This window comes from Manis javanica, chromosome 10, assembly GCF_040802235.1.
Source record: "Manis javanica isolate MJ-LG chromosome 10, MJ_LKY, whole genome shotgun sequence".
NCBI lineage: Eukaryota > Metazoa > Chordata > Mammalia > Pholidota > Manidae > Manis > Manis javanica.
In genome coordinates, this window is record NC_133165.1 from 101,206,854 (window position 1) to 101,325,007 (window position 118,154).

Here is a 118,154-nt window from a genome sequence, read left to right on the forward strand (position 1 = left end):
GGCAGCCTGTTTTTACTTGGTCAACAATGAATCCTGCTATCGCCAATTGTCTTGCTAATGGGTTTCAGCCCCAGGCAAGTTCACTATGGTTTTTTGAGATGGAAAAAATGACAGTGGAATGTTCTTGGGGTGAAAGGGTTTATACCCAACTTTATTTCAATCACTAGAATCCCATCCGCTGAGGGCAAGTCTACATGCACCAAGCTGGTCTCTGCCTCTGGGCTTCTTTAACCCCACAGCTGTCTCAGTCTCTGTCCTTGGCGCTGCCACCACTCCAGTCTTGTTGCCCAGAGCACTGGGTGGAGCTGTTTATATAGAGTCAATAACGACGTATTGCCCACATGTGTGTAGTGAGCTAGCCGGCCAGGGCCAGGTGAGAATCCTGGCTTTAGGAACCTTCACTTTATCCACACAGGGATACTCTCACAGACATTCTCCTCGGTGTAGGCAATTTGGAGAGAAATGCATCACTAGGTGTTCACAATGTTGTTTGAGGTACTAGTGTCCAACACCTAGTAGAGTCAGCCCTGCAGAACATTTGGCCAAGTATTTAAAATTGCACAGTCTACTTCATGAAAACAAAAGATTGTATTTTGGAGGCTGGAAACCAAAGAGAGCTATTGTATAATAACTACAATAAATATATCTGAGTTATTTTATCTGCAATAAGTAAATACCTAGTTTTCATTAGTACTAGAGGAAGAACTAGGAATTAAACCAAGAAACATTAAATTAGGGAAATATGGTAGAAGGAAATTCTTTAAAAAATAACTTATATTGATCAGGTTTAAACTTAATGTCAACTAAAAAGTCATTTCTTACAGTTATAAATAAAAATGAACCAAAATGAATTTACTTATTTAGATAATCTCCAACTTTTTTATCACTGTGGTGTAATTTATCACTAGTTCCCTCTGGCTCACTTTAGAGGTTAGTTGTCTGGGGATTATTTCCTTTATACACTGTCTGAAAAATGGAGATTTCCTAAAACAGTATTAGAAAGCTCTTACTTGAGATGGCTGCAGAGATTAACCTTAATTTTGGCCAGTACCTAATCTTGCCTGGATTTGGCTTAGAGTACAACAGCTGTGTTTACAAGATCAGAGTTTTGTGTTTAACCACCATTAGAAGCAAAATACCAGCAGCATTATTTTTTTAATATAAAGGAAGGAAGCAGGCACTCACTTCAACACAACACTAAAACTGCAGTTGGCAGAAATACTTATTTCATACATCTTTAAATCTATTGGGTTACTCAAATTGTTTGCAAAGGTTGAGAAACCTGGTGGTCTCTCTCTTCACTTACCATTGTTTATATGGATTTTATAAGCTTTTTGTAACTATAAGTGTTTCAAGTTCCAAGGTAGAGTATTCTGTTAAAAACTAGCTGAGAAGGCAAATAACTAGATACAACAAAGATATAATTAGATAGAAATAAGATGATCCAAGAAATTTCCAGGCAGATGTAACCTGATCCTACATAAGGGTAACAATAGTTTTTACTGAGATAGTTCAAAGAACAGCTGGAAAGGTCAGAAAGTAGATTCAATGCTTTTGATTTCCCATGAAGTCTGTGTCCATGCATGCAAAAGAAATTGGTTAAGTATGGGTAATATCATCAAATGTGTATTTGTTTTTCCTTTTGGGAAACAATATCCTCAAAGCTGATACCCTAATTATTTTGTTGTGTTACTGTGCTTAGTTAACAAATAGTTGATATAAATAAAAGTCATGTTAATAACATAATTTATACCTATGTTTTAAAGGGCATATTTCTTTAAATAGATAATTAGAAACGAATGTTAAGCTGTTCTGAAATTCTTTTCCAATGCCTGTTAAAATAAATGTTTTTGAATCATCAGGTGTTAAAGAAACAGACTGTTCTCTCCTGTCCATTACTGAGCACACCAACTGTGTTGATAAAGATATACTGGAACAGAGTGCTGCTTCTGAGGACTTGACCAAGCTCTCATGAGGAATGTGTGGAAATGGACCATCATAATGGTCATTTTACTTGGATATTTGACTTGGGCTCAAAACTAAGGCTATTACTGCTATGGTATAAAGTTGGGTTGAGTTAAACTTTTTAAGCTACAGAAAATCATGGAGAATAATCTGGAACACTTTTTCTCTCCTCAGAAATTAGTCTTGGGCACAATACTGTCTCATAACTTCCTAATCAGCATTTCTGGGATAATGTCAGATTTTTGACAATTACAAAAAAACAGGCACAAATGTGCAAACCAGATTTCAATTTCTTCTCCACTGACATGAGATTTAAAACAGCAACAGGAACATTTCTAGGTCACTGTCAATATGTAGTCACAAATTACTAAAGAAACAAATTGGAGTGCATGGGTGTGTGATTTTGTGTTTTGGCATGGGAGAGACATTGAAATATTCACAATGTACAAGCCAAATCATAAAAATAAAGTGGGACTTATGATTCCATCATTTTGAAAGAGTAGGATTTAGTTCTGACATCTTGCAGATTTGTGATATCCTAACTTTTGTTTCAACAGTACTAAATAAAACAAGTTTTAGAACATAAATACAACTGGTTTTTTCTTTCCACAACGTTTGTTAAGTGAAGCAATCCTGAGGAAAACTTATTTTCAACATAAAACCCTCTTAGACATATTTATAAACATTAGCAGAAAAACTAAAGGTAACTGGGACACACACAGAATTAGAAATGATGTTAATAATTAATTCCCTATTAAACATTTCCTCCTTTGTTAGTCTAATTTAAACACCATTTACTAAGAACAAAATTTACTGAGGAAAAAGAGAGTCATTACACCATTTAAAGTAATTGAAAACACTAAAGTTTAACAAAAAAGTGTAAGTTAGAAAAGGGTCACATAGCCCTATGTAAGATCCAAAGAAAGAAAAGGTTACAGTTCTCAGTGCTTACTCAGGATAAATGTTTACCACTCCTAAGACTAAGGTAAAGACATTTCTTGAGAATGTTTTATCTTATGGTCACCATTTAATTTACAAATGGAACCATCATTTTCTCTTTGAGGGTAACACTTCCTGCCTCTCGTTGGCATAACTGTATTTACATGACAACCATGAGTTATCTTTTCCCAGGACAGTTTTCCCTATCAGACAATAGTCCTACTGGGTAATTTCATCAAATTTTATATTTGGTTAAGTTCTTATTCCAGAGAACCCATTTCCTAGATCCCAAATACATAAGCTCAACACACTCACCTTGCCAATCTTCATCCATTAACACAACCCACTCAATGCCTAAGTCAACTTTTCTAAGTGTAAGACAATTTTCAATCTGCCATTTTGGCATTTATTCCTTATTTTGGGAATAAAATTCTTACAAATTCTTGGCCTATCCTGATGCTTTTAGGGTTCTCTGTCCCATCACAGAGACCATGAAAGTGAGCCATCTCAAAATTCCCCGTCCTTTGCCTTTTAAGGTTTGAAATCTGCTTATGAAGGGATAAAGGAAATTATTTCTATTATAGGTAATAATATATTATTGTATTAAATCATTGGCTTGGAAATTGCTATGTAATTTTTTATGTACTTTAAAGCATGAAACAGTTTATGCCAAACAAACATCTACAATGATTACCTGATATTTTAAAAAATTACTTGGAATATTTCTTTCTTAAAGCTAATTTTGATTCCATAAGAAACCTATTGTAAGACATCTTATGAGTAGAAAAGTTGAGTGAAAAATATATATTGACATTATTTGTTAAAAATAAATGTCCAATTCCTTAAAATAAGAACTATACATCTCGGAAATAAGAAATCCCTGAATTGTGTGGCAGACACATGACAGGTATTTTCATTCACCTTAACTTAATCCTCATAGTAGGTCCATGAGACAGTGATTTCTATCTCCATTTGATAAAAGGAAGTGCAGCTTCAGAGAGGGCATTGATGTGCAGGAATGCAGAGTGTCTGTAGGAATTTATTTAACTCAGTACCTCATACAGCACAGCCAATAATCTTATACTCTTCTGATTATATTATGATGCACCACAAAAACAGGATATCGCTGGCTTACATAATGTTGATTTCAATGATCTTTGAGAGGGTAGAGTTCTATTGCCACTTACTAGGAGCCATACAATAATACTTAAGTTTCTTGATAAGAGTGGTGAAGATTCATAAACGGCAGAGGCTGCTAAAGGTATTACATTGTAAATCATATTTCAAGGTAAACTATTTCATACACCAGATGTTCTAAGAATATTAAGATGTCCAGTCAAAAGGAATTCGCATATAGTAAACAAGGTTGAGTAACATAGCCACATTTTTAAGAAACTGAAAATCATTTTTATATTTAATTGAATAATAATCTTTTATATTTACTGAGGAAATTGTAAGACCCCTACACATATACATTGCTTAAAAAAAAAAAAGGGATATACCTACATATGTACATTCAACCACTTCCAAAGCTAACAATGAAAGGAGAGATTTTTCTTCCTTTTGTAAATGTTTGTGTCCTTGAGAATTAGAACAGCATATATTTAAAGCCACATAAGATAGGATACACTTTGGATAATTTTGTGATAAAATCAAAAGCATTATGTTTCCTAGTCATCTCTTTTCTAAAGCTGCCAAATCAATTACAATCTTCCTTAAAGAAAAAAAAAAAATATGTATATATACATTCACAGAACAGAGTAGGAAATTAAGTTTTCAAACCATCAACATTTTATTTAACAAAGGCAACAATCGGGACATTTCTAGAGCTTACAGTATATTTGATATAAAAATAAGGAATTCTCTAAAATATGTACTAAAAATACAAACTGTATGGATCTAAAGTACATAGAAAATTAATTTTACATTTCAGTCACCCAAAACAACAGCTTGTGGTCTCCTCCAACTACACAAAGTGGGAGAGTTCTATGCCAGGACAGGCCAGATCCAACGGTTACAGAGCCAGTGATGATGGGCTACAAAACATGTTAAGAATTACAGCAGTCCATTAAATCATCCAAGTTAACCAAGACTACCTTCAAAAATAAGAAATACATGGGGAGGGCTGTACAACACAGAGAAGACAAGTAGTGATTCTACAGCATCTTACTACACTGATGGACAGTGACTGTAATGGGGTATGTGGGTGGGACTTGGTGATGGGGGGAGTCTAGTAAACTTAATGTTCCTCATGTAATTGTAGATTAATGATACCAAAAAAAATAATAAAATAAGAAATGCATGATAAATTGCCTTTGTTTAATAATGAAAATAGAATTAAAAACCATGTCCCCTCATCGGTGAAATATACATTATTTGTTTACAGCTGGCTGGAATGAAAGATACTAATAATCTATGAATAACTGGCATAGCACAGACTAAGAAATTCTGCATTCTAAACCAACCCAGCAAACAAAATTATTATATACAAATGAAGGAGGAGATATAACAAAACAAACAAAATGCTTCTTACATGAATATTGGCAAAGTTTGTTACCACTCGTGATTTAAACATCAAAAGATGCTGTCTCTTTTCTATTTAAGCAGATAATAGTCATTCATAAATATCTTTTAGTTACACATTACAAATATTGGGACTATGAGCAGAAAAGTAGAAACCACATTTAAAAACACATATGCCACAAAACATCTCCACATTACCTGAGGGTGTCCTAAATGATGAATTTGAAACTGGCTTGCTTTTTTGCCAGGATAACCAATGGTTGCAAACAAGTCTTCATTAATTGTGGACCACCTAAGAAAAAACAAAGGATAAAAATAAGTACAGTACTCTACAGATAAGAAAACTATAAGGTTTTCTGAATAGGTTATTTCTTTTACACAAAAAACAGTATTTTATAACTTAAATTTGTTAATATTGCTTTACATTTAGATTGGGAATTCCAGGGAAGTTGGCTATAAATATTTCCTCATCCTGTGAATATTTATTAAGTGCTTATCATGTGCCACATTGTTAAGTCCCAAAGTTATACAAGATTAACAGTTCCCTTCTTATAACCAAAGGCTGACAGTGTGCTAGCAGATATAAATAAACTTGACATCAGACAGATACAGAATATTTCACAGTCCATTAAAAAACACATTTAATATTGTTACATGTTACAAAATTAGTGATAAACTCATGTGTTTAAACTTCTGGGATGATACAGACACCTAGAATATTTACATATTTAAGTATTTAAGTTTCAGGGCATTCTAGACATTGGCATATGCAAATCAATGCATCAACATGTGTTAATGGAGCTCCAGCAACATGCCCAGCACTATAATAAATACAATGGAGGAGATACAAGAAAAATGAAAGGATTCCTTGACAAAAGAGGTGGCTAGAGTGTAGTTCATATTTTTTTTGTGTGTGGCACACATTATTAATTGCTTTTCTAACAGCCATTCTGCCCTTGTGTCATGCTAACTGAACCCTAACTACATTCTGGCACAGTGTGTCCAACTCCAAGGGATGAGGCACAACTGGTTTCAGTCAATAACAATCCCCAATAAAAGGTGAGGGCTCCTTCTTCTCCTCTTACTTCGGACAATGTAGTATGAAGCTATGATGTCTGGTATTCTGACAGTCATCTTGTTACTGTGAAGTAAGGCCAAAGCCTTGCCATTAATATTAGCAGAACGAAAGGTATGAACTCCTGGTAACATTGATGACCTACTCAGGCTGCCTCCCGGAACTTTTTTTAGGTACCATTGTTCATTGATTTCAAAATGTGTATTTACTCCCACCTCTGAAATCAGGATGCATCTTAATCTGTGGCATTCTTACATTTAGTTGAACAATTTTTTTCTTTGTCATATGTAAAATAATGATGCCCAAGTTGTACAATTTTACTGGGGGCATTTTAGACTTGATGAAATACAGCATATAATAAATATTCTACTAGTTTTAGTTTGTTAGTAAATTTTCCTGTTATTTGAAGCTAAAAGTAACTTAATGACTATACTGTGTAATGGAATATTATGCATAAATTACTGAAAAAGAACAAGGTAGGTATGTTAATTTAAGTGGGGGAAAAAAAGATACAGCATGTTTTCATTTAAAGCACAATGAAGCCTGTATGCATAAACATTTTATATATTATCATCATAAAAATAAGGAAGCATATGCTCCCAATTGTTGAGAGGGTACTAGTGGAGTGCCAACATGTTTTGTGTTTTATAAAATTTTTCAAAGGAAATACTGGAAAATAAGTCACTTCTTCGGCCAGGTCAAAAGACAAAAGCAAAAATTTAATTAGAAGAGCAAAATAAGTGCTTATAAAACAGTTATAAAACAATCAGAAAAACAAAACAAAACAATAAAAAACAACAGTGCAAAGGAGAGGTTGGGAAAGTATTTTATGTGGAGGCACAGCATGAACTAAGTAACCAAATACAAAAAATCAAATTATAACTTCAACTAAAATGGTACATCACCTAAATAAGCAGGCTCGATCCATGTGGACAGGTCTCTTTTCTTGAGGGTAACTAAAAGATAATATTTTGCACTTTGTTGAGTTATGTGCTGGTCTCAAGTAGAGGAACTTAAATTAAGGTTTAAAAGATATTTTCTGTTTAAAGGACACAATGTTCAATGTACTTAAACTTGACAAAATTCCAAACAAGCACTGGATTAAAATAGATGAAGTAAAGATACAGACATGATTTAGAACTCTTATAGAACACCATCATTCAAAAGGGTCAGTGCTTTTCTTCTTTCTTTTAAACATAAATGAACAGTACTTAGATCAAAGATTTCCTCCTCTGCATTGTTCCTGCTGGGTTACTCTCAAAGTAATGCAAAGCATGGGTACCTATCTCTGTTACGTAAAAACCCAACTCTGGTCCTTCTATAAGAAAGACTTGTTTCTGCCTACAGGGAGGCCCATGTATACAAGAATGGCTCAATGGACCATTTAGCAATAGTGACTGATTTTTTGGTAAGCAACAGATAAATATACCAAGTAAGTACCTGGATCGAGTAATATCCCAAATTAACCAATTATTGCCCGCAACAGCTCCAATTCTGAAGGTGTTTTTTAAGCACCAGTGTGCTGACATTAATGGCATCTGTTCTGATTCTAGAGATAAAATAGCCTGTTGGGCCAAAAGATCATAAAACCGGATTGTTCCATTCTTCTCTGCAACCATCAGCTGTTAGGACAGAAAAATTAAGAAAATTCAGTCACCTAATTCACCAGCCAAATCTGAGAAGTAGGCAGAGATTTCAAGAAAAGTGTAAACATTTGCATATACTACAAATGGGAGATCTAATTCAAAGGAGATAGGAGAAGCCTATGTAAAATTCTATGAAACATGAAAAAAAAATCTTTACAGAAAATTGGTGAAGAAAAGACTCAAAGTTTGGTACAATTTTAAATGATGATGTACAGTCACCAGGAAGAAGAAATCACCCTAAAGATTAAGTCTGGGAAAAGTTACTTAAGTTATGTTGTCTAGAAAGTTATTTTGCCTAAGTGTGTATCTATCAACAGACATATATTTATGTATTACACATCCTGAAGCAATGTAAGTTGGTTTTCAGAATGGAAGGCAGCATTACATAGTTAAAGAGCCTGAGGAGCAAGGCTGCCATCTCCACTTAAAAGCTGGATGACTTCTTCCAGAAGATGATCATCAAAAAACTTCAACAAAGATCCTGGCGCTGTTGCAGTTGTAGCTGCATTCATCCCACAGGTTCCTGGACTTGCCATTGGAATGAAGAAGGAGATATCTAAGCTGGCCTGTGCATACAGTAAAACAACAAATTTGACTGGATCTATACTGTTGGAACTCAGCCAAGAATTAGGAGAAGTGCAAGTTGCATTGCTCCAAAATCGTGCGATTATAGACTATCTACTGTTAAAAGAAGATATGGGATGTGAACAGTTCCCAGGAATGTGTTGTTTTAATTTGTCTGATTTTTCTCAAACTATTCAAATTCAGTTAGACAATATCCATCATATCATTGATAAGTTTTCACAAATGCCTAGGGTATCTACCTGGTTTTCTTGGTTTCACTGGATATGGATGGTAATTGTAGGTCTGCTTTTGTTATGTAGCTGTATTCCTATTATGTTAATGTGTGTATGCAATTTAATTAGTAGTTTGTTAAAACCTATACATGCTTATGTTACTCTACAAGAAGATATGTCAAAGAAATAATCAATCTTCCCATGTTTTCTTCCGTCTGTTACTTCTATAGCTTTTCTTCTTCCTTCCTAATTACAACCCTTTAGTAGAATTCGTGCCTCATATTGAAAATTACCGAGTATCATAATTCTTCCAAGTGGTAAAGATAACTCAAGACAAATGCTGGGCATAGAAGCCACAGGGCATAAATCTGCAAAGAAGTAAAAAGCTAACCTTTTCAAAGAATATTGCTTCTCTCTCACTTACCAACTTTACATTTCCCTGTATGGCCCCGGAAGATGACTGGTTAGCCAGAGACGGGTAAGATTCCTCAAGGGAGGAACAACCTAAGACAGGCACAGTCGCAGGGGGACCATCAGGTGAGAAATTGGGATCAACAGAGGTGAGGCTTAGAACCTCACCCCCCTGTTTTGAGAGAAATCTTCTGCATCCGTGGATGTTTTGTTGCCCTTATGTAGCTTGGATTAATACTTAGTCTATAGGCACATACCTGATCATCTATATTTGCCCTCTTACAGCACTAAACTATGTTTTCTACCTTTATCGTGCATCTACCTACCACTTCAGCATTTTAGTAAAAAAATAGAAAATAATAATAATAATAATAATGGAGAAATGTGGGATTCACATATAAATCAAGTATAAAAATCAAATGAATATTCATATTTGACTTGATTGTTTATAGTTTATAATGTGTGATCAAAACTGAAAGTTTCTGTGATGACTGCCCTTGTACTGTTCACCATGTAAGAACTTGTTCGTTATGCTTCAGAAGATTGGAGACTGTTGAGAATTAGGCTTGGGGTTGATTAATGACTGTGCATTGAGACCCCTATACAGAATTTTATTGTTGTTAACAACCATTTGATCAATAAATATGAGAGATGCCCTCTCAAAAAAAAAAAAAAAAAGCTGGATGACTTGGCCAGGTTGTAAGGCTTTGATTAGCAGTTTCCTAATTTCTAAAATGGATATGTGAGGATAAGAATAGCTATGGAGTTGTTGTGAGTAAATGAGTAATGTATGTAAAGCACCCAGTACAAATCCTTGACACAGAGTAGCCACTCAGTCAACAGAGAGTAATTACTATATTACTTCAATATTCCCTTTATTCTAAAATACTACTGATTTAAGATAGTCAACAAATTAATGTTTCCTGCTTCCTTTTTCCCTGCCTCCCTTGTCTAAGAAATACTTTATGAAATGTACAAAAGAATTATAGGGTAAATTCCAACTTTACAAAATATTAAAATGTGAAAAAATTTGTTTCTTAGACTCAATTATGGCATTAGGATACCCATTTGTGGGAGTTAAGATACAAGATTGCTGTGAATATATAAGTGCATGAGTAGCTGATGCGTGAACAAAATGGTTTGAAAAACTCTATTTTATGTAAAGTTCTTACTTTTAAAGGATGTTCTTTTGCTTCTTATTACATTAAGGAATAAACATTCCTGAAGGCGTGAAGTAGCACTGACGTGGAAAGAACATGAGAGTGTCAAAAATCCTGGGTTCTACTCTTAAACTGTTCAGTGATGTACAATTTGCTTTTTTCTTATCTGTAAAATGAGAGATAACTACATCACACTCAAAAAGTTACTGTATAGCTAAAATGGGACATTGTATACAAAAGTACTTTCCTAAACCCACAAAACCCCACAAAACTACTGCTGTTATTTCCGATAAGAGATGATCATGTCTGGCTCAGGACTCTTGGCAGTCATTCTATCATTCATATAAGAGAACTTGACAGAGCACTGACCATATATACACACACATACATACATACATATACACACAGAGTTGAGTCTTTTGTTATTCATGGTAGTTAAAATCTGTACTATTGTTGCATACACAGAATTAGTGAATATTGAACTGCTGATCCTAGAGGAAAATAAAGGGTTGGGTTTCTGACCTGTGAGTTTCTGATCATATTTTTGTCAACTGATGAATACATAATTTTGTTTTATGTGTGTTTCCGTTTAAAGATGCCTTATTTAATGTACACTGATTCATTAACATAAGATTCAGTCAACATTAGACAACACTTTAGCACTATCTATGCTTGAGGGCCATTTTACGTGGTGAAATCACTAACAAAAAGCACAAAAACAAAGCCCTGAACAGACCAAAAATAGGAGCTACAATGAGAAGGCAGAGGACTGCCTTACTTGGCCTTAACTGGTATTATGCACATTAGCCAATTCAAAATTTTGTTGCTCTCTGTTACATGAGTATTGATTTGGGGGTTACAAGTAAATTTTAGTAAGTAGGCAAATTTGCAATTCATGAATAATTGTAGACACATGCATATATGCAAAATACTCTGCTAAATTTAACAAAAGTTAAAGGTGAAAGACATGTTTTTGATCACAAGAAACTTCCTGTTTGGAAAAGAGATTTATGGAAAAAACTGACCACAATTCAAGAAAAAATATCCTGTGATGCAAAAAGAGGAATTATTTAGAATATGGGGAGTCTCTGGAATTATGGGATTCTTGATAGAAAAGATGGAATTTAAAACTACTCTGTAAGAATAAGTAGAGTATTCAAATACTACTACTATTAACAATAACATGAGGTCAGTGACAAATATAAAACAAAAACAAGTGCAACTCTGAGCTTTACATGTCCTGCCTTATTTAATACTCATGAACTACTGTACGAGGAAATTACTACCATTAATCCCACTTTTCAGAAGTGGAGACAAGATCAGAATGATTAAAGTAACTTATTGAAGGCCTCAGCACTAGCCTGTGGCACAGCCTGGATCTGAATTCAGGTCTGGAACCTATGTCTGTCTCTCACCACAGAATATGCGTGTTCCTTACTATAAGGCTAGATTCTGAAAACTGGTTGAGTGGTCTGCTATGCTGTTCACAGAGTTGAGGGTGAGGAAGGACTGGAAATGGGAGGATACCAAGAAAGACTTACCAAGACCTAGTAGAAATATTTGAGATTTTGAGTCTGACTGTAAAAATTTTGAGGATTTCAGATATAACTTACAAAATACAGAAGGGCTAAGTAAATCTGGCCCAAATCCTAAACTAGGAGGCGGAATAAAGCATAGTGGGTTAAGGGTGTAATCTCTTTAGCCAGACTGCCTAGCCGGGGACCAGCTCTGCTCTCAGGAGTGAAATCTTGAACAAATGACCTCTGTATACTTCAGGTCTTCATCAGTAAAAACAAGGTTAATAATAGCACCTATTTCATCGGACCACTGGGAGGATAATATGAGTTAATACATGTAAAGCACTTGGAACTGTTTCAGGTACAGAGTAGGCACTCAAAAAGCATTTGCTATTATTACAGGTTGAAGTTAGATTGAAAATTCAATTCTAGCAAAAACAAACAACAAGAAAGCTTTTTGTTTTGGTCACACTGTTTCTAAAACTCTGCTCAATTGTGACATTATATATTTTTTTGGTTGAAAGAACAGATAAAGTAAAAAAGTTAAATAAGTCTGGGAATAACTAAAAATGTTATAGGGGAATTTTTCCTCTAAGACTTCTCAGAACCATAAACATTAATATGCAGTGAATTTTCATGGGTGAAAAAAAGCAGCACAGAGCACTATAATACTTCAAACCATATTGAGATAAAGTCTGTGACTGACCTTCCAGTGCTTCAGTTTTCTTATCTACAAAAAGGGACAGAATAAAGCCACCAATCTCAGGGTGTTTTGTGAGAACTGCATGAGAGAACACAAGTAAAGTACAAGCACAGTGCTTGGCATTGAGAAGCACTCAACAAATGTTGATTTTACATCTTCTCTCATTTAGTGGCTCTCTAACCTCCTTTCTTTTAGGATCAGTAACTGAGATACACTCAGTCTCAATCTGCTGATCCCACGATATCCTGAACTCTTGGTTCCGTTCTCACTACCTGCTGAAATTCTAGCTCCAACTGTGGTCTACTGGATTTAAGGGCTTAGTTTCTGGAGACCTTTGACTTTTGTATCTTTTACTAATTATTAAGTACTAGTATTTGCTTTGTGCTTTCCAGATTACATGGCTCTTTTGTGTAGTTTATAAGTTTCATAAGAATTCTGTGAAATAGGTAATGACGGACTCATCTCTTTCTTCTCTGGCTGCCTTATTTTCATCAAGACCAAGCATGACAGAACAAAAATTCTGCGCTCAATCTGATGTGGCAGATCACTGAGAATCACTAGATTTTAGTAGCAGTAAGAGCATCAACAATGACAAGCAGCTAAAATTAACATATGTGCCAGGTTCTCTTTTAAGGATATTATAAGTGCACACTTATTTAATTTTCATGATTTTGTATTTTACAAGCATATATTTTACATTTTACATGAGGAAACGAAGGCAGTGATTGAGAGAACTTTTTTAACTTGCTGGAAATCACACAGATATTAAGAGGTGGAGCTGAGATTTGACTCCAGGCAGTTAACTCGGGAGTCCGCACTGTTAACAACTTACTTCCCTGTGTCACCTTTTAAGTTCTTGAGTTTCGTAGTGACATGATGAAACTTTTATTTCATGATTACTCTAACTAAACTAGGAAAGAAGAGGTAGAGTGGAGAGCCAAAGACTTCACAGACAGGCAAAAGCTTTCCAAGAGTTCATGTGAGAACAGAAAGGTGAAAAATGCCCCTAAATGACAGAGAGGAATGTATTCTAGTGAGTGAAGGAAAAATGAAAAGACCTGGAAAAGTTTGGGTATAGGGAAGGAAGACACTAAAAATGATTTGAGGATTTTTAAGCTATGTGATTTAGAGCAGGGATTTCTAAACATTCTGAAGCCATGAAACAAACAAAAGAAAAGGATATGGGGTGGGGTGGAATTTTAATATTTAGAAAACAGAAATTAACTTAAAGTATATAGAAGAAAGGGATCTGAAATAACCACAAATTAAGCATTAAGATGTAAGTTTTGGGATAGAGGTTGTAATAAACATTCTTGTTTCTTATCTAGCCTATTGTATTTATACATGGTGACAGCGACATTTTGTTAGAATCCCGGATTATGCTTCATTCAGTCCTACAGGGGAAAAATCTGGGCATAAAATAAAATTTAGGACCTGGATTCAAAAATTATACTTATGCAAGGAAACAATCCTTTATATGTAATATGAATTAATTATAAAAGTTCACTCATGTACATACAGAGAGTATAATTCTAATGAGATACAAAAGGTGTGAAACGAGTCTTCATGGAATCCCTAGGCTCAGAGAACACACTTATATATATATATATAGTCTGGGGCATCTCAGCTCAGGATTACCTCTTTTGAGAAAACTGTGAGATCTGATTAATCCTTCTTGATGCATCTTTCTACTTACTCAACTTTTTATTCTAACACTTAAAATCTGTGTTGCTGCATTTACATGTTCCTCTTCCTGATAAATTGGTGTGGAACTTAAGAGCAAGGACTTTATTCATTCTTTCACCCTTTCTTATGATAAAGGGTACTGTGCAGGTAAGAACAGCCCCCTGCAATAATTGACAAATACGTGGAGAAAGAAGAGATGGCAGAAAACAGAGAAAAAGAGAAGATGCACATGCATAGATGTCCCAAAGGACTAGACTAATGCTCAGGTAAGTGGGGTTTCTAGACAGAAGTGATCAATAGTGTAAAGAGCTGCCTTGAGATTAAGAATGCAAGAAAAGCCTATTAGATTTGTTAAAAATATCACCGATGACCTCTGAGAGTAGTGGAGACTGAATGAGATATAGTTAGACTGGTGGATAAGGAACGAAGAATAGAAGTTAAAAAGTACAGTTGATGGGGTCAAGCATTTATAAAAAAAAGGCATGAAATAAGAGGGGAAACAGAAGAATGTAATGGTTAAGAGCACGAACCATGGAGCAGGCTGCTTGGGTTCAAATGCCAATTCTTCCAGTTAGTAGCTGTGTGACCTTGAGCAAGACCTGACTGTAAAATGAGGATTATCACAGCACCTATCTCATAAGGTTGTCATAAGGATTAAATGAGCTAACATACATGAACTGCTGATAATGGGACAAGCAGATGTAAGTAGTGTGTTTGCTATGATTAATCAAGTTTACCTTTTCATGAAAGTATGAGGATAGAAAAGAGTCAATGAGATGAAGTATGGAGACAACAGAGGGTTATAAAAGCAGGGTGCCTAAGGAACTGGCATGAGCTTCAGACAGCTGAAAGATTAAGAAGATAAATGTGGTAATTTCTTAGATTCTAGAGAAAGATAAAATAGAATGATGCCTAAGACAAGATACCAGCAAATGAGAGAACTCTTATCAAATGGCTTCTATCTTCTCAAAGATATAAGAGTTAAGGCCAATTGATAATAACTTGTAGTGTATATTTAGAATTGTAGAAAGCTCTCTTCTGAATAAAAATTGAATACCACTGCCACTAGGTCAGATTTGTCTCCTGCCACTGGTGTTTTCTTTTGACATTACTATGGCTCACAAACATGGATTCAGCTTTTTTTAAATGAATACTGCTACTAGATAATCTGGGCATCAGTTTTCAGATTGTAATCTACCAATGGGCAGGAAAATGGTACTCTGAATAAATGCCATTTATGGATTGGATTGATGGTTGTCAAATAAAAACTTAGAGAACTTTTAAGATATAGATTTTTAGATTAACTCAAATATATTTGTGCTAATTAGAGTCTCTGAGGTAGAAAAATTCACTGTCTTTTTGTCCTCTATATGTGCATTTATTACACATGTATATATGTCTTTTCAGCTTGATAAAAGAAAGGAAAATTTTAAATAACAACCTTACAAGTTTCATCAGGATGCCAGCACACACTCATTCCAGGGGAATGAAGAATAAAATGAGCTGTCTGCATTCCTTCCAAGTTCCAAATCCTAATAAAAGAATAGGGGTATAATGTTAAATATTTTTGATACATCGTTACTAAAGGAATGAAATTTCCACAAATTTATTCAAACCTATTAACTAGAGATTATAGGTAGGCAGTTGTACTTAAAGTAGAGCTTTTAAAGAAAATTATATCATTACATTTATTTTTTAAAATGTGAAAGAAGCATGAAGACTTTAAGTTTTGTAATAGTCATGGAAAAGCAGTCACATTTTTCTAATTAATTTAGCATAGCAACACTGTAACACAGTAGCCAAATTAAATTATTCATATACTTTTAATTTTGTGGGCATAATCTTGAAGTTTCTAGATTACTAATCTAGTTGCTTTCCAACTTCAGTAGTCATTTCAGTTAACAATATTTTCTAGCAGGAGTGCGTAAGAGTCTCCCACCTGCCCATGCTCCCATTTTCAAAATAGCACATAAAAAAGTAAGAAGTGATGTAAATTTAGGGAGATAAAAATTGCTTTAGTTGCTTATTTTTTCTGCCTCTGGGCTTCCATGCCAAGAGTGATTTCCTATCTCCTACCTTTTCTGATTTGGCTCACTCCTTCTCGAAGTTGACCTTGATTGATAGCTACCAGATTAAAGGTAGGTTGAAGGAACAAGTACCTGGTTCCCTTCCCTCTCCTCAATACTCACAAATCCATTATAACAAGGACCATGCTACCCACTGACATGGCTTTCCATCTCAATTTCTTTCCCATCTCTAGAGTGATCAAGACTAAGAAATCTCAGCAATGGCACTCTGTAGTGAGAGGTGCTATCCCCCAGCCAGACAGCTAGTTTTCCAGCTCATTCTTCATACTCAGCCACTGTTATTTCTCACTGGTAGAGTGTGGTATAGAGATAGCATGGCAGGAGACAGAAGCTGGTGGGCAGCTGGCAAAGTGCCCACAGAATTCTGGTACTTAAGGGAATTGAACTAATTCATTAGAATGTCTTACACCTTTTCTTCTAGGTTTTAGAGTTCATAAAACAATTTCAACAAACTTAAGGAATATATCTTTAAAGTCTAGGTAAAATTTATTTCTATGGGGCTTGCATATATTTTACCACTCTTGAACAGCAGCTATTTGTTTTCCAAATTCAGAGAGTCCCATGGGAGAATGGTTTAAAGGCTCCATTCTTTTGATCTTATTCTATATGTACTTCATTTTTGTTTGCTGTTTTATAAATTGAATACACACCAAAATATTTTCATGATTTTCTCCTTTCAAATGAAGGAAACCAAAGAAGTAGAAAATACAGATAAAGACATTCTATAAAAACTGGCCAATTAATGAAGTCTATTCCTGTCCAGTGAACTAAATTTTAGTAATTTTTAAACAGTATTTATCCTGAACAGAAACAGATACTTAAAAAAAAAAAAACTGACTTAAAAATAAAGAAGGTGATCCAAATTACTTTACAGGACTAGGATAAATGATTTATGGTTTATAATTATATGCTTATTAAATAATTCTCAGTGGTTGCATAACCTAAGTACTAAGTATGCAAAATATAACAAATTGGGCTGAAATGAGTTATCAGAACTAAATTAGCTACAGATGGTACACTTGAAGTTGTTAAGTATTATTTCCCTTTTTGATAGATTCCATAATTAAGCTCTTCTCAAATACTTTTGTGTAGCTTGACTCATTTTTCTGTGTCTTTACTACATGGCTCATCTAGTTAATATTAGTTTCAGCAGATAGTCACATTTATTTTTCTGATAATTTTTTGCAGTATACCACACATAATTAAGGCACACAAATCTTATTTAAACATACAGCTCAAAGAAAGCAGGCTCAAAGATAACAGCACCAAAATTAAGAAACACAGTATTTCCAGAACTCTGTTAAGTCCCCTTGTGCTTCTGTTCAAGTCATATTCCTTGCCCTCTCAGAAAAGGTACCATCTTAATTTTTAACATCAAACCTTACTTTTGCCTGTTTTGAACATCACAATCATATGGCGTGTATTTTCTTGGTCTGGCATCTCTCACTCGTCAGATTTTGTGAGACTTACCAACACTGTTGCATGTTGTACTTGGCATTTGCACTGCTGTATACAGTATTCTATTAAGTACACTGCAATGTTATTTATCCATTCTACTGTTGACATACACTGAGTTTGTTTCTGATTTTGGTCATTACCAACAATGCTGCTATAAACCTTCCCGTACGTGTCTTTTAGTGAATATGGACACCCACACACTGACTCCCCCCTTACACACACACACACACCTGCTGGGTATATATGTGTAAGCATGAAATTGCTGGATCATAGCTTACAAACATGTTCAACTTTAGCAGGTATTGTCAAATAGTTTTCCAGATTGGTTGTACTTCCTTTTTCTTTTTTCCTCTCTTATTACTATTTTTTTAAATTACCAACTGAAAAGCCCTACTTCTCTGACAATTTTCCTGACAAAAGCAATCTTAAACAATCATTTGAATGCCAAAAGGTACAACTTTTCAGTTGGTCTTATTTTGTAACGCAGATTTCTTAAATCACCCCTTTTTTCTTTAATTTTCTGTTATTTTTGTATATCTATGTATGGACAAATTCACATCAGTTTTAAAATGTGAACACAATGTACAGTAAAAGCCTTCTTAACAGGCCTCCTTCTGACAGACTTTTCCTTTTTCCCTCTGTAGAACTGACAAGAACAATAAGGCTATTTTCTAACAGGCTCACTCGTGCATTTTTATTGTAGGATTACCAAGAGAAAATACGTTTTTTTTGCTCAGCAAACCATGTTTGTAAGTGGTGTAAACCCATGCTTATTAGTGTTAATTATTACCTAATGAATATATAAGCTGACAATGTGTTAAAGAGCTTTTTCAATGAAACTAAGCTGATGGCAACTAACTAAATTTCTAAATGAAAAAAAAAAGTTCTTAAATTAGGCACATGTGACAGCTACAAAAGATTAGAAAAAAAATTTAGATGTATCTGAGGAGTGCTTGGCAAGTGTTGCTTTCATTGTAGACATTGTAACTATGGGTGTGGTTCATGCAAAAAAGAGGTCCAATGCTAATCAATGGATTCATAATTTAAGAGGAAAGAAAAAAAGCCTCGACCTATTATCAGAAGTAAATTACAATCGCAAATTGGCATATTTTCACATATACATGTTGTATATTAAATAAGGTCAACATTCCTTTAAGATGATTTCCTGAGTTTACTGACTTGTTGGTTATCTAAGGAACTATGGGTTTAGACTATGATAAGAGCTTCCACTGTAATAAAAAATTTACAAATTTGGAAATTCATATTTTGATACTTCCAAATTAATTAGTAATAAATTTGTTTATAGATAAATAAAATTATCTAGAAGTTAATTATAAGCACAGAAGCATATTTTCAGGAAGGTGGTACATCACAAAGAGAAAAGTTGTAAGGGTTCATAGCCTTTTTAATATACATAATATATAATCAAATACATGGAAAGATAAGAGACCATTTATAAAAGTATAAAAATGTAACAATATCAAGTTAAAAGGACCTGACCAAAAATCAGGAGCTATATAATATATATGTCTATTTAAATGTTTGCAAGGGAAATTTCAAAGAAAAAGCTTTTATGGGAAAGTTAAACTGGTGACATGTTGAGAAGCCAGAAATACGGACTGAACCAAAGGGCATTGGAGTATAGATAGCATCATTCTTCAAGTAAAATAAAGTGACAGTTTCACTATAATTATAACAAATACCCTCATCTCTACCTACTCTAAGATTTAGCTGTAAAATGTACAGATGAAGAATTACCCAGATCTGAAATTATGAATTATACTTCCTTTACTTCTGTAGTTTATTGTTAAAATTATTGCCTTAATGCAGACTGAGTGCTTTTCAGCAGAACATTAAGTATCTCTACCCTATGGTATTTAAATGTAATTGCCCCACTTAATAAAAAAGACCATAAATTGGGTGTTGGCATATTGGGGATATCCTAGATAGTCTCAAGGGTCTTTTAAATTGACAATTAGAAGAGGGATATGTTCCCACTGAGAATTCAGAAGGAAATTTCCTGGGTAATATTCTGTTCTTTTTATTTGTTTGTTCTCCATTCTTAATTGGCAGCTCATTGTCTGTTAGGGAGTACACTGTAGAAGGAAACTTCTGCTACCAAATGTTTTGGACAACACAGACAAAAGAAAGAATGGATGACATTAAATGACACATCTGTATCCATTTGGCCCTCTCTAACTAGTAAAGCAAAAAACACAAACCATAATCTTTCTAAAAAACATGACTGGACCATATGAATCACGGTATTGGTTAAATAAGAAAGGAAGAACAAAAGTAATACCAAGATGCAGTCAGAAGGATGAGAAGGCACTTTATAATGTCTACAGCAAACAGTAGACAAGAAACATGTTTTTCACTGAGTTTGTGATAGCAAAATGAAGATTTCCCCTCCCATTTCCAAATAATCAATCACCAATTAACTCATCATGCTATGGAGGATTCAAAAAAGGTATAGGCATGGTATACTTTCTTAGTAACTGAACACACAGTTAGGAAGAAAAGTGAAACACATTACAATATGTTAGTGCTAAGATACCTGGTTTTAAGTGTAAAAGTTCAGAGGTAAGGAACCACAAAACTGAAAGCATAAATCTAGGGATTAGTTGGACAAATCTTGACAGTGGCTATGGTAGGTTAGAGTGGTGAATAATAGACTGTCAGCTTGTGGCTTCCACTATGTAGAACTTTGATATAGTTAGGCAACAGCTTTAATAGATAGACAACAAAATGGCATGATAATATAAAAATAAGAATTTTATAAAGGGGCTTTCAGTATAAGTCAGTGTTTGAAATATATTCACAAATAAGATTAGATAAATTTTCCTTAAAAAATAGTCTACTAAGCAAGTAGTATTAATGTACTAGTACTTTAATAATAAAAAAAAAATGGATAACTAGAAATGTTACTGACCCAAGAATAAGAATTAGAGGGGTGAAAATGAGAGATAAATGCATATGTTTATTATCTGACCCTTCAATGATTAAAAATAATAAGTCAATGATGAAAAATAGAGTCAATGATCACTATGTGTTTTGGAGGGGAGAGAAAGTGGCCTGTTTCAAATGTTAACACTAATAAGCCAATTATACCATACAAAAAGTGATCTACTATTTTTATTTTCATCAAGCCTTGGAAGGGTTAAAAAAATCTGATAAACTTACATACTTCATTTTGCTTTTTAAAATTATAAACAAACCCAGCAGAAATTATAAGTTTATAATCACGGAAATGAGAAACTATTTGAGGCCACCCCAGAGGAAAATTAACATCTTATTTAACTTACATAGAAAAACATAGATTCCTGAAGGATAGGAATTGTGAGAAATTCTGTCACATTTAAAAACAAGCCTTAAAATTAAACTCTCAACTGCAAAGAAATACCATATGGGAGTTTTCAAACAGATTATATGTAATGATTTCATCTTCAAGGAATTCAGAGTAAAAAGACTTTTCCTTTAGCTAACATAAATACCAGCAATACTACTTAGGAAATATTAGCATTTCATTACTTTCAAGAAAAATTTTGATAAACTTTACAACTTAACATTTGACTGTATGCTATAAATGAGGGGAGGTACTTATCAGTCACATAAACGCACTTTCAAAATAAGCCTGAAAAACGTTTATGGATATGATTCTCATTTACACAATTCACTTATGGCAACCACATGAGGGCCACATAAAGCAAGCTTAAATTACAGCAATCACTGATTTGGTAGTAAGCTTTGTGAAGTACTGGTTGTATTTCATCTACAAGGGCATGTGAGAGAGAACAAAGAATTGAATATACTAGAGAGTCATATTACCAGTATATGATCATATAAAATTTCAGGAAATTCTTTCATCACTTTATAACTTTTACTCTATTATAATCTTTCATTAACATACTATTTCCTTGCAATAAATTTTAAAAGGGCTGCAAATGTGATGCACAGGTTTTAGTATAATTTTTGAATAGTTTCTATAAAGACTCAAGATCCTTATGTTCCATTAGCTGGAGGTAAACGTTATTACAAAGCTCAACACAAACTATTTATTTTATCCCATTCTGAAAGCTCTTGTTAGAACTATGCAATAAGTGATCTTGATTCAAAATGTTAAAATTAGAGGGAACTTTAAAGACAAATAGAAAACTTTATTTTTGGAATTACTTAACCATAACATTATAATAAGTAATATAAACTCTCCTGATTTCATTTTTTACCTTGAATTATTTGCCCGGTTTATTAGCTCCAAAAGGGGGGATTAACCTCCTAAGAAGTGCTTCATTGGCCTACCTTCAAAAGGTTCTCAGATCCCTTATTTTTCTGCTTCCTACAAGGACTATTTTTAAGGGGTTCACCTATCTTGTGATCCCAATTGGGTTGGAAATCCGGGAGGAACATTTTATCTTAACTATGATTTTGAAGACTCTCAAATACACAAATAAAGGTAATACAGAAAGAATTGAGCTAGCATGAGGTACACAGAAGACCTTTGATAAATACTATTTTTCCTCTTGTAAAATATAGCTTAGTTAATTTAGTATCCTTTAACCAGTGATTTGGTTATATTCCTAAAAAGTTTTTTTATTCTCTTATTTTTATATCCCACTCCTTCTCCCACTTCTTATAAAAAATGATGACAGCTAGAACATGACAACTACTAATATCCCACGTTTTATAGGCAAAATGAATGGCACATTACATGTCTCTTGTTTTGGTCTTAAACTAAGAATTTCTTGTTTTCTGGGAGCCAATTTTCCTTCACCATAAATTTTATCTAATATTTTAAAAGACTTGGTGGGGGTGGGGGAAGGAAAGGGATTCACTTCTGACATCTTTTGTAGTTATGTGGAGTCCTGGGTCTTCTACTTCTTTTGTATCCCCTAAAGTACTAAATGTTGGCTATACTAAACGTTTAATAAATACTTGTTGATCTGACTTGTTCTTACGGGACGGTACTGTTTTTAATATACAAGAACATCTGTTATTTGGCACTGACTGGGAATGAGATGTTCTGCATTAGTGAGCTTTTAAAATAATAGGTTAACCCATTAAATACTTAAACACAATGTTTACCTTTTTTGGATATAGGGAATACATCTTTCTAATGAATATGCGCTTATTTACCTCTCAAGTATTATAATAACTTTAACCTTCTTTTGATAATTCTGGGCCAGAACTATGAACATTGGTATTTACAATTTCCTGTGCATATGCATATACATACTTGTACACACCTTTATTTGTGTATCTATGTGTGTATACATGTATGTATATATGTATATTGTGTAAAGTGGACTTGATGAGGGACCATAAAGAAAATGGTGTGGAACACGAGGCTGAATGAGTAAGCAATCCCATGACTTACTTGGGAATTTCTTTATCACATCCCCGATCAAACGCTTTGGAAATTGCATTGTCTTTATAAACATGTAGTGACAGATTCCAAATTGTATTCATTCCTTTGCCCACTCAGTCACTGAGTATCTTCCACAAGGAGACTTACAGGTGCTGTGATGACTCTAAGGTAGTAAAGCATGGCTAACCTTGCAAATTACCTTATTAGTGAAAGGCCAGAGCAGCCTACTCTAGAATCATTTTCTGCATCCTCTAAAAAAATCTTTATTTTTCTTCTTGCTCTGAAAACCGGGCTAATGAAGTATAAACAAGGAACATGACATCTTCATTTCAAGAAAAGGTACTTGAGTTAAGCAAAGGTATTTTTCAAAAATGATTAATTCTTCAAAAGCAGAAGATAAGACCTTCTATACACACAGTATAAGAATAATTCTATCAATTTTATTAAGCCCTATATAATGCCTGATTTAGATCAGAACACAAAGGTTATATGAACATCTTCTTTTCAAGAATATAAAACTTCTTAAAGAATCTTAAAGTAGAGACAGTTTCATGTAGTGTTTCAGAGCCAGATTGCCTGGAATCCTCATTTGTAAAAAGGCAATAATAAGAGAACCTACCATATAAGGTTTTTGAGGATTAAATGAATTCATATAAAGCACTTACAATAGTGCCTGTTCACATATTATTATCTAAATCAGTGATACTCAATTGGGGGTGGTTCTATCACCTAGGAGGCATTTTTAATGGTCTTAATGATTGCGGTGCTACAAACAATTAGTGGATGAGGACCATGGATGCTAGACATTCTACATGACCTGAATGTCAGAGTGGAAATCAGAAATACCTCAAAAGGTAGAGGACATTTCAAGATAGGAGGTAAGTGTTGCAGTCTTTGTTAGTACTCCATCTCATGGCATAACAGTGAATTATTTTTTGATACCATCCATATAAAAACTGGCTAATTTGCAAGAATATCATCTTTCCTTATTTTTTTCAACTTGACATCCTATAATTTTTCTTGTCACGTTATTTCTATTTTTATTAACATTATTTCCCTCTTTCACGTGTCATATTTAATGTTTTTCTATTACTGCTGACATGAGTTTTTATTTCATAACTATAGTTTTACTCAGGGCTATGACACTGCAGAACTCCAGATGGCACTATTTACATGGTACTCCATGCAACCGTATCCCTGAAATTTTGCAAGTATGCAGCCTTGCCTCTGCCTTACATTTTCCTGTTATCTTATTTTTCTGATATTCAAATGTATTCATTATAAAGAAGGACAAAGACTACCTCATTATGTCTTCTTACGTAGTCATATTTGAGTATATGCACTGCTATTCTCTAACAATTTTTTTTAATAGAAATGCATGGTACAATGAAGGCATAATTTTTATAATTATAGATCTTGATAGGTTATATTTTATGTGAGTTTCACAAGATTTTATAGTAGGCATTATAAAATATTTGTTTAAAAAAAGGGAGTATTGGGACTGATAAAGAATTGCTGACTTAAATGAACACTCAGTTTTCTAGTAAACTTGCACAGATTACAGAATATTAAAGCTAGATGGACTCTTAGATAAAATTTAACCCATCATCTTCTATAACAACATTTCATACTATGAGTATGAGTATGGTTCCTAGTTTGAATTAATGAAGTTACAGTATGTAGAGAAAACCTAAAATATTCTTAGACACGAATACCATCTTCTTAGAGTTTGAAAACTGTCACTCAGGCAGAAGAATGAGTGAGTTAAAAGTACAGCTACTAGAGCCAGACTAGACTGCCTGATATTCTTGCTCCTCTACTTAACAGCTATGTCTCTTTCTACAGATTATTTAGCCTCTCTATGCCTTTATCCTCATGTCCCTGTCTTGGAAAACGAGGATAAAAAGAGTATCTGTCTCAGAGTTATTGTAAAGGTTAAATGTATTTTACATAGGTAAGGTGGTGTTATTATATACTAAAGCACTCAAAATATTTAGTAATATTTACTTATTAAAACGGTAACTCATTTATAGAAAATAAGATACCTTTGTGAGTCTTAAAAATGCCCGAAATGGTTCTGAAATGATTATTCATAGGTATAAAAATAAACTAGTGATTACTGAGTACCTAACACAGTATCTGGCACATAGGAGACATTTCAGATTTGCTGACTGAATGAGCCAGTCTATAAACCAATTTATTCTCTGTACACATATTTGTTCTCTACAAAGACAAACAAATGACAAGTTTTTAATGGATAGCTTGATATGCTAGTATAAGTGAGAACTTCATTCTCTCTGATTCAGAATAAGGCAATTTTTAATAAAATACATAAATTTTATCGACTTGTTGAGGGGATAGATTGTTTTGAAATGGTGTTCCTAAGGCCATTAATCTCCTAGCTGATTATAATATTATGCTTCTATTGGAAATGAAAGTTAAACATCAGAAAGTACACATAAAACAAAATAATGAATTTATTTTACAAATTATTTTTTTAAGTTGGTACTAAGTCAGAGAACTATTCCTTCTGCTCTTTATAGTACAAAATGTTAAGAATCTGTACTGAAGACTGCCCCATGATTTGTCTCTTTTGTTATATATATGTGATACTATTCTTTTTCACAGGCTATATTTTTTCCATAATAAAGCTTAGTATTTAAAATATTTATTCACTTATTTTTCTTTTTTCTTTTATTTTAAAGTGTACAATGCAGGAGCACTTAATACATTCAAAATGTTGTGGAAACATCATCACTACTTAGTTTCAGAAAATTACCATTTTCCCAGAAGGCAACACCATACCCACTCAGCAGTCACTCCTATTCTTTCTTTTCCCCAGTTCCTGGCAACCACGATCTGTTTTTTTTTTTTTTATTTTGATGGATTTGCTTATTTTGGAGATTTTATATAAATGGAATCACAGAATATCTTACATAGTTTCTTTGCCTTGGCATAATATTTTGTTTCATCTATCTATCTGTACTTCATTCCTTTTTATAGCTGAATATTTCAATGCATGGACTTAACATATTTTGTTTATCCATTCATTCATTGATGGACATCTGGGTTGTTTCTACACCTTACAAAATTTTGTTGAACAGCTGTTTTTAATTTTTTTGGGTATATACCTAGGAGTGGAATTGCTGGGTTTCATGGTTAACTTTCAGAGGAACCGCCAAACTGTTTCCACAGTGGCGGCACCATTTTACATTTCTACTAATAAAGTAGGAAGGTTACAATTTCTTACATTCTTGTCAATGCTTCTTATTTTGTTTTTGTTTTTTTGTTTGTTTGTTAATAGCTGTCCCAGTCAGTGTGAAGTAGTATTTCATTGCACTTTTGATTTGCATTTCCTTAATAACTGATGATATTCGGCATCTTTTCATGTGCTTGTTGGCTATTTGTGTATCTTTGGAGAACTGTCTATTCAAGTCCTTTGCCCATTTTTAAACTGGGTTGTTTGTCTCTTTTACTGTTGAATTATAAGAGTTCTTTATATATTTTGGATATGAGACCTTTATCAGATATACGATTTCAAATATTTTCTCCCTATCTATGAGTTATCTTTTCATTCTCTTGAGGGTGTCCTCTGGTGCCCCAAAGTTTAAATTGAATGAAGCCCAATTTTATGTGTTTTTGTTGCTGCTGTTGTATGTGCTTTTGGTGTCATATCTGAGAAACTGTTGCCAAATCCAAGGTCATTAAGATTTGCCACTGTATCTTCTTCTAAGTGTTTCCTAATTTTAGCTAGATGCTGAGGATTTTTGCATCTATATTTATAAGGGATACTTGTCTGCAGTTTTCTTTTCTTGTGATGTCTCTGTCTGGCTTTGTTAACAGGGTAATCCTGGCTTTATATAATGATTTAGATAGTGTTCCCTCCTCTTCTATTTTCTGGAAGCATTTGAGAGACTGCTATCAATTCTTTAAATTCTGGTAGAATTCACCATTGGAGCATTTTGTCCTGGGATTTCTTTGTGGGGAAGTTTTTGGTTACTGATTCAAACTTTTTGTGATAGGTCTTTTCAGATTTTTTATCTGTCTCTCATTATATATTTTGAGTTGTGGCAGTTTTGTATTTCTGGGAATTTCTCCATTTCATCTAGGATACCTAATTTGTTGGTGTTTAATGGTTCATAGTATTCCCTTATAATCGTTTTTCTTTCTGTAAGGTTGGTAATAATGTTCCTGTTTTTACTGATTTTACTATTGGAGTGTGTTCCTTTTATTTTGTCTAGCCAAAGGCTTGCCAATTTGATATCTTTTCAAATAACCAATTTTTGGTGTCACTGATTCTACTGTTTTCTATTTTCTATTTCATTTATCTCTGGTCTCTAATCTTTATTATGGTTGACCCCTGAACAATGCAGTGGTTAGGGGCACTGTCTCCTGTGCAGAAAATCTGAGTACAGCTTTTGACTCCCCCAAAACGTAACTTCAGATTCACAAAGAATTGAAAAGTAGAAAAGAAATAGGATGACTACAGAGTCCAACAGAGAAGAGAGCACAGAGGGCAAATTAGCTCTGCAAGTAGTCCCTAACAAGGTTGACACCTGCCTGCAAGTGTACTAGGCCTGGACTGGGAGGTGCTCACTTTCAAGGGGCAAAGGTTTCTTGCCTCCTTTCTCTGACTTGCCCAACCCTGCTTTAGTTCTTTTGCTCCTTTCAGATCCAAGCATTTCTCTCCAGTCCATATGGCTAAAGTAGTGCAAATAACACCAGGGTCATGGGTTTGATCCCCCTATGGGCCACTACATATGTACAATACTTTTCTTTTTCATTTCTATCAACCACATCACCTATGGAATCTGCTGCCTTATATCCAATTACATATACTGTATATTATGGAAAAAACCCTGCATATAAGTGGACCCACGCAGTTCAAACCTGTGCTGTTTAAGGGCCAACAGGATTTCCTTTCTTCTGCTAGCTTTGGATTTCTTCTGTTCTTTGACTAGCTCTTTAGGTTTAAATTTAGATTATTGATTTGAATTCTTTCTTCTTTTTTTATGTAGGAGTTTGCTGCTATAATTTCCCTCTGAGCACTGCTTTTGCTGTATCCCATAAATTTTGTATGCTGTTTTCATTTCTACTCACCTTGAAGTTTTTTCTAATTTCCCTGTGATTTCTTTTTTGATCCACTGCCTGTTTAAGATTGTGGAATTTAATTTCCACATATTTGTAATTTTCCAGTTTTCCTTTTGTTACTGATTTCTAGTTCATTCCAAAGTAGTCAAGTAAGGTATTTTGTATGATTTCAATCTTTTAAAATTTAGATTTGTTTTGATACTTAACATTGGTTTATTCTGGAGAATGTTCCATGTGCACTTGAGAAGAATGTGTATTCTGATTCCGGAAGGGTTTGGTATATGTCTGTTAGGTATAGCTGGTTTGTAATGGCGTTTAAATCCTCTACTTCCTTACTGACCATCAGTCTAATTATTCTATTTAACATGTCTTTCTTAAGTGTGGTATATAAAACGACTCCCAAAATGACACAAACTTTGACTATGATTGGACAAGGATTCTACGAATGTACCTTTACCACCCATGTGCAAACCCAGACTATTATGACAGGCATTATTTTAGTGATAGGAATGATTCCTGGGATGCAAATGGCTATTTTTTCCTGCTCAAATTGCATGGGTGCCACTAGGCTGGTGTCTTTATTTGTAACTTGGCAATTCTATACTTTGAGTTAATGATGGCAGTTGTACTAAAATGTTTTTCTGTTGTAGTCTATCCCTCAGTATTCCTTCTTTCCTTTGTTACTGTGACAGCGTAAGACACTTCCTACTCTTCCTTACTTTAAACTCCTTGACTTGGCTTATGCCACAGTCCACAGAGAAACTAAGGCAACAATAAACATTTAATGTCTATTAAAACTGGCACATTAATTGTGAGAGTCAAAGTTCTATGTGCCACTTGTACACTTGGCTATTCACTGATGAGCCTTAAATTAGTTGGTACTCACATCTTCTGTTTCTTTTAAAAATGCTACCTGTATTGCTTAGTTTCGGTCCAAGAGGCTTGACTTTAATAGCCACTCACAACTGTCCTTTACTTCTGGTTGGAGAAGGAAGCTGATGAATTCTAAATTTAGCTCCCCAGCTATTGCTACAATGATGTTATCACCCCCCATTATCAGTGGCTTACAAAAATAAGTATAAATTTCTTGTTCATGGGTCTGTGGGAAGCTCTCTTTCATAATGCCAGATCGGTCCCTATCTGCTCCAGGTGTTTCATTCTGGGACCAGTAGTTACCTAGGATATACTCATCTTATCAGAAGACAGAGGACAGTCAGTCAAGATGAACCAGGTAAAGCATTTAAAATGTCTGTTTGCATCATACTTGCTAACATTACATTGGTATAAACAACTCACACAGCTCGGCCCAACGGACTGGGAAAATCTCTTCTTTTGATGGAATGGGGGAAAGGAGAGTAAGTATTTGCTGAACAAAACGCCATCAATGACAGTCTAACAAAATAAGACAGTTAAGGGCAATGCAGTGAGTTTTTTAAAAAGTTAAATTTATTTAAATTAAAGGACTTACTCTGAACTGAAGGCCTTTCTCCTTTTTAGAGTAATAATTTTAAAAAAATGATGGCAACAATAGAAGGCAGCAGACCTTGTAAAATTCTTATTACTTGACAAAATAAAAAGTTGGCAACCCTCTGTCATTTCTCCAAATTTTAGGACAATTTACTAGTCTACAAAAATCTCAACATCTACTACAAGCAAAAAAAATAATCACAGACCACTGAATGTAATCCCAGGTCTCTCTGGCTGTTGTTCACTATTAGGAGGCTATTCCTTGGCTTGCAAGACACTCATTTTTCCCTTCTCAAGTTTCATTATTCCAAATGCTCATGATTAGGAAAGTCCACGTGTTAGAGAACTAAAATGTCATTATTTATATCTAGTGCTCTAATCTAACTTTTACTCTAATAATGGTTCCATTAACTCTTCAGGTTTCTATACAAATTTGGTTTTGTAACACTTGGGGCCCTAGAATCTTAATGCCATATAAATATTTGATGTCTCTGATATGAAAATTTTAACAGGCAGTACATAAAGAATAATGGCCTATGACTGTAACTTTAAAAAGATGAGCTATAAGGAAGATTAAAATTTAAAAAGTAGTTAGTGGCTTTACTTCCAATGTGAAAAGACATGTATTTAATAGTTTTATACATATACAAGTATTTATGAATATTAATGATTTTGGCTTAGCCTTACCAAAAGTTAGAAATATGCAGAACAGCAGAGCAGTTTTTTTCCCACTCACAGCACTGTTACAGCAAACGAAGCAATGGCACTCTGCTAATGACTGATTTACTCACCTCACTCCTGACTCCTCAGCTTATTTCCACCCCCTACTCTTACTCTTCATCTTGTTCTTTACTTGTAATATTTTCCCGCTTTAGACCCTTTTAAAATGATAGCTATCTCATCCATTCCAAACTAGGCGGTGGGGTGGAAGAACATGATATTGAAATGTATTACATCTACAGAAAACCTTATATAGAGACTCTCAAATTTGTCAAAACACTAAATTTCCCATGAGTCGTCCTTAGGCAAATGAGATTTCACAATTCATTATTAAAACACTAACTTAGCAGACAGGATCTGTGAAGTAACTTCACAATATGGAAACTGCCTTTTATTATCCTACTGATATTGTCCAATATTGGAGAATTTGATCCAATATATATTTAGATACCACGAATGTGCAAAGCTAAACTAAGAGGCAGAGAGGTACCCAGGAAATCAGCAGGGAAGCAGGGAAGTTTCCATTAACTGGGATTAGAACTCAGCTCACCAGTTTTGAAACTCACATTTGTGTCACACTTACAAGTTAAATGAAGTATGCTTTTTTTTTACAATTTCTTGTAGAGTATATAGAAGTTGCATTTTTTTTCTAATTTTTAAAATGTGATTTTCATTAAAATACGATGAAAATTTAAAAAAATGTGTTTGTAAAATAAGCAACATACCGGCAGGTATGATCATCACTCACACTTGCAATTTCTTGGCCTTCTTTGGGATCAAACACCAGACCATTAATGAAATCGGAATGGCCCTCTAAAACCTGACATAAAGAGAAAAGTTAGTAAGAACACAGAAAAATAATCTACAATATTCTTACCTAATATTTTTATTTCACTGCCTTAAAAGCTTTCACTGCATGCTTCTCTTTTCTATAAATATTTCTTAAGCAAACTGCTATTTTTAAAGCATGACTTATACACCTACTTTTCTGGAAGGTTTATCTTGGAAAGAAGCTGATCATTCAACACACTGCTAATAGCTTGATCTTTCTTTTCTGGTATGCATTTGTTACAAAAACACACACGCTTTTTTACTGTACCTGTCCTCATATTACCTCCTTTCTCACTTATTACATAAAGCTCGAACAAAAATTAAACCTAGAACTTTCTAGGGGCACTGAGATAGAGTCCCTCTTGACTTTTTACCTCACACCTGTTGCTCTGCACACTCACTGCTACCTAATAAACACACAGTATGGACTTCACCTTCTAGGGGCTTTCCTCACTTGGCAATGTTCCAGCCCTGTAGCCGGCTGGTATTATAAGCCTATAATCACAACAACCCAGAAATCCTGGCCGTAGAAGGAACAAACAGGAAGTTACAAGGCGGAGATTATGTGAGCAGGCAAGGTTTAATTAGTATGAATCTTTATAATTGAAATCCTAAACAGACTTACTGGTTATTTGAATATTTTAATGCATATTGTTCTCAGATCTTCCTTTCCTTCCAAAAAGTCAAATTTGATCTCAGTTCTAAGATTAATAAAGCAGTTCTATTTGGTACTGTGTACTACTAGAAATGTATCATAAGAATATAAAGGACTTGATTCAAACACTCCTCTGTAACTAACAAACCCAGGTGCTCCGAATCATTCTCCAAAGCTTGTGTCACAGTCCACAAACTAAAGTAACAATAAATATTTAATGTCTATTATAACTAGAACATTAATTCTGAGGGTCAAAATTTTATGTGCCATTTGTACACTTGGCTATTCACTGATCCAGCCTTAATATATACAGTATAGTGTATTATTGCACAACTGTATAGAGCCCCATCATATATGACATAGAGCATAATTTTTATTATTTTCTAAATGATTGGAGAGGTTTACAGTTTATCTTTGTTTATAACATTATTCATGTTTTTTATTTACTAGAAAGTCAAGAAGGCAATACTCTTCTTATAAAAAATGTGATGGATTTTCAACCCAACTAAGAGCTATTCATTTATACTTCCCAGCTTTATATAGAGTACATATAATCATGTATAAGTTAAAGGTGTATGACATAGTAATTTGATACACGTATACTGTGACATGATTACCACAGTAGGGTTAGTTAATATCTCTAGCACCTCACATGATACCCATTTTTATTTTGAACTATTAGAAAATTAGAATAATTAAGATTTATTCTCTTAGCAACTTTAATGCATATGACACTTGGTTAATTATATGAGTATGATTAACTATACTTACCATGCTGTACATTAGATCCCCAGAACTTACTCATAACTGGAAGTTTGTATCCTTTGATCAATATCTTCCCATTCACCTCACCCTGTAGCCCCTAGAAACCAACATTCTACTCTGTCTGAGTTCAGTTTAAAAAATTTTTTAAAATACGCATGAGATCATACAGTATTCCTTTCTTTGCCTTATTTTACAAGGCTGTTTATTGATAGAAACACATATATAGGGCTTACTAGGTACAAAGCATTGCTCAAAGTATTTTAAAAGAATTATATGAATTAGCTCAGTCAATGCTCATAATCCTATTAGGCAGATGCTATTGATTATCCCCATTTTACAGATAAGGAACTGAGCACAAAGAGACTGGAAACCTGACCAATGACACACACTGTTGCTAAAGTGGTAGAGCAGGCCTTTGAACCCAGGTGGTCTGGCTCCTGCATCGGTGTTCTTAACCTCTTTGCAATTCTGCCTTGCCCTATGCTGTGCAGGCATTCCCTTGAAGCTTGACTCTTATCCTATGTATGCTCATGTCTATTATACTCCTCCTATACTCAACTCTGAATTCCTAATTCTCTCTCATTTGCTGTGCCTATCTAATATTTTAGTAAGTGATATCAGTGTTATAATCTACAGTCCTTACTAAGAACCTAGTTACTATAGAGTAATAATATAGTAACAGTATAATATAAAGTAAATGAGACCCTAAATTACATATATTAAAGATGACCAAAAAGTCATCTAAAGTTGGGTTAAATACAATTAAAAAAGCCAAAAATAATACATGTTTTAAAATTAAACTAAAGATTTTAGAATTATACTTGTCAACATACCTTGTATTCATTTTTATCTTGTAGATCTGAAGTAAATAATCTAATTTTCATATCAGCAGCTGATGTACAAAATCTGGAAGTAAAAAAACAAAAACAACCCATTGTCAGCCTTTGTAAGTGAAAGTCCTCCCCTGCCCTTTTTTTTTGTGGGGCAGAAGTGAGATGTTGTGGCTGTGTTGTGGAAAAACAACTATATAGCCATTCCTGAAAGTAGGAGGCACTTAAAATTTTTGTTGAAGCACACACAAATTAGTATATTCTGGATTTGTCTCTTCATTAATAAGTGGATTTTACTATATTTCACTACATGAATTTAATTTTCTACTTTTTCATTAAAGTATAAAAAGATAGAATTAAAAAGTACCTCCATTTTTAGCTAGGTTAACATTATATATTAAAGATACTGTTACACATCTTTGTCTTTGCCTTCAGTTATTTATAAGCCTTATTTTTTTCTATTCCTCTAAATAAATTAGATGAAAGAAGATAATTGTTTTAGACCTATAAAAGCCAGTATATTTACATCTAATGAAAGTGGGAGAGTTATTTGTAAAACCTTTATTTTAAGATGATTTTTTAGTAGCTCACCAATGTTATTACATTAAGAAACAGAATCTAAGCAATAAAGAACTATTTTTAACTAGTTCACCTTTAATCCTAAAGTTTTGATTCTCAGCATGTCAGGTATGGCTGAGGAGGAAATAGAAATTATTTTATTGAAAAACATTTATTTCTAATTGTTTTTACATAAATGAGTATCATATGGATCTAATTTCTCTAGCTCTGATTAAAGTTAACTATTTTTCCCCCCAAGAAGATTTATTTAAGTAAAATTTAAATAATAAAAGCAAGGTTCCTAAGCTATAGACCTGGATGTATGGGCAGATTTCTGTTACTAGACCTCTTTCAGTGATTTATCAAAAGCCACAGGAAGAAACAGATCAAAGCCAGCTTTGGGAAACTCCATCTCTTGTCCAAGGCTTTCTCAGAGGTGAAACTAGAAGCTGCAGTGAAATAAATAAAGTAGTTATTCTTCCCCAGTTGGGTCTATGCAGTTTTGAAGTATTCACAACCAGGGCTCAAATTTTCCAGTCTTTTGCTTTTTCCTTGAGTTCAGAAGGGAAGACATACAAGCAAAGTGGGTGAAAGATGTGTGTGTGTGTGTGCGTGTGCGTGTGCATGTGTGTGTGACTGGGGATGGAGGGGTCTTAGGAAGTATCCACATTTCCTAGAAACAACACTGAGTAATTAAGAGGCAGCTTCATAGTTTTTCATTTTAGTAGTTTCATTTATATACTTTACAAACATGAAACAAATTTTAATGTGAGTTGTTTTCTAGTAAGGTTCTTTTATATTCACCACGTATTTAATTTCTTTTTCTTTACAGTTTTGAAATTTTTTTGTGGTTACTAAGTTTAACCTTAAAAAACAACTGCGAGGGCTCTCTTGTCCCCTCCTGGCATAAGCCAGGAGCTCTGTCTTCTCACTGTATCTCTTAATAAAAGTCTCTCTGGCTCTCCTAAAAAAAAAAAAAACTGTAGTCAAAAACATAAGATTTGCCATATTCATCATTTTTAAGTGCACACTACAGTAGTGTTAATGCGCATCGTTGTGCAACAGATCTCTAGAACATTTTCATCTTATAAAACTGAAACTCTGTAAGCATTGAACAACTCCCCTCCTTCCCTTTCCCAGCCAGTAGCAACCACTATTTCCTGTTCCCAAGTGACTACATAGGGCTCATGAGTGGTATCATGCAGTATTTGTCTTTTGTGACTGACTCATTTCACTTGGTTAAATGGGTGTGTAAATAGCTCTTTGAGACCCTGCTTCCAATTCTTTTGAGCATATGCCCAGAAGTAGAATTGCTGGGTCATATAGTAATTCTATTTTTAATTTTTTGAAGAACTGCCATAGTGTCTACACCATTTACATTCCCATCAACATCAAACAAGGGTTTTAATTTCTTCACATTTTTGTCGATACTTACTTTGTTTGTTTGACAGTAGCCAACCTATTGTGTGTGGGTGATAATCTCACTGTGGCTTTGATTTGTATTTCCCTAATTAGTGATGCTGAACATCTTTTCATATGCTTGTTGGCTATTTGTGTACTTTTTTGGAGAAATGTCAATTCAAGTTCTTTGCCCATTTTTTAATCAGCTTGTTTGGGTTTTTTTGCTACTTAGTTTTAGGAGTGCCTTATACATTTTGGAGATAACTGTCAGTTTATAGTGCAAATATTTTCTTCCATTTAGCGGGTTCCATTTCACTCTGTTGACTGTTTCCTTTGTTGATTTCCATAGCTTTGTAAAATGTTTTGAAATCAGGACAGGTGAGGCCTCCAGCAGAAATTTTAATTTTTTATTTTTTTTGGCTGTTTGGGATCCTTTGAAATTCCACATAAATATTAGAATTTTTTTTCTATTTCTGCAAATAAGCTTTTTAGCTGACTGTAGTCCTACTCATCTACTTTTGCTTTTGTTGCTTGTGCTTCTGGTGTCATATCAGTGAAATCACCAAGACCAGTGTCAGAGAGCTGTTCCCCTATATTTGTACTTAGGAGTTTTATAGCTCCAGGTCTTTTGATTAGGTCTTTAATTCATCTTTAAAAAATGTAAATACAATTGATACACATATACTGGTTTCAGGTGTACAACATAGTGCTTTAATAATTCTAGATTTCAAAATGCTCACCATGATTAAGTGTAATTATTAATGGTCACCATACAAAGATATTATACTGACTGTATTTCCTATGCTGTACTTTTCATCCCCATGATTTATTTTTTAATTTGAAGCCATACCTCTTTATCCCTACATCTACTTTACACACTCACCAACCCCTCTCCCCTACAGCAACCACAAGTTTGTTCTCTTGTTTATGAGTCTATTTCTGTTTTGTGTGTTCATTTGTTTTACTTAGATTCCATTTAAGTAAAACCATATGGTATGTCTTATTTCACTTAGCATAGTACCCTCTAGGTCCATGCATGTGCAAATATCGGTATTTCATTCCTTTTAAGACTGTGCAATATTCTATTACATAAATGTGCCACATCATCTTTGTCCATTCATCTACTGATGGACACTTAGGTTGCTTCCATATTTTGGCCATTGTAAATAATGTTGCAATAAACATATGGCTAGGTTTTTAATCCATTTGAGTTAATTTTTGTATACAGTATAAGGTAAAGGTCCAACTTATTCTTTTGAATATGGATACCCAATTTTCCCAACACTACTGGTTGAAAAGCCTATTCCTTCCCCATTGTGTATCCTTGACAGCTTTGTCAAAGATCATCTAACCACCTAGGTTAGGATTTGTTTCTGGGTTCCCTACTGTGCTCCAATAGTCTATATGCCTCTCTCTCTTTATGCCAGTATTATAGGGCTTGATTTCCACAGCTTTGTAAAATGCTTTGAAATCAGGACAGGTGAGGTCTCCAGCTTTGTTATTTCCCAAGATTCTTTTTTTGGCTATTTGGGATCCCCTGAAGTTCCACATGAATTTTAGTTTTTTCTTCTTCTTCCATTTCTGCAAAAAATATCGTTGGGGTTTTGATAGGGATTGTACTGAATCTGTAGATTGCTTTGGGTAATATGGACATTTTTACATATTGTCTTCCAATCCATGAACATGGGCTGCATTTCCATTTATTTGTGTCCTCTCCTCTTTAATTTCCTTTGTCATGTTTTGTTGTTCTCAGTGTGCAAGTCCTCTGCCTCCTTGGTTATGTCATGGTTTTCTACAGTGCATAGGAATGTCATATCTGTAGTAGGTTACATAGTGGCCCCCAGAAGATATGCCCAATCCTAAACTCTGGTATTTTTTAATGTGACCTCATTTGGAAACAGGGTTTGCATATGTAATTAAGTTAAGGCTCTCTAGAAGCTCATTGTGAATTTAGGGTAGGCCTTAAATCCACTGATAAATGTCCTTATAAGACACAGAAAAGGTGAAACATGGGAAGGAGATGGGAAGACAGAGGCTGAGAGTAAAGTGGTGCATCAACATGGCAAAGAACATCAAGGACTCGCAGCTGATAGGTAGGGGGAAAAAAAGAGAAAGCTGAAACCCAACCAGGTTCACTTAATAATTTAACTATGGTTCTAATGGTACCTAACATGTTTCTTAAAAATAAAAACAAAAAAACTCTCCTGTTCTACCTTTGGCACAGACACATTATAATAGGTTAGTACTGCCCAAGTTTTGGTATCAAGGACTGGTCTAATTTAGTCTAACATTCCCAGTCTAGGCCAGGCAACTTTCCTTTGGTTCAGTCTTGTCAGTCCAAACACCCTATCCATTCTCAACATCTTTATTGCAGTAAGGAGAGACGAGGAAATAAAGGGGGAGGACAAAGAGAGGGTCTAAGAATCACTGAAGAGATGGATGCTAGCAGCTATGGGGAAGAAAGTATGTTTCAGGTATGTAAAGGGTATAACCATTTTGGAAAACAGTCTGGCATTATCTACTAAATATATATTTAAATAAATGTGAGCACATGCACACTGTGATATATGTAAAGGGATGTTCAAAGAAGCATTATGCATAACTCCAAACTGGAAGCATGGTAGAATAGATAAGCTGTAGTATGCTCACAATGGAATCCTATATGGTAATGGAAATTGGTAACTAGAGCGCTAAGCAGACACATAGATGAAACTCATGTACATAATGTCAAGTGAATAAAGCAGGACAAAAAAAGGATATTATCCCATTTGTAAGAAAGTTCTTAAGTAGGTGAAAATAAACTATATTGTTTAGGGTGCACAAATAGCTGATAATACGAGACAGAAAAGCAAGAAAATGATTATCTTAATAACCACAAGAATGATTATCTTTAAGGGGAAGGGAGAAGGTTGATTAGGGAAGGGCACATGGGGGAGGGACCATGGGTGCTAGCAATGTTCTATTTCTTGACCTGGGTGATTAGTACATGGGTGTTTATTTTACAATTATCATGTTAAACTGCACATGTGTGTCTATAAGCTAAGGAAAAACAGAAAACAAAGCTTATTCTACCTAATTATCCTCTTTTGAATTAGGGCCATTATTGTTTTGGGTATTCATTTGTTTTCCCCACTCAGGGGAAACTTTAGATTTGCTCTAACATTATTAATGTGAGGGTCTCCTGAAGTAGATTTCTTCATACTTACATCATAAGGAAATCTCTGTTCAAAATATCATCTCTGAAACAAAGGTTATTTTAAAGGGTTTTTTAAAAGAAATATCCCAAGCAAAAGGGTTTTTAAAGGTACTACTAGCAGGGGGAGGCCAAGTTCAGTAAAAACATTAGAGAGCAAAGGAGTTACAGAGGTCAAACAATAGTTAGTTACTTAACAAGAAAATTAATGAAAGAATCTTATTAAGATTAAAAGGGAAAACCTCCCACAAAACTTTGTACTGTTCCACTTTTCTCCAAATTTTTGTTGCTTTAGTTTATACATTAAGGGTATTTAAGTCATCCTTTCATTAATCCAGAAAACCTCAGAGAACTGAAAAGTAAGGTGAAGAGTTTACTTTCCAGAAAATGTGAAAAAGCAAGTGGGGATGCAAAGGGTGCAAAGGCAGAGAGGGAGACTAAGAGCAAGAGGGAGAGCAGGGGGCGGAGGGAGGGAGGGAGGGAGGGAGGGAAAGGACGGAACTCAAGGTGACTAAATGCTAAAGAGAAAACATTAGGAAGGGATTCTTCTTAACTATAAAAGTTAATGATGGTAATAGAGATACAAAGTTATCTCTCAGTCATCTTAACAGAACACTATTCAGTTATGAAAAAAAATACTATTTATTTTGGAATACTACGTAAAAAATGTAAAGAAGTAAAAAAACTTACATATATAGTTTAATCACAATTGTGCAAAATTATTTATGAAAAGATAGAAAGGTTACTGGATGTATAGACGGCTTTTAAAGAATATTCCTGTATTATCCTAAATTTGATATAGTAAGTGTATTAGTTTTATAATATGATATAACTTATTTAAAAACAACAAATTGTGCTGTCAGCTTGCACTAAAAATACTGCTCTTTAAAATTAAAGGATGGTTAATGTTTTGAATTTATTATTTATATTTATATAGTTCCAAAAAGAATTTGAGGCAGCTTATGAAAGAGCAACAATAAAAAAAGATGAAACAATACAGCAAATCTATTAAAAGGAGGACAGGAAAACAGGAGCCAAGCAAAGTCACAGTGAGGAGACTGTAGCTTTCAGACTCTACTAGAAGATGCAACGAGACTCACTGACTCTTGTTTAGCTCCAGATTCTGTGAACACTTCTTTTAATATAAAAGGAAATGCACAGCACACTGGCTGTTGACAATGATATATGTAGGTTGACAAGGGCTGTTGTGTATTCAAAATTTAGTAAGCTAAAACCTGTAAAGTCTCAAGAAAAAAATTTAGCACATCTTCACATATCATAGATAAAGATGCTTAAAAAAGAAATAGAAGGCACATGATAAAGTGTTCAACATCAATTATCAGGGAAATGTCACTATGGTACTAACCAAAATGGCTAAAATTAACAAGATTGGCAATAACAAATGTTGGAGAGTAGGCAGAGCAAGTTGAACATTCTTAGATTATTGGTGGAAAATAGTAGAGGCGTTATGGAAATTGGCACTTTCTTAAAACGTTAAACAAACATCTACCTTCTGACTCAGCAATTTTACTCCTAAGAGGAATGAAACCAGATACCCACTAAAAGCTGCACACAGGGATATTCAAAGCAGCTTTAGTCCTAATAGCTGAAAGCTGGAAACTGTTCTGGTGTCCATTTATAGGAGAATAGGATAAGCAAATTGTGTTTATATTTACAAAGTATAATGGAATACTCGTCAAAAATAAAAAGAAATAAACCACTGGTACACAACATGGCTAAATCTCACAAACATGAAGCCAGACACAAAAAATACAATCTGTATGATTCCATTTATATGAGGTTCTAAAATAGGCAAAACTAATTTCCGGTAATAAATACTAGATCAATGGTTGCTTCTGCATGGGATGGGGTGCAAGGATTGACTGGGAAGGGGTACAAAGAATCTTCTGGAGTAAAAGAAATGTTATGTATTACTGGCGTGTGGGTTATATAAGTGTGTGCAGTTGTCAGTACTGAAGTAACAGTACCCCTAAGAGTTGAGAACTTCCCTGTATGCAAGTTATCCCTTAATTTAAAAAAGTATTAGGTTAGTTCAGTAAGAGATAACTTATGATTGTTAATTACTGTTAAATAAAAGAAGGTATCTTTTAGATTTGACATTTGTGGAAGCAAGGCTAGTGTTTTGTAACAAACCTTAAACAACCTGACATACTGTCCTTGTGAAGAAGGCCTCAGTAGGTCATCTTAAGATGTTTCTCAAAAAGCAATTTTCTTTTTAAATGCTTCCATGAAAACCAAAGCCCAAGGTTTATAACTACAGCTTCACGTACTGTTAAACAAGAAAATGTGACGTTGGCCTATGCATGGGGCAGTGAGATTGATTAACAACTCAACCAAACTCACTTACGTCAACAGAGTTGTATTTCCAATAAGCAATTCTACTCAGGGAAGAATCTGTGAAGACTTCAAATGATTCAGATCAACCTCAGGTAAAGAGCTTTGTAGTTAGACCTGAATGAACACATGCTCAAGGCATCACTGCCATGGTTGCATATTTAAATCACAAATTCAGACAATAAGCCTAAATTACAAAATAACAACAAACCTTAAAATATCTAATATCTGAAGTCAGGGAAAATGGAAATGGAGGAAAAACAGTCCCTATGATCAAAGGCTTCAGATCAATTAATACAAAGGACATTAATAAATACTGTATTAAACAATTTTAAACTTACTTGATCACTGGAGGCAATGAATCAAGTCTGGTCTCTGGGCTCCAAGCTATGCCATCGACCCTGACTCCATGGTGAAATGTTCGTAGGGTTTTATACTGAATTCCTTCAAGGTCTGCTTCTTCCTCCTAAGCATACACAGTAAATGTTTTAATAAGTTATGAGAATAAACCATATAATACTCTATTATTACAGCAAATTTATGAGGGGGCCATGTTTATTCTTTTACGAAGTTCAAAAGAAGATTAGACATTGAGATTTAACTGGTTCGTTGAACAACAGCAATATCCAAAGCTACCTAAGTCTCACAAAATTTCTCTCTAAAGCAACTGAAAACAAACAGGAAACATGTTACACTTTACCTTACTTGGGAGACACTTTATTCCCAACAGTACCACATTTCACAGCAAACACAATGAAAATGTAATGCTCTAAGAATCATATTATTCTTGATAATTAACACACATGGATGATCAACTGACAATATAAAAAATACATACTGAACATAAAGTTTCAATTATGTACAAGACACTTTAGGACCTTAGGGCGCCTCAAAGTAATGAGTATCAATATTTTTCACAGTGTGTATTATATATGGTGCCACATGTGTAAGATGTTATAAACTGTAATAGCTTATGAATAGTAAATATGCAACTAACAATCTGGTTAATTTAGTCTTCGGGATGTTTGATTCTGGGTAAGCTGTTGTAATTAGGTAGTTTATTTACCTGGTTCAGTTCTACTAAAATGATGTCAGTTTATCATGGAAAGATGAGGAAAAAAAATAATTTTGCGAAGTCAAGTCATCCATGTCTGGCAATACAGATAACCTGAAAAGGTTTCCCAATACAAAAATAATACAAAATCCAAATCCAGAGAAACAAATGAGCACAGACGCATGCAGCTACCTTAAGGTCCTTTGCCCACACCCAGTAACTCACAGCTTCAGTGTGCTGGGGACAGAAGATAAAGTATAATGCCTGTATAAGGAAAGCTGCAGATTGGAAACCTCTGCATACATCTAGGACCTTTAAAGTAGAAGTAGGAAAAAAACTAAAAAAATAAAACCCATGCAAAATACTTAACATGGGTGAAGGCCAAGAAAGCGAAAGTCATTTGTAAGAAATTTCAACCATTAGCTGGCCCTATGGTGAGTTTGGGGCTTGAATTCACATTAACTATAGGCTGAAGAAAATGACAATTTATTTCCAAATGGTCACAAGCTGGTATTGGCCCCAAGCACCTGACAAAGGCAAATTCTGTTCAGGTGAACTATCTCCACCCAGGTTTCAAAAAGTACCCACATGATTTAATTAAATATGATCTTTATGCATGAACTCCTACATATGAAAACTCCTACATATGAAAAGTGCCACAAACACAAATAGAAGAACCAAACTGGTGAAGACATTATATAAAAAATCAGATATGAAAAAGATTTATTTTTAAGGAAATGAAAAAATAATATGAGTAAGAAAAAGAGATTATCAAAAAATGACCAGGATGATTTTAAAAACTAAACAAAACTTCAGATGAACATGCCAACTAGGAAAAAAAAAAATCAATGCTTAGAGCACCTGGAAGACATATTTGAAAAATATCTCAGAATCTAGTAAAGAGAAAACAACAAGATGTTAAATGGGATTCAGTGGTAAGTTCCATAATACATCTAATTTGGGTTGTAGAAGGAGTAAATATAGGGAAGGGGGGAAAAGGCATTATTTGAAGAGATAATGGCAAAGACTTCTCTGTACTTGTGACAGACCAATACGAATATTTAGAAAGAACAAAAAATCCCAGGCAGCTTCAATAAAAAGAGATCTTAAGCTAGATACAACATAGTGAAACTTCAGAACACATACACGAGCTCTCAGGACAGTGGCAGGGGGGAAGGCCGGCAGGGACAGAAGGCTGAGAAAGAAAATGAGAGAGATCTTAGTAACAGCAGTCAGAAAGAAAAGAATGATTTCCTATAAAAGAGTAATAGAAAAACCACTGACTTCTCAGCAGGAATAAAAAATACAGAAAGACAGTGGAATAATACCTTCACAATGAAAGGAAAAAAAATAGATGGCAGACCCAACAAAAGTGTTTTTCAAGGATAAAACTGTACTATAAAGATATTTTCAGAAAAAACAAAAATCGAGAGTTAAGATCAATAAACTCTCACTGAAGGATCTCCTAAAGCAGGGCCTGGCAAACTACGGCTCATGGCTGATGGCCTGGTTTTGTATGGCCCATGAGCTGAGAACCATTTTTATTTATTTAAGTGGTAGGAATAACGAAGAATAATTTGCAACAGAAATTTGAAGTGGCTGGCAAAACTTAAGATATTTACTATCTGGCCCTTTAGGTTAGTAGTAAGCTTTCTCCTGTAGTAAAGAATGTTTTCGCGTGAAGAAAAATGACCCCAGAAGGAAGGCTTGAGATATAAGAACAGAGAGTAAAAAATCAAAGGCAAACAGGTGGGTATTTCTAAACAAACGCCAGTCACATAGAGCAACACTGAATTTGTGGGTTCAAATGTATGATAATGTAAGTCTGGAGGTAGAGTGTCTAAGGTCCTTGTTTTCTTCATGAAGAATTTAAAAATACTAATTCTGACCTTGTCTGATCAACTATGCATGTTAAAGTGTCTCTCGTAACTATTTAAAGAAGAGAAATAGCATGTAAAACTTCCAAACTACCAGGGAGGAAAAAAATGAGAGGAGGGGGTAACAAACCACAACAGAAGGCATAAGATAAATTCACAGTTTTCAACAGAACTAAATGTAATTCAAACATCCAATACAGGAATAAATAGATTGGTTGTAATATATTCATATTACAAAACAGTACACAACAGTGAACATAAATGAACTCTGACATGGAGGAATTTAACAAATATGTTAAGAGCAGTAAACTGTGGAAAAACCTAATACAGAATAGTTCTACTGATGTAAAGCTTAACACATGAAAAACAATATATTGATTTGAACACCTACACATATGGTAATTCTTCAAGAAAAAAAGTCATCACCAACGTGAAATTTCAGACATGGTCACCTCTTGGGAGAAGGAAAAGCAGTAAGGGAAGAATACCTAGGGGGCTTCAAAGGAATTGCTAATTTCTTAAGCTAGGTTGTAGCAATACAGGGACCAATTATTATTTTTTATACCTTTTATTGATATTACATATTTTAAAATATACTTTGTAAGCTTAAAATATCACAATTTTAAAATAAATAATTGTTTTATTATTTAAATCAATACCGTAATTGGGTGTAGACTCTAAAGCAAAATTTTTCATGATAAATTTGCCCATGGAATCTTCTGTAAAGACTATAGTTATCTTTTATAGAAGTTTATAGAATTATAAAATCTCATCAGGGAAAAAATCCAGAGCAGATGAAATGTTAATGGAATACATGTCTACATAGATAGGACTTATTTGAAGACTTGTTCTAAGAACTCCACTCATTCTGAATCTAAATGTAAAGTTTTATAATATGTATTTAATGGAGTCCTACTGGATGTTTTGATTTTTTCAAGACAGCCTTTGGAATCCTAGCAAAGTCATTTCACAAATATATTACACATTTTTATGTAAGTCAGACATGCCTTGAACATATATTTCAGGTGAACAACTAAGTTTTTTCATAAATGAAAAAAAGAAACAGAAATGGAGGAAAGAAAACTACTGTTACATTTTATTACTTCATAATTTGTGTGTGAGTAGTAACTGTATAGCTACCAGTCAGATATGCCAAGGCAGCAACCACTAAGCAATTTTAAAATAAGGTTAGGAGGTGCCTAATTATAGCTGACTTCATACTTTGGGTTACATCTATTTTTCTAGAGTTGACAAATCAATCTTTTAAAATGAAGTTCTTACCATCAAAACAAATACTATGTTCCTACTGTAACAATAATGTTGTCAATAGATCGTATAATTTGTTACCAAAAATATATATGGACTTATTGGGTGGTCATGGAGGTAAAGAAATCCCAGGGATTGTACAGCCTGAGCTTTACGTATTCCTAGTGAAACTTTTTTCCTGGCAGCAGTGCCTGCCACTGAGCCAACTAAAAGGCCAGAGTGTGTGTGTGGTATAGGCAGAGATGAATTGTATTTTGGGTTTAGTTTGGGATATAGGCAGTATTGTTTAGGCAGGAAATTAAGAAACTTTGGAAAACTTGCTATAATACAGGTCATTACATAAGGCTCCAGCATATTTGAGGTTGGGTCAAAGCCACGTTGATGAAGTTCTATTCTAAGGGTTTGAAATTGGCAGGCCCTCCTACCCATTTAAGGCCAAATGCAGAATTTTAGTTAGACGAAACTGTAAATTTTACCTAGTCCTCGTCCTTCATCTAATGCTGGAATCTCTAGTAAAACATCTGAGTTTGTACAACCCTTCACTGAATACTTTCACTGCAAGGGAACTAGCTACTTCTTGGGGGAGCTTTTCAATGTGGGGGTTTCTCTATTTACTAAAAGAGTTCTCTTTAATATAAAAATTCTGCTCTCAGGAACCACACAGAGTAAATCTAATTCAGTGATGGCCAAGACTTGGCCACTGCTGATCTCCCGCATGGGAGATCACTCCAAGAAGCAGATTGAGCATCAGTTTTACAGCACTGTCATCAAGACCACTCAGAGAGAATCGACAACACAAAATACATTAACCATTCTGAGTCCAATCCCTCTCACATGACAGTTTTAAACGTTTTAATATTCTTCTGAAGCTTGTGTTCAAATACATTATCTCCTTTGAATATGCTGATGAGAACTTAAGGAAACATGCAACAGCACTGTGAATTCAGAGGACACCAAGCTATGCTGTCCAATATGGTATCCACAGCCACATGGGGCTATTAAGCACTTGAAATGTGGCTCATTCAAGCTGAGATGTGTACACTTTCTAAAGTGCAAAATCTACACCAGATTTCAAAGACTTTTTATAAAAAGAGTACAAAGTATCTCACTAACAATATTTCATACTGATTACACATAAAGTATATTTTGATAATGCTGCGTGAAAGAATACATTATTAAAATTAATTTCACCCACTTTGTGTTTCATCATGTGGTTATTACATTTAAATTTACATTTGTGGCTCATATTATATTTCTGTTGGAAAACACTGAATTAGTTCCCTTCGGCAGTTTAATCATTGCACTGATTCATGGTGAACATCCAGGTGACTAAAAGACCCTAATCACGATTCTCCCTTCTAGCTTTAGTAGTCTATTATTTTAAGATTTTACATTTTTCTTTATTAAATTTTAGCTAGCTTGTTCAACTTGGCCCACTAATTCAATCTATTAAACAATATTTGCATTCTGAGTAGAATCTGGCTTACGACAGGTGATCAATAAATATTTGTCAAATGAAGTTTGTCATCCAAAGCATTTGGTATCTTTCTTGGCTTCATGTTCTATATATAATGAAAGTGCTTGCCTAAATCAAGAGTTCTCATTCAAGCCCCAGTAGAGACCTCAATTCATTATCGGTGACCCTTTGAAAAGACTTAGAAACTTACATGCTTCCTTTGCCTTTTACAATATAGGACTTAACAGCAGTTATCTTATTGCATTGCTCTACATTTAAACATCTTGAGGGAAGATCCTTGCTTTTTTAACATAATTTTTATGAGTTCCCAGCACCCGATCTGCACTTAATGCAAATTTGACAAATATAGAACACCAATAAATAGTACTATCATTCAGCTCCAATTTCTACCATATTCAAAAGAACACCTTGAGAAATTCAAATTTGCCATATGACAGTGTTTTCTTAGCAGTATTAGAATGAGGATTGCCTTTCTGGCAGGAATGTGGAAATCTTTCTATATTTTTAGTTAGTTTTCTCTCAAGAAAAAAGGGAGGCATGATATAAGGTGCAATAGAACTTGAAGGTTCTAGCATAAGACAATAGGAGCAATATTTAATAGTATTTAATTAGATAAGAAATAACTTAAACAGGGAGTTATATATAGTTCCCCAAGGGTAAATAATTGGAACTGAATTCTCCTTCAGAACTACTGGAACTATAGCTTCATCCTCTCTGAATAGCAGCATAGAAGGAAAAGAGGAAGGGTTTACAAATGGGGTCTAGATCTTGCATTTTCATTTACTAGTTATACAAATCCCTGAACTTCTTTTAAGTACAATGGAAACTCCATGAGGACAGGGACAGTTGTTTACCTGTACCTCCAGTGCTTGGTACATAGTATGTGTTCATTACTTTCCAAATTAATGAAAACCCAATCTGGGGAGAAGACCTACCAATCTCACAGCTCTGAGGATCAAAAGGGACAATGCATATAACCACAAACCATAATGGAGCAATACAAGTATTTTTGTTCTTTTTCTCATTTTGTCATATTTCCCTCTTTTTGCTCCCATTTTTTCTCTGCCACTCATTACCTCTGCCTTTTTAACCTTTTTCTTTCTTCTTGACTTACTCCCTCAACATTTCTTAGTTGAATATACACTAGTGATAATGTATACTTCTGAATACAATTCTATGTTCCCAGCTATTAATTTTAAAAGCAATGAAATAAAAAGTTAGTTTTACTGTAGGAGGCTGCTTTATCTTTTGTAGGTTAGTAACCGGCACTAGAAAAATGATTTCCACTCAGTCTTTTTCACGGGTTGTCTTAAGCATTTGACTTTAAGATCCTAACCTGGTAGCCTAGCTGAAGTCAAGCTGAGGATCATATTTAGCCTAAATGCTAGAAATTCCTATCTAAACCTATGAGACAATGTGAGATAATGCAAGAGATTTTGTATTGTACTCAGACACCAACAATTAAACTCAAGTTTAATTCATACTTTCCCCTTAGGACAAAAATACATGCAGTCTAATTTTCTATATCTTTATATACTCATTGCACTGTAAAATGATAAACTGCATTTGTCAAAACACTGTTAAGATACTGAACTGTCTCCTGAGTAAAAGAGGAAATAGTGTTTCTAACTATTACTTTACTGATAAAGTTATTTTAAGTGTTTGAAGATTGGTCACTGCTAAATTACCTCATTGACTAACTTAATTTGAGAAATATTGTTCTATGAGCAACATTCTGGTAAACAGAGGATTAGTCAAAGATTCCTCAGGGTTGAACACCACATTCTTACATGATGAACTAGCTTTCCTGTGAGAAAACATGGTTGTGCTCACTACAAAGTAATCCTACTTTGGTGATTAAATATGGGGCTGTGCCTTGCCTGAGTGTCACCACTGACCAAATCAATGACAGCTAAAACAGATACATGTAGTAAACGTCAGATGCCTTCTAGGAACTTTCCACATACTAACTTGTTACATTCTCACAAAACCCTGTTAAGTATTACTTCCCTCATTTTTATAGAAGAGAGGTTAATTACTTGCTTAAGGTCATATAACTATTAAGAAGTTAGGCAGGACTAAAAACTTAGGCACTTGGGCTCCAGAATTCACTCTCTCAATGACTATATTAAACTGCTTCTTCATTGTATACTCCAGATGTATGCTTTAAATGTATAAAAAGTATGAGAGCATATTAATAGGAAAGCTGAATATCAGCTATACTCCTGGAAGATTATTTTTTAGGTTCTCAATGTTGGTTGTTTTCTATGTCAAACTGGGATGCAGAAAAACTGGATTAAGTAATTTGATCTCATTTCATTGGTGTTCTCCCTGTACACACATGATTAATTCAGTTAATCATAACTTCAATCACCAGAATATTCCACTTCTTATCATGAGGCAAAAAAGAAGCCTTTATATCCTTCTTTTCCATTACCTATTTAATGTTTGCACAAATCTTAAGTATACATTAGTGGGAATGTCTCTGCAGTTCTTCATATCACTGAGAATGTCTCACATTCATATCATTTATTTATTTATTTACTTTCAAACTCAATATACTTTCAAAGTTTATGTAAGTTTTCTTGTCAGTGAAATATCTTTACTGCCACTCAGTGCAGTTCTGTACACCAACCTGAAATGTACACATGCCAACGACCACGTAATTACTGCCACCATATGCAATTAGGTTTCCTGCATCCCCGCTCTCAAAGGGATTGAATTCTACCACATGCACATAATCTTCACAATCCACAGTGTAGGCAGCATTTCCTGTGGCATCTTGCTTCATCTTGTATGTCAAAACTTGAGTTGTAAAAATAAAATGGTTTTCCTCTGGAAAAGATCATGAAACTGTGGATTACAACACAGACACAGTTAGAAACTACCAGGTATTAGTTACTTTTAGCGAGTTAATCAAAATGAGAACATGGCATTGCAAATGCCACACAGTTCAATAAAATTTCAAAGTACTTATTTACATACTTTGTGAATGATACCTGCAGAATAAATCGCCATAAATTTCAGTCTGGATTTAAAACATATAGTGAGTACTTGAAGATGAAATCACTTTCACAGTAAATATATTCACAAAAAATTAAAGATAACATTTTCGGAGCACCATTTACAGATGCCATGCTAAGCATTTTACTGACATTATCACACCTAATATTTGCACAAACCTAAGAGGGAGAGGCTACTTATGGTCCCTATTTAACAGATGAGAAAATCAAAAGACTTGAGGTTAGCTAGCATGTCAAACTCATAAGCCAGAATTTGAAAGACTTTACAGTGTGTTAGACACAGAAGAAAACTAGAGAAGAAAACCACAGCTCCCTGCCTTGAAGATCACAATCCAGGGATAGTCATGATTGTGTGAAAGGTGCCATAAGCAGATACAAAATAGAGGATCTGGAGGAAGGTCTGCCAACATGTGATAGATAGTCTGATGTGCACTCTGGGCATCATGCCCAGGTAAGACTTAAGAATCCTAAACATTTTTTAATTGAACGCAGTTGGGCTCGGTAAGAACACATCAAATATTTATTTGATAAGTATTTACTGCGAATTAGAAGAGTCCCACCCCAGGTTGTCTATAAACTAGTAACTGTACGAGTGGGCATCGGGGACTCGACATTTCTTAAAGGGTAATCAGCAAATGAGAGGCCCTCAGAAGCATAGAGGTGGCAAGTGCGAAAAGATTTTAGGTCAGGAACCTCGGTTCCCAATTGCTCATTGTAGTGCCCAGTCTCATTACATTTTCAGGATCTCACTATACACGGAGGCTGGACTTGCCTCTCTAAAACTGGAAAGGCAGAATAAGGAGGAAAAGAGAAAAGAGCACCGACGTCTCTCTCCCAAAGCCCAGCAAGTCCCGCGAGACCCCAAGCCACCTCCCTAAGTCCGAGATAGGAGGTAAGATCGGTGGAAAACGGCCCGGGGACGGAAGGAACTCCAGGGAACAAGGTGGGAGCCCGGGACCGCAGGTAGCAAAGCTGCGTTCTTTAGGGTTCCCACGCGATACGCACCGGAGGGCTGAGGGAAGTGGCCCGCTGGAAAGCAGATCTTCGCAGGAGGTTGCGGAGGCGCTCTCAGCCTCTGCTTCCGGGTCAGGGGGCGTGAGCGGCGATTGGCTCCCGGGCCCTCCCGCGAGATTTAAAATGTAGCCCGCGACGACTCGAAAGCCTGCAGGACTGCTACCGGTAGGACCTTTTGTTCGGTTGGGTCTGCACTTTCCGGGTCCTTCCCGAACCAGGTGAGTCTAGCTTTTCCCTCGCCCTCCTGTCACACCCTAAGTGGTGTTTCACGCTGCGGCCTACGAAGTCTTTTCGGTGACAGCAAAGCACCATTGTTTGTGCAGTGGCTTCATACTGGAGCCTGGTTGGGTCTGGGGCTGTTGAATAGAGTTCACAGTATCTAGTAATGGATGAGCTGGGAGTGCCTGAGGATCATCTGCCGACTGGAAGACAGGCCCGTGGAGGCCTAATTAAACTCATTAGTTAGGCAGGATACTAGGGTTTGAGCCCCAAGATGTGCGCGGACTCCAGTAACGCTACTCTTGCCGTCTCCCTGTTGTATCCTCCCAAGCAACATTTAGGACCTGCATTCTGACAATGACAGAAGCAAAGACTGCCCTTATTTATTGAGCTCCTACCAAGTGCCTACCACTAGGTGGATTATTTACTTGTCCCACTAACGTCTCATAAGTTTATGAGGTAGGAGATATCTCACGTGTTTTACACATGAAAACATTTTTGTTCCGAGACTTGTAATACCGGAGGGAATATAGTTAATAAATGGGGGAGCTTGGATGTGTGGGTCCTGGTTTATCTGACTTAAAAATGTAGTTGTTTTAACCATCTCACACTACCTCCCCAGTGACAATTTCCTGTCCCACAATATTTGCTCCAGTGCAGCTTTGAATTCATTTTTTAAAAAACAAGTATTATTATTGCTGCCGCCTTCTACTGTTCTTGTATAATGCAGCCTGACATTCAGAGTGCTTGCATGTTCATTGTCTCATTGACTTCTCATAACTCTCTGGAAGGTTTTATTTCTGTTTTCTTTGTGATGACACCTCTACCCAGGCAGTCATGTGTAGAGAGTATTGCATAGTCACAGCCAGCCAGCTACTGGAAGAGCTGAGCCTAGCCAAACGTTGGCAAACCAGCGGCACTGCCTTTTTGGTGCAGCCAGTTCCTGAGCTAAGAATGGATTTTACATGTTTGAATGTTGACAAAACATTTTAAAAAGAATAATATTTTGTGACATGTGGAAATTATATGAAATCCAAATTTCAGTTTCCATGAAGTTTTGTGGAAGCACAGTTCCACTCATTTGTTCATGCACTGTCAATGGTAATTTTCATACTGTAAGGTCAAGCTGTGTAGTTGTGACAGAGACTGTATGGCCTGCACTCCTCAAGTATTTACTATTTGGTTCTTTCCAAAAACTGCTTTTGATGAGACTGTTGACTTTTATATGCTCCAGGCACTATCCCAAAAGCTTAGCCTATATTTATGTCATTTACTTTTCACAAAACCCTGTGAGATAGGAACTATTATTTTCATTTTCAGTACAAGGAAGTTGAGGCAGGGAGGGGTAACATAACTTGACTAAGATTTCACAACTAACAAGTGGTGGAGCCAGGATTCAGTACAGTCTAATTCCAGATTAGTCTTCATTCTTAGCAATCTGAACCCATAGTACCTTTAATAATGCCCGTAAATAGTTTACTAAGGTTTATTTCAGGCAATTGTATCACTGAAGCTTTACTTCATTTTTTTTTCTTTCAAGAGATGAGGGTGATATTTTGAAGAGAAATATAACTCTTAGCTATTTACTAGGACTTACATTCGTAGAGATGTTTTAATTTGTAGACTTGTACCCGTATCTTTAAAATGCCTCACTGATTATGCCTATAAATTATTTTGTAAATGGCATATGCCCACTTTCTTGATCATACAAACCCAAGATACTTACGCCACATAAAAAAAAGATGATTCTGAGTTTATGTTTATGTTACATAAAAAAAGAAAAAGATAACAGAAAGAGGGAATAGAGAGATGTCTATAGTAAAATACCGAAAATAAGATATTGGCATATGAATATGCTGTAGATTGGGATTCTTAAAAAAATATAGGGGGAAAAATATTTTTGCAGCCATGTCTATAAACTCCGAGAAAGGAATTGGTTGCCTTATATAGGCTTGGGTATGTAAAACATCGGAACTACATCTAATTATTTTAAAAGGCTTTTGTCTATCAGAAGTTATGTGATATAGGGATTTAAGAGCACAGCTTATGGAGTTAGGCATCTTGGGTTTAGGTCTGACTGACATATGAACATCACTTCAGATGTAAAATGAAGATAATAGTAGACTTTCCTCATAAGTCTCTCATGAAGATTGAATGAGGTAATAAATATTAAGCTTTTGAAAAGTATCTGGCACCAAGAAACCTCCTAAATATTTCCTCTTTATTGGTTATCTATTACTGTGTAACAAACCATCTGGAAATTTAGTGACTTTAAAACAACCATTCACTTTATTTGCTTATCATTCTGTGGATCAGCAGTTTGGGCTGGACTCAGCTAGGGGGTTCTGCTGGATTTTCCTGGGATCACTCATGTGGCGGCAGTTCATCTGGTGTGTTGATTGGGGCTAGAGAGTCTAAGCTGGCCTCTCTCACATGTCTGTGAGTTGGTATTGGCAGCTGGTACACCTTAGTTCTTCTCCATATGGCTTCTCCAGCAGGCTAGCTTGGACTCCTTCATGTGGCAGTCTGAGAGTAGCCAAGAGAGAAAGAGCTGAAGCTGTAAGGCATTGTGTCAGGAGGCCCCCAAGATCACCTCTAGGTTCCAGGATTGGCTAAGAGGACTCAGAGGGCTCATTATATAGTAGTACTTGTGGATATAATTTCTTTTAGCAAAAAGATAGTAGGCAAATCAGTACAGGGAGAAAGTGCATGGGGTGAAGTCCAGGGGAGATCAGGCACATGCTTCCAAAGTCCTCTCCTTGTGGAGTAACCCAGGATGTCCTTAATTCTCCCAGCAACAGGTTGTGACAACACATGCAAACTGTTTATCAGGGAAGCCCTTTAGAGACTCAGTGCCCAGGGTTTTTACTGGAGGCTGAACATGTAGGCATCCTCTATGTTCCACTATTCCAGACTCAGAAGGAAAACATTTTTCAGCATAAAGTATATTGTTTCTACAAACAGTTTAGGTGCAGTGAGCTGCTCTTGCTGGAAATCCTCTTGAAATAGAAGTTCTCAGATGCCAGCCAAGGACTAACCTTGTAAGCAGGTCTTTAAAAGGATAGCAGTCAGGCCTGCTGTATTAACGTTTTTGAAGTCTAGACTCAGAACTGCCATGATGTCATTCTTGCCACATTCTGTGGGTCAACTCAAGTTACAAGGCTGACCCAGAGTCATAAAGGGGGTGGAAAAACAGACCACCTTTTTGGGGGCAATATAGGAGTGGAAGGAAATTGGCTTTTTTTCCCCTTGCAATCTACCACAGATGCTACACCTATCTCAAAAACAAACATTTTCAAAATATAGGATTCATTAGCTATGTCTTTACTTATACGTTTGCAGAATTTGTGTATCAGTTTTGTGTGAATTTTCATATTGAGAGTGAATTTTGTTGTTTCAAAAAAATTGGCTTAAGAAAACTAGAGGAAACTCTGATAGGGCAGAAGTTGTATTATTTTGTTTTCCTAAATTTAATTAAAAACAATCTTACTAAATAGGAAATGACCTCTTGTTTACTTATTTTTCTCTAGCTCTGTATCCTTACATATGTTAAATATTAATTTCCAATTAAACTAAGGCTTTTTAACATTGCATTCTGTCCTACTTTAAGAGGATGGCTGGGCTTAATCAGAAGTCTGTCTTGGATATGATTAAAGAGTTCAGAAGGAATTGGCACACTTTTTGTGACTCTGAGAGAACTACTGTGTGTGGTGCAGACTCCATGCTCTTGGCATTGCAGCTTTCCATGGCAGAAAACAACAAGCAGGTTAGTAGACAGTATTCGGGTTAACTTTTTTTTTAAGTGGATTTTGATTGTTGTGCATTTTAATAACCTTAATTATATTAATTTTTTGGCAAAATATTCCCCCTTATAATATCAGCATACTGTTTTTACAAATGCTCCTGGATGTCTGTTGTCAAAATATTATGATTGGATTTGAAATAATTTGTTTCAAAATTAAGGCTTTTGTATGTATAGTTTAACATAGGACATGCACATTTGGTATTTAAAGTCTTAAGATAAATGTGACTATTATGGTTAAAATTTTTTATTTTAAAGATTTTCTTTCTTTAAAAAGTTGTAGAAAGCACACATAAATAACGTTTACTTAAATGTAATTGTAGTATTTTACGACTAATTTCAGACTCTGTGGTATAGATTAGTTATTCTGAAGCCAGACTACGAATCAGGGCTATTTGGGAGGGCTTTTAAAAACGTCTTGGCTTCTGTACCCCAATCTTGGAAATTGTTTCTCCTAATCTACACCAGGTCCCTGTAAATTGTCTTTTTTTAATCTTTTAATCTTTTTTAATTCTAAAGTGATTCTTGCATAGTTGGCTTGGACCAAACTGATATTTGAAATGAGCTGTATGTAAAGGGTTAAAGGTATTCAGGTGAGAAAAGAATGAATGTAAGCTGCAGTGGCAAGGAAAGGCCTCTTGGATTTCATATAATATACTTAAAGGAAGGGAAGTCTTTTGATGGGAAGGATTTAAAGAAAGGATGAAGGGTAAGGAAAGTCAGTTCAGAAGAAGCATCCATGAGGATCAAAATCTTGATCATTTGAAGATGGTAAGGGACCTTATGACTCGGGAAGAAGAGTTCTGAAGAGCAGAATGGCTTCATTGGGTCTATTGGGCTGGACAGGGAAAACATTCTGATGAATTATTTTAATCTTATATGTTAATAGTTCCCAGAGTTTAAGATTTTATATACTAGTATAATTTCCAAAAATAGTAGAAACTGACAGATTTGACTATTTCTCATGTCAGCAAGTAAGGCCACTGAGGAAAAATAGTTACTAGAGCCATCATTTTGAAAAAAGGAAGTATATTTTAACACCTAAAAATTAAGAATTATGTAATATTAAAACATGAGATAATCTTTGCATGGGTAGTTGGCAGTTTGACATATTTAAAACAATATATATCAAGATAAATTTTGAACATAGAAAAATGTTGGCAAATTCTCTTATGTAGTGTCATTCTTTCAACACATATTTATCAAGTTTTTACTATGTTAGACATTATTCTAAGCATTAGGAATTTAGCACTGAAGGAAATCTCTGCTCTTATGGAATTAATCTGGTGGGGAGAGACAGATAAAACTCTGATAAATAAGATATTTAGTATTTTAGGTCATAATGAATGCTACAGAGAAAAATAAAACGGAGATGCAACAACGGAGTGTGTAGAGTCTGGGGTGGAGGAGTTACTGCAGGAGGCTGGTCAAGAAGACCTCATTTAGAAGTTACCATTTGAGCAAAGATTTGAAAGAGAGGAAGAAGGAACGAGTCCTGGGAATTTTTGTGGGAAGGGACTACCAGGCAACGGGAACAGCAGATGGAAGGGCCTTGGGATGGAAATATTCTGGCATATTTAAGGAACAGCAAGGGGACCAATACAGCTGTTTATATAAATGTTAATTTCTTCCATCTCTGGCTCCCTTCCACAGATGTCTTCAGTCCCTCCTGCCTCCTTTTTTCCCCCTCCCTTCCCTTCCCCTCCCTCTCCTTCCCTTCCTCCATCTCCTTCCCTCCTTCCTTCCTCCTTCCTTCCTTCCTTCCTTCCTTACTTCCTTCCATGTGCCAAGTATTGTGATAAGTGTGGGGGTTAAAATGGTGAGCAAAACCAGATATTACTCCTGCCTAGCTTATTCCCTAGTAAGTGAGGCAGACATTAAGTACAGAATAATTACACGTAAATGCAAAATTATAGCTGTGAGAAAAGGTATATGATGTTTTGAGACCAGGGAGTTGATTAGGTTGGAAAGGTCAAAGCTGAGCTCTCAAAGCAGGAGAAGGGTTAGTGAGGCACAGGAGTCGGGGCAAGATGAAGATGATGGAACAGCATATGCACAGGCCCTGTGGTAGGAGACTGCAGATAGAGCTTGAGAAAATGCTGAGTGTGTGGCGATGGTGGTTTCATGTCCAGTTTGTGTGTTCCTATTTTTTAATCAGTCATTGTTAAAAATCAATTTAAGCTTCCAGAAAAGTTAGAATAGACACCTAACTCCTGTATGACCTTCACTTAGATTCACCAATTAGCATTTTGCCACATATGCATCATTATTGTTTTTCTATTATTGTATGTGTATGTAAATATAAATATATAAGTATTCATATGTATATATTGTATGTATACATAAAGGCATACATATTACTACTCTTTATGAACCATTTGAAAGTAAGTGGCAGATATCCTGAACCTTTATCCCTAAACACTCTTGGTGCTGTACATTCTTTGGGTTTTGACAAATGTATAATGACAGATATCCACCATTGTAGTAGTGTACAGAATAGTTTCACTGCCCTCAAAATCCTCTGTGATCCACCTGTTTATCCTCCCCTTTCCTCAACCCCTGGCAACCACTGTTCTTTTTACTGTCAACAGTTTTGCCTTTTTCAGAGTATCATATAGTTGGCACCATATAGAATGCAATCTTTTCATATTGGCTTATTTCACTTAATGATATGTATTTACGTTTCCTCTGTTTTCATGGTTTGATAGCTCATTTTTTTTTAGCAGTGAATAATATTGTATGGATTATCAGTTTATTTAGCTATTCATCTTGTTTTAGCTTTCTTTCAACCTGTTAATGTGTCCATTTAAAAATTCTAACAGATGACATACATTCTTTCTGCATATTGCTCTTATCATCTGACAGTTGTTTTCAAGACCTTCAGGTACCAATAGAAAAGTTGGTTTTATTTTTTCATTTTAACAGTCATCCTGTTAGGCTGACTGTTAGACATTTTATTCATTGATAGTTTTCATCCATCAAATGATGGGCTGTTTGAAGTTTTTTGGTATTACACACAGCTCTGCATTGGAAGGAGATGTCTGTGCACTGATCAAGAGGTTCTCCCCAGACCCAGCATGTCATGTGATAGGTCATCTTTAATTTGACTTGATACTACCATATTGCTCTTCAACTCTGCTGTTACAATTTACATTTATGTTAACAGGGTAGGAGAGTACCATTCTTATCTCTTTTTCTACATTAGATATTGTCAAACTTCATTAGAAAAGAGAAAAAGTGGTATTTCATTTTCATTTTTCTGATAACCAGAACATTTAAACATCTTTTAAAATGCTTATTTGATCATTAACGTCCTCTTCTTAAGTTGTCTGTTCATATCCTTTGCTTATTTTACTGCTGATTTGATTTTGTCTCTTTCTGACTCTTTGAAGGAGTTCTGTTTGTATTTTAGATAGTGTCTTAGTTATACATTTTGTTGACATCTTCCGGTGTGCTCAATTTTACTCACTTTCACTAAATGTACTTCTCTTACATTGCTTTACCAGTATTCCTATGCCAGGCATATTATATGAACAAGTACTCACTGGACATTTTGCCTTGATGTCCCAGTACTGTCTACACATCAGTTTTTTAAAGTAGATCACATTGTTTGCTCCTTTATACTTCTTATTCATACTTTCTTATTCATAATCTTAGTTTCAGTGGTATTTACCATTATTCACTCATTTACTGAAGCCAGACACCCTAGGGTCATCATAGAATCTCTTTCCTTTGCTCTCCATTGTAATCCATATCCAAGACTCCAGTTTAAATCCTGAGCATTTAAAAAAATCTGTCCTTCTTTAGTAATTTGAAGAAATGGTACTAAGTCAAGTAATAGATTCTGAGGATACTGTGTAAACAGAATAGGCTAGCCAAAGGTTAAACCTTGGTGATCACACACTGGAAAACAAGGAGAGAGAAAAAGTGAGGCTGTTATTAAGAATCATTATTGTATTGTGATTGAGGGCTGTTCTGGAATCCAACAGACCATGTTCGGATCACCTCCTATTGTTTGTTTATTTGTGGTGAATTTTTGAAAAATAAGTATATCAACAAGCTAGGTAGAATATATCCTGAGGAAAATTTAATTCTCTTTGTAAAAATATTGATTTATTGAAATATTCAATCCAAGTCACTTTTTCTTCAGGGAATGCCTATGTAGCATTCACTCAGGGTTTCTTTTTACTTGTTAATTTCCTACTAGCTAATTTACTGAATTCACTGTGAAAGTTCTGGCTCTGGGTGGGAAAGAAGAGGAGAGGTGACTTGCAGCTGAGCTTTTCACAGTTTGTGTATGTGCGTGCACGTGTGCAGTGGAGGTGGTGAGTTCATCACCACCGTTAGTTTTTCCTTCAACTCTCCCTGTGAGTCAGCTCAGTCACCCCCGAGTGCTTAGACTTTCACGTCACTCAGCAACATAAAACAGCATACAACATGTCTGCAGGTATGTTTATTTATTTATTTTCTTAAAGGAATTCTTGTTTTATTTATACATATATGAACTATTTACCTAATTAGAGCATGCAGGTATGTTTATAATCAGCATGTACTAATAAAAGAGTGGAGTCATTTGCCTCTATCCTTCACCTGTATTTTTCATCTGTGTTTGAGCTGTATTAGGTTCTTAATTCTCTGAAGTTTGATAACATGAGTCCCTAATGAATAGTCCCTACAACTGAATTTGATAGTAGAGTTGTTAGTCTGTCTATTGGCATGTTTGTTTTTTTAACTGCTTTAGTGGGGAAAAAGTAAAGATATATTAAATAATCTTTGAATTTTAGGTTTTTGGCATGTTTTCTGATGGGGAAGTTATTTTAGCTTAAATCATATGGTACCTCTAGCAGTTTTATATTGCTGGAAATTTAACATATTATAGATTCATTAAGGACTATTGACTTCATTCAATGTCAAATACCTATGACTTCATTAGGTTGCATAATATTTTAGCCTTTCCATTCTTTGGAATTGACTTCATAGTTTGAATCTGGCAATTACGTTATAAGGCTATTTTTCACTGTTAACATTTGTTAAGAATGTTAACAAATGTTCTGTTGGATGAAACAGATGAAAATATTAATTTTATAACTTCATGGAATGCAGTCACAGCACCTGTGGTTGTCTGTCAGATTTGAAAATGATCTAATAGTGACATAACCAGTAAGAAAAAAACATTTTTGAAGTATTTCATTTATCTACCACCCCATCCCCAACAAACAAATAATTTTACTTTGAATAGAAAAAAGAAAGGCAATCGATATTTTCAATTACCTAATATTTATCAGGTGTTATTTAATCAATGCAATCTCATTTTATAACAAAGGAAACTAACTCAGATTTCAGTATCTTACCCAAGGTTACACAGCCAATTAATGCTCTTAAGTAGATCTGTTATCTTTTCTCTGTTGGTGACAACAAAAATTCTATTTAATTAAAAATATAGAGTTTTCTTAAAATTTTAAATAATTAGAAAAATAACTTTGGTAAAATATACAAAGTATAAGTGCTCTGAAAAAGTGTAACTCTGACTTTTTCTCATTTTATTCTTGTGAAATACAATCCTTATGTCCATCAGAGAATTAAAGCATTGAACATCTTGAACTTCCTTCTTGACATTAGCCAGCTGGCATGTTTTCCTAGAAAAACATTTTCTGATTTGACCACAGACTCTCTGAATCAGTTGTTATTGGTTTGAATAATAGAATATGCTGTCATGGTGGGCACCTGATCATGAAAACTGATATTTGGAGTGCATTTTTATTTGGATTTAAAATGTTTTTACAATCCCAGTATAAACACTGTTAATCTAGTCAAAACCCTTTCTCACAAGATCAAGAGCTTGCATAGTTTTCCTTTTAACTAGTTATAGTCAAGAGAATGAGAATAAATTGTGCATTTACACTAAGATAAATCTTTATTTTTAACATGAAGGATGTTATGCCAAGATAGTTTAGGAATTTTTGAGATAAAACAATTTAGTTTTGAAACTAAATAACTGGATTTACTTAACACATACTATTTGGAAATTTTATGGTGTATAACCTTTGTGGGATGGGAAATAAAGTATACAGTTTTTGGTGTAATGCTGAGAAATGACAAATCTGTCTTAGATTTTGGTTATGGATCCAAAGTTTGAGACTTACTGATTCTTTTTTTTTTTTTTTGTTTATTGAACTAGTTTCATGAAATATAATTACTTTTTATGGTTATGATCTAACGGTCCCTCCTGTATGGACAATAAGAATGGTTTTCTCAGTTGCCTCCATGTGGATAAGTATAGAGTTAATTATTTTAAGGCAGTTTGGACACCTTGTCCTAAATTTGGAGAGTAATTAGAAAATGTGGCTGATTTTTATAAAAGATGCAAATATATAAATTTGAAAGAGTCAGATATATAGAAAATAGTATATTATTTGGTTCTGCTTTATTTCTCTCTCTTATTCTTCCTGGCTAATGATGATATTACAGTTTAGTTCCAGTTAATTACAGTTCTATTTAAATACCCACCCACCTTTAAATGCAATTAATGGAAAGATCTTGGTATCAGCAGAAACTACTAACATATTAAGGGGACTTAACTGTAAGAACAACATAGTACATTTTGTAAAACCACATATGGATACTTCAAAATATTTGTTACTCATGCTTCATTGGAAAGATAGTAAGAACTTTCTGAATTAGGGCTGGTATTTTGGGGAAGGCACCATTATTAATATTTGGGATATTAAGTGGGAGTAGAATGTAATTAGTTTAAAAAACCCCAAACTTCAACATGCGCACTGAGATAATTCATCATGTGGATACTGAAGAAGAGAAAAAAGAACAATTTGCTTGATTAGTAACATCCAAGAACTTAAAGAAAGAAACGTGATTATGACTTTTTTAACACTTGTTTACAGTTTAGTGTGTCCATGAGCAGGAAAGAATCAATTCTTATCTGACCCAAAGTTTTAGCAATGTTATTTTGCTTTCCCTAGAACAGTAGTGATATTCAACATAATTTTTAAAAATTTAAGTTTTATGATTAAAACATACCAGACAAACACTTGGCATGTTATGGCATGAGGGAATTTACTATGGCATTGACAGTTTTGAATAAGAGATTAAAAATATTAACTGAAAGAACTAAGAGAAACTGAATATTAACAAAATCAAATGTTTCCCTATTTGTACACTATTGGTGGGAATGTAAATTAGTGCAGTTACTATGGAAAGCAGTATGGAGATTCTCAAGAAACTAAAAATAGAAATACCATATGACCCAGTAATTCCACTTATGGGAATTTACCCAAAGAAAACAAAATCACTAATGTGAAAAGATATATGCACTCTTATTTATTGTGGCATTATTTACAATAGCCAAAATATAGTAGCAGTCTAAATGTCTATCAATAGAAGAATGGATGATGAAAATGTGGTACACATATATAGTGGAATATTACTCAGCCACAAAAAAGAGTGAAATCTTGCCATTTGTGACAACATGGATGGATCTAGGGAGTATTATACTAAGTGAAGTCAGATAAATACCTTATGATTTTACTTATATGTGAAACCAAAAAAATAAAACAAATCAACAAAAGAAAACAAATACAAACCATGAACATGGCGAATAGACTGGTGGTGGCCACTGGAGGTAGGGAATGGTTGAAATTGGTGATGGAGGAAAATTAGTGAGAATGTTTGATATCTTGATCTGGGTGATGGTTACATGAGTGTATACACATGCCAGAATTCATCAAGTTGTACATTGAGATTTATACGTTTTATTGTATGTACCACATTTATATATGTTTTTAAATTATTCCATTGCTCAACTTGGATGTTCATATCAAATACACAAGAATTCAATGTAGACTTCTCTAAACAAAATTCAGTTTGTACTACCCATCTCAGCTGTGTTCATGAATCTTCTGGCATCCAACTTAATCTTTATATTTTTGGCATTCTTTCTTTCAGCACAGTGGAGAATTTACAGTCTCTCTCAGTGATGTCTTACTGACCTGGAAATACTTACTACATGAGAAACTGAACTTACCAGTCGAAAATATGGGAGTGACTGACCATTATGAGGACATTAGGAGGACTTATGATGCTTTCTTAAAAAATAGTAATATGTTAGATCTGATCGATGTTTATAGAAAATATAGTATTTTGACTTCTAATTGTGAAAGTGATGCCAACATATCCCCTGTAAGTATTTTTATGAGCTATTCTATCCTAAATTATAATTTGGCTAGATTTATTTTTATTTTAAACTATAAGCATTTATAGTAACTTGTAAATACTTTTGCTTTGGGGACCATGTTAAGAATGAAAAATCTAGCTAACTGAAAGCTAGTCATTACTGGAAAGAAATATTGTGTGGTGGTAAATTTTGTTGAACTTTTGTTGCTGTTATCTGGTTGAAATATAAGAATAGCTTCTTATTAGATCAAAAATATTTTAACAAAGAGATTAGCCCCAAATGGATAATTTAAATGATTGCTATGACTGGATTAATAATATCATTTTTCTGAGGTGGGGGGTCAATTTGTGAGGATAGAATGATGCAATATATGTGAGATAATACACTATTCCGTTTTTGCACACATACATATTCATTGCCTATTTTTTTACTCAGTATAAATTTAAAAACGAATGGAGTAGCATCCCTTGCAGTTTGGTTTTATCTACATTAGGATTAATAAACTGTTTTAGAATATAGTTGGGTATATCTAATTTGTTTTAAAGTTGAATACACATGACCAGCAAATTAGAGCTGATGGAGGGATATGACAACAACTTTAATCCCTGAAAATAATAAGTACTCAATGGAAATATAAGGGTATACCTAAACATAAAACTTTCTAGATCTTAAAAAAAAAAATGTAAAAAGTTGTCACAATGTAACAGATGAATTCAGATCCAAATTAGAATCCTGAAGGTCAAGTACAATAAATATTTAAGACACAAAGAAAAAAATACAAAGAAATTATAAGGGAAATGGTAAGAAATTTAGAGATTAGATCTAGTGAATTAAACATACAAATGAGAGGATTTCCACAAGGAGAAGAAGGAACAGATGCAAAGGAGGCCATGATTAAATAAATAATTTGTTATAACTACTTTTGTTATAATAAATATTTCCCTGAATCAGCTGAGTAAGAGTCTCTATGAAGTTCTAGTCTGTATTGAGAAAGGACCTAGGCATATTCTGGTAAAATTCCTGAACTCTTAAGATAAATACAAGTTTTCTGGCAGAAAGAACAAGTTATTTTTAAAAAAACAAAAAATTAAATAGCATGTCCTGAAAGAAGAGGATAGTGACCTAAGAATCTTATCCTCAACCAAGATACTTGTCAGCCAAGTTGAAGGATTTTGTGAAAAAATGCAAAAATTTAAAGAATGTCATCTTGATACCTTACATGAAGAATTTACCTTTCAAAAGACTGTGATACAATGAGATATCACCTCACACCAGTAAGGATTGCCACCATCCAAGAGACAACCAACAACAAATGTTGGGGAGGTTGCAGAGAAAGGGGAACCCTCCTACACTGCTGGTGGAAATGCAAATTAGTTCAACCATTGTGGAAAGCAGTATGGAGGTTCCTCAAAAAACTCAAAATAGAAATACCATTTGACCCAGGAATTCCACTTCTAGGAATTTACCCTAAGAATGCAGCAGCCCAGTTTGAAAAAGACAGATGCACCCTTATGTTTATCGCAGCACTATTTATAATAGCCAAGAAGTGGAAGCAACCAAAGTGTCCATCAATAGATGAATGGATAAAGAAGATGTGGTACATATACACAATGGAATATTACATTATTCAGCCATAAGAAGAAAACAAATCTTACCATTTGCAGCAACATGGATGGAGCTAGAGGGTATTATGCTCAGTGAAATAAGCCAGGTGGAGAAAGACAAGTACCAAATGATTTCACTCATATGTGGAGTATAAGAACAAAGAAAAACTGAAGGAACAAAACAGCAGCAGAATCACAGAACCCAAGAATGGACCAACGGTTACCAAAGGGGAAGGGACTGGGCAGGAGGGGTGGGAAGGGAGGGATGTATAATGTGGGGGAGGCATAGGGAGGGATGTACAACACAGAGAAGATAAGTAGTGAGTCTACAGCATCTTACTATGCTGATGGACAGTGACTGTAATGGGGTTTGTGGGGGGGAACTTGGTGAAGGGGGAGTCTAGTAACCATAATGTTCTTCATGTAATTGTAGATTAATGATAATATAATGAATTAAAAAAAAAAGACTGTGATAATTAAGCAGATGAACTGAAATAGATATCTACCTAGGAGAAGATGTTAGTGAGCAGTAAAACTTATGTGTATGCATTTAAAATAAGGATGGACTGGGAATATGTATGTATGCTAAAATGTAAGGCTTACACTAAGGAAGGTTCTGATACCAGTTTAGGATTCATAATAGAGAAATATGGGTCTGATCTAAATGCAGGGAACATGAAGGTAACCATTAATGCAATGGAAAAATATAGTATATCTTCTGAGGATAAAAATAGAATAGCTACTTATCAAATCAGTAAAGGTATAAATCAGTAGAATTAATGGTGTATCACAGCAAATATATTTTGATTTTTATGCTTAACTCAGAAAGCTTTATGCTATTATCTAGAGCCCTTGTCAAAATTTTAGGAACTTTTTACATTCTTAAAAACCACTTAAGACTACCAAGATTTTTGTATATAGGTTATATCTGTTGATATTTGCCAATAACTGATTTTCAATTGATCAGTATATTTAATATTAAAAAATAAACTTAACAGTTATTAAAAATATTGATAATAAGCCTGTTACATTAACATAAGTAACACTTTATGAAGGGTATATTTTTCAAAATAAGAAAATTGTGAGAATAGAGATATTGTTTTACATTTTTGCTAGTATTTTTAATGTCATGTGATAGAAAATAGCTGGATTCTCTTGTCTGTTTCTGTTTGATAAGTTGTTTTGATCAAACTATGTCAAGAAAATTTGGATTCACATTGAAATATAGTTAGAAAAGGAAGAACTTTCTGTATCTCCTAAAGGGGCTTTAGGGACCTCAGGAATCTTTGAACCATAGAGACCCACTGAACTGGTCTAGAATAATGTACTTTGCTTATAATTACATTTCTTATCACATTTCTTGAATGGGAGAATTAACACATTGTGTTTATTGAAAAATCTTTCAGTAAGAACCACAATGTGAGGTCTGCCTCTTCAAAATTTGTTAAATAGCAAATCCTTTTTTCAGTGATCTTGAATTTTGAGATTGAAAAATTGTATATATTGTGAATAACAAAATCCTAGCCTTTCTAGTTTTTTTTCCTTTTTCTGTTATGATTCACTCTTCATGAGTACCAGCTCAAAAAATCAGAATTGTAGCAAATGCTATTACTTTTTAAGAGGTATATATTGGTGTTATTTTAATTATAATTTTACACTAGCTGTGAGAGGAAGAATGGTTTGCAATCTCATTGAGTTTTGTTAATTCAGTTTATATCTTCCCTCAGGTTAACTCATCAGGAATGGTGTGTGTGTGTGTGTGTGTGTGTGTACCTATATAATCTGAGATCCTTTAGATTAAATAAAATAATATGGAGATGTTGAGTAGTATAGGAGAGTGAAAGCAAATATCTCTTTAATTTTAATAAAATAAGTTTATTTCCCTTGAAATTCTTATTTGTTTGAAATGTGCTGCTTAGAACACAAGATTTACATATATATATACATATATATATATATATATGTATATATATATATATATACTGAAATGAAACATTGGGCCTTAGGTAAGATATTTCTTAGTCTTTAATTTTATTCTTCCACAAGAATAAAAGGCTTCTATTAAATTTTCAAGGTCATCTTTTAACTAAATTTGTAAGACTATGAGCTCAGATACCATTGGAAACAGATTGAAGCATTTTGTTGTAGGAAGTTTAATTCCATGTGTATTTATTAACTGCCAACAAAGGTTAGGTAATATGCTGTACCCTGGAGCATCGGTAACACTAAGTTGAGCTAAACGTGAAATTTTTTTTATAGTTGGCATAGCATTTTATTAGTAATGTCCTGTATTTTCTACAGAGTCAACTACGGGATTTTCTGTCTGGCAGACAATGTATAGAAGATGATGAAGCTGATCTTCATGTGCCAACATCACCAATGAGTAAACACAACCATGATAATGAAAAGGTACTGATAAGTTGTGAGTAAATAAGCAGAATATGATCCTCTTCAAATCACTATGAATTTGATCATACACTGCAGTTACTGTTTTTTAAATTTTGTTTAAGTAAAAGTGTATTTCCAAATCATAATACTTTGGAGACTGACAAGAGTATGATAATCAGTTTCTTCATGGTTCTGGCCAAGGAAACAGACACTGTGCAAAAGTAGGTATCACTCTAATTATCAGAAAAGTGGTTGAAGGTCCAGGTTGCAAGAGTTCTTTGAATCTTTGTATTTGGTAAACTTGACAGTTACTGTTTTAAATGGTTGATTCTTGGGAGGGTATGTACAATTGAAAAATCTGTTCTGTACCCTTTGCAGTAAAATAACCAATTCATTATGAGTTCTGATAACAGGGTTTGTTGTGCAAACAAACCACAGAAAACTAGCTCCAAGTACAAGTCTGATCTAATATAATTTACTTTCATCAGAACACTACTAGGTACCTTAATAAATATAGTAACTCCTCACTAACCATGGGGGTTATGTTTATGAAAGCTTCTATGTTTAATAAAATCACTATTGACAAGATGAAAGTTTGAAAGTATTGGAAAAAGCAGTAAAATTGTATTCAATATATCTAAAAATACGGTATGTAAAAAGGTCTAGAATATGCCTGTTTCCAAATCCTGCTGCTCCAATTAGTTAACATATTTGATGAATCTTTTTCATTTTTCAGGAAATATTGCTAAGGCAGACTTTCCCATAAGTTCGATATTATACAGATAACACTTTGAAAAATATGTTTTGTCAGTGCCCTCAAACACCTGTATACATACTTCCTAGACTTACTAATGGGCTTTATATCTGCATCAAATATTTTTTCTGTTCAATTTGAAAGTTAAATTACTGATGTCATGACACTTAATCCCTAAAATTCCTCAACATATCATTTCCTGAAAATAAGGGAATGAACACAGTATCATTATCATATATTAAAAACTTAAGTATTCCCTAATACCATTTATTATCTTCTCCATTTAAATTTCTCCATTTGTTCCCCTAAATGGCTTTATGTCTCCTTAGATGCTTTTAATCTAGAAGAATACCCCTTATTCTTTTTTTTAATCTGATTAATTCCTACTGATATTATTTAACTTGTTCCTTTATTTTCAATAAACTGAAGTTACATTTAAAAGCTTTCTTAGATTGAGGTTTAACATTTTCTAACAAATTCTTCATAACTAATGCTGAGTATTTGATTTTGTACTCCTGAGTAATTAATTACATCAGGAGACACGAACTCAAATCGTCCTGAAGTGCCAGGTCTGTCCAGTGTAAAGACATAGTTTTCCCTTTGCTGTCATGAAAGATCGGCAGGGTGTTACTTTGGCACTGTGTAAATATTTCCCAACAACATTTCACCAAATGAAAAAAATAAATGCATTAATGATGATGTCTGAATCAATTATTTCTTTAGAATTTTCAAAATGGTGAGTTTCTAATTCTAATATGTCTTTACACTAATTGGCTGCCATTTCTCAGTAAAGAAGAGTTTTATTTCATCAACTGGAATCAAGTACAGTTCCCTAAAAATGGCATGGTCATTACTTTCTCTTTTATTACTAGTTTAGGAGTTGGTGTTATAGATATTTGTAATATAGGTATACATACAGATTTTTTCCTATTTTTTCTATTTATCTTTTTAAAATGTGTGTATATATTGCTGTGGATGCATGGATTATTATTTAGTGCTTTGAAATCATTTGCAGTCATTCATCTTTGGTGCTGTAATAGAGGGTTCCCCTCAGTCTGGCTTCTGAATCTTTTTTACATGCCTTAGTAGTCTTTTGAGCACTTTCCTCTTTTCTGTATGAGAAAATATCACAAACCCAACTTTGAATGTTTCCTGCCCAGATGTGGTTCCTTTTAGTGATTGGTAACTATTTTCTCTTTCTTGAAATTAATATTTCACTTACATTCTTTTTTTTCCTTTCTGCTACGAATCTTGAAAGAATGCTTTCCAAATTGCCTGGTCTTTCCTCAGTGTTACTTAAGGAATATATTCATACATCCACAGGGTAGGTCACTTACAGAACTCTCCCCTTTGATGTATCTTATAGGCCCTATGGGGAGAAAACAGTAAGTGTTATTGTGCCTTTTAATTAGGAGGAATGAGCTACTTTGTAAAATGAGCTACATGTAAAATAACCCAAGAGTTTAGAATTGTGGCTTACAGATACAAAACATTGTCCTAAGGGATATCATGAAAAAAGATTATAGTATGTGGAAACTGATGGGTCTTCATTGTAAGCATATAGTTTTCCCATTTTAAAAAGCAATGATAATTTCATAGTGTTAATCCTCTACTTTTTATCTATTGCCCTCTTGGATTGTCTGAGAGAATTTCATCTATTGATTAGTTGATAGATTAGATTTAATAAGGAGTATTAAAGTAGCAGCCATCCTTTCAGCCATAGTTCTGTTACTTGTAGCTTTCTAATTTTTCTTTTTACAAAGTATTTTTAGAAGGCTATATATTTATTTTAAAATTTCAAAGTGATTCTTTGGGCTGCAGTCTTACAAAGATACATTTTAATCACCAAGTGTACTTGGTAATGCTATGCTAGAGCCCTCAAGTAGAGGAGTGGAATAAATGTGAGAAACCATTCCTTATTCTATTTTACTTCATTTTATTTTTCCCAAGGTACTAAACTATTGTTTTAGAAATTCTGAAGTAATGAAGGGAAAAATAGAATAAAGGCCCCAAAAGAAAATCATCAATTAAATAAAAGTTCTACCAGTATATTAGTTCTACTCCAGCTTTTCTTGTCACTAATTTGTGTGTTGGCAAAGAAAGTAAAGAATACCTGTATAAATTGTTAATCTTCTCAATTTAGAAAAACTGACTTTCTTCAAATTAAAACTGAATATGTGCATTTCAGAAATAATTAAGGGATAGGAAAAGAAACTTGGAATTGTCAGAAGGCTTAAATAAAATTGTTCAGCTTCTAACATATTGCAAATACTTAGTGGTATGGATAGAATTAGTTTATTAAACAAGTAACAGAAAGGTATCTCTATTTTTAGTATCTCGGTAAAAGCTTTAATCTTGTGGATTTTTTTCAATTTAGGCCCTTGCTTCTGGACATCATAACTGTATTTATGTGGAATGCTTTTCCAGAGAGCCTCTTTAAAACCCACTTGCAAATACAAGAGCAGGGAAACCATAACTGCCATGTTATCTAACCATAATGATAGGGAGAGATTTCCAATTGCAGCCATGAGTTAAAAGAAACACTCTAACTCTGAGGACTCCAAGATGATTTCCCTTGATATTTGCCTTACAGCACAGATCAGAAGGACAGAATTTGCTGGCCTTAAAGAGCAAGTTGTAGATGTGGGAATTTAAGCCCTGGTTTTGTCCCAGTAAAGGTCAGCTATATACATATTGGTAAATTCTCAGTATTTTTTGGGCAGTAGAAGCACAGTGAAACAGAGATTGAATGAAATTAAATGTAGAAAGAGTAAAAAAGTTTCTGATTACAATATGATTATCACTTTTTTTCTCTGCTTTGATATTTGGCAAGTAACACTACTTCCCAAATGCTGAAGGCATAAAGAAGAGTTTTAGACAGACTGTTGTTTTAGACAGGCTGTTGTACTGTGAATTAAAATGGAAACTTGTGTCTTACAGATTCACATGAAGTGTTGTGATTTCCTTTTCCATTCTTTCTTTTGAACTTTTTTCAGAAATCAAATGGCCATACTGCGTTGGGTTTATTGAACTTCTGTTTTCCTGTTCTGTTGATCTGAGTGTCAGTCCCTTCATAAATACTATAGTCTCTTGACTATTGTAGTTGTACAGTAGTATTTAAGATAATTTCTTAGCATAATATGTTATTCCACCGTCTTCCGGCTTACATACTTTTTGATGAACTGTTAACCATGTTCCCCTGTAATGTGATGTGTCATTATACTCTGACCACTCTCAAATTTTTTCTCATTTTTGGCTGTCAGAGTTTGGTTATAATGTGTATAAGAGTGATTTTCTTTGTGTTTTTTCTACTTGAGTGGCTTCTAAGATATATAAATTAATGTTTTCCACCAAATTTGGGATGCTTTTAGCCATAATTTCTTCAAATATTTTTTCTGCTTTCATGTTTTATGAATGAATTGTATTTAGAATTTGTGAGTCTTCTTTATATTCTCCCACAGATCTCTTTTGTTCTTTGTTTTTTAATTGTAGGAAAATGCCTCTTAGAAAATGATATATAAAAGATATAGTCCAAAGTATACATACCTGTATATTGAACTTCTTTAAATTCTCCCATAGATCTCTTTGGTTCTTTCTTTTTTTCTTCCTCATTTGTTTTCCACCTTCAGTAATTTGTATGGATATATCTCTAAGTTCACTGCAACTTTTTTCCACTTTCTTCAAGTTCCTGCTGAGCCCACCTAGCAAACATTTCTGTTATTGTACTTTTCATAGTGTCCACTTTGTTGTCATTTCTTCTGTTGATTAATAACATATTAATTTATTGAACTCATTTTATTTTAGTTTTTGAATGTATTTATAGTGGCTACCTGATGTTTTACCTGCTAAATCTAACATTTACGTCTACTTGATGATGACGAATTTTATTGGTATAGGACCAAATAATGCCAGTTGACTCTAAGCATCAGGGGACATCATTATTGGTTATTTAGTGGCAAATGTATGCATGGGAATGAGATTAGTTCCCATCAGAAATACAGACTTTGGACTATATCTTTTATATATCATTTTCTAAGAGACCTTTTCCAATTATGTTAGTTGTCATTTACTCATAAATTCTCATTGGCTACAAGCTGTTTCATGAGCAAGGATGTGTTAATTGTTCAACTCAAACTTTTGGTTTATATAGCAATTCCCTTTTCTCAAATTGCTGAGTGAGATACTGTCATTGAATGATCAAAAGTATTTTTACTGCATATAAAAAAGGTTATTTATGGATTTAGAACTATTTCAATAAAAAAAATAATGTCTTATTATACAGGTGCAGTTACTAGCAAAGAAAATTATCTACTCATATTTAAACCTGCTGGTGAATTCAAAGAATGACCTGGCTCTGGCTCATATTCTCAATATTCCTGATAGAGGACTTGGAAGAGAAGCCTTCACTGATCTGAAACATGCTGCTCAAGAGAACCATATGTCTATCTTTTTGGTATGAACATGTTACATTTTCAAGAGTTTTAAAAGACTCTTGAACAGTGGATCAATGTACTTTAATATAGAATTCTTGTAACTATGATAAAACAAAGTTTAAATTGTGATAGATATTCTAGCTCTGTATATGGTATTTTTATTTTTTACTATATCCTTTCAATTAGAACAGGGAGAATTTCTCTGAAGCAGTGTTACCCTATATGCGTTCTGCAGAGTGCTAGCCTTGTTAAATTCTCCGTGAATAAATATTTCTAAAGGCAGAATTTCCTATTGAATGTTCCTTGAATAAAGAACAAAAAGTCTGGAAATAATAGGTACCACTATTGGTTATATATAATTAATGTTTGTATATTGAAAGCTCTGAGAAGTTCTACCATTAAGAAATACATTTAATTAACTTTGTTATTTAATCTGTGGTTTCCTAAGTTATTTAATCTGGAACTTCTCAATTATTGAAATTTCAGACAATTTGTCTTTTTTTAGGATGTCCTGTGGAAAATACAGCTTGAACATTTCATCTTTGATGGAGATGCTTTTTTGTATAACTCATTTATGTATTTTTATCATTGTAAAGGCAAGGAATTTGAACTATACATGATCAAATTATTCTAAAATGTGAAAGGTAGGTAGGACTTAGTGATCAACTAGATTAACTTAGTGATTAGTCTAAATCTTTAGTTTACAAGTAAAGAAGCTAAGGGTTGGAGAAGTTGAATTAATATCCCAACTTTGAATAAATCAGCACAGTTGACACTGAAAAGTCCCTTTGTTTCATATAACAACTCCTGGAGCCAATTGTTAATCTATGAAAGAATATATTCATAAACTAATTCTTTATAGTCAGTGATATACTCTTATGAATATATTCTTGTGTCCTTAATTTGTCTCCTAAATTGGCTTCTCAGTCTCCACTGTATTGATATAACCCTTGCTGGCATGAATTCTGCATGGCACCTGTTTCTTTGATTATTTGCATCTGAATCAGAATATGGTATGAGTCATAAAAACTGCTTTATTTTACCAGAAATATATAAATGTACCTAGTTTCATAAAGTTGTAGTTTTAACTTACAAAATCATTGGACATAACTAAATCATTTGTTTTAATTCATAGGTGGCCACATCATTTATTAGAACAATAGAGCTTGGAGGGAAAGGCTATGCACCATTACCATCTGATCCTTTAAGGACACATGTAAAAGGATTGTCTAATTTTATTAACTTCATGGACACATTACATGAGATTCTTGGAGAAATACCAAATCCCAGGTAATGACTTTTCGTAAATTAAAATTTGTGTTATTAAGCTATCTTTAAAACTTCATAGAATCAGAGGTAGATTCAAATGTAAGAGTTATTGAAATGATCAAGCATCAGACCAAACAGTACAGACAAACAAAATATCTGGATAAATAAATTATGATTACCATGACCTTTCATCCTAAATTTCTGCCTATCTGTGGTTCTAAAATTTTTGCCAAAGTCAAATGATGTGTTCAAATTAAATTTGGCAAGAAGGCGGCTTACCATTTATCTTTTTTTGGGAAGAAATAGGTTTTTGAGGACTGGAAATACATGAATAGATAATTTTTAAAAACTTTTTATCTAACAATACAGAAAACCCATACCAAGAATGAGTAAGGAAATTGACAAAGATGTGATGATTTCTATTATATTTCTATGATTTCTAATATATTCTATAGAATATGTTCTGTTTTCTGTTTTTTTTTTTCTTATACATACATCTTTGATTTACTTGGACTTTGTGATAAAAGTAAGATGTTATTTCTATTTGATAGACTCCCATTTATAATATAGGTATTAGATGGTGAGTAATTTTTATATTGATTTTGGGGTGGCAGCAGTGGGTTGTGTATGCTAGCAATCATGGTAGATCACTGTCACGTTGGTTGGTACGCCACAACATAGTACCAGTAAAAACAGGTGGTATTTCTTGAACACACCGTAAGTGTCAGACATTGAACCAAGCTACTTATGGGGATTATCATTGGATCATCACAATAGCCTTACATTGTAGATACTATGTAGATACCCAGTTTAGAAAGAAAGAAACTGAAGCACTGAGACTAACTAACTTTCCTTAGTCACATTGTTATTAAGTAGCAGAGCTGGAATCTGAACTTGGTCACTTCTATCCCTGGAGTCCATTTTCTTTATTACTGTATCTTATTCCATGAAACTTCATTTGAAGATTTCAAGAATTTTATCCTAAATTGCATCCTTCTATCTTGTATGAACATCCACTACAAGAGGACTTAAGAGTCAGTATCAGTGATATTCTGTACTTCCAAGTAATATATTGCTTGGCTGTTTTTTTCTGAGATAGCAGATAATTAATATTTTAACATTTTTTGCCAAGCAACATAACTTATCTTTTGTTAAATGCTATTACAGACTTATAGTAAAAAAGCCCTCCTCAGAGAAATTGACTTTAAATTTTTTTGAGTTTGTTTTACTTCATTTAAATGAAACTTTTGTGCAGCTATTTTTGATTTTTCAGTTTTAGGCATTATTTATTTACCTCCCACCATGGAAGATGAGGTTCTGCCACCCACTTACTACCCTCCCAGCACGCCTTTCTTTTCTCCTTCCTTCTACCAGACACACAGTCACATACTCACACTTCTCTTCTTTCATCCTTCTAATATAGTTGTACTACATTTTCAAGTTAAGTCACATTTTAGAGCTTACATTATTATGGCTCTGTAAATATTGCCTACAGCTAAGCTATATGATATACTATGAATATACTTATTTTCTTGTATAAAGTTGTTTTCTAGAGTTAATAATTATCCGCCTTTTTACTTTCTATGTATTTATCATCAATTCTTTATCAAGCTTCCAATGAAACTATACAGTTTCTTCTTATTAGGTCATCTTTCAGCTCTAGTTTTTGTCCTTGAAGACATTCCTACTGGAGAAATCTATCTCCTTCATTCAGTCTGTGCTTATGTTTGCTCGGCCTGCTTCAGAGTGGTCTTGTGAATTTTCTTTGCCTCTTTGCCTTGTATCTAGGAGCTCATGACTATTTTTAATTGGTAAACCTCTTCCTTTATTCAGATAGCTTTCTGAGAAAAAAGCAAATTACAGACAAATATCTTTATTCTTACATTTGATTATATGTAGTCTTATGCAATGTTTCATTTATAAGATTATTATATATATATTTAAGATTACTTTTATCTGCTTTCTGGATGGTCTTTGTTTTACCTAAGTTCAGCATTTTCTTTTTGTTTTGCCTTCATTCATGTGAGAGCTGTTCCTAAAATGTTTTATGATTCTGGACTCTCCTTTTCATATTTAAAAATGGGGCCCTATAAACGTGAATAGCAGCTCTGTACAGTGACTATGTTAGAGCCTAGTAGCTAGTTGGCTTTTTTGTTGGGCATCCTCCAAATGTCAGTAACTATAGGTCTTTTCTTTGGGACTTACCCAGGAGCTTCCACAGAGGCATCCTTTAGTCTTTCTGAAAGTTCTAAGTCTAGGTGGCAACACTCTAGGATTCGAGGTAGAATAGATGCTGATGCTGAGTCTCCTGGTACAGTGTGTACTCAGTCCCTGTGTTTTCAGTGCCTGGTGTCTTTAGGTCTGGAGCCAATCTGGCTTATTTTCCTCAGAGTAATCTTGCTTTTCATGCTGTGCTTTTGTGCTTGCTGTGCAGTCTAGAAGAGAGAAGTGCATAGCCTGACTGCTCAGAATAGGAAAAGAGATTTAAGGGCCTAGCTGTTCCTTATGTAGACTGTCAACCAGCTGGTTAGCAACCTAACCTTTACCATAGCCATTATTGCCTCAATTTCCAAGAAATTCTGAGGTGGCTTCTTGTTGGTGCCTCTGTTAGCAGTTACTTAGGTTTTAGCTTCCTCTGTTCTGAGTAGTCAGTTACCACTTGAATCTGCTTTTCATCTTTCCACACCTTTATACGTGTCTCTATTATCATCAGTTATTGTCCCCTCTCCTAGTCTTTTTTTCTTGATGGATTTAAAATATTTGCCTTTTTGTAATTTTAGTGGGATTTTAGGAGGGAGCATATATAAATGCATATATTCAATCCAGTGTAATTTGTTATAATTACATTCCCTTTGGAGGAATTTCTGGTTGGGTAAGTTATCAGCAGGGTAGAAATACATTTTAGAGGCATCTAGGATGAGAGAATAGACTTAAATTCTTCAAATTAGCAGCCAATTATTTTGAATATCTTTTCTGCTTATAATAGTTACTCTTTGTTCCAGGGAAGACACTGAAGAAATGTGTGTCTAAATAGTGGCCGTATTCAAGTGGGTGTCTAACTAGTTCACCTGAGCAATCTTTATTGTCTTTTTTATAGTGATTTTTACATATATTAGGTATATATTCATTTCATAATTGTGAGTTATTAAAAACTAAAAACTTATATCCTACTTATGCAATAATACTACTTATGCAATAATAGATAGGATGTACAGAAGAAAGGGAAAATGATCTAGTTTATGGGAGCCAGGGATATGAGTGTCAGAAATGCTTACCTGGATGGTTGTTATAGTTGAGCTTCATTTTGAAGGATAAACTTGAAGGAGTTTGCCAGACTTGGAGAAAGAAGGTGAAAGCAAGCCAAGCTGGGGAGAAAGGAAGGTACTCCATAGACTAGAAATAATATGGGTAACTTACTGTGACATTGCTTCATTGCTTATTCATTTTGTCTTAATATTTCAAATTTTATTAGTATGTTAGCCACAGTCTATAAAGATTATAAGAAAAAAATCTGTTTTAGTCAGTTTCTTTTCTTTTTACTGCCTAAATTCATGAAAAAATGCTTTCCTTTATTCTGCTTCACAATTTCTAATTATTTAATATATATTTTTTACTAGGCTATAAACTCTATGAGGGCTTTATTGATTTTCTTCACTAATATTTCCTAGTCCTTGCACGTTTCTGGCACAGAGTGGATGCTCAATATTTATTTACTGTCTGTACTTAACTGAATCATACTCATTCAGTTTTCTACTATTTTTAAGCTATTCTACCAAAGATTACTTATGATTTTCTAGTTAGCATTGTCTTTGGTCTCTTTTGAGTCCTGAAATTTGGTCTTTTTCTCTCATGGAACTCTTTGCCCTGTAAGTTTGAGATTTCATCCTTTTATTTTCCACCTATCTTTCTGATTGCATATATGCAAATTGCAAATCTATATTTCAGTGAAATTCAAACCTCTCTCTTGAGTTTCAAAAATATATCATTAAGTACCCATAAGTTGTTACCTCAAACACAATTCAAACTTAATATGCTCCAAACTAAATCTTCACCTTTCCCTGCAAACCTGCTCCTCCTAAAGTGCCCAGCTTGGTGAAGCCTCTCTTCCACCAGCCACCCAAGCAGAAATCTGGAATTCCTTTTTCTCCTTTCTTTTTCCCTTCAGTCACTGAGATCCATCAATTCTTCTTACTTCACATTTTATTTTTGATATTTGTTCTCCTTATCTCTATTCCTATAGCTACCATCGTATTTCAGTTTTTTTTATGGCAAGTTGGTTTTTAGACTTGCATCCTTTCTTGCCTGGACTTTCCAGGTTATCTCTGAGTTGTCAGTCTGCCTCCAATCTTGACTTGCCCCACCCTTTTGTCCTCCCTGCTGACAGTGGTCTTTCTTTTCTTTTTTTTTTTAAATTGAAGTATGGTTGATATATACAGTATTACAGTGGTTTCAACTATACATAATGATTCAACAGTTACATACATTATTAAATCCACACCCCAACTAGTGTAGTTACTATCTGCCAACATAGAAAAATGTTACAGAGCTATTGAGTATATTCTCTATGCTGTACTTTCATGCCCATGACAAATTTATATTATGATTGAGATTTTGTGCTTCTTAATCCCTTTCACCCATTTCATCCATCCCCCACTCCCCCTCCCCCATGATAGCCACCAGTCACTTCTCCATGTCTGTAAATCTACTGTTATTTTGTTTGGTTTTCTTTTTAGATTCCACATATAAGTGAAATCATGTGGTATCTGTCTTTCTCTGCCTGGATTATTTCACTTGGCACAATACCCTGTAGATCCATCCATGTTGTTGAAAATGGTAGGATTTGTTTCTTTTTTATAGTTAAATAATATTCCATTGTATATATGTACCACATATTCTTTTTCCATTCATCTATTGATGGACACTTTTGTTCCTTCCATGTCTTGACTATTGTAAATAATGCAGCAGTAAACATGGTGTGCATGTATCTTTTTGAATCAGAGATTTTTTCTTCTTTGGCTAAATTCCTAGAAGTAGAGTTACTGGGTTGTATGGCATTTCTATTCTTACTTTTTTGAAGAACCTCCATATGGCTTTCTCTACTGGCTGCACCAATTTACATTGCCACCAACAGTGTAGGAGACTTCCTCTTTCTCCACAACCTCAGCAACACTTATTTCTTGCCTTTTGGATAGTGGCTATTCTAACTGGTGTGAGGTGCTAACTCATTGTGGTTTTAGTTTGCATTTCCCTGATAATGAACAATGTAGAGCAACTTTTCATGTGCCTGTTGGCCATCTGCATTTCTTCTTTGGAGAAATGTTTGTTTAGATCCTCTACTCATATTTTAATCAGATTATTTGTTTTTTTTTGGGTGGTTAGCCATCTGAGTTCTTTATGTATTTTGGATGTTAACCCCTTATTAGATAAATCATTTGCAAATATATTCTCCCATACTGTAGGTTGCCTTTTTGTTTTATTGGTAGTGTCCTTTGTTATATAGAAGCTTTTTAGTTTCATGTAGTCCCATTTATTTGTTTTTGCCTTTGTTTCCCTTGTCTGGGAAGATGTCCATAAAAATTTGCTCATGCTTATGTTCAAGAGATTTTTGCTCATGTTTTCTTCTAAGAGTTTTAATAGTTTCATGTCTTACACTTAGGTCTTTAATTCATTTGGAGTTTACTTTTGTATATGGAGTTAGACAGTAATCCAGTTTCATTCTCTTGCATGTACCCATCCAGTATTTACACCATTTATTGAAGAGACTGTCTTTTCTTCATTGTATATTCATGGCTCCTTTATCATACATTAATTGACCATACATGTGTTGGTTTATTTCTGGACACTCAATTCTGTTCCATTGATCTATGGGTCTCTTCTTGTGCCAATACCATATTGTTTTAAACTCTGTAGCTTTATAGTATAGCTTGAAATCAGAGGGCATGATACCCCCAGCTTTGTTCTTCTTTCCTGATTGTTTTGGCTATTTAGAGTCTTTGGTGGTTCCGTATGAATTTTAGGATTATTTTCTCTAGTTCATTGAAAAATGCCATTGGGTATTTTGATGTTGTATTGAATACAATATTGTATTGATTGTACAGTATATTGATTTGTATTGAATTCTGTAATTGAATTGAATCTGTAAAATTCTTTGGGCAGGATGGTCATTTTGACAATCTTAATTCTTCCTGTCCATGAGCACAGGATAGATTTCCATTTATTTGTGTCATCTTTTATTTCTCTCATGAGTGGCTTATAGTTTTCAGAGCACAAGTCTTTCACCTCTTGGATAGGTTTATTTGTAGGTATTTTATCTTTTTTGATGCAATTGTAAATGGAATTGTTATCCTGATTTCTCTTTTTGCCAGTTTGTTATTAGTATATGGGAATGCAACAGATTTCTGTGTATTAATTTTGTATCTTGGAACTTGATTAGCTCTAGTAGTTTTTTGGTGGGGTCTTTAGGGTTTTTTATATATAATATCATGTCATCTGCACATAGTGACCATTTGACTTCTTCCTTACCAATTTGAATACCTTTCATCTCTATCTTTTTGTCTGATTGCTGTGGTTATCAGTACTGGAAGTGAATACAAGTGGTGAGAATGGGATTCCTTGTCTTGTTCCTGACCTTAGAGGAAAAGCTTTTAGCTTTTGCCATTGAGTATGATGTTAGCTGTGGGTTTATCATATATGGCCTTGATTATGTTGAGGTATGTACCCTCTATACCCATTTGTTGAGAGGTTTTATCATGAATGGATGTTGAATTTTATCAAATGCTTTTTCAGCATCTATTGAGATGATCATGTTTTTATCCTTTTTATTGTTGTGGTATTACATTAATGATTTATATTGTACCAACCTTGCATTCCTGGAATAAATCCCACTTGATCATGATGGATATCCTTTTGATGTATTTTTGAATTTGGTTTGCTATATTTTGTTGAGGATTTTTGCATATATATTCATCAGGAATACTGGTCTAAAATTTTCTCTTTTTTTTTGTAGTTCTTTGTCTGGTTTTGGTATTAGAGTGATGCTGGCCTCATAGAAGGAGTTTGGGAGTATTCCCTCCTTTTCTATTTTTTGGAATACTTTAAGAACAATGGATATTAGCTCTTCTGTAAATGTTTGGTAGAAATCAGCTGTGAATCCATCTGGTCCTGGTGTTTTGTTTGTTGGGTGTTTTTTGATTACCAGTTTTATTTCATTACTGGCAATTGGTCTGTTCAAATTTTCTGTTTCTTCCTGGGTCCATCTTGGAAGGTTGCACTTTTCTAGGAATTTGTCCATTTCTTCTAGGTTGTACAATTTATTGGTATCTAGTTTTTTATAGAATTCTCCAATAATTCTTTGTATTCCTTTGGGGTCAGTTGTAACTTCTCCTTTTTCATTTCTGGTTTTATTTGTGTCCTCTCTCTTTTTTTTCTTGATAAATCTGGCTAGGGGTTTATCTATTTTGTTTCTCTCTCAAATAACCAGCTCTTGGTTTCATTGATTTTTATCCTATTGTTTTATGCTTCTCTATTTATTTATTTCTGCTCTGATCTTTATTATGTCCCTCCATCTACTATCATTGGATTTCATTGTTCTTTCTCTAGTTTCTTTAATTGTGAATTTAGAATGTTTATTTGTGATTGTTCTCATTTCTTGAGGCAGGCCTGTATTGCTGTGTACTTCCCTCTTAGAACTGCTTTTGTGGCATCCCACATATTTTAAAGTATTATGCTTCTGTTTTTCATTTGTAGCCATATACTGTTTGATTTTCTCTTTGATTTGTTCATCCATCCATTGATTATTCAAAAGTCTGCTTTTAGCCTCCATGTGTTTGTGGGTTCTTTTTTGTTTTCTTCATGTAATTGATTTCTAGTTTCATACTATTGTGATTTCTTCTTGTTGGACCAATCCCTTTATCATTATGTAACGACCTTCCTTCCCTCTTCTTACTTTCTTTGTTTTGAAGTCTGTTTTGTCTAATACAAGTACTGCTACTCCTGGTTTTTTCTCCCTTTTATTTTCATGAAATATCTTTTTCCATTCCTTCACTTTCAGTGTATATATGTCTTTAGGTCTGAAATGAGTTTCTCATAGGCAGCATATAAATGGGACTTGTTTATCCTTTTTGCCACTGTGTGTCTTTTGATTGGTGAATCCAGTTACATTTAAGATGATTATTGATAGGTATGTATTTATTGCCATTTTATTAATTGTTTTCTGGTTGTATCTGTAGTTCTCCAATCCTTTCTTCCTGTCTTATACTCTTCTTTTGTTGTTCAATGGTTATCTTTAATGTTATGCTTGGATTTCTTTAACAAAATATTTTTTTTGTATCTATTATAGACTTTACAATTGTGGTTACCATAAGGTTCATAGATAGTTTCCTAAATATATAACAGTCTATATTAAGTTGATAGTTACTCTATTTCAAACACACTCTGAAAGTACTACTTTTATATTCTTCCTTCTCCACTCTTTATGTATAAGATGTCATAATATGCATCCTTTGTGTATCCTTTGACTGATTTTATGTATAGCTGGTTTTCCTACTTCTGTTTTTTTAACTTAATACTTGCTTAAATAATTGATTAAATAATTGGTTTACTACCTTTTCTATAGGTTTATTTTCATGCATGAAAGATATTTAGGCTAAGAACATTTCCATCCACAGAAGTATCTTTAACATACCCTGTAAGGCTATTTTAGTGGTGGTGAATTCTTCTAACTTTTCTTTATCTGGTAAACTTTTAATCTCTCCTTCAATTCTGAATTATAATCTTATTGGATAGAGGATTCTTAGTTGTAGGTTTTTCCCTTTCAATACATTAAATATTTCTTGCAACTCCCTTCTGGCCTGTAAAGTTTCTGCTGAGAAGTCTACTGATAGCCTTATGGAGTTTTCTTATAGGTAACTGCCTCTCTCTTGCTGCTTTTAAGATTCTCTCTTTATATTTAATCTTTGCCATTTTAATTACTCTATGTCTTAGTGTTGTCTTCCTGGGGTTCCTTTTGTTAGGGACTCTCTGTGCTTCCAGCACCTGGATTTTTATTTCCCTCCCCAAATTGGGAAATTTTCAACAATTATTTCTTTAAAGAGACTTTCTACCCCTTTGTCTCTCTCATCTCCTTCTGGGACCCCTATTATGTGAGTATTGATTCATGTGGAGTTATTACAGAGCTCTCTTAAACATCTCAGTTTTAGAGATTCTTTTTTCTCCCTGTTCCTTAGCTTGGTTGTATTCCTTTTTTCTAATTTCCGTCTCATTGATTGTCTCCTCTGCTTGCAGCAATCTATCAATCATTCCCTCCATTATATTTTTCATTTCAGTTACTGTATTCTTCAGCTCTGAGTAGCTCTTTTTCAAGTCTATCTCCTTGTTGAAGTCATCCCTGAGATCATCAATACTTAGGCAGATCAGTGAGCATTTTTATGACTGTTACTTTCAAAATTTAATCAAGAAGATTGGTAATCTACATTTCATATAGCTGTTTTTCTGGTGTCTTGTATTGTTCTTCTGTTTGGAACATAGTCCTCTGCCTCCTCATTTTGTGAGGGTTTCTGTGTTTCTTCCTTTGTGTTAGATAGATCCTTGATGCTTCCTAATCTAGGAGTAAGAGGCATCCTTTGGTGCCCAGAAGCTCAAGACTCTTTGGTCAGTTGTGCCTGGTTCTCCTCTGTGGTAGGACTGCAGTTGCTGTTGGTGGGCTGTAGGCAGGCTGACTTTCTGCTTTTCTGCTTTCTGATCTTTGTCAGCAGAGGCTGACAGCTCACTTTCGTGTGCCTTTTGTGTGCCAGGAGTGCTTCTGCTGAGATTGTTGTGGGTGGGGCCACTCTCTGCCTACCAGTCAGCAATGGCAGCCTGTGATGGGCCAGATGGGCCAGGCAGGGTGAATGTGCAGGGGAGTGGTACCTTGGGGCTGAGCCACCAGTGAGGGAGCTGGAGAGTTTAGAGCCGGCTCCCACAAGTACCCCACCCTGAAGGAGGGCTGGGAAAGCAGGCAAAGTGTCCTTCCTCTGCCTGCCATGCAGCAAACTCTGACCATTGTCTGGCTGAGCGTGCTGGGCAGGGAAGGTGTGCAGGGAAGTGCTGCCATGGTGCTGAACTGCCATTGAGGGAGGTGGAATGTTGGATGTGGCTTCCAACAGCACCTGACCAGTTGGGCTGAGGGAAGGGTGGGGAAGCGTTGTCCACCTGCTCTTTCTCCTCTGGAGTGAGCTCCCTCCATTCTTTGCCCTTCTGTCACACTTTCCACTGCTGGTAAATCTTTTAAACTGCAGACTCTTGTTTTAGGTCTCAGTAGAACCAATGAGCATTCCTGTCTTCCACAGATGATAGGAGTCTCCACTTCCTAGAGTGCTCCAATTCTCCCTTGTGTCCAGCCCTGTTAATCACCAAAGCCTAATACAGTGTGGACTCATGTTTCCAGAGCAGACATCAAGGGCCAGATGTGCAGAGTTCCTGAGCCCTTATCCTCTCCTCTCTCTGTTCCTCTCCCTCCTGCTTGTGGGCAGGGATGAGGGAAGGGCCTGGGTCCTGAATGATCATGGCTCTGCCACTCTACCCTTCTGAATTTGGTCTTTCTTTTTCGCCAGGTGTAGATGGTCTGTTCTGCAGTCTTTCCATCATTTCCTGGGTTTTATTTGCTGTAGTTACTTCCTTGCAGTATGTGGGATGAGGTTTCTAACTTGCCTTCCTGCATTGACAGCTTTTCCCCCTCACAGGACCATTAGTGGTGTTTTTAAAATAGGAAGTGTTACTCCCATGTTTAAAACCCTTCAATGATTCCATTTTAGGTACAGAAAAACTCCAGAAATTTCAGTAAATTTCAGTATGACATACAAATTCTATATTCTTTAACACCTGACTCTATCATTCTGGCTTCTTTCTTTCAACCTTAAAACTTAGAGATAAAATGTTTTTAACTTATAACTAAGTATAAGTTTGTTTTGCTTGTCTTATAATTTATAAGGTGGTATGGAAGGGAATCATAACAATATGAGTTCATGGAAGGATGGGGAATAGACAGGGGAGAAATCAAAAGAGGATTCAGTTTTCTCAGTTAAAAGTTCCTGTGCCAGATTTTTCATCATGCCATTTTAGCTATAGTTTGGCTGCATTTCTATACTTTGCCAGTAGGTGCCACCATAAAATGCATACTGTATTTTCACCTCAAAAATGTCTTAAATTAGGGGTTTCGGGTTACATTAATTAGTCCTCTGTTGTTCAAATGTTTAAGATTCTTTATTTCAAGTTTATTATGCAACAACTTTTTAAAGCACACTAGTATTATCTTTATTGGATTAAATATGCATGTATAGAATGTTAAATCTGGTAGAAATTATGCAGTCAAATACTAATGTTCTATTTTTCTTATTAAAGAAATATTTTAGAAGCATTTTGATACTTTTTAAGTATTATCTTTAATCACATTTAATTTGTATTTTAGCAAATAGTTATCAAATTCTTGAATATGATAGAGAAAAACACTATATCATATAGTCAGTAATTAAAGTATCAGCAGTCTTTTGTATTATTGCTTATTGTTCTCTTTTAGTCACTATATTTTGATAGAATTATGAGGATTCAATTATGTTTTTCCTCACTAGTTTAATTTTTCTCTTACTGCCCCAGGTCTCTAATGTGATGCATTTAGCCAGGAGCTACAGTTCACCTCTTTCTTACCCAAAATCTTCTATTAATGTTTATGTAGAGTTGTCATAATGTATTTTTTGGAATGTCTTCCTGAATACCTCCCAACTCAAACTCCCTCTATATATTCAATATCTCATTATATTATTAGATCAGCTGTGATCACTTAGAGAAATATTTTATTCATTTTTATGTCTCTGGTTCCTAGCAATGTCCTGGTGTCATTTGAGTTATAACTTCAGGAGTTTCTAGGCTCTAGAAGCGAGAGTTTAAATTATGTCACAGTGTTGCTGAACAAATATGAGGAGGTAATGGTTGGCTCTAGTAGTGAATGTATAGCAATAGACTAGTCATAGCACTGGTGTTTGTGGTATTTTGCCGAGGGTCAAAATGTTGTTTGCCAAGTATCTGAAGTACAAATCTTACAAATTTTTCCTAGATGCAGTTCTATCAGGGAATTATATCATCTTTAAAATATAGCATATTTGTTCTTGTAGAAGGAATGAGAAAAGGGAGAAAAGGTGACTTTTACCTCATGTCATGAAAGCATTTTTTTGTTGTTCTTATAATTGACATTATGATTCTCTTTCATATTTTATTATCATTTTGAATCTTTTCCAGAGCTCTTCAATTAGAGATTGCTTCCCAGAAAAAACACATAGTGTTAATTGTGTTTTCATTTTGGCTACATTTCATCCAACTGCTTTCTGTTTTTTTTAATTGAAAATGAAGAAAAAAATGAGTTGAAAAAAGAAATCACCTGTATACATAAAAGGATTCTTAGAGTCTACTCTGATTTCTGATTATAGATGTATGTCAGACAAAGCCCTCTGATTGACCTTAAATTGAAAATAATAGTGCTGGATACTGTAATTTAAAAGTGCTTCTTAAATACATTGATAAGCAGGGACCTGTAGTGAAAATCTAGGTCAAAAACTAGTGGAAGGAGGAAAGCCAGAAAAGGAATTCAGAAGAGAAGCCAACTTTTATTTTGAGAGTATTAGCTGAATTTGGTGATTTGCATGGTTTGTTCTTTAGGCATGAAAAGTCTGAGGGGGCAAGGTAGAAAACCCAGGGACTGCACAGTGTGAGGAGTCTGTTGGGACATACCTACCCTACAGGGCTACCCCATCCATGTGAAATGAACTCAGAATAAGGTCTTTAACTTCATAAAGGGTTGCTATGAAAACCTACTAAATGGTGAAGTATTTTAGCATTCTATTTAACATTTAGAACAGGACAAGAGTTCCTGCTGTCATCATTTCTTTTTAACATAGTATTTTTCATTTCAGTATAGTAAGGCAAGAAAAAAAATAGGAGATGCAACAATTTAAAAGGAAGAAATAAAACTTTTCAATGATGATATGACTGTATGTGTAGAAAACTCTAAAAACCTAAAGGCAAATTATTAAAATTTGTATTTTTTATTTTAATTATTATTTGTTATTGAGGTATCATTGATATACAATCTTATGAAGGTTTCACATAAGCAACATTGTGGTTATAACATTTACTCATAATATCAAGTCCCCACACACACCACTGCAGTCACTGTCTATCACTGTATAAGATGATATAGCATCACTACTTGTCTGTGCTATACTGACTTCCCTGTGGCCCACCCACCTTCATTATGTGTGCTAATCATAATGCCCCTTAAGCCCCTTATCCCTCCTTCCCCACCCACCTTCCCTACCCCTTCCCTTTAGTAACAGTCTCTTGGAGTCTGTGAGTCTGCTGCTGTTTTGTTTCTTCAGTTTTGCTTTGTTGTTATACTCCACAAATGAGTGAAATCATTTGGTACTTGTCTTTCTCCTCCTGGCTTATTTAACTAAGCATAATACCCTCTAGCTCCAACCATGTTGTTGCAAATGGTACGATTTGTTTTCTTGTTATGGCTGAATAATATTCCATTGTGTATATGTACCACATCTTTACTCATTCATCTACTGATGGACACTTAGGTTGCTTCCATTTCTTGGCTGTTGTAAATAGTGCTGCAATAAACATAGGGGTGCTTTTGTCTTTTTGAATCAGGGATCTTGTTATCTTCAGGTAAATTCCTAGGAGTGGAATTCCTGGGTCAAATGGTATTTGTATTTTCAGATTTTTGAGGAACCTCCATATTGCTTTTCACAAAGGTTGAACATTTCCCACCAGCAGTGTAGGAGGGTTCCACTTTCTCCGCATCCTCACCAGCATTTGCTGTTCCTTGTCTTTTGGATGTTGGGCATCCTAACTGGTGTGAGGTGATATTTCATTGTGGTTTTAATTTGCATTTCCTTGATAATTAGCGATATGGAGCATCTTTTCATGTGCCTGTTGGCCATCTGAATTTCTTTTTTGGAGAAGTGCCTGTTCAGATCTTCTGCCCATTTTTTAATCAGGTTATTTGCTTTTTGGGTGTTGAGGTGTGTGAGATCTTTATGTATTTTGGATGATAACCCCTTATTGGATATGTACTTTACAAATATATTCTCCCATTCTCTAGGATGCCTTTTTGTTCTATTGATGGTGTCCTTGGCTGTATAGAAGCTTTTTAGTTTGATGTAGTCCCATTTGTTCATTTTTGCTTTTGTTTCCCTTGCCTGAGGAGATGTGTTCAGGAAAAAGTTGCTCATGTTCATATTCAAGAGATTTTGCCTATGCTTTCTTCTAAGAGTTTTATGGTTTCATGACTTAGATTCAGGTCTTTGATCCATTTCGAGTTTACTTTTGTGTATGGAGTTAGACAACAATCCAGTTTAATTCTCTTACATGTAGCTGTCCAGTTTTGCCAACACCAGTTGTTAAGGAGGCTGTCATTTCCCCATTGTATATCCATGCCTCCTTTATCATATATTAATTGGCCTTATATGCTTGGGTTTATATCTGGGCTCTCTATTCTGTTCCATTAATCTATGGGTCTGTTTTTGTGCCAGTACCAAATTGTCTTGACTACTGTGGCTTTGTGGTAGAGCTTGAAGTCAGGGAGCATAATCCTCCCACTTTATTCTTCCTTTTCAGGATTGCTTTGGCTATTTGGGGTCTTTTGTGGTTCCATATGAATTTTAGAACTATTTGTTCTAGTTCGCTGAAGAATGCTGTTGGTATTTTGATAGGGATTGCATTGAATCTGTAGATTGTTTTAAGTAAGAAGGCCATTTTGACAATATTAATTCTTCCTATCCACGACCATGGGATGTATTGCCATTTAATGGTATCTTTCATTTCTCTTAAGAGTGTCTTATAGTTTTCAGGGTTTAGGTCTTTCATCTCCTTGGTTAGGTTTATTCCTAGGTATTTTATTCTTTTTGATGAAATTGTGAATAGAATTGTTTTCCCGATTTCTCTTTCTGCCAGTTCATCGTTAGTATATAGGAATGCAACAGATTTCTCCATATTAATTTTGTATCCTGCAACTTTGCTGAATTCAGTTATTAGTTCTAGTAGCTCTGGGGTGGATTCTTTAGGGTTTTTTATGTACAATATCAGGTCATCTACAAATAGTGACAGTTAAACTTCTTCCTTAACATTCTGAATGCCTTTTATTTCTTTGTGTTGTCTGATTGCTGTGACTAGGACCTCCAGTACTATGTTGAATAAAAGTGGTGAGAGTGGACATCCTTGTTTGTTCCCAATCTTAGAGGAAAAGATTTCAGCCTTTTGCTGCTAAGTATGATGTTGGCTGTGGGTTTGTCATATATGGCCTTTATTATGTTGAGGTACTTACCCTCTATACCCATTTTGTTGAGAGTTTTTATCATGAATGGATGTTGAATTTTGTCAAATGCTTTTTCAGCATCCGTTGAGATGATCCTGTGATTTTTGTCCTTTTTGTTGATGTGGTTTATGATGTTGATGAATTTTTTATTATTGTGCCATCCTTGCATTCCTGGAATAAATCCCACTTGATCATGATGGATGATCTTTTATATATATTTTTGAATTTGGTTTGCTGATACTTTGTTGAGTATTTTTGCATCTATGTTCATCAGGGATATTGGTCTGTAACTTTTTTCTGTGGTGTCTTTGTCTGGTTTTGGTGTTAGATTGATGCTGGCCTCATAGAATGAGTTTGGAAGTTTTCTCTCCTCTTCTACTTTTTGGAAAACTTTAAGGCGATGGGTATTAGGTCTGGTTGAGTCTCTTTGTGTCCTGATCACAGTGCTACTAAAGATTTTGTCTTCAGGAAAACTCCATTCACCCTGCTTGTTTACCACTCACAGCTTCTTACTTTTTACTCCAGCTCTTCTTTGTTCCCTTTTTTGGGAGAGATTGGGTGGTACTTAGAGATTCCCCATATTCTTGCCAAGCTCAGGGAGCTTTGCTCCCACAATATCTACTTGCCATAGCATAAATGGAAACCTCCCAAACTGCTTTTGTATTACAATTAATATGTAAAAAATATGTATCTTTTGTCTTACTGTTAAAAACTTCAGATTGTTATGTGTGACAGGGTACATTTATTCAACAAACCTATTAATCATATTAATCATTTCTTCTGTGTGCCAAGTGTAAACTGATAGTATGAAGATGAGTAAAATGTGGTTCCTTTCTCAAGGATCTAATTTTTTTCATGAAATGTTGCCCAAACTTGTCTAATCCTAAGAATCACCTGTGTTACTTTTGAACCAGTGCAACTATTCAGTGCCCTTCTCAGCAGATTGATTCAATAGGGGGGGATCTGGAGTTGATATTTTAAACAAATGCTAAATATGATTCTGGTGATTAGGCATATTTGGGAGACACTGGTCTAATGCGCTATCAAATGTTAAATCTCTCTGCAGTTTTCTTTTAACTAATCTCTAAGTGGACCAGCTATTTAAATGTGAACAATCATATTTTCAGTGTTTTTTAGGGAAACTTCTTCCAAAAACCTGGCAACAGGGCAGTGAGGAAGAAAATTTCACCCTGATTGGGCCATACAGCATGAAGTGTGGCCTGAAGCCAGTCAAGAAGTGAGTGGTTCCCTGGGGTCTGAGATCACTTCCTCAAGGCAGGATGAACTGTCAGCCAGCTTTCCCATCTCTGATCCAGACAGTACAGTTCCATCCAGCACTACATCCCAAAGACTCAGGAACCAAGCTGATAATGACTCTCAGGGTTTCTGTTGAAACTGGAGCCCACATCCACCAGCTCAGCCTGAATAGAGGGGCGAAGCATAGAGTGCTCTATGACCTGGAGAGGGGCCTTCACCTCTCCCAGAGGAAACTGTTTTGCTGCATCTTTATTTTCTTTACTACCACCAGGCAGGCTTTAAACAGAGGAGAAGTTAGTGCCTCCAGCACACCCTTTCATCTCCTCAACCAACTTATGGCCACACTTCATGCTGTATGGCCCAATCAGAGTGATTCACCATCTTTACCTGCTAGATGACAGACATATGCTGAGTTCCAACCAGCTTTATGGAATTTAGGCATGAAAAATGCCATTTGTAGTCCAAAGAATTATGGTCCAGATGAAGAACCTTTTATTGTGGGGATGAGGAATGTGGTGATTCAAATGGCTCCCACATTCCTCTTTGGGGCCCTAGTCACCATTTTTGCCCACCACTTAAGGCAGGCCATAAGTGAGGCTTACTCCTATGGTAGCAGACTTAGAAGAGGCTGAAACAGAGGTCATGGGGGGAAATATGGTCTGCTACTCAGAGGAAGAGTTTAAAGGGCCCCATGAGTGCATCTTGTTACATTTTTCAGTCTACAGTGATTCTTGCCAACTACACCAATTGTCTTGCCTGAGGATTTCAGCCCCAGGCAAGTTCAGTATGGATTTGGTGAGACCGAGAAATGACAGCAGAACCTTCTTGGAGTAAAAGGGTTTATACCTGGCTTTATTCTCCAGGCAGTAGGTTGAGCACTAGAATCACGTCTGTATCCACAAGTTTGCAGGTCCATAATCCACCTCTGTCTCTTCCTCCACCTAGAGCATTGGGTGCAGCTCTTTATATAGGAACTAATTCAATAATAGCTCATTGCTAAATGGTGTGGGAGTATTAGCCTAACAGTAGGCCAATTACATCATCAAATAGTTTAGGGCAGGTGAGGTTCCTGGCCATAGGAAATTCCATTTTCCCCACAGCCACCTTAAAGTCACAGGAGGTTAAATAGCATACCTAGGTTGGAAAGGGGGAGCTGTGATGTGTACTCAGGCATTCTGGCTCCATAGCCAGTGCACACCACCTTCTCATTTGGCACTGTGTAGCCTTTCAGGGCATACCTCTAGGGATGGAGCTCTCCCAGCTTCAAAAACAGCCCCCTTCTATTGTTGGACATGTCTAATTTCTTCATTTTAATGTACCAAAATCCTATATATTTCTCCTATTTTTTTAGGTCAGCCTTCTGGATCAGGAACTGCAACCCAAATTCATTCAGGTTCAGGCTTAGTATAAAGAAAACAATTAAGTTTAGGTTTTAAAATTACTTATCACCTTCTTTCTAGCCCAGAACATTGTGTGTTCATAGACAAGCTATTTAACCTTTTTAAGACTCAACTTTCTCATCTGTAATTTAAAGATAATAATAATGCTTATTGATTTGGTTTTAAGATTAAAGTAATTTTAATTAGGCTTAAATGTAGGATTCTAGATATTCAATGATAGCTAGTGTTTTTGTTAGCTGTATTTAAAGATGCATATTTTAAGTGTATTGCATGTATATAATTGCATTTGAATCACCTATCAGATATCATGTATAACTAAATTATTTCCCTCAGCTCTCAAATCAAGGAAGACATTACTTATTGAAATGACTTGCTTTTAGGAAAACTTTAAAATTTTGTTTCTTATGGTTCTCATCCTTTTCTTAAATGGGTTACTGTTTGATTTACAAGATCAAAGTCATACTCCTTGAAAAGTGTTGATTAACTCTGAGAATTATATTTTCAGGCTTATAAGCATATTGTCATTTCTAATAGAATTATAAAGGCCATCTTATTTCTATTTTCAGCATTGCAGGAGGCCGAATACTCTCAGTGATAAAGATGCAGCTGATTAAAGGCCAGAACAGCAGGGATTCTTTTTATAAAGCAGTAGAGGAAGTTGCTCAGGATTTGGATTTGAGGATTAAAAATATTATCAATTCTGAACAAGTAGATGTAGCTGTTAATACCACTGACATCAGTCCTGCACGGGTAATGACCTTTTTATTTTTCATTATCTTTCTATACAAAACATTATCTCTTTTACTTCTTGTAGAAATACTTTACCATTGCCACTTAAGTCAGGAGAGTGAGCTTCTCATGTTACAAGATGTTGAAAATTTAAGTTTCTCAATAGGATTATGTAGGATTATGCTTGACTTGGGTAAATCATAGTATCTTTGTGTCAAATTGTATGTGTTTATTAAGGAAGGGCAGTTGATAATCTTCAGTATTCCTTATAGTACTAGAAGTTTATAATTCTTGGTGGATATTAAGGTGTTTTGTTCGAATAGAATAATACTTTTCGATAATTATTCTTATGAAACAATTATTTTCCCATTTACTCAGATTTAAAATAAGGGCCTGGCTTCTCTGGTGCTGACTCCATGATGAGATGCTCTATAGAATAGAAACAGAAATGGTTTCTGTTTAACAGTTTATTTTTTCCTTTATAGAGATACTCCATCTCCATGATTTCTTATTTTCTACCTCATTGCCAACCTTCTGTAAACATTAGCAATTTCTCCTATGCTTAGAAATCTTTTAACTATAGATTCCCAGAACATTTGCCTCTTTATGATTTTTGTTTTTTTTTACATAGGTAATCAAACATTGTATGGTACTGTAACTATAGTATTATAGGAAAAATTGACTACCATGTTTTTAGCTGTAGAACAGAATTTTTAGAGTGTGTGTTATAATACATTTGTTACAGTTTGATCATTCAAGTAACAAAGGTCCTTTTTGTTAGGTCTGTGTGATAGCCAGTGTATGAAGAAAGATTTCTGCTTATTTTTATGATTTATTTATTCATAGCCTTTGGGGATTATTTTTAGCTATTTTTCTATAACTGCATGTTTTTAGATTAATTTGAAGGTGGGACATGGGGAGGATTCTTTGTGGCTGCCCCTTGTATTTCATGTATTACACTTCCTGTGACTACTTTGGCTCAGATAACAACCAGGTTATCACTATAAGTATAAATCAAGAACTGTCACAACTCAAATAATTAAGAGCACCAATCACACCCATTTCTTGTTACAAGAAGTAAAGATACAAACAAACTGGTTCTTAATTTTGTGTTTTCAACCAAATCAGAAATTTTTGAGAATTATGATCCAATAATTTTCAGTGAAGTTAATATTAAATAATATGGACTTACTTGATATGAATGAAGAATGTATGTTAAGCACAAGATTGTGACAGGCTATTTGTCAAAATTCCAGTGTAGCTACACATTGTAGTTGACCTGGTATCTGAGTCAGCCAAATAAGAAAGGAGGTCAGACCATTTGATGAGAGCTGGCACAGCTACAACAGGTGTCCTAGAAAGGGCAACTTGAATATCTAAGCATGATGTCCAACAACCCTATGGGTTAGAGAGTGTCATTACCCCTATTTTACCAGTGATATAACTGAAGCACAGCAAGGTTCAGTGTCTTTTCCAGAGTTATATAGCGCATACTACTAATAAGTTGGTATCAAACCCAGCCAGAGTGCCTTCAGAGTTTATGCTTACATTTATCTATATTTAATATTATATTATCATATATTTTCCTTTATTCTGTCTGATCACTTTTAATCTGCATTTTCTTTATCTTCATTACTACTGTCTTAGTTCACTGCTACTACCTTCTTCATTTCTAAGCTGTACTATTACAGACTCTTAATTTGTGGTCCTATTTCCAGATTTAATAACATTCTTACTCTAGAATATATTACACATTGCCATCAGTTTCCTAAAATCAAAATAGGATTATTTTATTTCCTTATGTAACAAAGCAAGAGATTTTAACTCTGTAACAGACTGATTTAGAATTTCTTGCCTGAGATCCAAAGCTTTCTGAGGTTCCTTTCACATAGTTCCTTCTCTTTTACCCTCTTCTTCAGCCATATCATGCTACCTGGTCCCTGAAAGTATTGTTCTTTGTCCTACCCCTGTGTGTTTCATCCTCCTTGAAGCCATCCTTGATTTCAAGATAAATTGATCACTACCTTTTGTGTGTTGCATTGCACCATGTGTACGTTCTGTTAAAAATAGCATTCAGTACTCTGTAATGCAACTGTTGGTTACTTATATACTTTATCAAGGAGACCGTGGGTTTTTACCATTGTAGCTTGCTTCAAACAGTGCTTAGAACTCAGTATGTACTTATCAGTGATTACTGAGTGGATGAATGTCAACTAGTTTCTCATTTTTTCGCATTTGAGTGGACCTTTACAGCAATCTGTGGGGTTGGTATTCAGATCCCCATCATTCTTTGGTACAAGAGAAAAAAATACACAGAGAGGTTAAATCATGATGATGAGGTCACATAGCTAGATAGTAGTAAAATTTTCTGACTTAGAGCCTGGTGTTATTTTGATGGGAACATAATGTCTTTCTTTGATGATATTATTTTCTGTATTCTTTTATGCTTGAGGGAGAAATACTCACATGCCTTAAAACCATTTCTCATGGCTGTTTTTATTATTTTATTATTTAAACAGTGGCACATGAAGTGGAAAAGAGTGGCTGACTGACCCAGCTGGGGTGATTATTACATTTACTTAAAATTATTTTTTGTTCTAGCCAAAATCTTATGCCATAAACCATGGAACTGCATACTGTGGCAGAGATACCATGAAAATTTTACTAGTTCTTTTGGATGAAGAAGCAGCCAGTGCTCCTACCAAAAACAAGGCAGAGCTTTTATATGATGATGAAAACACATATCCTCATACTGGGACTTCTATTCTTATACTTTTTAGGTAAGTAATTTGGAAGTTCTATCTATGTATGTGAATGTTAACTCTTGTTTATAAAAGGAATTTTTGGAAAAACACCTCATTGGTTATTGTTGCTCTGGGAGACAAATTCCCTATGAGTTTGGTGAGACTGAATAAAGACAAGGACAAGAAGCTGGGTGCTTAAGAGAGGTTTTTTATTCTCACAGCAGGAGGTCTCAGTCCCTCTTCTACTCTATCTTGCTGCCAGTCCCCCGCCAGGCTTCCCTTCTCTGCTCTCCAGGCTCCCTGCTCCCACACTCACACCACTTGCTCCCAGCTCTCACAGATCCCTTCCTGTCTCCCAGTGGCCCTGTACTTCCCCGCCCCAGGCACCAGTAGGAACTCTGTGGGTGGGTCTCTGGTGACTGGCCGATGTCCAGCCAATTACATACCAGGAACACAGGGAGAGGAGAGAATGGGTGTTTCTTCTCCACCCCTCCCCTGTGTCAGTACTCCTGTGACTGACCAGCCACTCTGTCCCCAGTAAACATCCCAGAGATGTGCAAACATACTTTTCTTTTTTTTGGTGTGATCTTATTTACACTTTTTTATTAAGGTATCATTGATATACAATCTTATGAAGGGTTCACATGAGCAACACTGTGGTTTCAACATGCACCCATATTATCAAGTCCCTCCCCACACCCACTGCAATCACTGTCCATCAGCATAGTAAGATGCTATAGAGTCATTACTTGTCTTCTTCATGCAAACAATGGGTGCTACCAAGGCCAGGTGGGAATCCTTGTCAGAAATTCCCATTTGCTCCATAGTTATAAGAGAATACATGAAACTTGGAGACTATAAAAAAGTATGAAGAGAGAAAACAAAGTTAAAGGGAGATGGATCATTTGAATGTGAGGTGATTTTGTTTTTGTTGTTCTTATGTTTTGCTTTGGAAATATTTACTTGCTTTTCTATATGTGTTGTGAACTTTGCTAAATATTTTCACTTGTTTTATCTCAGCCCTTATAATAACTCCCACTTAGTAAGTGAAGATTTAGAGACTTGAGAGAGATATGAAGTAATTTGCCTAAGAGCTAACCTAGCAAGTTGCAAAAGTGTCTCTAAAGCCTGAGGTCTCTGCTCCAAGGACTGTGCTATTCTGCCTGAGAATGGGAGAAGAGCGAATACACCAAACTTACATTGGAAATGACATTTACTGTTTTTTCTTGATATACTTAACTAAATTAGTGTTGGTATTGGCATACATTGATACTCTCCAGTTTTAAAAACAATTAGATCAAACATTGAGTATATTGGTGATATTTCCAATTAATGAACATTCATTTATAGAAACATTTAAAATTTTAGAACAAACATTTTAAATTGTACTTAGTAGATTGTAGAGAATTTTTACAAATCATCCTGCTGTGTGAACTTCTCTGTTTTCTGCTTAAGCTACTTTTTAGAAATAAGATTTTAGTTTAAAATTGTTTATATCCATCCATGATTGCTTCATGCACTCTGTCTCCTATGCCTATCTTTTCTCTGTTCTTTAAAGAGAAGCTTTACAGTGATCTATCATATCATTCACTGTTGTCCTCTAATTTCTTTAAATCTCATTTTCTTCACCAGCTTTCCATGATTATTCTTTTATATCTGGGCATGATATAATTCTTCCACATTCTACCTTCAAAAATGACCAAGTATTTTCCAAACAATAAAAATTTTATCAATTATTTATTTATATCCTGTGTTGGAACCCTAGAAAAGAATATTAAGAAAATTAATCTTTGTTTTTTCTCCTTTTACCTATTTCTGCTTAGCAAAGTTTGTTTTTAGGCAGAACTATAAATGATTTTAATTTGCACTCAGATTGAATTCTACTGTTTTCTTAAAGAAAGTTATTTTGTGTTTGTAGAATTTTTTAAACAAAATTAATCCCCACAATGGTTGTAAAGAGGTATTTTTCTGTACTCAGCCATGTGGGCAAACACATTTCAGTTGTTAATAGTTACCTTAGGATTTCCATTTGTCATTGTGCAGACAAGTGCCAGTCCATGGTAAAGTATATTTTTAATGGTCTGCATTGAAATGATAAAATTAAGGACAATGTGTTATATGAATACAAGTCAACATAAGGTTATCAACTTGTTTTTCTTAAAATAGACAATCCTTTATTTTCACATAATAGTCTTTTGAGTCAAAGAGCTTACATCTCTGGTTCTTTTAGGCCAAAAAGGAATTCATTGAGGAATCCAGGTTTGTCTTGTTCCAGACCTTCAGTGTCTCCTCTCCATAGTGCCTTCTTTGACCTTTCTATTTCTATACTTTGTTTTTTTTTTATGACACTTGTCCTTTTTGTTTTTAATGTCTTATTTCCCTCAAACTTCAGAATGCCTGAATTTAGGGCCAATGAATGAATCAACTGTCTATCCTTCACAATATCTTATACAGTACCTTAAATATAAGCTCAAATATATAGTGACTGAATTAATTGATTAAAGCAAATTAAAATTTATAACTCTCAGAATAGGAATACTGACACTTTTATATTGTATTATAAACAACTAGATTCAGTTGTCTTTAGGAGGGGCGATGAGAGGTAAAAACTATATTAAAAGTTACTTTGGTTTATAAATTTTTGCTTTTTTTGGACATAGATCTCCCACACAAGTGAGTAATTCATCATTGAAACCCCTAAGAGAACGTATCCGTAAGTCAATACAAGAGAAAGAAATTAAGGTACAATTTAATGTACTGTCATGAAACTGATAAAAGTTGTTATTTTTAGAAGTAATTAATATGTAAAACTGAGCTGGTTTTTGTAAATAGACCTTGTACATGAAACAATAGGAATTAAGTGAAAAATGAGTTATGACAGTTGACAAACAAAAAATTTCCTTTTATATTACATTATCTTGGTTAATCTGTTTCTGGCTTATTCAGTCCACTGGACCTAAAAGGAAGAAAGAAATAAGCACCTGCTATGATGTGTTCAGTAAACATCTGTTCAGTGAGTGAAGGGGAAATAAACAAGATATGGCTTTCTCATTTACATTTCTAATGTCTAAAACTGAATCTGAGAGACTATAATTTCAATTTTGTTCCTGTCTGAAAACATAATGGCAGAATATAATTAACTGTAGATTGAGGAGAACATTTCACATTGTTCATTGACTAGAGCTGTTCTTTATATTTTCATTTGGTTTGAACTAAGTTTTCCAGTTCTCATTTGAAACATTTGTGCCTGTAAGTAGTCAATAATGTGTTTTTTAAGCATTTAAAATTTTCTTGGCCTTGTTTTTCAAAAAGGAGCTCAGTCTTAACTCATTCATTTGACCTACATTTTTTGAGTGTCTCCTATGTGTCAGACACTCCTGTATTGTTGGGAATTCATTCTTGTCAACAAAATTTTCATGAAATATTTATAATTATCTTTAAATTATCAAATAATTATGCATCTTGATTCAACCTTGAGAACTCTCATTTGTATGCTCTTCATATTTCCATTTGGAAAGTTAGTTTCAATTAGCAAAGCTTTTAGTTACCATCTGTTCTATCCAGATACCTAAGACCCATTTAGTTTATGTTAATAAGCCCTGTCTTTCTATTGATTATTAGTGTAGTACTTGTACTAATACCTGAGGAATAATAAAATACATCATTGAATTTTATACGATTTTTCTGTGAATAAAATTTTTCAACTCTATGTTGTATTAACATAAGTACTTTTAGTCAAGATATAAGAGTTTTTAAAAAACTATCCTTTGGACTTGATTAGAAACAGAAATGTAGCATATGAATTCTTTAATTTTTTTCCTGCCAAGGTTACTGACAAACTTTAATATTTTCATTTAAAGATCATTGAGCTATTTTTGTCAGAACAACATGAAAAAATCTGAAGAATGAGATTTCTTTTTTTTTGAAATCGGTAAGAGTCAACTAATTAGTATAAAATGGATAGACAAAAATAGAAAGTTTGGGGAAGTAGAAGAGATTGTCTAATCTAGTCTCATTTTTAAGTGAGACCAAAATCCTGAGAAAATACCTTACCTAAGATCTCATAACTACCATGAAATATTTTATGCCACTGTGCAAAGTCATGGTTAAATACTAATGAGAATGTAAGTACATTGTTTCTGTTGCTTAATAGTGGATGATCTGGGTTAGTGTGCATAGCTCTGAATCTAAATGGCAGTAGAGAAAGGAACTGGTGTTTTGATTATCGACTACAGTACTCTTTATAACAACAAAGCGTGGAAATAATTCCCTTAGCCAGGTATACAGCTGACCATAACCAGATAGAGTACTTGTTAGAATAAAAAAATGTGTTGCTAGTATTTACTACGAACTAACTATGGAAAAGTAGTTTAACAGCTTATACCTTATCATCCTGTTACTTTTGCTCTTTTAGCATACAATTCTTTTCTAGTCATGGAAAGAATATATTATCTACACTTGAAATACTGTCTTGGAAAGTGTACCTCAGACGTAGAAAATATTAGGGAACTTAGAATTTTGATGTACAGATGCCTAATTGTGAAATATCCATGTCATTACGATATGGAGCAAGTTAACTTTTCTTAGTTTTTAGTTTCCTCATTCACAAATAGAAATACACACTCCTCTGATCACAAAATCCTATGAAACCACTTTGGAAAGTGCTCATTAACATACTCATTTGAAGTCCTCAATTTTTTTTTCCTACCATAGCTTAATAGGAAACTTGTCTATGATGGTCAAATAAATTTCCCTGTTTGGGAAATGAGACGATTCCTCCTGAACCTTTATGGTATTGATAGGAACCTTTAGAGAATGTTTTCTCTTCATCCTTACCCCTGATTTCCAAGAAACTTATACAAAGTACCCTTGTATCTTTTTATGAAAAGATCTTACATGGATATACTTACATTATTATGTCTTTATAAGTTAATTATTTTTACTCCTTCCAGCTTGGTTTAGCAGTATTTTGCAATCAGGTACTATTGAAAAGTCATATATGTGTGTCTTTTCCTTATTCTGAGTCTAATATTTTCACCCCAGTTATATGTATGTCAGATAATTATTAGCATTAACTGACTCAATAACTTAAGTGGGCTGATCAGGAAAATACTGGATCTCTAAAACATGAAGTAGTCAGGACAGTGAAAATTAGGATTTAGGTAGTATGAAAAAATAGACTGGTTGTACTCTGGTACCTTCATAAGCATTCTGGCAGTCCAGTGTTCGTGGTGTTACAAAATTCTTAATTAGACATCCAAACTTAACTTTTAGGGTATTAGAAAAACTCTGAGTGTATCCTAATTAAAATGGTGGACTAAGTTCATCTCATAGAATCCCCATTATATGGTAATTAAAATGACTACAAAATGGTAAAAAACTGGCAAAAATATTTACTGTGAGCAAGCAACAAATAATAGTGTGAGTAGGTACAGTAATCTTCAAAGACTATGGCCACAGAAAGAAACTGAAAATTTCAAAGTGAGGAGGCACCAAATGATTTAGCAACTTAATCTACCTAGGCCCCAGATATTATACTAGTGAGTTGACAAAATCCTGAGAATTATCACTAATGTTTCCAAAACTGAGAAGCCAACTAAGTGTGTACATAATTAATTTTTTTACCTTTCTTGTCAGAGAAATAGTAGAAGTGATAATTGGATAATGATTTGGATAAAATGTGGAAAATGAACCCTGGGACTTAAACACTTAAACAGGTGAAGGCTCTAGTGGTACACACTCAGTTGGGAAGTTTTCCAGATGATGTCCTTCCACTTGAATGAAATACAGTCCCTAAGGAGAGGGAGTGAACCTTCTTATATATATATAATAGTAATACATGATGCATTCTTAGAAGAGACAGCAGAACCCAGAAATGTTTTCAAACTATCTGTCTCCTCCTGACTGTCTCAACTTGGAAAGCAGTATCCTCACCTCTCTATGAAAACTGCAAATACGGTAGAATAAGGGACAGTAATGGGTTACTTGGAGACTTGAGGAAGAATATTAAAGCTACTATGAAATTGAAAAAAAAAAGGTGGATTGAGTTCAGTTCAACTCACAGAATGTCCCTCTCCTTAAAATGATAGTTAAAATGAGCAAAAATATTCACTAGAAGCAAACAACAGAGGACACTACTTCTGCCTCCACCATTCCTCAGACTACAGAAAATGAGGAAAACAGAGTATATTAGCCTTCAGCCTGTAGCTGAGGAGAAAATAAAATCTCTCAAATAAGGAGGGAACAGAATCAAGAAATCACTTACAGATTTGGAGGCTTCTGTTTCTAACTAGGATATAGTAAGTCATGGAAGAATCGCTTCTCCTACAATAACAGAATGCAAGTGTGCCCTGTTTCATTGTGTTTTGCAGATACTGCATTTTTTTCCCTCAAATAAGTAATTAGCACCTTAGCTTTATTTTTCTTTAGCATTTAAATATTTTTATTGGAGTATGTACAATAAAATACGTAAATCTTAGTGTACAGCTTGACGAATTTTGTCTGAGTATCTACTCTTATAACCATCATGCAGATCAAGGTATCAGATATTCTCACCAATTTTTTCCTTTATCTTTATCTCTTTCCCTCATTCTCCTTCCCTACGGCAACTACCAGTCTTTTCTCTGTGTTTGAGTCTATTTCTGTTTTGTTTATTTGTTCTTTTGTTTTTTAGATGCCACATGTAAGTGAAATCATATGGTATTTATCTTTCTCTGTCTGACTTAGTTCATTTACCACAGTACCCTCTAGGTCTATCCATGTTGTTGCAAATGGCAAGATTTCATTCTTTTTTAGGCTAATATTCCATTGTATGATAACTGTGTTTTTTACAAATGGAATGTTTGTGTTATCCCTGAACTGAACAAGTCTATTGGCACCATTTTTCCAACAGCATTTCCTCACTTTCTGTCTCTGTCACATTTTGGTATTTGCAATATTTCAAACCTTTTCATTATTATATTTGTTATCGTGATCTGTGATCAGTGATTATGACTTGCTGAAAGCTTAGATGATAGTCAACAATTTTTAGCAATAAAGTATTTTTTACTTAAGGTGTGTACATTGGTTTTTTTAGACACAATACTATTGCACACTTAATTGACTATACTACAGTGTAAACATAACTTTTATGTGCACTGGCAAACTAGTATTCATTAGACCTGCTTTATTGAGATCTTCAATTTATTGCAGAGGTCTGAAACTGAACCTAGGTGTGCCTGCAAAAGGCAGATAAATTGGGAAAAACATTTTAAAGATGTAGGGAGGCCATGTAAGCAAAGCAGTTTACATACATCAAAAATCTGGAGAGGGTAAAGCTCTTCTGAGGTTAGCTGTCTATGATCAGCTATTTTCTTGGATTATTTTTCAGTTTTAAGTATGAGATGAGATTGTTGTTGGCCCATGGAAGGGAATTCTATTGAGGGAAAGAGGAACCAACAAAGATTTTGGGTGTCTTGAGGGGCTGTCAACAATTTGGAAAGTTCAGGAGCTCTGAATACTGTTAATTTTACCTTGCACACATGTGCTGAATTTTGGAGTTTAGTGAGAGGTTAAGGAGCGTCAGTCCAGTAGACTATCATCACCTGTGGTCTTGAGCTAGCTAGAAGACAAGGCTTATTTGAGGAGTGGGACCTACCTCAAAAGCATGGCTGTCTCCTTCTCAAGATATTTGCCATGTTTGGGAATGAAGTGAGATGGGAGGCAAAGAGCACAATGTGAAAACTTCTGAAAGACAGACTGAATCCCTCCTACTTTGAGGTCAGAAGCGACAGAGATCCACAAGTCTCTCAGTTAAAGTCTGGGAAGCACATTCCCAAGGAAGAAGAACCAGAAGTTCAATATGAGTCATGACAACTGTAACCCATCCCTGACCCTACTCAGTCCCTTACTGCATTGAGGTTATCAGTCTTTTACTGTGTCTGCTTTACAGAGACAAGGGAAACACTTCTTGATAGAAGAAAGCTCTTCATCTGAACCCTCTGTAGTTCCTTTATACATAATATCCAGCATGAAATAAAATATGCTGGAATGAAAGAGGAAGGAAGATTTGTCCTTTTTTATTTTTTTCAAAGTTTGTACTTTAATCAAGAGAAAACACTAGCAATACAGGCTGACTTACAAATTATCCAGATATTAGAATTAGGTGAGAAGGAATTTAAAAAATTTTCATCATGTAAAAGTAATTAGAGGAAAAGGGCAAATGTGTGAAAAATTTGGGAATTCCAACAGAGAATTAAAATTTATAGAACAGAACAAACTGAATATTCCAGAACTGTCAAAACATTTAAAATTAAGAAATCATAGATGACTTCAATAGTAGACCAGGCATAGCATTAGATAGCATAAGTGGAGTTGAAGATAGGTCATTAGGGAAATCTCTAAACAAAAACAGAGAGAGAGTAAAGAATACAAATTAAAAGAAAAGATCAGGACACAAAGGCAGTCTAACATGCCTAATTGGAGTGCTAGATGAGAGGAAAAAGTTGGATAGAAATACTATTTGAGGATACAAAAATTGTTTTTTTCTGAGCTTAATTGAAAATATCAGGTAGTGGTTAGAAGACTTGGGGAACAGATGCAGGTTTCCTTTCCTAATAAAAAGTCACACATGGGCAAATAAAAATGTCCCAGAGTCCCTTGAGAATCCATTTTCAGCACATGAAAGTACCACAAGACATATATGTAAAGTCTTGTTTTAGAGCAGTGCTCTCCAGTAGAATTTTCTGTGGGAATGTACTGTCCAATAGTGTAGGTGCTAGCCATATGTTGCTATTGAGCACTTGTCATGTGGCTACCGCAAGTGAGGAACTGGATTTTTAATTTAATTTAATTTTAATTCACTATACGTGGCTGGCATATTAAACAATTGCAGTTCTAGTTGATTGGAGATACCCACAGATGCAACAACTAGAGACCCATAATCAGTAGAAGAAATGACCATGGGGGATTCAAATAAACAGGATTTAAATACACAAAGAGAATGGAAGAGTGTGTTTCAGGCTGAGCAAACAACCTGATGAAAGTATTCAATTGCCTTATATGTATATGGAGGCTGTATATTGGTTAGTGACAAAATAAATGGATAACTAATATGGGGCAAGGGTAAGGAAAGTGTGGCTTTGTGGTTTTAAGGAAGTTACTTTTTGTATGGCTTGTTGTAAAGATACATGCATGAGAACTTGAGATAGGTGGACTATTAAGGAACAGTGGATATAATGGAGCTTAAGGACTTCAGTGCATGGTTTTCTGTGATTAAATGTTTTAGCTTTTCTCTGCATATACACTTGTTTCTGTACCAAAATGGTTTCATTACTCTGTTGAACAGAGCAGAGTTTGCTCTATATGTGTTTTCTGTCTTAAAGCTTTTGTTCTTAAGTTGATTTAGCTGTTCTTTGCCAGTCTTGTTTCTCTCATTTCTGTATCATGTGGTTTTCCTTACTGTCTATTGAAGAGTAGAATCTGTTCTGTACATCTTTTTATACTTCTAAGCTTTTGCTTACTCATGTTTCTGTACCCTCATACCTTCTTGCATATACCTGTTACCATTTGTTACATTTTTACTTAATTAATTCTTCATTCAACAAATATGTATTAAATGCCTCCTGGATACCAGACTCTGTCCTAGGCCCTGGAAATACAAAAATGAGCAAAATGGACATAAACCTCTGCCCTCATAGACAAGTCTTCCCCAAATATTTGTGGGGCCAGGGTACAAGAATATAAATGCAAGTCCCTTCCCTACACTTATACCCCCTTTATCCCTGATTCTGTTGCATACTCTGTTCATACCCCACCAAGAAGAGTATACATCCCACTCCCTATCACCCTTTCCATAAATAGTCTGCCTTGAAGCCTGGAGGAAGAGGCCAACACTGGCCCACGTCTTAGGGCAGTTTGAACAGGGAATTCTGGGATCCCAGGTACTTGGAACAGAATCTAAAAGGGGGTCATGGTCTCCTAGTAGGAATGTCTGAGATGCTGTGGACTCACTCCCCCAGGGGAGGACCACAAAGGGCCAGAACCGGCCACCACTTGCTTAACTAAGGGTTTTGTTAATGAAGCTCACGTTTTATTTGGTAGGCTGAAGTAATGAGCTGGGATTTATTTTGTATCTACTAAGTGTCCAGTGTTATACTAGTCATTTTATATCTCTCATCCCAATTAATTCCTGTTCAACTTGAGAAGGCATCATTTTCTAGACCATATAGCTAGTAAATAAGAGAGCAAGCTTTTGTATTCAGATATGACTTCAAAGTTCATGCTGTTCCCAAAGTATAAATAAAGGCATAGTAATTATAGTGAGGAGCATAACTATTTAGAAAAGTAAATTGCATTTCACTGGTGAAGAAATTGATCATTTGATACATTTACAAACTCATGTGCCATTAAGGGTAGAAAATCTCTGTTCTTTTTGAAAAGATGATGTAAGAATAAAAAGATAGATTTAGAATATTTATTTTTAGTTATATATTAGGAATGTTGAGAATACTTTCATTTTCAAACCTGTTGATATATTTATTGATATAATGGGGGCTTAGCATGTTCATTTTCTTATTAATAGAGGTAACTCTGAAGGTGCCTGCAACTTCTCAGTATTTTGACTCATTTGTCTTAATCTAACTGGAGTCAGGCTTTCCTATATGAAATATTATTTTCCTTAAACTAGGAACCTACTAATAATTTCAATTTGAAAATAGCTTGTGGCAAAAGGATTTTTCCAATTCTTGGCAAATTTGAACTTCATTGTAATTTTACCCTGCATACAAATCTTTCCAAAGAAGGGAGATCAGTGTACAAAGGAAGACTTTCAATTCTTTTCTCTCATGTGACTTGAACATAAATGATTTTAACAGCCATGTATGAATCTGGACATTATTCTTAGTTGTTTAGCACTTCAGAAGTCCTTTCAAGAGGGAATTGTTTTGCTTATTTGTGAGTCTAAATCACATACATAGAGAGATTTGGAAGATTTGCAACAGGAAGTAATCTCAATTCTGTGTAGCCACTAATCTTGTGCACAAAAATCCAGCTTTCATGAATAAAGGAAAAGCAATTTCTTTTAAGTTATAAATACAAGCCAGTGTAACTTGTATTGTCTTAATAAACTAAAATGAAGATGCTGATTGTAAGCTAATTTTTTTTTTTTGAAAGGGCATCTCATATTTATTGATCAAATGGTTGTTAACAACAATAAAATTCTGTATAGGGGGGTCAGTGCTCAATGCACAATCATTAATCCATCTCAAGCCTAATTCTCGTCAGTCTCCAATCTTCTGAAGCATAACGAACAAGTTCTTAAATGGTGAACGAATTCTTACATAGTGAGTAAGTTCTTACATGGTGAACAGTACAAGGGTATTCATCACAGAAACTTTCGGTTTTGATCACGCATTATGAACTATAAACAATCAGGTCAAATATGAATATTCGTTTGATTTTTATACTTGATTTATATGTGGATCCCACATTTCTCCCTTTATTATTATTATTATTTTTATTTTTAATAAAATGCTGAAGTGGTAGTTAGATGCAAGATAAAGGTAGAAAACATAGTTTAGTGTTGTAAGAGAGCAATTGTAGATGATCATGTGTGTGCCTGTAGACTATGTGCTAATCTGAGCTAGACAAGGGCAATAAAACATCCATGGATGCAGAAGCTTTCTCTCAAAACGTGGGGGTGAGGTTCTAAGCTTCACCACTGTTGTTCCCCAATTTCTCACCTGATGGCCCCCCTGCGACTGTGCCTGTCTTAGGTTGTTCCTCCCTTGAGGAATCTGTAAGCTCATTTTTTAAGCTGCATTCCTAGAATCATTTTGGAGCTGTCCTGGTCCTAAGAAACCCTAATTCAACAGATTTCTTACTCTATAGAAATACTGTCTTCATACACACTATTGCATTAATAAGTGCATACTATCTACATAGTCTCTAAGGTGTATGTAGCCCATCATGTTTTTAATTTCATTTAATCCTGACAGGTCAATAAGATAAATATTCTCATTATGTGTGGATAAGTGAGAAGTTTAGAGGTTTATCCCAAATCATCTAGTTATTTAAGTGACAGAGCCTGTATTAGGGTCTTTTGACTATAAATTTGATGCCTTTCTCATCATGTTGTTGTCTTTTTATGCTTATTTTTTAGCTAGACATTGCATTGTTGGCTGCAGTCAGGTTTATTATAAATTAAAAGCTCTAGGTCTTTTTCATACATTGTTTTTAAGTCCAGGTTCTCCTCATCCTGTACATCTGTAATTGATATTTTGAACTTAAATACAGGACTCTGTTTATCCTTATTCATTTTCATCTTATTATTTTTTACTTACGGTTCTAGCCTTCTGATATCTTTTGAATCCTGATTCTGTTATCCAATTTATTTATTATTCCTTCCAGCTGTGTGTCAACAGCAAATTTCATAAATAGAATGTTTTTGTGATTATAGAAGCCCATCCTAGTAACCTCTTTAGTATACTGTGTTCCTATCACATAGTTGAAACTTAGGAAGTGGTAATTGATTAAAAAACAATAAAGATTTTTGTACAGGACAGGGAAAAGAAAACAATATAATATTTTATAAAAAGAGAAAATACCCTCAATATAACTCTTCTTAGTTATTTCTTTTGGACGTAAAATATTCCAAGATTACCATAGAACTACTGTGTTTCCCTCTTATGTTTTGATATGTTTATAAATCTTTTTCATGGTAAATAAAGTGCTTAATGATTTTCCTTTCATATCTGAACCCATTTATCAGTATTTTCAGAATCCATTGCCTAGTAACACTAGTTTCCTGAAATTGTCTTACTGTCACTGAGGGCTTGAGAATGTGTCTGTAGGTCTGAAAAGAGGAAATCTGGTTATAAGGAGCACTAGCCCTTAATTTGTGTCTGTATTTACATACAAAGTAAGGTTTTTACATATATGTGTGTTAAAAAGTCAATAAAAATATTGGTTTTTCTAAAGAAATTTTATTCATGCTAAACATGAGATTGAGAAAACACCAATTGTACTAAATAATACAATTATATTTTTGGGGTGTTTTGTGGGCAGTGCTGATGAAGATTTTGTGGTGGGAAGCTAAAGTCCCCCAAGCCACCCAAAGGTGCCATCATTAGCTGGGTAATATGAGAGTGATCCTAGCCAGCCACTTAGCATCATCCCCATTTGACTTCCGGGTCTTACACCATACTCTTTATAACTCTGCATAGGCAGTAAATTTATAATTCTCTATAATCAATAAATGGCAAAATGAAAGAAATATGTAAAAAGATAATGCCAACAATACTGGTTTTGTGGACAGAAATAAGTTTTTAGATAATGTTTACAGTAATGATGTGAGTTAATGTTAAATTCATTCTATTAACAAAATTATTTTAATAGCTTTACTTTAATTGGTTCAGTTCTGTATTTATGGAACTAATAAAGTTTAGAAAGGACTAGTTAAAACCTTCAGTTATGTACATCTCATGGTGGAAACTATATAGTGGTAGTTGCTTCCATGTGATTCATAAAGACACTGGGTTGTTCCACACATTATTAAGAGCCTACTTTGTTTCATTTTTTTAAAAAAATAGTTTTTGATCTGTTACATTTACACATTTTTTTTCAATTTTGTGGGAAGTTTTAGTGTTTACATTGAAGATAATAAACTCTAATTGTCTGAATCTCTAAGAAAATTAAATATAATTTATAGTGCTCTGGGAATTGGAGGCCCTCATAGATGCCATTAGTCAGAAATATATAAATTTATCATCCTTAGTGAACTTGCTCTTATGAAGCAGCAGCTGGATTGGAGACTATTCTAATTTCTTCTAAACCATAATCATTGGATTTCAGTGTTAGTATCTTTGCAAACATTTGAGTGGGTTAATGCAGTATACTCTATGACTATATAATAATATATAGCTATTAAATATGTAATAAAAAGTTGTGTTGTTTTAGACTTCATGAATGTATCAATAAATGATTCTGTTAAGTAATGTTCAGCATAATGTATTATACTTTGAAGTGTTAATTTTTTGAATTGTTGGAGTCCACTTTATTTTGTCATTTATTTACAATTTAAACTTTATTTCTCAAAAGAATTTGAGATGATTTCTAATTACTTGAAGATATTCCCCACTATAAATGAATGGCATTACTCATCAGCTGTAATTGTTGAAATTTGCATTAGCTGTATAGATTACTTTGTTCTGAAATTAATTTCTGTCAGCTACTGGTTTCATGTTTGTAGAACACATTCCAAAACTCTTTGTTGGCATCTTTTTCAGTGGGTAAGAATTAAATTTAGCTTTCTAATTTTTCTTATTTATAATATTTAAAGGTAAATGCAACAGTATATTTTGAATATTTGGCCACTAAATCACATGATCAGGTCTTCCTGAAGTGATATTTGAATCATCTTATTTTCCTAAATATCTAAGTTTTTAATCAAGAAACAATGCCTTTCAGTTACCATGTTATCTTTCAGTTTATTTCTTGTAGTTTTCTATTTTTATTTCTTTCGCCCTCATTTCTTTTTTCATTTCAGTATTTCACTCTTTCTCAATTTTTCTAATTTCTTAAATTCCATATGCTATTTTTTTCCTAAAAGAGTTGTGCTCTGTAATTTCCTAGGATAAAGAACTTTCTTCTAAGATTATGTATGTCATGTATGTTATTATTAAACTTGTAATAAAAGTCACTTTCCAAAAGAGCTCAGACACAAGAGTATGTAACTAGGGCCTCTGAAGAGTCTAAAAATTGATTTTCTAAACTTTTACAAAAGATATCAAAAACATAGCTAAACTGGCATTGCTGAAAAGAATAAAAATGGTAGTCACAGCAATAAATGAGTTTGCAAAGTATGAAACATCAGGGTTAAAAGTTCCCCCAAAATAATGGGATTTTTAAGAGAAATTTCTATACCGTGATTACTATTGAATGTAGTTCTATCTAGATGAAAAAATAAAGAATAAATTGCATATTAACTAATTTCTTCCTGTTTCAAGATGAAGCAAACCTTAATTAGATCCCAGTTTGCTTGTACTTATAAGGATGACTGCACCATAAGCAAAGGTAAATGGAATCATGTTAATTTAACATCAAAGCCTTTGTGCGTTCTTCACATGGAAAATGACCTTTCAGGTAACTGACTTTATTTGAGCAATTATTAAATAACAATCGACTAGTGTGCTAACTGGTTTTAACTTAAATAAAACTAGATTTTTTTTTCATAGAATGAAATATGAAATGTAAAAGTTTAATTTTTTAAAGACCTGAATTTATTTAAAAAGCTAATTATAAGTACATTTATGGATAGGAATAGAGTGCAGTTCAATGGAACTAAATATATTTAAGAAACAACTTACAGCATTTAAGAATTAAGTGTCATGCATTCAAATAAACCAAATATTTGTTGTTTGTAGGGATGAAATATGAGATGGTAAAATAAAAAGTAATATGACAGTAGTATAGCTGTGCTTGTTAATCATTTAGAGCATTTTTATAGTAATTTTTCATTTTGTGGTAATTTATATCATTTTATAGCAAATCATGAATTTTTGAATATCTTTAGCTACTTTTAAAGTTTATTGTAAAATTATCTCATGTAATAATACTAAATATTACATAATTCCTTCCCTCTTTTCATCTGGCATAACAGAAGGTATAAATTCATCTGTTGGAAGACCAATAATTGGAAAAAATTCTGGAAATGTTCATCTGGACAGAAGTAAAAATGAAAAAGAAGGAAGAAAGTCAAGTCATCAGACAGGAAATAAAAACTCAAAAAGAAAGCAGGTTGATTTGAATGATGAAAATAATCTCTGCAATAATGGGAATGAACCATATGAACATAAAAATGTTAAGATATGTAAGACATTAAACGATGTCTTGCAAAATAAATTGGATGGCAAACTCTCCCGAGTAGCAAAAAGCAAGAAGTGCTCTGCCAAGGACAAGCTGATTACTGGCCAGGCAAAGTTAACTCAGTTTTTCAGACTGTGAATTTGTGTTTTATGTGCTTTAGATTTCTGTATTTATAAAACCATTTACCAAAGTCATCTACTTAATTTTTAGGAGAACAGGTATAAATTATGATGCTTTATTATTTTGATCTGGAGTTTGTGTAAGGTTATTAACATGTTAAGCATTGTTTAAAAAAATACTAGTAAGCCATAATGATGCAGAATATTCACAAAAGTTTAATGCACAGATAAAGGATATCATTTAGGTTGCTGATATATCTTAATATTACTTTCTTTTAAAACAGACATTGAAAATATGAATTATAGTAACTTTAAGGGCTTTTCCCCCCATAGGCAATTAAATGATTTTGTTTTCTTCTGAAAAGATGATGTGTGGACCAGCAGGTATCAGATTTGCCAACAAGGTCGGTAGACTCTTCCCAGCATACACCTGAGCACTGAAGGAAAGGAAAAAAAAGTTTAAATTGTTTAAAGAATCATTACTATCACATCAAATTTCTTAGAAATAAAAGAATGGATCTAGTATAGCTAATTGAGTGATAATACAATACAAAATTACAATAACTAATTAAGTGCTTTTAAATCCCACATCTTTGGCAAGGGTCATTTAATAGCAAGTGTAATTGAACCATGGTCTTAACTGGATTTTGTTATGGTTAGATCCAAATTCATTTAAACTCAAGAGTTCTATTTTAGGGTAAGATACAATTATATGGTAAGATATAAAAATTAAATTTTAAAAAGACTACTCACTGTCAAAATCTCTTCTTCCTATAGGAAATTTAGCTGAGTTTTCTTCATCTCCAATTTCTCTCTTTTCTTGTATTGGTTCAGTATTCTGAACTCTATTCTCAGCTGGAAATCCTTTTAGTGTAAGATAAGGTTTTATAGCCAGATTCAGTGGCAGACCATGATTTAAGAAATTGTGTTTGGAGCCTGCGTTCTGTAAAGAAAAGGTTGATTTGTATTTTAGCTGTCTTACTAGGAATGGAATTATAATGCAGTTGTATAATATTCTCATCAATCAGTTCAAAGATTCTCTACAATGTTTTAGTTCTTTAAAAGTACCGTAGGTACAGGTCTTTGGGGAAAAAGATCCTTTTGGATAAGAGGTGTTGTCCAGGATGAAAGAACAACCTGATATGTATGAAGTTTCAACAGTTGGTCTAATGCATATTGTGACTATTTGCTCATACTTCTGTTTATAAAATAGAAGCATCGATTTTACTTTCAAAGGATTCATAAAAATCATCCAAATTTCCACATTGCCACTTACCTTTGAATTTTTGTTTTCGTCATCATTCATGGAACTGCTCTCATCATTTTTATATTGTTCCAGAGAAGGAGCAATGACTGTTTTTTGTGCAGTATCTTCCTTCTGAATGGCTTTCCCCAGCCTGAATGTGTTAAATACCATGTCATCTTCTAAATTTCTTATAGACTTGGTTGCTGAAAGTAAAATGCCTTGAGAAAACAAAGAAAAAGTTAGCATTAATATGTAGGAAGAGGGACTCATTTTTACCATTCTAGTTTGATGTTCGCATAGAGTCAAACAAAGATGTGTAAATTGAAGAAAAATTTCTCAGTTAACCTGCTTTGTAAATGATTCCTACCTTTATATATTTTGTAGCTTGAATAGAAAGCCCTTCAAAGACTTAGACTTTCATCACTTTAGAAATGACTCATCTGATAGAGGCTAACCTTTTGTGTAACTGCTAATGCCTACATTATTTTGGTTTTAGTGGCATGTTGTTTATTTTGAGTGTGAATTTCCTCAGAATCTGATTAAGATCCTTGGTAGAACGCTTTCTTTTGAGTAGATTATAGTCTCTTGAAAATGGTTTGTTTTTAAGGAAGACCACAGGACATCAGGCTTTCCATATTCTTATTGTTTCCTTCTGTATATTTTTTTATTAAGATATTAAAACTAAAATTATTTCACTCAAGGATGATAGGATAAAAGTTTTATTTACTTTTAATCCGGATTAAATTGAACTAATCTTCAAAAAGGATTTTCTCCCATAAATCTTGATATGGTCTTTGGTGATGTAATAATTATGCCTGTCATTGTGAACAAAAAGCTGATCATGCTCTAGCTAAAACTGACCTGTCAGGTGTGTTTTATCTCTTCATTTACAAAAGAATATTTCTGATATTTATTAATGAATTTAGCAATTAATAGGAACCTTAAGAGAATATTTAGGTACTCTGTAAATATTCATGTTGGATGTTGAGTATGTTGTATGCTTTTAATTAAACATTTCAGAGATCTTTTCTCATTTTGACCCCACCAAATTAAGAGAATATATTCTTGTATATGTCTTCTGGTACATAGGTGTGCAAATTTTCCTAGGGTATGTTCCTAGGTATGGAATTTCTGGGTCATGGAGTATGTACAACTAGCTTTACTAATGCCAAAATGTTTACAGAATAGTAGTCATCAGTTTAAGCTCCCACCAGCTCCCATTGCTCCATTGAACCATTTATGGTTCCTTTGATATAAAATGCCTTTAAAAAGAATCTTGTCCTTTTTTCTATTGGGTTGCTTCTCTTACTCATTTGGTTTGTGGGAGTTTTTTGTATATCCTAAATATTAATTCTTTGTTAGTTAATGTGTTTTAAGTATTTTTCTCGCTTGAGTTGTCTTTTCAATTCCTTTATGTCTTTTGGTGAAATTGCTTAACTCTAACGTTTTAATATCTTTTTTATTCTCTTTATGGTTAGTACCTTTAATATACTGTTATTTAGAAATCCTTCCCAACCTTGAGATAATTAACATATTTTTGTGTATTTAAGTGTTTTGACTTTCACATTTAAATTCTTAATTCATTTAGAATTTTTGTGTATGATAAAAGATAGACATAAAATTTTACTTTTTCCAAATATCCTTACATATTTCTTGAATAATTCAGCGTGTCCCAACTAAGCTGCAGTGCCATTTCTGGAGTATATCAAATTTCCATATATGTGTGGGTCTTTCCTGGATTCTATAGTTCACTGCTAAATACAGTCTTAATCATTATAACCTTAAAATAATTTTTGTTATCTGGTAGGTCAAATTTCTCAGCCCCCTACTCACCCACTAGTTCTTCATCTCCAGCAGTTACTTGGCTATTTTTACCCATTTCTTTTTCATATAAATCTTAACATCAGCTTCTTAGGTTCTGAGAAACTTGAATGGGAATTTGAAGGGAATTGCATTCATTCTGTAGATTAATTTTGGAAGGTAGTTGACACCCTTAAGATAACTTAATTTCTTATCCATGAACATGGTTCTTTTCCATATTAATTTAAATTTTCTTAATCTTTCAATAACATTTTGTTGTTTTCTTTATAAAGGTCTAGCATAACGTTTGTTGAAGGAATTATATTTCTTTGTAATTATAATTAAACTCCTCATTTTTAGTTATTATAAATGGTATCTTTAAAAATTTACCTTTCTATCATTATTTCTAGTTTGTACATATGAAATTGGTTTTTATGTAGTGCTTTTGTATACAAAAAAAAACTTCCTGAATTCTTTTTAGCTCCAAATCGTTTACAAATGTGTTATTTCTTTGGGGTTGTCCATGAAGAAATTGATATAAATAATAAAATAATGGCATTTTATTTCCTCATTACAAGTCCTTCTATACTTCTATATTTGTATGTGTGTTTGTGTATGTGAGTTTGTGTGGCTATCCATGTGAGCATGCACACTGACCAAAACCTCCAGTAGATGTTGAAAATGGAGATAACAGACATCTTGATTACTGAGTTTAAAGAGAATGTTTTAATATTTCACCACTGAACATGATGTTAGCTTTAGGATTTTTATAGACACTCTTTATAATTTGTGAGATGTTTTCTTCTATTTTTGGCTTACCAATAGTTTTTATCATGAATTGTGGAATGTTATTGAATACTTCTTTTGCCATCTATGGAGATGATCATATCCTTTCTTCCTTGTCTTTAATTTAGTATATTAAATGAAGAGATTCTTTTCATGCTATATTAACCATGTGTTCATGAAACAAACATTTTACAAATATTGGATTCAATTTAATAGTATTTGATTTACATTTATTGTCATAAGTGAGATCTATCTGTTATTTCCCTTTCTTATACTACCTTCATTTATCTTGGCATTAAGGTTGAATTAGCTTCATAAAGTGAACCAGGGAGCAAATTTCTTTTTGCCTCTGAAAAACTGTTTGGGCTTGGTGTTTTCTTGGTGGGCTTTTTCTTTTTTTTAATGGTTGATTGGTTTTCTTCAGTGTAGGAACATTCAGCCTGATTCTTATTTAGTCTGTTTTAGGAAGTCAAAATATTGTAGAATTTGCCTATTTCACTTGTTTTCAAATTTGCTAGCATAAAGTTACAATATTTTCTTCTAAATATTTAAAGCCTTGCCTCGTCTCTAGTTGTATGTCATTCTAATTATGCTTATTTGTGATCTATTGGTCTCTACCTGACTCTTCTCCACCCCTTTTTTCAATCAGGCTCGGTAGATGTTTATTGATTTTGTTAGCCTTTACAAAAAACTTTTGGTTTTTGTTGATCTTTAGTATTTTTTTTTCTATTTCATCAATTTCTGCTTTTTATTATTTATTTGAGATTTATTTTGCTATTTTCTTAACTTCCTAAATTGAAGGAATAACTCATTAATATTTAGACTTTTTAAAGTATTCAGGCATTTAAAGCTATGCATTTTCCTTTATGTATCATTTTTGTTAAGTCCAACAATTTTGATAGGAAGGAAATTCAATGTTTAATTCTAAGTTTTTATAATTTTTATAATTTTTTCTTGCTTAAACACCAGTTACTTAGATTTTTTAGCATTCCAAATGTGTGGAATTGAAATTTTGGGGGAAGGAGTCACAAGTTCCAATCAAACTGGGTTGTTGTCAGAAATCTTGGTCTATAAATTACAGAGTATTTGAAATCTGCATTAGGTTGAATAGCATGTAATTAATTATTTTCAACTGCTTTTGATGTACAAATAACAATTTTATATGGTTCAACTTAGAGGAACTTTCTTTATGTTATGGCCTAATATCTTCACTTTGCATAAAAGTTCCATTTATCCTTGAAAAGAAAATGTATACATTATTATTTAGAGCAGGATTCTATATGTATCCATAAAATGAAACTTGATAATATGTTGTTTGAGTCTTGTATATTTTATTAATTTTTTTGTCTGCATGAACTGTCAACTGCTGAGAGAGATACTTGCAAATCTTTCACTGTGATAATGGACTTACCTGATTCTTTTTGAAGTTTGCTATTTTTGCTTCATTAATTTTGAGCTTATGATATTAGGACATCCAAATTGGAAATGTTTTTGTCTTCCTCATAAACTGTACCAGGCATCATGACCCTCTATAGGAATATATAAATCATTATCACTTTTTCTGTATCTTTATGTTTTAGACTTATCTATTGTAAATATCATATAGCTGAGTTTGGAATATTTAGTTTGACAATCATTGTCTTTTACTTGGAGAGTTTAGTCCATTTACATTTATTCTGTTCACTGAATTATTGAGGTTCTATTATTACTATCTTACTTTGTGATTTTTATTTGTTTGAATATGTAACTCTCCCCCACCCCCCCGGTTTGAATTTAATCTATTTTTTTCATTCTTTTAGAGGGTACCCTAGACATTTTAATTCATCTTTGGTTATTTACATTTAAAGTTTATCAGTATTTATGTCCTCCTCACAAATAATGTGAAGACCTAGAATCCTTAACTTGTGTCACTACTATTCCTAATTTTACATGCCATTATTTTCTAAGATTTAAGTTCTATCTTGATTTTTTAAATGAAACAAATTAGAGATTATTTATTGTTTTATATTTAATATAAATATTAAATTATATAGTTTATATAGTTAATGTTTGTTTACATTTACCTACGAGTTTACTATTTTTTCTCATCATTTTTATATTTGATCTTCCTTTGACAACCATCTATTTTCTTTCTGAAGTTCATCATTTTGAAGTATACTAACTTAGATGCTAACTTAAGAGTAGTCTGTTTCTAATGAACTAAGTTTTGTTTTATTTTAATTAAATGTATTTTACTATTCTTGAAAAATAATTTCAGTTGATTATACAACTATTCAGTTGACAACTCTTTTCTCTTTGTACTTTATTATTGTTTCAGTTTCTGATTTTCATTGTTACTGCTGAGAATTAAGCTGTCAGTTTTAATCTTGATTCCTTTATTGGTAATGTATATTCTATCTGGCTGCTTTTAAAATTTTGTCTTTGTCTTTGATGTTCCTTAGTTTTACATGATGTGTCTGGATTTATTTTAATTTATGCAGGTTTTGATTCTTGAATCTGAGGACTGATGTTTTTTTATAAATTCTGGAAAAATTAGTAGTTATTATTTCTTTGAATACTGCCCCTCCCCTGTTTTATTTCTCATTCTGGAATTACTAATAGATAGATAGATATTGTGCCTGCCTGCTCACTCTATCCTCTTGTCTTATAACCTCTCTTTGTTAGTTCCTCTTTCTCTGTCTGTGCTGTATTTTAAGTAATTTCTTCAGAGTTATATTCCAGTTCACCAGTGCACTTTCACTTGTATCTAATCTGCCATTTATCCTGTGTATTGTGCTTTTAGTTTCACATATTTTTTTTACTTTTTAAAAAATTCTAGTTGGTTCCTTTTAAGATCTGCCTGGTCAGTTATGGTTTTCTATTTTATATTCAGCACTTTTTAAATTTCTTCATGTAGTGTTTTAAATATATTAAACATTTATTTTTAATTTTGAACACATTTGATATTTGTATCTATTCCAGAATCTGCTCTTTGTCTAATTCTGCACTTTGTTATTTCTACTCATAGTGAGTGCTTCATGTGTTCAGTGAATTTTCATTTTGTGCATATATTCATTGAACTATATCTAAAGGAATCCTTGAAATTCCTGTATTTGCTTCTGCCAGGCACCTGGAACCCTTCCAGTCCAGGCCCACTTGAAAATTTCTGTTTGAGGCTTTTCAGGCCACAGAGTCAGTTCAAATACCAAACGAAGTGATTATGCCTTTGCCATTAGGAATTCTTGAGACAATATACGTTTTTTTTCTTTTTCCCCCTTCTTCATTACTGGAGTTATTCCAACCACAGGCACATTTCCTCCTACTAGCTGGGTATTT

At 34.2% G+C, this 118,154-nt stretch overlaps 3 protein-coding genes across 6 annotated transcripts; 1 reads left to right on the forward strand and 2 right to left on the reverse strand.

Moving 5' to 3' along the window:
* Positions 1-4,672: 4,672 nt before the first annotated feature.
* On the reverse strand, positions 4,673-51,034 carry NUP37 (nucleoporin 37). Of its 2 annotated transcripts, none has more exons than XM_017681326.3 (10): positions 50,901-51,034; positions 49,508-49,725; positions 41,540-41,664; positions 33,695-33,767; positions 31,336-31,430; positions 15,864-15,954; positions 7,943-8,124; positions 7,408-7,458; positions 5,626-5,719; positions 4,673-4,940 (listed from the first exon to the last, which is right to left on the reverse strand). In XM_017681326.3, the coding sequence occupies exons 2-10, from the start codon at positions 49,661-49,663 to the stop codon at positions 4,827-4,829; spliced, it is 981 nt and encodes a 326-aa protein (XP_017536815.1). In that variant the 5' UTR covers positions 49,664-49,725; positions 50,901-51,034; the 3' UTR covers positions 4,673-4,826. The 2 variants fall into 2 exon arrangements, with proteins under 2 accessions (XP_017536815.1, XP_036863018.1); XM_037007123.2 differs by having other exon boundaries at positions 49,508-49,707; positions 50,901-50,974.
* PARPBP (PARP1 binding protein) lies at positions 50,992-116,148 on the forward strand. Of its 3 annotated transcripts, none has more exons than XM_073213721.1 (11): positions 50,997-51,127; positions 54,739-54,894; positions 62,890-63,123; positions 67,024-67,131; positions 72,147-72,317; positions 73,433-73,587; positions 92,139-92,322; positions 94,903-95,081; positions 97,706-97,787; positions 98,906-98,976; positions 110,030-110,165. In XM_073213721.1, the coding sequence occupies exons 2-10, from the start codon at positions 54,742-54,744 to the stop codon at positions 98,945-98,947; spliced, it is 1,308 nt and encodes a 435-aa protein (XP_073069822.1). In that variant the 5' UTR covers positions 50,997-51,127; positions 54,739-54,741; the 3' UTR covers positions 98,948-98,976; positions 110,030-110,165. The 3 variants fall into 3 exon arrangements, with proteins under 3 accessions (XP_073069823.1, XP_073069822.1, XP_017536827.1); XM_017681338.3 differs by lacking the exon at positions 98,906-98,976 and adding an exon at positions 110,683-116,148 and having other exon boundaries at positions 51,001-51,127; XM_073213722.1 differs by lacking the exons at positions 73,433-73,587; positions 92,139-92,322; positions 94,903-95,081; ... (1 more) ...; positions 98,906-98,976; positions 110,030-110,165 and adding an exon at positions 72,803-72,960 and having other exon boundaries at positions 50,992-51,127.
* Positions 111,354-112,532, reverse strand: PMCH (pro-melanin concentrating hormone). Its single transcript, XM_017681353.3, has 3 exons — positions 112,284-112,532; positions 111,761-111,950; positions 111,354-111,444 (listed from the first exon to the last, which is right to left on the reverse strand). Exons 1-3 carry the CDS (start codon positions 112,530-112,532, stop codon positions 111,395-111,397), a joined length of 489 nt encoding a protein of 162 aa, XP_017536842.2. The 3' UTR covers positions 111,354-111,394.
* Positions 116,149-118,154: the final 2,006 nt, after the last annotated feature.

What these genes read in the sequence shown, in the direction of transcription:
- NUP37 (XM_017681326.3), bottom strand. Translation starts at nt 49,663, where the DNA reads ATGAAGCAAGATGCCACAGGAAATGCTGCCTACACTGTGGATTGTGAA. An exon ending in TCATTGCCTCCAGTGATCAA is followed by an intron (nt 33,768 to 41,539) that starts GTAAGTTTAAAA and finishes TTTTACTTCCAG; the next exon opens with ATTTTGTACATCAGCTGCTG. An exon ending in ATCATTTAGGACACCCTCAG is followed by an intron (nt 4,941 to 5,625) that starts GTAATGTGGAGA and finishes CATGTTTTGTAG; the next exon opens with CCCATCATCACTGGCTCTGT.
- PARPBP (XM_017681338.3), top strand. Translation starts at nt 54,742, where the DNA reads ATGGCTGGGCTTAATCAGAAGTCTGTCTTGGATATGATTAAAGAGTTC. An exon ending in ACAACCATGATAATGAAAAG is followed by an intron (nt 67,132 to 72,146) that starts GTACTGATAAGT and finishes CTTATTATACAG; the next exon opens with GTGCAGTTACTAGCAAAGAA. An exon ending in CATGGAAAATGACCTTTCAG is followed by an intron (nt 110,166 to 110,682) that starts GTAACTGACTTT and finishes CTGGCATAACAG; the next exon opens with AAGGTATAAATTCATCTGTT.
- PMCH (XM_017681353.3), bottom strand. Translation starts at nt 112,532, where the DNA reads ATGGTAAAAATGAGTCCCTCTTCCTACATATTAATGCTAACTTTTTCT. An exon ending in ACGAAAACAAAAATTCAAAG is followed by an intron (nt 111,951 to 112,283) that starts GTAAGTGGCAAT and finishes TTTTCTTTACAG; the next exon opens with AACGCAGGCTCCAAACACAA. An exon ending in AGGAAGAAGAGATTTTGACA is followed by an intron (nt 111,445 to 111,760) that starts GTGAGTAGTCTT and finishes CCTTTCCTTCAG; the next exon opens with TGCTCAGGTGTATGCTGGGA.